The following is a 121896-nucleotide window of genomic DNA, read 5'->3' as shown; positions in this document are numbered from 1 at the left end:
CCAGGGTCCAAAATGCCCCAGCACCTCTTACTTTTCCTAATAGCATAACCCCACACTTGTGAGTTATGGAGGGGAGAAAATGAGTACAGGGTGTAGTCACAGGGCCTCTAGAAAGTCTTATGAGTTATGGAGGGGAGAAAATGAGTACAGGATGCAGTCACAGGGCCTCTAGAATGTCTTGTGAGTTATATGGGATAGAAAATGAATACAGGGTGCAGTCACAGGGCCTCTAGAAAGTCTTGTGAGTTATGGGGGGGAGAAAATGAGTACAGGGTGCAGTCACAGGGCCTCTAGAAAGTCGTTGGCTGTTCTCCTCTGGCTGCTGTCAGTTTGTTTTCTGAGTCATTGCTGAAGTTGCCCAAACCTGAAGTGGAGGAACTCTGAAGAGCCCTGGCAGAGGAGCTCCAGGAAAAAGGGGATAAGAGCCATGAAGCACCTCTTGGGCCAGGAGATCAGAATGGGGAAGTACCCAGAGCCACTGTGTGAATGTCCCCACTGAGCCCTCCTTCCAGAACCATGTTTCCACCTCCTTCAGGGTCAGTTCCTGATTCAATGCTAACAGGCCTCTGCCAACCCTTCTTACTTCCTTCTCCCTGCATATATGCCTAGCAAATAGGCAAGGAAGGAGAAATAAGATAATAGATGGAAAACATAAAAGAGTAAAAAACTGCCCATAATTTTCTTGGTCTAAACCAGTGGTAGTCAACCTGGTCCCTACCGCCCACTAGTGGGCGTTCCAGCTTTCATGGTGGGCAGTAGTGGAGCAACCAAAGTATAAATAAAAAGATAGATTTAACTATAGTAAGTTGTTTTATAAAGATTTATTCTGCCAAACTTAGCGAAAATCTGACATAATGTACTTGGTAAGTAATTATTATTATATGCTTTAACTTGCTGTAACTCTGCTTTATAAATTTCATAAAGTAAAGTTACTTCCCTACTTTATAAATCACCATTACTGTGGAACCGGTAGGCGGTTAGAAAATTTTACTACTAACAGAGATACAAAAGTGGGCGGTAGGTATAAAAAGGTTGAGTACCCCAGCTCTATCTAAACCATCAGACACCAAGTGTTTTCTGCATAGAGCCAGAGAGTAAATATTCCAGACTTTGGTATCTCACTAGTCAACTCTGCCTTTAAAGAGGAAAAGCAGATATAGACAATACATAAACCAGCAGGCGTGGCTGGATTCTAATAAAACTGAATTTACAGAAATAGGGCAGGCTGGATTTGGGCAAAAGGTGATAGTTTGTCAACCTTTAGTATAAAAAAACACAGCTATTTTATTTCTGTATATTCCTCCTATATTTTTGTTTGTTAAATACTAGCACTCTAGAGCTTTTTCCTCTCATTATTCTTGTTTTTCTGATGAGAAGACTGAGGTACTGTGAGACTAAAGGATTTCCCCAGGATCACAGAGGCTCCCCATGGTGAAGCTTGAACTGAACCCAAGAAATCTGTCTTCAAAATTCTTATTTTTTTTCTAGCTGCAAATTTTACAATTGTTGTATCATATAAATTGAATAAAACAAGATAGAATTCTTCTTGACATTATAAATATTTCAGTCTCAAAGTCTTGATAATAATTTATCATCAAGGTAATAAGAGTCACTGAATTATTTTGTATATCTATCATTTTCTTTATTGAATTATTTCCTAAGATTAATTCCCAGAAGAAGCATTACTAGGCATCTCTATGATCCTTATAGTGGTGTGCTGAGAAGGAGAGAGTTGACATGTGGCATTTGCCAATGTCTAAGGTGTAAATACTCTCACAATGGCCAATTTTAAGCTACCAACATGACATCCCTAAGCAGATTTGGGAAGAAATGCCAGCCACATTTAGATCTTGCAAGAAGGTGCAAGTTGGACCCAGCACCCCACTGGCCTGACACATACTGTCTTTTTATTTCCCAGGGCCAAATTATAAATGGTATATCAGGGTCTGAGAGTGACTGTTTTGAAATGACCTTGATAACACCTTTTAAACTGAACAGTGTGCTTTGGTATTTCAAGGTTGCCTTAATTTATATCTCTGATTATTAATTGAAGCAGATTTTCCTGGATTCTTTTATGTGTGTTTCTCCTGCAAATTTCTTACTCACCTTTTTTTTTTTCATTTATTAGGATTATGATGCTTCTCTTTATACTGTGAATAACTCCGTATGCTAGAATTATTAATTCCTTGAAGTTGATTGACACAATTTCCTTTACATTTGCTTTTATTATTCTGTCATTCAGAAATTATAACATCAAGCCTGCTCATCTTTACCCTGGTGAGTCTTTTATTGGTAGTGGATACAAGAGAATTCATCCTGGTTTTATTTACTCTACAAATATCTGTTACATGCCAATATATGGCAGGCAGGATTCAAGGTTATAGGAATGCAGCCATGACCAAAACAACATATATGCCTTCACAGAGCTCTCATTCCAATGGGAAAAGCAAATGGAAATTAAGCAAGTGAATATATAATGGCAGGTCCGGTGGTGCTAAGAGCTTTGATGACAGGGATGCCTTAGAAGGGCCTCTGGGAAGTTACATTGGAACAAAGACTTCCATGGGTCAAAGAATAAGCCATGCTAATTTTCCTGCAATTTTATTTTTTAAAAGAATTTAAATGGAAGCTTTTTGGTATATAAGATGCTCTGATTGTTTTTTCCAATGTGGATGTTTCCTTTCTTTTTAATTTCAGAAGCTTTAATATGAGATTAAGTTTATTTCTTAGTTCACCAATATGTTCTAATGTGTATTTTTCTGACAGTCTACTTTATTTTAGTTGCTAGTTTTTAGACTATCCATTTGAAAAAATTTGCCAATTCATGATGATGATTCTTCTTTAGCATTTCTAAACCATCCTTTCCAGTCTCAAAATGAAATTTCACCTTCCCAAAGAGGCAAACTATGTCTTAACTATCATTCTATAATATTTTCCATAGAGCAGAGCCAAAATAGACTTTTACTACATTTTTGTTAAATGATGCATAAGCAAATTTCAAACTCATTTAGATGTTTTTAACTCTTTTCAGGTCTCTGAGTACCTCACTCATAAATAGGTTAAAAGTGGCAGAGAGCTACTCACCTCACCCATTTTGCTCCTGTCATTGTTTTAGAACAAATTTCACATTAATACTTCAGCCCTTTACTATAAATCTACTGCAAACACAGCGGCTTTGTTAAACACATAAGAAAAAGAACAGGGTCCCTCAAAAAAGCAGAGCCACTTTATAAATAAAAATCTCTGAATTTGAATTATTTTAGTTCCTTTATTTTACTTGGATAGGATTGAAAATCTCGAGGGCCAGTCTTTAATGCCGTCAAGCCATATGCTTTTCCAGTTCTGTGTTTATGCCATCTGTGAATCCATATTCCACCCAAAACCAGGAAGACCAATGCAAGAGGAGCCAGTGCAATCCCCCAGGAGAAGGTGGCAGCTGTGGGAAGAACAGAGTTATGTCAGGGGTCAGATGTTCTCTCAGCATCCAGCAGAATACAATGTAGTGCAGGTTTAGAAGGAGGAAAGTCATTGCAGTTTGTTTTTCTTAATATATGTGCATTAATTTTCAGAATGTGTGTCCCTGACACCAAGATCAGGGATATTTGAGAATGATATTTGTAGCATTAGGAAAACAAGCAAAATCAAACATTTCATCAGAGAGAAACAAGGCAGAGTGGCGGCAGGTTTCTAGGAGCTAACTTTATTTCACCCAATGAGTAGTGTGCAGAAAGATGCCCTCTGGTCGGGTCTCAACTAGCCAGCTCACTGTGACAGGTGCAGGGTGAAATTGGTCCCTTCTCGATAAGCATGGGTGTAATGAGGATTCAATAAAGTTACAAAGGAAAAGAAAGCAAACTTTGAAAAAAATTTTAGGTGCCAAGATTATTGCTCAGATCCGGCTATTCTACTCCTCTGTGCTATGAAAATATAGGAAGAAACTGTGAATAAAAGTTAACAAATAAACACAAGAACATGAGTGTTACTAGACACATTGATGATGGGGCCTGAATTTCACACATTAATGCTACTATTTATTATAGTCTGTCTAAGCATCCAGGAACAACATCTCAGACTCTTTTTCTCTGGGTGATTCTTACATCCTAAAATCTAACAAGGCTCTAAATGAGCGATGCTTCAACTTTCTGAGCAGGCGTTTGAATGCACATCTCCGTCCTCTGCTGTCAGTCATGGCCAGTCCAGCAAGAGGACAAGGCTTGTGTTACAGAAATAAAGGTTCCCAGCAAAAAGACCAGAAAACCACAGGTTCCTTTGGGTCACTAACTTGAACTCCAACAGATTCTGCTTTCTGTGGACTCTTCCATTTCCAAGTCTGAACTACCACCAACCCTCTCATGGAAATTATCTGAAGTATCAGCTTTTGCATACATATCTGAGGATGATGGTGCTCGAAACAATATAAAGGAGCCTGTCAGTGATCTTTTTGGCCTTAACCCTGGAGAATTTGACTGGAAAGCTCTGGGGTGAGCCCGAGGATCTTTATTTTCAACAAATGACCCAAGTAAATGTTGCTGGCAGCACACAGATTTCTTTTTGGAGGAAAGCTGTGTCATGTCCTTCTCTGCCCTGAGATTTAACCAGATCCTCAGCTTTCTGATTAGAAGTATGTTTGTAGCTGCCTCCCAGCAAACATGGAGACTAGGGAGCAGACAGTACAGCAGGCATGATGGGACTACAGCTGGATATAACTTTGGGTTGTCCGTTGTTACCCTCTGAGGCTGCAAACAGACAGTACGTGTGTCCCCCTTTCCTCCTCAGTGCTTAATTAAGAAGTCAAGTGTTCAGAATGATAATGTGGGTTTTTCTTTTCTTCTTTTTAAAATATCCTTATGTGAGCACTGGGTTGATTTGTCTTTCACTTTATCTCCTGTTAACTGATGATTATAACCCTAAAGCTACTTTGTGCCCTGAATATCTCCAAGTCTCCAGCTCTTGGAGGATAAAGTTTCTCCACTTCAGGGTAAAGGATGTCCCACCTATCTCAAGGGGTCTTAAGGGACAGCTGGTCCTGCTGAGCCAGGAAGAACCACAAAAGGACACAGGGTTTCTTAAGAGTTTATCACAGAACTATTTTATCTACTTTCCAAAAATCAGCTTGCTATTTAAATTTTTATTTTACTTTAATATCCCATAGCCAGCCTGCACCTTACCAAAAAGATTAATCATAAAACATTAGAGATTTGTCCTCAGTGCTCTAACAATAGGAACATACAAGACTTGCTAAGTCATTACCTGGAGAAGCAGCAGCCTTGTTCAGCACCCATAAAACAGTGAACATGCCTTTCCCTTCAAAGTCCCCAGAATACATACCTTCTTTGACTGTGGTATGTAGCATCTGAAAACTCAGTGTATTACGAACAACACATTTAAAATCTGTGGTCAAATCCTCTCTTATGACTGGACCAAAAATCAATGGCACTTCAATGTAGTTCTCATTATTTTCTGAGTATTCCCTGAGTGAGAAAACATTCATTTAAACATGGCAGATCAAATGTGAGCCTCTTTTTATCACATGGACATCCAAACATTCTCAATGGAAGGATCCATTGTGCTTTTACTGATTTCAAGATTAAGAAGATAGGGGCACTTGCCATAATATTTGTTACTTATTTGGAAGAATTTCTAAGCCTGTTTCTGAAGATAGAAGTGACACTGAATATGCTGGTCATTATAACAGTACACTTGTTACAAGGGGAACTTATAGGCCTGACCTGTGGTGGCGCAGTGAATAAAGCATCAACCTGGACTGCTGAGGTCACCAGTTCAAAACTCTGGGCTTGCCTGGTCAAGACACATATGGGAGTTGATGCTTTTTGTTCCTCCCCCACTTCTCTCTCTCTCTCCCTCTCACTCTCTCTCTCTCTCTCTCCTCTAAAATGAATAAATAAATAAATAATTTTTAAAAGTCACCATTTAAAAAAAGGGGGGGGGGCTTACAGGAGCCAGCTTACTTTCAACAATGGAAAATTTCATTTTTAAAAGGCCCTTCATGAACAAAGAGCTCATCATGGGGATAGAGATGTCTCATTTGGGGAAACTTGACTGTATCAACAGCAAATCATTTGCATATTGAAGGGTAGAGAGTTTCCAGGAATCCAGTTTTCTCCAGTGTCCCCTCTTCTCATGTCCCCCACCAATTCTCACTCTGGAAAGTCAAGTTCAGAGCACAGAGCTGCAGATGGTCAGGGAGGAGGACTCAGCATAACTGTTGTTTGTAATGCTAAGGGAATCTGAAGGTGCTTTGCTATCTACCAGTATGAATAAAAATGGATCCATGAGGACTTTTTTTTAATTTATTGGAGAAAAACAGGCTCATTTAGTAAATGAATAGTATGAGTAAGCTGACAATGGGGCCTGTTAGTTTCACAGTAAGTATGTAAGCACACAATTGTACTAACCACACATAATTTTTATCCATTCAGTTGCATCAGAAAGACCCTTTTTTGATAGGTCTTTCAAAAGAGTCAAAAATTTGGCAAGCCAAAGTTCAGGCTAATTCAGAGGATTGAAACCATAATTTTAAAAATCCATACTTTATAGTTTGAAACACTGAATGGTCTCCCTTCCTGCCACGGAAATGCTTTCTATATAAAAGGCCTGGTTGTTCTACATTCAAAATGAGGGAACATTTTCCAGAGATGAATGTTTATGAAAACAGATCTTACTTTTAATATTAACCATCCTTGGCAATGTGGCAGCCCAGAATTCCCTAAGAAACAGAAAGGTCTCTTGGATACTCAGAATCTGTTTATCCCTTTGAGTAGTGAGGTTTTTTCATGCTCGCTGACCCCCGGGGGTGAGGGTTTTTTTTCAAAAAATGAAATTAGTTACAGTTACAGTTTTATTAACTTAAAATCATGTTTGCTTGATATCCAATTTATGGAAACAAGAAGAAAATACATTTGCCTTTTTTAATGTAGTCTTACACATTTTTAAAATAAAAATTTTTGTACAATCGTACTCTAGATGGTCAAGAGGCACGAAGATGTACATGAACGTACTACTCAAAGGGCTAAGGGTTTTTGAAAATGTCTGATACTCAGATTGCAGAGTGGGAAATGGAACCATATTAACTACAAAGTAGTTTTTAATTGCAAAAATCAAGAAATAAATATTTGATTAAACAGCTAGAAAAATACAACCTCAAATGCCAAGTAGTTGACTACAACTCTTTTATAGAAAGTTTGCTTCTCAACAACAAATGGTAACTCAATGTTTAAAATTCTAAAAATTCAACAATTTAGAATAGAAAAAGTTATTTTGAATATGGTATGTGTGTCATATTGAGAGGTTGGAAATGACATTGTCTCTTTAAAAAAAAAAAAAAGAGTAAAACCTATAGAAGTCTCACAATAGTCTGCCCAAAAGACACCTGTAAGCAGACAAATGTCTTCACACACTTACAGGCGCTGGCCCTCGGTCACACGGCCAAACTGGTAGGCATTGTCTATGTTGGTATCGTTGGCTGTCCACCACAGCAGGGTGGTTGAGTGTGTTCCGGCTCCCAGGAACACCTTACATGGAATCGTCAGTCTTGACCCTGTGTATAGCAGGACACAGCACATCAAACGTCAGAACCCAGCTAGATACAGGGGTTATCCCAGCTCCTCATCCACCAGCAGATGTGAGCAGTGGACCCTCCTCTGTCTCTTCACACACCCTTCACCGCCAGTTCTTTTCTTGGATGGAACAGTTCCCTCAGAAGATGCCGTTCCCATTGAGCATCAGTAATTACCGAGTGTCTCCAGTTCCTTTGACCCCGTCTTCATGGCAGATGAACACCTAGAGGCAAGGGCTTCCCCAAGGCTGCTTGGCTCCTAGGAGGCATTCTGAGCTCAAGGGCTGTATTCTTTCACCATTGATTCTGCTTGTCCCTCAACCCAGAATAACACGTAGATTCTTTCTTGTGTTCATTGCTGGTCTCAGCTTTTCTATTCCCCCAGGGAACTCTTCATTCCCGGACCATGCTAATTTAGAATGAGCCCTTTTACAGACAATACATTGTATATGAATGGTATCTTTTGCAGTTGTGCAATGTGATATTCTGGGTGCCCCTGCCTCAGTTACTGTAAGTTATGCTTTTTAAGTCACCAAAGGGGAAAAGGGAAGAAAAATGAACATGTCCTTCCCATTTGCTTTTTCTTCATGGCTGCTATGCCTCCCTATGCTGTCTTTTTTATTATTATTTATTGTGTTTACATAGATTCAAGTGTCCCACCGAGTACATCCCCTGTGCTATGTCTTTTAACTACTCCCATGACCCGAAATTTTCTCAGCCAAAAGCAGGCCCATTAAATTCTTCCTTGTGTGACTCTGCCATGCACATCAGCATCCTCAAAGCAAGGTGCAAGAAATTCAGGTCCATTGGGCTGGGAAACCCTGGAGAGTTCTCTATGACTGCCAATTAAAATTTTAAATATAAGACCAACACCAAACAGAAGAAATTGAGAAAGAGAGAATAAGACTTTGCAGCCAGGGTTTAATAAATGAGCATAAGCTTACAAAATTGTTACATAAAAACAAATGCACAAAAAGGCACAGTCTTCACAGACACACGGGTCTGAGTCTGAGCCAAGCCTGGCTTGAGTGTAGTTTTGACCTTCCTTGAGCCACAGTGACCTCCTGGCCAGCTTTCCTCTCTGGAAAATGGGAAAAATAAGACCTTTCTACAGGGTCGATGTTGGGAATGATGGTATCCTGTTAAACACACTATTGTTCAATAAAGAAGTGTGTGTTCATCCGGACAGCCTGTGCCAGAACGGGCTGAAAAAAGGAAAATCCTGTCAGTTATTTCCGTCACCTCATCAGCTGACCAGAAATGGTCCATGAGGGGCAGGACGTGGCTGGGTCAGCCTCATTTTATAAATGGAGTCTTAGGGAAGTGCTGAGCACCAGCCAAGTTTTGGTAAAATGAATTATTTTCAATATGCTGCAGGTCAGAGCCAGTGATCTGTAAGGAAATCATGCTATTCATCCTTTTCCACAGTTAATAACTGCTACCAAGATGTTCAGATTCTTTGCATTTAGATCTTTGGAGGTCGGGTTTTCACGAACAAAGTATGCCTGCTTCAAACAATGCCATTTCTAACATCTGACACAGGGGAATGCTCCCTCTTGTTTGTTGAACCCCAGCCTGTCATCCTGGGGTTCTAGGGTCTCCACCCAGGCATGCTGCACACAAAAGGACAGATGCGGTGAGCAGACACAGGGCTCACAGGGCCCCAGACTTTGAGATTGCAGGCACCTCTGTGAATTACATATCCATGCAGGCCTTACCCAGAGACGCCAATATGGTCTGATGGGGGGATATAATCACAGGAATAGTCTCCTCTTCTCTTCCTGAGATAGATATACAAAAAAGACATTCAATCAGGAAAGTCTTCATTTCAAGCAAAGGTTAAAGTTTCATTGATTATCTGATTCACTAAGATATCCTTGATAGCATAGCCAACTAGCATGGGACTTGACCTGGCAAGGAAACAGGCTCTCCATGAAATTGAGCATCCTTGGCAAATACCTTTCCCAGAACAGAGATTACTGAAAGAAGCCACAAACACACATTCCACTCACAGTTGTTCTTCATCTTATAATAAACAATTAACCATTTCCCTCCCTGGCTTCCTGAATGAATACTTACTAGGTTTAGCCCCATGATCAATTTGCCCTAAATACCTCTCTCCATTCCATCCTCACCTCCCCAAGTGCCTGCCACAGATCACTGAAGAATTACCTCAAAAAAGAAAGAGAAAGAGAGAGGCACAAGGGCTTGGGGATCACCTGTGTGTAATGCTAATTTCATGCTGAGTGATATAGTGACTAAGGTTGGCCACTGTGCCTAATTAATTGAGGAAATCATTCTTTTGGGAGGCAAAGGTGGATCTCCTAAGAATCACAACTCAGATCCCCAAGAGGCAGGTAGGTCTCCCAGCAGCTTGAAGAAACTGGGCACCTGAATTGGAGCAAAAAGGATAGTTTGGGGCTCAGCAAAGGATGACCCATCTCCATATCCACTGGCTCCACCCTCACTTCTTCCACTAAGTGCATTTTGAAATCCTAACATGAGTAAGCATCAGGCAGCATCCCAGTAGAGCTCAAAGTACAGGCACTTCTCAGCTGTGACCAGGAGCCTTTCCCTTCCCTCACAGTCAGATGGCTGCAACTCAGAGGGTGGGGCAACAGAGAGAGGAGACAGAAGTTTCAAGGACTTGATACACCAGTAGATTTCCAACTTGGTGGGGGTTGCGGGGTGCTTGTTAAACACAGATTGTCCCACTTCCCTGGCCTCTGTTTCTAATTCTAAAGCATGTGTGCAATGATGATTGAATGTCTAGCCAGTAGCCAGGTGATGACGCTGCTGCCCTCCCTTCCAGAACTTCTGAGATACAGGATGATCACAACACAGGATAATATAGAGGTGAACCGCCCCCTAGTGTTCCTATGCAGTATTGCATACACAGGACAGGGGCCCCTTTTAAAGTCACAGGAAGTCTCAGTATTCCCCTGTGGAGGGAATACTGGGTTGAGATGGATGAATCCCTCACAAGACAGTAAAAGAGATATGACCTAGAGATTTAATTTTGTGGGACACACGATTTGCCCTGTAGTAAAACAATCTTTGGATGCTATGAGAAAAAAAGTCTTTTCCCCACATAGACCCATGAATTAACCTTTATATATCCACAAAGCTCTCTGGAATGCCCTTAAAAGACTTCAGTTGCATAGTATTCAGTATGTAAAATAAATAAAAGCAGTCTATTATTCATGTCAGAGCCCAGGACTTAAACACTTTTTAACCCTTGCACCAAGTTTGATGTTCAGCACATAGGACTAAATGTTGAACAAATATTAAATATAATCCATACTGTTTGCAACATTATTTTCATGCAGAACTCATTTAAACCGGTAATAATACTTACTATTTGAAATTTTGCTTTCAAGAGCAACTAGATGTGCCTTGGGGAACATAGTAAGGGGCAATTTCCACCGGCTGTGCCATTGCCTAGCAGTCTAACTGAAAAACTCAATAGAAGCCTAGTATCCAAGAATTATACAGAGTTACAGCACCCCTGTTCTGAAGCTTGGCCCTGGAGATGTGAGCTTTCCAAAGGACCAAGTGAACCCCCTAGTGGTATGTTTTAGCCTCAGACTTGGAACCTAGGGATTCACCTTTCCTCAATGCTCTGCTTTCTACCTCTCAAGGTGTCACATGTGTGTCTTATTTGCCTGATGTTTTAAGAGAGTTGACATATTTTTTTCCTTTCATACCAAAGACAGTCAAGGCATTCTGTGTGAGCCCTGATTTCTTTGCATGCTTTGTGTGAAACCAGGGTGGAGATGGCAAGCACTTACTGTTGATGCGCAGTTTGATACTCCTAGTGATGTTGTATCGCGTGCCCCCCTGGGCAAATGTCATGACACAGCTGTAGTAGCCTTCATCCTCCACAGACACATTGTGTACAAGTAAGCGAGTTGTTCCCTTCACACTCAGAAACTTCTCATTTTCTTGATCCAAAAGGACTGAATCCTTAGGGAAAATATTTGTCAGTCACACTACATACTAATTTTTATCTCAAAAGATATGAATAAGATTAGTATTACCAATCAATGTAGAATTTGCAAACCAAGAATTGCCATTATTTACTTTGCAAATGTACTTTGGAAATACTTTTAATTGGATATACCCAACCAAATTGCTAAATTTGTTTAACCAAAATGGTCAAAGTACATTTGCTTAAACACAATCAGGGGGTGAGGGGAGAAACTTTCTCTTCTTTGACAAAGTAGACTTTTTTTTTCCAAAGTGAGAAGCAGGGAGAGGCAAACAGACTCTTGCATGTGCCAGACCGGGATCCACCTGGCATGCCCAGCAGGGGGCGATGCTCAGCCGAGTTGAGGCGTTGCTCCACTGCAACCGGAGCCATCCTAGCGCCTGAAACGAAGGCCATGGAGCCATCCTCAGTGCGGGGGCCAACTTTGCTCCAATGGAGCCTTGGCTGCAGGAGGGGTAAAGAGAGATAGAGAGAAAGGAGAGGGGAAGGGTGGAGAAGCAGATGGGTGCTTCTCCTGTGTGCCCTAACTGGGAATCAAACCCCAGACTTCCATACACCAGGCCAATGCTGTACTGCTGAGCCAACTGGCCAGAGCCAACAAAGTAGACCATTTAAAATGCAAATATACTTATGGCCTAACAGCTGCCTATAGATCTCAGGGAAAGTACTATTATATAGTCATAGTGACTTGCAAATCAATGTTTAGAAGAGATAATTTAATTATTCTAAAATTACTTTAATTACTTTAAAAATTATTTCAATTTTAAGAGTCAGTAGAGATGGAGAAAAAAAATTGTAAGAAGAAACTAAATGTGAGAAATGAGGCCACACTTTTCATATGGACAAAAGATAGTGTGGGTTCTTCAAAATACAATCCTCAAGGCCAAGGCCTCCAATAACAAAGGAGAAGCTGAATGGGCTTTTAAAAAACATCTTAACAAAAACAAATAGTTCTCAGAAAGAAGCTCTTTCAAAACCATAATGCTTGAAATCTTGTAATAGTCAAATGTAACCTTGAGTAATTTCAGATTCTTACTCTAAAAGGGAATACAGACATAACTGAAAGTTTGTTTGCCATATGACTTATAAAATATTACTTTTCAATATATTTAATTAAAATGGGGGGGGGGTTCCTAATATGAGTGGTCAAATATGAAAAAAAAGGCAAATAAGGCCCAGCACCATAGTTCTTCAAGGCCTGTGAGCCACCAGGGCTGCCCTGCAGGGCAGTGTTGTGTAGAACCGCCTAGGTTAGAGTTGTGACTTCACCATCTATCTGCTGTGTGACCTTGAGCAAGTTTCTTACATTTGTATATCTGTTTCCTCAAATAAGGATATTAACAGCCACTACTTCATTGAGTTTAGAATAGGACTGAGCACAATACATGCTCAGTAATGATCAGCACTCTTAGGAAAGAAACAAATATTAATAAGCACCACCATGATGTCCTGTCCACCCATATTTATTGAGCTCAATCTATACATCAAGCCTTGTACTAGGTGCTTCTGCACAGTACTCCATTTAACGTTTCAAACAATCCCAAGCAGCAGGGATGACTTGTTGCCATTTCACAGAGGAAGTAGACTCAAGAGATGAAATAACTTGGCCAAGGCTACACAACAGCTAAATGGGGAAAAAAAAACAAAACAAAAAAAAAAAAAACAGGGTTTTAAACCCAAACTGGAGAACTCCAGAGCTTGTGGTCTTTTGACTTCAAATATAATTTCTTACTTGTCCTATTTATATTCTTCTTAAACCAAGAAAGAATTCATTCAAAAAAAAAAAGAATTCTTTCATTTATTGGACTGGCCATTTCATAGGGCTGGCTATTTTCTTCTACATTCAGAAAATCATGTAAAAGTTTCCAACATTCATTGATATCCTATTTACATCTTGAAGTTGTAATACCAGTCAACTGGTTAACCTATTCTGTTTTTCTTTTTTAATTGATTGGTTGATTTTAGAGAGACAGAGAGAGGAAGGGAAAGAGAGAGAGAAGAATTCATTTGTTGTTTCACTTAGTTGTGTATTCAGCGGTGGTCTCCTGTATGTGCCCTGACCGAGGATCAAACCTGCAACCTTGGTGTTTCGGGATGACATTCTGACTGAACTAATATGCTAGGGTCTACTTTTTTTCTGAAAAGGTCCATATTAATAATTATGACAAAATTATAGCTAATGTTGATTGAGATTATACTAGAAAATTAAGTTTGTATAGATTTAGTAAAGATTGAAGAATAACACATGTATTTCTATTTTTTCTTTTTTTATTAAATTTATTGGGGGTGACATTGGTTCATAAGGTCCTATAGGTTGCAAGTATATATCCCTATAATACATCATCTTATTTGACTGGTGATGGGCACATATGTGACACATGTAGTTCTTAAATGAAAAGAAGTTCCTCACTTCTTTTTATTTTACACTGTGGAAATACTTTTAATGCTTTTGATGATTAGCAAAGAAATACAAGATTTTAAAAATTATGTAATACTGACTTATAAAAAATATAAAGTGAATTCTTCTTTATCCTCAAAACATCTTTTATTGTGTATATTTTTAAATATATTAAGCCATATTTTTACATAATTAAGAAATATGACATATACCACTTAAGACCTTTTAACTATAACAATATTGTATTTTTCTCCTGTTAAGGCATATAAAATTATCTTAACTTTGTAAATAGTTATGTGATATTCCCCTGTTCCCATGAGAGTAAATTAGTTTAATCCTTAATGATGAACATTTTCTTGTTTCTATTATATTATTATAAACAAGCTTCAGTAAACATGTCAGTTCATAGAGTTGTCTATTTCCATATACGTTTTTTTAAATGGGCTTAATTCTGGATTATGATTAATTTCTAGCAATAATTTAAAAAATAACGTAGGCCTTGGCCAGTTGGCTCAGTGGTAGAGCATCAGCCCGGTGTGTGGATGTCTTGGGTTCGATTTCCAGCCAAGGCACACATGAGAGGTGCCCATCTGCTTCTCCACCCTCCCCCTCTCCTTTCTCTCAATGTCTCTCTTCTTCTCCCGCAGCCATGGCTCCATCGAAACAAGTTGGCCTGGGGTGCTGAGGATGGCACAATGGCTTCCACACCTCAGGCACTAAAATGGCTCCAGTTGCAATGGAGCAACAGCCCCAGCTAGGCAGAGCATCACACCCTAGTGGGCTTGCCTGGTAGATCCCAGTTTGGTGCATGCGGGAGTCTGTCTCTCTGCCTCCCTGCTTCTCACTTAAGAAAAATATAAAAATAAAATAAAATAAAATAACTATACTAAAAAAAAACAAAAAACTATACTTCCAAATACGAATCTATGGTCTATATCAGCTAATTTTTTCTGTGTGGAAACAAGTAGTAAGCATTTTAGGCCCAGAGTCCACATGGCTCTTGTCCAAACTACCAGCTCTGCTCCTACAATGTGAAAGCATGAAGGGAAATGAGTGAGGCTGAGTCCTAATATCACTTTATTTATGAACACTGAAATTTGAGTTTTATATAATTTCATATAACATAAAATAGTATTCTTCTTTTAATTTTTTAAACCATTTTTAAAAATGAAAATTAGCCTTAGCTTGGAAGAAACAGGTAGTAGTAGCTCAATGTGGCCCTGGGCTGTGATTTGCCTACACCTGGTCTATCTACATGATCTGATGATAGTGTTTGTTCAATCAGGCAAGAAAAGAAATTGAATTTCTATTTAACTCCTTTAATCCAAAGTTAATACGTGTATTAAGTTGTTAAGTAAATCAACAGTTGTTCTCTAAATATTAATAGACAAATAGAGTGAAAAGCTATCTTCCTCAGCTGTTATTTACTCTGGATTAACTTCATATTCTCAAATCACTATTCTGAAGATCCTTCCCAATCCACATAAAGATTAATAAAATATATTAATCATGGCTATTTTTTAATTAACTGGCTTAAAAAAACAGAAATCTAAAAGTGAATTTATTCTCTTCAGAGTATTTTATATTTTTTCTATAACTGATAAAACACATTTTAATAAAATGCCAATTTTTAAAGATTTACCTTGTACCATTGAATCTTGAAGTCAGTTTTGTTAAGGATGAAATCACTCAGGTCAGGACACACTAATGACCCAGAGGTTGAAAGGGTGAGAATTTGCGGGTATGAGATGACAGGCAGGGAAGCTTCTGTCTTCTCAAAAACTTTGAGCTCGATGGACATTTCATCACAGTAAGAGGCATTTCTGATTTAAAAGTGGGAAAAAAGAGATAATAAATGGTAAGGCAAAATAAAAGTAAAGCTAAATAAAATTTACAACAATATTCCCAGTGCCATTACATTCTGCATTCTGTGTTTTCTTGATTAGTATGACAAGACTTCTGTCCCTGATCCTTTTGAATTCTTGAGAGACAAAGAAAGAACCACATTATAAATGTCATATGAAAATGGTAATATACTTTGTGTTTTTCCCCAAGGATCCTCCACAAGCTTGATTTCAGCACCAGCAAGGACCACAAGGAAATCCCCAAGTCCTCTTCAGAGGAGCCTAACCCTTCCAGGTTCTGGGCTCTTTAAGCAAATGCATTTACTTCTTTATCCCAGGAATCACATTCACATGAAGAAATTATTCCTAAGAGAAATGGTCTCCATGTAAAGAAAATTCCCCTTACTTCTATGGAGAATTATTTACTAACGAAAATCTAATTTCAGAAAACTTATTATAAAATCTATAAAAGATTTTTACAATACTGCATGGGGAGAATTAACTTGATAAGATTGTTTGGATTTTATTTTTTTTTTATTATTATTTTTTTTTGGTTAGGCTAACTATAATCTTAATGTCACAGTCTTATCAAGACACAAGAACTAGAGAAGCAATATAGGCAAATGATTTCTAGACATGGAAGGAAGGACAAATGATATTAATTAAAACTAATTTTTGAACGACAAACTACTCAATGGGAGAACATATTTAACAATACATCTGATAAGGGGTTAATAACCAAAATTTATAAAGAATCGTAAAACTCAATACCAGGAAGACAAACAATCTAATCAAAAAATGGGAAAAACAAATGAATAGACACTTCTCCAAAGAGGACATACAGATGGCCAATAGGCATATGAAAAAAATGTTCAACATCACTAATCATTAGAGAAATTCAAATTAAAACCACAATGAGATATCACTTCACACCAATCAGAATTGCGCTCATCAACAAAACCACACAGAATAAGTGCTGGAGAGGATGTGGAGAAAAGGGAACCCTCCCGCACTGCTGGTGGGAATGCAGGCTGGTGCAGCCACTGTGGAAAACAGTATGGAGATTCCTCAAAAAATTAAAAATCAAACTGCCTTTTGACCCAGCTATAGCACTTTTAGGAATATACCCCAAGAACACCATAGCACTATTTCAAAAGGAGAAATGCACCCCCATGTTTATGGCAGCATTGTTCACAATAACAAAGATCTGGAAACAGCACAAGTATCCGTCAGTGGACGAGTGGATTAAAAAGCTTTGGTACATGTATACTATGGAATACTACTCAGCCATAAGATATGATGACATCAGATCATTTACAACAACATGGATGGACCTTGATAACATTATACTGAGCGATATAAGTAAATCAGAAAAAACTAAGAACTATATGATTCCATACATAAGTGGGACATAAAAATGAGACTCAGAGACATGGACAAGAATGTGGGGGTTATGGGGTATGAGGAGAAGGAGAGAGAGGGGGTTGGGGAGGGGAGGGGCACAAAGAAAACCAGTTAGAAGGTGACAGAAGACAATTGGACTTTGGGTGATGGGAATGTAGCATAATCGAATGTCAAAATAACCTAGAGATGTTTTCTCTGAACATATGTACCCTGATTTATCAATGTCACCCCATTAAAATTAATTTAAAAAACAAAAAACCCCCACTAATTTTTAGCCTGATCTGTGGTGGCGCAGTGGATAAAGTATCAACCTGGAATGCTAAGGTCACTGGTTCAAAACCTTGGGCTTGCCTAGTCAAGGCACATAGGAGAAGCAACTACTATGAGTTGGTGCTTCTTACTCCTCACCCCACCCCCCAATTTTTCTCTATTCTCTCTCTAAAATCAATAAATAAAATCTTTTTTTAAATAAACTTAAATTTTTAAAGAGAAAAACTTAAAAATAGAATTATCTCACTGAGTTTCTAGCTACCGAAGGGAAAATGAGACATTATCAGAGAAAGTGAGAAAGTGTGGGTGGCGGGGTGGGGAGAGGATGTATTGCACAGCAAAATGGGAAACAATCTGTATCAAAAAAAGAGACAGAATGTAAAAAAATATATGAAAGAAATATGTGATAAAAGCTCACTACCTGAAAGTAAAAAGAATTCCAATATATAAGCCAAGACCTATATTCATATCTGGTTAAGAAACAGGAAAAAGGATTGACAAACATTTTACGCACAAAGAAATACAAAAAGTTAACCATCACATTGAAAAATGCAAGTTGGCCTAATATCCAAAATATACAAAGAACTCATAAAACTCAACAACAAACAAACAAACAATCCAATAAAAAAAAGGGAAGAGGACATGAACAGACACTTCTCCCAGGAAGAAATACAAATGGCCAACAGATATATTAAAAGATGCTCATCTTCATTAGTTATTAGAGAAATGCAAATCAAAACTGCAATGAGATACCACCTCACACCTGTTAGATTAGCTATTATTAACAAGACAGGTAATAGCAAATGTTGGAGAGGCTGTGGAGAAAAAGGTACCCTCATACACTGTTGGTGGGAATGTAAAGTAGTACAACCATTATGGAAGAAAGTATGGTGGTTCCTCAAAAAACTGAAAATAGAACTACCTTATGACCCAGCAATCCCTCTACTGGGTATATACCCCCAAAACTCAGAAACATTGATACGTAAAGACACATGCAGCCCCATGTTCATTGCAGCATTGTTCACAGTGGCCAAGACATGGAAACAACCAAAAAGCCCATCAATAGATGACTGGATAAAGAAGATGTGGCACATATACACTATGGAATACTACTCAGCCATAAGAAATGATGACATTGGAACATTTACAGCAAAATGGTGGGATCTGGATAACATGATACGAAGCGAAATAAGTAAATCAGAAAAAACCAGGAACTGCATTATTCCATACATAGGTGAGACATAAAAGTGAAACTAAGAGACATTGATAAGAGTGTGGTGGTTACAGGGGGAGGAGGGAGAGGGAGAGGGAAAGGGGGAGGGGGAGGGCACAAAGAAAACTAGATAGAAGGTGACAGAGGACAATCTGACTTTGGGTGATGGGTATGCAACATAATTGAATGACAAGATAACCTGGACTTGTTATCTTTGAATATATGTATCCTGATTTATTGATGTCATCCCATTAAAAAAATAAAATTATTTTTAAAAAAAAGAAAAAAGAAAAATGCAAGTTGAGAAAATGCAAACAAGGGCAAATCTAAAGAGTGCCAATCTGAAGGTAGTCTCTCCAGCAGCTCCTGCCTGCCCTCAGTGCTATGCATCCTTTATTCTCCAGCACTGTGAGTTAAAAAATACTATTATATTATTTTTAAATAAGGGAAATTACATATACAGAAATTAAGTAATTTCCTAAGGTTGTGTAGCTACTAAGAGGTCAAATCCATGTTGGAAACCCAGTAAGGCCCTGAGAAAGCCTTAAATTAGGACAATATCTCAGGAAACCTAGCTTACTGGTCTTATTATATTGAGATTTACAAACCTGTGCACTTTATTGATCTGGTCATTTCCCCTGAGCAAGATATTCCACAAAAACAACCCATTAGAAAGAGAGGCAGTGAAGTAATTTGATCACCACTCACATTCCCCATGTAGTGCAGTATTCCCACAGCAAAAGAGTGGTAGTCATTAGCATTATTCACTAGATAGATCCCGTTCTCCCTACCTGAGCACACAGGGGGCTTACATATCCTGACATCATTGTGGGAGGGTACAGTTTTATGACTCTGATTAATGAGTTGTACATGTGTCACTTCTACAACAAAGTTTTATTAGGCAGGAGAGAGGAACATGTTTTCTTTTGGTAGAGTGATCAACACTGGGTATTACAACAGCTCCTTCAGTTTGGGACCCTGAGTGTCTGCAAACTGCCCTAAGCTTGTTGCATGCGTGATAAATAGGCTTTTGTTGTTGGAAGCCATTGAGATTTGAAGGCTATTTGATTGAGCAGCATAATCTTCCCCACCCTGATTGACAGAAAGGCCATATGGGTTCTAAATCACAAGATTATAAAAATCATAGGGAGGTCCTGGCCGGTTGGCTCAGTGGTAGAGCATTGACCCAGCATGTGAAAGTCTTGGGTTTGATTCCTGGTCAGGGCACACAGGAGAAGTGAGCATCTGCTTATTTCCCCTCCCTCTTATCTCTCTCTCTCTCTCTCTCTCTCTCTCTCTCCACCCCCCCTCCTTGAGCTTGGTTCAGTTAATTTGAGCACATTGGCCCCGGGCCCTGAGCATGATTCCATGGAGCCTCTACCTCAGGCATTAGCTCGGTTGTGACCATAGCCCCAGGTGGGCAGAGCATCAACCCCAGATGGGGGTGGCTGGGTGGATCCTGATTGAGGTGCATGTAGAAGTCTGTCTCTCTATCTTCCCTCCTCTCACCAGAAAAAAGAAATCATAGGAAAGGCAATTTCAGGCCTTCTCACTGTAAATACTAAAGGTTATTCTGGCAACTGCTTGTGATTCTCAGTCTTTTGGAGCCCCAATCTTAGACTGCAGAGAGGTTTAGAGATCAGCTGCGTAAACTATGCATGTTCAGAAACCTTGACCCATTGTCCTCAATTCCAGATCTTCATTTTTTATAGAAGAACAGAAAATAAAATAAGGATATTAGGTACAATTTTTCAGTAAAGCATGAAAACAACCTTTAAGACAGACATGACTCAGACTATGTCTCCCTGATTTTTGCATATTATCTCTTCAGTAGTCAATAAATATTGCCTTTGGGGAAAGAAGGGCATTTCAATGCATCTACTGACCACCTGCTATAATGCTTCTTTTATGAGATGCTTCTCAGGCTGTGATTTTACAGAACCCTCCACTTTTTAAAGAAGATAAAACTGAGGTTCATAATTGTCAAGTAATCAGACCTAAGTCCTACTAAATAGAAAATGAGAGAGTTCAGATTGACATCCATGTCATTCTGACTCCAAGTTTTATTCTTTCTCTAACATACTTTTAAGTTTTCCTAGAAGTGCTCCTTAGGAAAAAATAGGATATTTTGCACTAGAAAGGAAAAAAAAATAACTATGCATTTATAGCTACTGTAAAACCACACATCCACCTGCTTCCAAGGCAGGAGTTGTTACCAGAATGCAATGCACATACACACACACAACCCATCTAAGAATCTAGGACATGGGCAGATATTGTTTAAAATTCTCCATTCACAAATCATTTTTAAAGCTAAGAATGTCACTTTCTTTAGTTCCCTCTCCAAATGTCAGTACTCATGGGTATGACTTCTCCTTAAATAAAATTTATGAAATCTGAAGATATTTTAAAGCTGCCTGGTGAGAAAAGGAGGTATAGCCTTGAGGGGGAACATAGGCAACAGCTAAAGAGAGAAGGCCGGGAGGCCCATTTTCCAATCTGGCCAATAGTTGGCCTTAAGCCTTTCAGAAGATATAAGCCAGAAACGTTTTAAGATCTCCAACATTAGACCTACGACTTTCTCCTTCACAAAACAGCAAGATAGACCAAGGATATTCAATAAAGACAGACAATCTTTCCAACAAAGGCATTAGGAAAACTGGATTGTCACATACAAAAGAATGAAATTGGACTATTACCTAATGCCATGTGCAAAATTAAACACAAAATGTGTCAAAGACCTAAACAGAGGAAATTACCAAAGACATCATAGATATAAAAAGGATCATACAACAATGCTACAAAATATTATATACCATTCAACTATCTGTAAGGAATGAATAGATAAGTTCCTAGAACATACAATCTTCCTAAAATGAGTCACAAAAAAGTAGAAAACCTAAGTAGACCCATAAGAAGGAAGGAAATAGAAACAACTATGAAAACTTCCCCAAAAATAAAAGTCTAGGACCAGATGGCTACACTAGTGAATTCTACCAAACATTCAAAGAAGATTTGGTACCTATCCTCCTCAAAGTCTTCCAAAAAATAGAAGAAAAAGCAATACTCCCTAACACATTTTATGAGGCCAACATCACCCTGATACCAACATCTGACAAGGACAACATAAAAAAGAAAATTACAGACCAATATTTCTAATGAATACAGATGCAAAAATCCTCAGGAAAATACTAGCAAATATAATAATACATTTAAAAAATAATATACCACAATAAAGTGGGCTTTATTCCAGAAGCAGAAGGATGGTTCAACATATGTAACTTGATCAACGTAATATACTATATCAACAAAACAAAGGACAAAAATCATATGACTCTCTCAACATCCATTTATGTTTAAAACACTCAGCAAAATGGGTATAGATGGAAAGTACCACAACATAATAAAGGCCATTTATGACAAACCATCAGCAAATATCATACTAAGTGGTTAAAAACTGAAGGTTTTTCTTTTAAAATCAGGAACAAGACAAGGTTTCCCACTCTCTCCACTCCTATTCAACATTGTATTGAAAGTCTTAGCCAAACTGATCAGGTAAGAGAAAGAAATAAAAGGCATCCATATTGGTAAAGAAGAAGTAAAGGTATCACTTCTTGCAGATGACATGATCATGTATATAGAAAACCCCAAAGGCTCCACTGAAAAACTGTTAAAAACCATAAACCAATACAGTGAAGTTGCAGGATACAGAATCAACATACAAAAGTCTACAGATTTCCTATATGCCAACAATGAAACTTCAAAAAATGAACTAAAAAGAAAAAAATTCCTTTTATATTTTTAAAAAATAAAATAAAATACCTAAGAATAACAATAAAGGATGTGAAGGGCCTATATACTGAAAAGTACAAAGCACCATTGAAAGAAATTGAAAAAGACACAAAGAAATGGAAAGTTACTTCATGCTCCTGGATTGGAAAAATCAACATAGTTAAAATGGCCATATTACCCAAAGCAATATACAAATTTAATTCAATTACCATTAAAATTCCAATGTTATTTTTTAAAGAAAAAGAACAAAATATCACCAAACTTGTATGAAACCATAAAATACCACAAATAGCCCAATTAATCCTGAGGAAAAATGAAACTGGAAGTATCATACTACCTGGCTTCAAATTATACTACAGAGCCACGATAATCAAAACAGCATGGTATTGGCAGAAAAACAGATATACAGATCAATAGAACCAAATCAAGAGCCCAGAAATAAAACCACATATATATGAACAAATAATCTTTGACAAAGGAACCAAAAACACACATTGAAAAAAGAAAGCCTCTTTAATAAATAGCACTAGAAAAATTGGAAAACCACATGGAAAAGAATGAAACTTGACTACACCTTGTCCCCAGTCACAAAAATTAATTCAAAATGGATCAAAGACCTCAATATAAGATCTGAAACAATAAATTACATAGAACAAATCATAGGATCGCTGGCATGAGCATGGGATCATAGACATAACCCCACGGTTACTGGCTTGAGCAAGAGGTTGCTCACTCTACTGTGTCCCCCCAGTCAAGGCACATATGAGAAAGCAATCAGTGAACAATTAAGGTGTCACACGAAGAATTGATGATTCTCATCTCTCTCCCTTTCTGTCTGTCTGTTCCTTTCTCTGTATCTCTGTCTCTTTCAAAAAAGAAAAAAAAAAAACATAGGTATTAAACTTATGTACCTTGGTCATAGAGAATATTTTTGTAAATTTGACCCCAAAAGCAAGGTAAGTTAAGGCAAACCTAAATGAATGGGACTACATCAAGCTAAAAAGCTTCTGCACAGCAAAAGAAACTGACAATTAAACAAAAAGGCAGCCAACCAAATGGGAGGTGATATTTACAAAATACAGCTCCAATAAGGGGTTGATATCCAAAATATATCAGAAACTCACAAAGCTGAGCAACAAACAAGCAAACAACCCAACTAAAAAACTGGGAGAGGACATGAACAGACACTTCTCCCAAGAAGACATACAAATGGCCAACAGATATATGAAAAGATGCTCGCTTTCACTAGCTATTAGAGAAATGAAAATCAAAACTACAATGAGATACTACCTCACACCTGTTAGGTTGGCTATTATCAACAAGACAGGTAATAACAAGTGTTGGAGAGGCTGTGGAGAAAAAAAAACAACCTTATTTACTGCTGGTGGGAATGCAAATTAGTACAATCATTATAAAAGAAGGTGGTTCCTCAAAGAATTAAGAATAGAACTACTATATGACCCAACAATCCCTCTACTGAATATCTACCCAAGAAATCTGAAAACAATTGGTACATAAAGACACATGCACCTCCTTGTTCATCACAGTATTATTCATGGTGGCCAAGGCATGGAAACAACCAAAGTGTCCCTCAATAGAGAATTGGATAAAAGAGACATGGTACATATATATAATGGAATACTACTCATCCATAAGAAATGATGACATATTGCCATTTACAACAACATGGATGGACCTCAAGAACATTATACTGAGTGAAATAAGTAAATCAGAAAAAACTGCTTGACAAGGCGGTGGTGCAGTGGATAGAGCATTGGACTGGAATGCAGAGGACCCAGGTTCGAAACCCCGAGGTCGCCAGCTTGAGCGTGGGCTTTTCTGGTTTAAGCAAGGCTCACCAGCTTGGACCCAAGGTCGCTGACTCGAGTGAGGAGTCACACAGTCTGCTGTAGCCCCCCGGTCAAGGCACATATGAGAAAGCAATCACTGAACAACCAAGGTGCCACAATGAAGAATTGATGCTTCTCATCTCTCTCCCTTCCTGTCTGTTTGTCCCTATCTGTCCCTCTCTCTGTCTCTGTCACAAAAAAAAGAAAGGAAAAGAAAAAGCTAAGAACTATATGATTTCACACATAGATGGAATATAAAACTGAGACGAGTAACGTCACAGAAATGGCGCCGTGAGCAGCGCATCCGACAGATCTCCCCAAAATCTCAACAAATTTGTCAACTAGAAGCAGAAAAATTTATCCTCGGAGCATCCACACTGAAAGCAGAGGGACTGTTGCCCAGGAGGGAATACGCCTGGGGTGAGTCAACCCACACGTGCAGCTGCCCCCGCCGCGTCCCGGGGAGTGCCGGCAACCACCGGCGTGCTCTGAAAAGCCCCTCGCGTGCGCGCCCCGAGCCGCATCCCAGCGCCCCGAGCCGCGTCCCAGGGAGTGCCGGCAACCACCGGCGTGCTCTGTGCTCTGAGAAGCCGCAGGCGCGCCCCATCCACGTCCCAGGGAGTGCCGGCAACCACCGGCGTGCTCTGAGAAGCCGCGCGCGCGCCCCGACCCACGTCCCAGGGAGTGCCGGCAACCACCAGAGTGCTCTGAGAAGCCGCGCGCCCGCGCCCCGAGCCGCGTCCCGGGGAGTGCCAGCAACCAACGGCGTGCTCTGAGAAGCCGCGCGCCCGCGCGCCCCGGGGAGTGCCAGCAACCACCAGAGTGCTCTGAGAAGCCGCGCGCCCGTGCCCCGAGCCGCGTCCCGGGGAGTGCCAGCAACCAACGGCGTGCTCTGAGAAGCCGCGCGGCCGCGCGCCCCGGGGAGTGCCAGCAACCACCGGCGTGCTCTGAGAAGCCGCGTGCTCGCGCCCCGAGCCGCATCCTGGGGAGTGCCGGCCACCACCGGTGTGCTCTGGGAAGCCGCGCGATCGCGCACCCCGGGCCGCGTCCCGGGGAGTGCCGGCAACCACCGGCTTGCTCTGAGAAGCCGCGCGCCCGCTCCCCGAGCCGCGTCCCGGGGAGTAGCGGCCACCACCGGCGTGCTCTGAGAAGCTGCGTGCGCGAGCCCCGCGTCCCCGGGAGTGCTGGCCACCACTGGCGTGTTCTGAGAAGCCGTGCGCGCGCGCGCCCCGTGACGCAGTCCAGGAGGGGCGCCAAACCTGTCTTTCCTAGTCAGGAGATTCTCTCCGTGGACAGGGCACCTCACCCAGCCATTCGAGCTAACAATCAAGCGTTGGGGGAGGGGCGCGCAGGCAGCCTGAAATACTCTCTGGAGCACAGCTGCGGATCCAATCACTGAAATTAGCTAAACCCACAAAATCTACGCACCCACGGGGCTCTAATTGATAAGATCTCTCCCAGTTCAGCAATCCAAGACAAGAGGCATAATATTTTTCAGTGCCTTTCGCTAAAGGGGCGGGGGCAACTTCTGATTGACAGAGCCTCCATATTCAGGGATATACCTAACAAGAGGGACTTGGCAGATATTAAGATCTATATAGCAAGCAGCGAATAGTGCATCTTCTTTCCAGCCAAAACAGGCTACCAAGTGTGGAAAGCCTGGGTTGAGTGGTCCAACTGAATGATAGGCGCTGAACAGTCACCTTGACAACAATTGACTCCCAGCCCCGCCTGATTACGCTGGAGGCTCTGACTGCCAGAGCCTTACCCAGAGCCTTGCGCTGAGTGAGGATAGAGTGGGGATTTCCCAGCTCTTTGAGCCTCTTACTCCCCAGACAGAAGCAGTGGCAGCCTCATAGCTGGATCACCAGGCTGCTAATTCAGGAAGGGGAGACTAGGGGAGAGACTCCAGGAAAGCAAACTCTCTCTCATTGTTGGACTCTACAAACGCCAACAAGCCTTGACTACCAGTGAGACTAAAGCCAATTATATGACATTGCCATAGAATCCCATCAACTGCAAATCCCTACCTAAGCGTGACACAGGGGCAGAACCTGGGGTACAGAGTCACCGACCAGGAAGAGGGAGAGAAAAGAAAAAGGAAGAAGTTAACCTCTCAAAATCAAGAAAAATCCACAGACTTTATAACTTGTTCCACTAATTCTTTGTTGTTGTTGTTTCTCTCTTCTTTCTTATTGTCTTTATTTGTATTTCCTCCACCTCGGTCCTTTTATTCTCTGCCCATCTTATGCTACCCTTTTCTTGAACTACACTACCCATAAGTGTTACATTTTATTTCTTTTCTTCATCCTTACTCTCCCTTAGGGTTACACTCCAAAACCCTTAACTCTCACTCTCTCCCCTTTTGTTTTCTTTTTGTTTTTTTTCCCTTTCCTTTTTTTCTTCCTTTGTTTCTCTCTTTTTCTTATTTTTTCCTTTCTATTCGTTCCTTCTTTTCTCCTTTTACTTTTGCTCTCATTTAATCCTCAATTACGAACAAATTATTTAATTTGGGACTAAAGTTTTTTTTTGTTTTTGTTGTTTGCTCTTTTTTTTTTTTTCTTTTCTTTTCTTTTCTGCTTTTGTTCTTGGTTTTCCTTTATTTGTTTGTTTTTGTGGCATTTTGGGTACTTTTTACATTGCTTTTTAACTCACTAGCATTCCTACCAACCCAAAGTCTCCATTGTATTTAGTCTTCACTCCACTTAATACAACAGATTTTTACTTATTATTTTTATTTTTTTCTTCTTTAAATATTATTTTTTCTCTCCTTTTTTCTGTTTCCCTCTTATCCCTCTCATTATATCTTTTAGTCGACCATCACTTACAAGCAAATCATTTGATGCTTGTCTAAGATATCCTCCTTTTTTTTTTTTTTTTTTTTTTTTTCTTTCATTTAGTAGGTCCCTACTCCCTTTTTTGCACCTTGAACTCTTCACCCCAAATCAGGCCCTCCGTTATAGGCAATTTTTGTTCCATTTAGCATAATATAATTCACAGGTCATCACGATATTTACCTAAAGAGGTGAGAGGAGGGAAGGAGAAGAAAGAAAAAAGGGGGAAATAATAAATCATTACTTTTTTTGTGTGTGGAGTGTTTTTTTTTGTTTGTTTGTTTTTTTTTGTTTTTGTTTTTTTTGTTTTTTGTTTTTTGTTTTTTCTTTTTCTTTTTTTTTTTTTCTTTTTTTTCCCTTTTTATTCTTTATTAATTTTAATTAAGAATATCAACAAGACCACCTTCAGATGCCAATAAGAAAAAGGAAATCGAATATTATGGATACAAAAGATAGAGAGGTAACACAAATAGATGTGGAAAAATCTATGGAGAAAAGATTTAGCATACTGGAAGCCTTGGAGCCAAATGACAGAGAATTTAAAATAGAAATCTTAAAAATACTCAGAGATATACAAGAAAACACAGAAAGGCAATTTAGGGAAATCAGGAAACAACTCAACGATCACAAAGAATATATTACCAAGGAAATTGAAACTATAAAAACAAATCAAACAGAAATGAAAAACTCAATTCACGAACTGAAAAACGAGATAACAAGCTTAGCTAATAGAACAGCCCAGATAGAAGATAGGATTAGTGAAATAGAAGACAAGCAACTTGAGGCACAACAGAGAGAAGAAGAAAGAGACTCAAAAATAATAAAAAACGAGAAAACCCTACAGGAATTGTCTGACTCCATCAGAAAGAATAACATAAGAATAATAGGTATATCAGAGGGAGAAGAGAGAGAAAATGGAATGGAGAATATACTTAAACAAATAATAGATGAGAACTTCCCAAGCCTGTGGAAAGAACTAAAGCCTCAAATTCAAGAAGCAAACAGAACACCGAGTTTTCTTAACCCCAACAAACCCACTCCAAGGCACATCATAATGAAGATGACACAAACCAATGACAAAGAAAAAATTCTCAAGGCAGCCAGGTAAAAGAAGAATACAACATATAAAGGAAGACCTATTAGATTATCATCAGACTTCTCAGCAGAAACTCTACAAGCTAGAAGAGAGTGGACCCCAATATTCAAAGCCCTGAAAGAGAGGAACTTTCAGCCAAGAATACTATACCCATCAAAGCTATCCTTCAAGTACGAAGGAGATATAAAAACATTCACAAATACAGAAAAGATGAGAGAATTTATCAGCAGAAAGCCCCCACTCCAGGAAATACTAAAGGGGGTTTTCCAACCAGATTCAAAGAACAAAAGAAAACAGAACCCCAAGTAACAGCTCCACCAAGAAAACAATAAAACCAAACTTAAACTGTGACAACAAAAGAAAAAAAAGGGGAGAAAGGATGAAGATTAACAGTAGCAAAGGACGATGAAGTGCAGAAATACTCATAAGAAAGGGTACTACAATGAATATGGTAGGTACCCTTTTCATTACTTAATGGTAACCACCCTTGAAAAAACCACCACAAAAACACTTGACTTAAAAAAGGTAGCAACAGAGGAAAGAAGTATGGAATACAAACAAACAAAAACAAATGATAGAAAAACAAAAGAGAAGAATCAAACAAGATACAAAACTAACAGAAAGCAATTTATAAAATGGCAATAGGGAAACCACAAGTGTCAATAATTACACTAAATGTAAACGGATTAAACTTACCAATAAAAAGACACAGAGTAGCAGAATGGATTAAAAAAGAAAATCCAACTGTATGCTGCCTACAAGAAACTCATCTAAGCAACAAGGATAAAAACAAATTCAAAGTGAAAGGCTGGAAAACAATACTCCAAGCAAACAACACCCAAAAAAAAGCAGGTATAGCAATACTCATATCTGATAATGCTGACTACAAGACAGAAAAAGTACTCAGAGACAAAAATGGTCATTTCATAATGATTAAGGGGACACTGAATCAAGAAGACATAACAATCCTTAATATATATGCACCAAACCAAGGAGCACCAAAATATATAAGACAGCTACTAATTGACCTTAAAACAAAAACTGACAAAAATACAATCATACTTGGAGACCTCAATACACCGCTGACGGCTCTAGATCGGTCATCCAAACAGAGAATCAATAAAGATATAGTGGCCTTAAATGAAATATTACAACACCTGGATATGATAGACATCTACAGGACACTTCATCCCAAAGCGACAGAGTATACATTTTTCTCTAGTGTACATGGAACATTCTCAAGAATTGACCATATGTTGGGCCACAAAGACAATATCAGCAAATTTAGAAAAATTGAAATTGTACCAAGCATATTCTCTGATCATAAAGCCTTGAAACTAGAATTCAACTGTAAAAAAGAGGGGGAAAAACCCACAAAATTATGGAAACTAAACAACATACTTCTAAAAAATGAATGGGTCAAAGAATAAATAAGCGCAGAGATCAAAAGATATATACAGACAAATGAAAATGAAAATACGACATATCAGAATCTCTGGGATGCAGCAAAAGCAGTAATAAGAGGAAAGTTCATATCACTTCAGGCCTATATGAACAAACAAGAGAGAGCCGAAGTAAACCACTTAACTTCACACCTTAAGGAGCTAGAAAAAGAATAACAAAGACAACCCAAAACCAGCCGAAAAAAGGAGATAATAAAAATCAGAGCAGAAATAAATGAAATAGAGAACAGAAAAACTATAGAAAAAATCAATAAAACAAGGAGCTGGTTCTTTGAAAAGATCAACAAAATTGACAAACCCTTGGCAAGACTCACTAAGGAAAAAAGACACAGGACTCAAATAAATAAAATCCAAAATAAAAGAGGAGAAATCACCACAGACATCATAGATATACAAAGAATTATTGTAGAATACTATGAAAAACTATATGCCACCAAATACAACAATCTAGAAGAAATGGATAAATTCCTAGAACAATACAACCTTCCTAAACTGAGTCATGAAGAAGCAGAAAACCTAAACAGACCAATCAGCAGGGAGGAAATAGAAAAAACTATTAAAAACCTCCCCAAAAATAAAAGTCCAGGCCCAGACGGTTATACTAGTGAATTCTATCAAACATTCAAAGAAGACTTGGTTCCTATTCTACTCAAAGTCTTCCAAAAAATTAAAGAAGAAGCAATACTTCCAAACACATTTTATGAGGCCAACATAACCCTCATACCAAAACCAGGCAAGGATGGCACAAAGAAAGAAAACTACAGACCAATATCTCTAATGAATACAGATGCTAAAATACTAAACAAAATACTGGCAAATCGAATACAACAACATATTAAAAAAATAATACATCATGATCAAGTGGGATTCATCCCAGAATCTCAAGGATGGTTCAACATACGTAAAACGGTTAACGTAATACACCATATCAACAAAACAAAGAACAAAAACCACATGATCTTATCAATAGACGCAGAAAAGGCTTTCGATAAAATACAACACAATTTTATGTTTAAGACTCTCAACAAAATGGGTATAGAAGGAAAATATCTCAACATGATAAAGGCCATATATGATAAACCATCAGCCAACATCATATTAAATGGCGTAAAACTGAGGACTTTCCACCTTAAATCAGGAACAAGACAGGGTTGTCCACTCTCTCCACTCTTATTTAACATGGTGCTAGAAGTTCTGGCCAGAGCAATCAGACAAGACAAAGAAATAAAAGGCATCCACATCGGAAAAGAAGAAGTAAAGGTATCACTTTTTGCTGATGATATGATCCTATACATCGAAAACCCAAAGGACTCCACAAAAAGATTACTCGAAACAATAAACCAATACAGTAAGGTCGCAGGATACAAAATCAACATACAAAAGTCCATAGCCTTTCTATATGCCAACAATGAAATATTAGAAAACGAACTCAAAAAAATAATCCCCTTCACGATTGCAACAAAAAAAAATAAAATAGCTAGGAATAAACATAACAAAGAATGTAAAGGACCTATATAATGAAAACTACAAGGCATTGCTAAGAGAAATAGAAAAAGACACAATGAGATGGAAAAATATTCCTTGTTCTTGGATAGGAAGAATAAATATAATTAAAATGGCCATATTACCCAAAGCAATATATAAATTTAATGCAATTCCCATCAAAATTCCTATGACATTTTTTAAAGAAATGGAACAAAAAATCATAAGATTTATATGGAACTATAAAAAACCCCGAATAGCTAAAGCAATCCTAAGGAAAAAGAATGAAGCTGGGGGCATTACAATACCTGACTTTAAACTATATTATAGAGCCACAATAATCAAAACTGTATGGTATTGGCAGAAAAATAGACACTCAGACCAATGGAACAGAATAGAAAGCCCAGAAATAAAACCACATATATATGGTCAAATAATCTTTGATAAGGGGGCCAACAACACAAAATGGAGAAAAGAAAGCCTCTTCAACAAATGGTGTTGGGAAAACTGGAAAGCCACATGCAAAAGAATGAAACTCGACTACAGCCTGTCCCCGTGTACTAAAATTAATTCAAAATGGATCAAAGACCTAAATATAACATCTGAAACAATAAAGTACATAGAAGAAGACATAGGTACTCAACTCATGGACCTGGGTTTTAAAGAACATTTTATGAACTTGACTCCAATGGCAAGAGAAGTGAAGGCAAAGATAAATGAATGGGACTACATCAGAATAAAAAGTTTTTGCTCAGCAAGAGAAACTGATATCAAAATAAACAGACAGCCAACTAAATGGGAACTGATATTTTCAAACAATAGCTCAGATAAGGGCCTAATATCCAAAATTTACAAAGAACTCATAAAACGCAACAACAAACAAACAAACAATCCAATAAAAAAATGGGAAGAAGACATGAACAGACACTTCTCCCAGGAAGAAATACAAATGGCCAACAGATATATAAAAAGATGCTCAGCTTCATTAGTTATTAGAGAAATGCAAATCAAAACTGCAATGAGATACCACCTCACCCCTGTTAGATTAGCTATTATCAACAAGACAGGTAATAGCAAATGTTGGAGAGGCTGTGGAGAAAAAGGAACCCTCATACACTGTTGGTGGGACTGTAAAGTAGTACAACCATTATGGAGGAAAGTATGGTGGTTCCTCAAAAAACTGCAAATAGAACTACCTTATGACCCAGCAATCCCTCTATTGGGTATATACCCCAAAACCTCAGAATCATTGATACGTAAAGACACATGTAGCCCCATGTTCATTGCAGCACTGTTCACAGTGGCCAAGACATGGAAACAACCAAAAAGCCCTTCAATAGAAGACTGGATAAAGAAGATGTGGCACATATACACTATGGAATACTACTCAGCCATAAGAAATGATGACATCAGATCATTTACAGCAAAATGGTGGGATCTTGATAACATTATACGGAGTGAAATAAGTAAATCAGAAAAAAACAAGAACTACATGATTCCATACATTGGTGGAACATAAAAACGAGACTAAGAGACATGGACAAGAGAGTGGTGGTTACCAGGGGTGGGGGGAGGGAGGACGCAGGAGGGAGGGAGGGAGAGTTAGGGGGAGGGGGAGGGGCACAGAGAAAACTAGACAGAGGATGACGGAGGACAATCTGACTCTGGGTGAGGGGTATGCAACATAATTTAATGACAAAATAACCTAGACATGTTTTCTTTGAATATATGTACCCTAAATTATTAATGTCATCCCATTAACATCAATAAAAATTTATTTAAAAAAATAAAATAAAATAAAATAAAAAATAAAACTGAGACTCAAGGACATAGATAAAAGTGAAGTGGTTACCAGGGGGAGAGGATTGGGGAGGCATGGGTTGTGGGGAGGAAGTAAAGAGGGACAAATATATGGGTGACAGAAAATGATTTGACTTCTGGTGATGGGTACACAACATAATCAACCATTAAATGCTATAGAAATATTTACCTGAACCCTATGTACTCTTATTGATCAATGTCATTCCATTAAATTCAATTTTATAAATAAAATTATTTTTAAAAAATAATGGTAGGGTAAGATGAGAGTGTGACCGGTCTGCTGTTTTAGATAAGGTGGCTAAAGAGGTGACATTTGGGCAAAGACTTAAATGATGGGAGACAGAGCCATGAAGACATCTGGGGAAAGGTTTGTGCATAAGAGGCATTTCAAGAACAGTGAAGAAGACATAAGGTGGATTCTCACCTGTACACTAGAGTTTGAAGTCCAGGTCATTACTGAAGAACCGTGCAAGAGTCCTTCTTCAAAGAGCCCATACCCCTCTCTCGTTTCAGCGGGCTTACCTGATAGTGCAGATATAGGTGCCAGAGTCTCCCTGCACAGCTGGCAAAATCCAGAGAGCACCATCCTGAACCCACGGTCGTGTCTCTTCTTTCCCTGGGACTTCCCTAGCAGAATTGTTTTTACGCCATGTCAGACTGACATGAGGGTTGGCAGAGGTCCCCAACCAATACCACGTCTGAGGACACCTCAGGACCACAGGTTCCCCTTCCACCTTGAAGATCGTTTTAAAATGCTTGCCACGAAATTGGCAATTTTCTGCAACCACTGAAGAACAGAGAGACTACAGTCAGGCTTTGTGTCCTAACCCTCCCTTTGAAGGCACACCCAAAGAAGTTGTGTTTCCCTAACAAAGTGGCCTGGACCCTGGGGACCCCATTAGCCCTTCTTATTACAGTGGTTGCAAAACTCCCAAATAGCAACATGGGGGCTGCTCTCAATTTCTACATACATTTCTTGAGAAATATTAAATCTGGTTCACATGGTGACAAAAAATAATAATGGCTAAAATGTTTGTTTTTATTTTGCATTTGTTGACACCTTATTATTAAAGTAAATCTTAGCTGAGTTCAGATATAAAACAGAGCTTAGTCCTGTCAGATGTGTAGTTAAAATCCATAGGCACCTTTTTTCATGGACAAAAGCACCTTGTCTGTGGTTCAGTCCCTTGACCAGGATGATGAGTGCTCAGAGGAGCATGTGAGGAGAGGGGCAGAGGAAGCAGCTGTCATTTACCAAGGCATAAGTATTCATATTTTGCTTTTTTTTACTTTTGATTTTGTATTTGCATTTTTTTCCTTCTTTTTAAATTATATTTATTGAAGTAACAGTGGTTAACAACATTATATAAATTTTAAATTTCAGATGTTCAACATTAGAATTTTATATCTGTATACTCAATTGCATGCTTACCACCTGAAGTCTACTTCCTTTTCATTCCCATATATTTATTTGACCCTCTATACCTACTTTGCACTCCCCCACACCCCGTCCCCCTCTGGGGAAGTCACACTTTGTTTTTTTGATAACAGCAAAACTTCCCTAGTTAAACAGCTGGGCTTTCCCCAGAGAAGCTGCAGGCAAGTCCTCTCCAGATGAAAGAGTCACTTCTTACCTGTCTGTTCCTCAGGCTGAATGGGGAAGGCAGAAATGCCCACTGTTAACAAGTACAAGAGGTACATTGGTTGTGCTAACTTCCAGAGGACACAGGAAGTGAAGATCACAGGTCCAGAACTCTGCAGCCTAGGGGAGGAGACAAAGGAGTCATCAGGAGCCACAGACACTCAAAGTGAGAAGCCCTTGAAGAGGTTCCCAGGGGAAGGTTCTGTAAACCTCACCTAAAAATAGAAACCTTTTTGCCTAGATTTTTTTTTAAAGAAAATTCCTAATTTGGGGATTTGCTCTTCGATAGCTATATTCACTGAACATGCCTAAAATCGAACCCCCAGAGCTTTCACAAACAGCCTTGGATTGGGATTTTCACACTCTGAGTGTCTCTCTCTCTTTTTCTCTCTTGAAATGTGCCTTAGCACTCTCTCCCTTGGGCAGAGATACTCTTTTTCAGGTAAGTCATCTCCTCTTTCGGGCCTTTGTTCAAACATCACTCTTGGTAAAGTCTTCCCTAACCTTCTTGTGTAAAACAGCACCACTGTCTACCCTGACACTTCATATTTTCCTTTCCTGCTTTATTTCTGTCTGTGGCATTCATGACCAACCATGTCTTCTCTCTCTAGAAGGTAAGTTCTCTGTGTACAAGGAGCTTACTTTATTTTATTCACAGTTATACCCTTACCTCTTATTTATGGAATGACTGAATAAGTGAATCAGTGAATTAATATCTACAAATTAGAAGGTCCTCAATTTACTTGACAGAGAACATTTCCTATAGTCCTTATAGGATTAATCCTCACGAATTAATTCTTATTTTACATACAATTCTGACAAATGCTAAGGGAATCTTTACATTGCTAACTCTGGCGTAGAGCATCCCAGGGGAAAAGAAAAATGAGGTCCAAAACTGAACAATGTATACAAGTTTATGAAGCATTCTTCCTCCCCACAAATGTCCCCCAAAATATCAGATGCTTTTGTATTTCCCTGTAGTCCTTCCCACACTCTACTGCAATTGCATGTTGTATCGGATAACTATTGTCACAACAATACTGCTAACCAACGACTGCAAAACTGAATAGCTTGAAACAGCAATCATTTATTCTTGCTCACACGTCTGTGGGTCAGCTGGAGGCTGGCTGACCTAGTTTAGTTTGGGTTAGTTTTGTCTCCAAGCTTCCAATGACATCAGTCAGCTCCATGTCTCTCATCATCCTTTGGCCAGTGTCTTCCTGGGAGGTGATCTCATGTGATGGGAAACGCAAGCAAGGTGAGCAAAAGCACTCACAGCCTTGCTCAAAACTAGCTCACTCTCGTCTATCCATATTCCACCAGTCAAAGCAAGTCACATGGCCAAACTTGCCATTAATGGGGTAGGGAAATGCCCCCACCTCTAGTTGGAGGAGCTGCAAAGTTACATCAGGAGGAGAAAGAAATGGGAGCAGTTGACCACATTGACTACACCTGTTCTTGTCTGGATCCCCACGGGTGGGGACAGCCTTGGGGACAGAGTCCCAGTCTTATTCACAGCCCTTATGACCTACCCAAAGTGCAGTCCCAGAAGGTGCCAGAAAATATTTAGTATTGAGAGTCTACTAGAAAGTTGGGAATGATGAGTAAATCCGAAGGGGAAAATTCTTACCATCACCCCTCCCCCATTTCCTTGAAGCAGTTTAACTTATTCTCTGTTTCTGGAACAAGTATCATTCTGAGTGGCTCACAGTATACTAAATGGCTCCTAACTGTCCAGGGCAGGTTTGTCAAACTGAGGAAATGATCCTTGCACTCTAGGAACCCTCCCTCACCAGTCAGAGCCACTGGAAGGCACAGTCTCAGAGTTGCATTCTGAACTCCCACTCTAGCAATGAGGAGTCAGGGAGGGGCAGTGAGATTTTCTCCTTAGCTGGATGTCTGCCCCAGGGCTGTCTCCCAAATGTCTTCCTACTTCTGCATGGTCCTATCCTCCAAATGTTTCTGAAACACAAATATTCTCATAACTTTATTTCTAATTACACTTGGGTAGCAAAAACATTACGTCAACACTGACCACGTTGCTTTGTCCCTTTTGGACACCCATCAGCTTATCATCTTCCCAAGTGTACTGGTCTCAGCCAGACACACTAGTTTTCTGATAAAGAGAAGTAAGCATTACATATAACAGGCATAACCAGTACTACCTATCCTAATATGAATGAAGTCAAACATATTGATACAGGGACTAGTGTAATAATGACAGTCATGCTAAACACTAAGCATTTGCTCCTTTATTTTATCCTCATGATCTGAATATTTTAAAAAGGTTAAGTATCTTGGCTAATATCTTACAGCTAGTAAATAGGGGGGGGGAGTTTAAACCCAGGGCTAGTGATGCCACAGCCCTTACTCTTCAAAAATTTGGTTTCTGTGACAGATGCTGCTAGTTTTCTTTTCCAATATCTGTCCTCCCTGCTTCCCCAATAATAGAACCACCAGACTCTTAATGACCATGTTTCCCCATGCATAAGACATACTCTTTTTTAAAAATTTGGAGTCTAAAAACTAGGTGTGTCTTATACAGTGGTTGTAGATTTTTACTTGCATTTCCCTTTTCATGCTTATTTTTGCGCTCATTGTTGAAGACAGTGATTCATCATCAGACACAGATGAGGACAAGCTAATGGATGGGAGTTTTGGACAGTGATGAGGAGTTGTATGAATTTTATGATGAATAAAACGTGAGTTCTATAACTTTATTAATACATTATTTTTCAAATTCTGGGCCCCAAAATTAAGGTGTGTCTTATACCTGGAATCGTCTTATACATGGGGAAATATGGTAAGTAAATCCTCATCCTACAGGAAGACTACATTTTCCATACTCCCTGCAGCTAGGAGTGGCAACATGACACAATTTGGGTCAATGAAATGTAAGTGGAAATGTATGACCCTCTGGGGAAGTCTACTTAAAAGTGTCCACGGTCTTCCTTTCTGCCAGCTCAGCATGGAGACAAGGGCTGTGTATAGCTGCCATCTCAGGCCACAAGAGAGGATTGTGGCTTTGTGGGGCTGTCCCCCACCCCAGACTGCCTTCTTCTGTAGGTTCCAGTTTTCCATTATGCACAGCCAAACCTAGCCCCAATGCGCTAACTTTGCAAAGTTAATGAAGAGGACCTATGGTAAGAAGCCCAGTCAAGTACTGTCAGATGTTGTGTTCTAATTGGTCCTCTTTTTGATGCTCAACAGTTTTTCTTGATGGACTCTAAAAAGTCAATTCAACACAAAGGCAGGAAGAGCTGTGCAGCCTCCCCTTGGATAAAAGCACCCCCTCCCTCAAGACTCAGGTTCAGGCTTAGTCTTGGATTATCAGAGGCTTTGTAGCTATGTTTTAAATTCTTTTTCCACCAGAAAGTCAGGCTGGATACATTCAGGAGCAGTTGCTAGCAGAAGCCTCACAGACCACAGAGCTGGAAGAATCTTAGAGAAATTTAGTCTCATCTCTTTCTTTTTCAAGCGATGGGTGTGAACAGGATGTTCACCTTCTTCTCAAATCACATATCTCGTCAGGGGTTAGTAAAGCCATTTCTGCAAGGATCCTATTTCAATAAAGCCAAACTCTCAAATGTTGTCTTCCCCAAGTAACAGCCACTCCCTCCAACCCCTACCTAGCCTCCGTACTACCAGCCAAGAGATTTTTGTCTTGGTTTCTCTCTGTGAACTTTGGCAAAAATAGCTGCTTTATGGTGACCTTCCCAGGAAGTGACTTCAGACAGTTAAACCACAAACACATTGTAGTGATTGTTTTTAATAATCAAAATGCCTGAGAAAGGCTGGAACCCAAATTGCTACAGTGTGGGAAACAGTAAGTCTTTGGCAGATCCAGAAGAGAAAGAATGTTTTTCAGAGGTTTGCAGCAAAACAGTATTCTCATGACCTACTTTCTTTAAATGTGTCTTTAAATTGCAGACAATTCTACATTTCTGCTTGAATCTGAGTTGACTTTCATACTGGAAGAAAGAAATTTTAAGGGCAGCACATTCCAAGTATTTGAGTTACAATTCTACTCTTTTTTTTTTAATCAAACAACCATGTTTCACCACATTCAGTGTAAGAAAATAGAGGCATAGGATGAAAAGAGCAAGTCCAGGCATAAAAAATGACTAAAAATACGTGAAGAATTGAAGGGCAGAGAGAGAATGCAATAAGGTGGAAAGAGCTGACAGAACAACACTAAGCCAGACAGGTGGAGATTCACCCGGAAAATTAAACTTTTCTTTATTTCTATCTTCACCTTGTTTCTAAAAGTTTTTGAACACTGGAGTCTAAAAACTCTGAGTCATATGATACAGTCACCCAAAAACAAGGTGGCAAGTCTTGAATAGTCCTGAAGTCAAACAGTTATTGAGCCTTAGGCATATTGCTTAGTCATCTCCAGCTTGTAACATCAATTCCTAAAAAAACCCAAACATGTTGTTTCAGGCATGTGGTATGAGGACATATATTTACATTAAAATTAAATGCAGAAAATTTTTGTAAATGCTGAAGTAGAGCAAAATAAAAAGTATTTTGAACTAAGTCTCTGGGAAGCACAGAATGATAGTTTGGGGGTAGGGAAGATCCCCTAGGCCTAGAGAAATATATAACCAGGTTTGAGGCAGCGTTTGTTGAAAATTCTCCTGGCTCAAAGAACCTTTAATGGTTTGTCCATAAACTATTTTGTTCTTTAGAAAAAATAAAAGCTAGTACCCCCACCACTCTCTGGCCTCACAAAATTAAGGCAGTTTAGACCTGTGCAGTGGAACTGTTTCTGTTTGCATGGCCATGTCATAATGACAGTATCTCGATGTGCTGTTGGGTCCTGATCTGATAGAAAACTGTTTACTGGAAGCCACCCCACAGGAAGACTTGCCTTCAGCAGAGTGAAACACTGAGCCTCATTAAGCTTAATCTCAAAGAGAAAAATCTAAATAGGTTAACACTTGGCTCCACGAAGGCCTACACATTCTTTTCATATTTTATTTTCTGCCAAGAAGAATCATCTCCATAAAACTATCCTTGTCAAATCTTTTGAACTTGACCAACTCCTTCCCTAAAAACTATTGACTAAGAGTTCTAGGAAAATAACTAATCTACCCACTCATTGAAATCCTCTGTTCACCTACTGCTGGGGTCAGGAACCTTTTTGGCTGAGAGAGCCATGAACGCCACATATTTTAAAATGTAACTCCGTGAGAGCCGTACAATATGTTTAACACTAAATACAAGTAAATGTGTGCATTTTATGTAAGACCAACACTTTTAAAGTAAATAAGTCTCTGAATTCTTTTTAATAACGTTGTTATGCTGTTGCTAACCAATGATGAATAAAGTACTTCTTACCATTAATGTGACTTCTGGTGCTGCATGGTTTTGCTGATGGCTTTGTAGTCTGGTTGATACATGGTGAGGTTAAGCTTCATGCAGGCATTAAGACTTCCATCCGTTAAATGATATTGTAGATTGGTCTTAACGTTCTTTAGATGTGAGAAAGACTGCTCACATGCATACATAGAGCCAAACATTGTCAGTACAGCAATACTCAAATGCTGCAGTGTGTGATATGTGACAGGAAGCGCATTCCAAGTTTTGACAATCAGCTGGTCCACAGGTTGAAGTTTTTTCATTTCTCCCCACTTGTGTTTGCTCGCCAACTCTGCTTGCTGTCATGCAAGTCTTTCCAAATCTTCATTCAGTGACTTGAACTTATTCACCCACATGTCTGAGGCCTTCAAGTCAGCAGCTTATAGATCAAAATCTCTGACAGAGACACAAGGGATGTAACTCAGGCCGGCACACTCATGTGGATGAGTGATGAACTTAAAAAGACGAGTGCACTCACAAAATTCTCCAAAACGCACTTTGAATGACTGCAGGAGATTAGATGTGAAGCCCACTAGCTGCTGGAGATCAAGATGTTGAGCAGAGTCACTTGCTGTGCATGCATCTTTAAACTCTCCCAGTTTTTCAAAGTGTAGTAAACAACCTGTTTCAATGTTGGCTATAAAGAGTTCCAGCTTGTTTTCAAATGCAAACACTACTTGTTGAAGGGATAAGACTGTATTTCCAATGCCTTGCATTTTCACATTGAGCTGGTTCAGATGTTCAGTCATGTCCACGAGATAGTAGAACTTCAGGAGCCACTCAGTATTAACTAACTCAGGATGCTCGACATTTTTCATTTCAAGAAAAGTCTGGATTTCACTCAGACAAGCCTCAAAACGGCTGAGCACCTTCCCTCTTGACAACCAATGCACATTGCTGTGCAGAAGCAGACCAGGATAATTATTCCCAACTTCATCCAGCAGTGTTTTAAAATGGCGATCATTTAAAGCTTGGGCAACAATAAAGTTGACCACCCAAATGACCAGCAACATCACCTCACCAAGCTGCTCGCTACACATCTGAGCACAAAGCGCCTCCTGATGTAGGATGCAGTGAAAACTTAGGATGGGTCTCTTTTCATGTTCATGAAGATGCAAAACAAATCCTGTTTTTCCCCACCATGCACAGAGCACCATCAGTACACACCAAAATAAGTTTATCCATTGGTAGATTTTTTTCTTTAGTGAACTCAGTGAAAGACTTGAATAAATCCTCTCCTTTTGTTGTCTCTTTCATAGGCAAAACAGCAAGACTTTCCTCACATAGTGTGTCACTGACAGCATACCTTGCAATCACGCTGAACTGGGATAAATGGCTTACGTCTGTTGACTCATCCAAAGCGAGAGAAAAGAATGGTGCTGCATTTATGTCCTTCATTTGTGTTGCCTCAATTTGATTTGCTATCATGATGGTATGATTGTGAACAGTTCTTGCTGACAGAGGCATGTCTTTTATTCGTTTGATTATCTTGTCTTTATCCGAAAAGTCATTAAAAAGTTCATTGGCAACATCAAGCATGAATGTTTTGGCATACTCCCCATCTGTGAATAGCTTTCCATTTCTCACAATTGCTAAAGCACCAGCAAAGCTAGCCGAATTTTAATCACCTTATTGGGTCCAAACATGGAGTTACTGCTGACTAGCTTGCACTCTGCACAGTAGCTCTTGACATGCTTTCTTCCTGCTGTCCCCCGCTGAATATTTCGATGCAAATGTAGTATAGCATGTGTCAAAATGCCACTTTATATTTGACCGTTTCATCAATGCAATTTTATCATTGCATATTAGACACACTGCAGAACCTGCTCTCTCCACAAAGGCGAATTCCTCTGTCCATTCCTGCTGAAAAGTACTATACTCCTCATCTTCTTTTCTTTTAGCCATCTTCTTCATCAAAAGGGTTTCTATAATTAGCTAGCTGACTACTTGATTAAAAGGAGGGAAGTCTACTTCCTGACCTCACAACGACCCGTATACATTATGCATTATACAATAAAAATTTGGTGTTGTCCCAAAGGACAGCTGTGATTGGGCTCCAGCCACCCACAACAATGAATATGAGCAGTAGGAAATAAATGGATTGTAATACATGAGAATGTTTTATATTTTTAACATTATTATTTTTTTCATTAAACATTTGTCTGCGAGCCAGATGCAGCCATCTGGCTTGTGAGCCATAGGTTCCCGACCCCTGACCTACTGTGTTCTCACTAGACCTAGCCATTGAGCCCCCACTGGGCTGGATCATCAACCAAAGACATTTCCTTAATTTCCTCTTTTTTTTTTTTTTAATTTTTATTTATTCATTTTAGAGAGGAGAGAGAGAGAGACAGAGAGGAGAGAGAGACAGGGGGGAGGAGCTGGAAGCATCAACTCCCATATGTGCCTTGACCAGGCAAGCCCAGGGTTTCGAACCGGTGACCTCAGCATTTCCAGGTCAACGCTTTATCCACTGCGCCACCACAGGTCAGGCTAATTTCCTCTTCTATCAGGTTCTCCCCAAGCTAACTCTTGACAAGACCACCTTATTAGCCCAGAGCAGTTGTCATCCTTCTCAAAATGACTAATATGAAATTTCTAACTATACAGTATGATGCCCTCAGCCCTCACAATACAAATCCACCAAGCTTCAAATTCTCCCAGCCTGACATTTGTGCAAAAGTAGGTTACACTGCTTGGAACAACTACAGAGGGCAGAACTCATGGTATGGTAGAGCACATCGTATCCATTATAAACATGAAAATAGACTCAGATACATTAAGTAACTTCGTCAAAGCCACAGAGTTAATGGAATGACAAAGTCAGATGTAAGCCTGAGTCTATACAAATCTCAGTCTTAATACTCATTCTCTGCTTTGTAGAACCATCAGAACCTGGAGCTGGAGGAGACTCCAAAAGCCATTAAACTTAGCAACTCGCTCAAACAGTCTTCTTAAACCAGCATCGTCCATAACTAGACAAAGTACCCCTCTTAAGATGGACACTTCCAAGTCTTAAGAACCACTCATGAGATGACGTCAGAGTAATGGCGGGGTAGGAAGCGATACCGATAAATCTCCCCCAAAACTCAACAAGATCTTCAACCAGAAACAGAAAAACCTATACTTGGAGCTTCCAGATGCTTCGCAATACACCCAAAGGTATGATTGAGTGAAAAATTGGCTAAATATATAACCAAACCCCGAAGGAAATAGGGAGTAAGAAATGCTCCACCTTCCTCACTAACCTAAACAGGGCGGCTTTCTCTGGTAACTGTGAATATAGAAACTGAGGCGGGCAAAGGGGGTGAATACATCCAGGCCGCGACACAAACGGCCGAACCAGGCTGTGGCACGGAGATCCAAGCCAAGGAAAATCTGATCCTGTGGCAACCCGGGCAATTCAAGCTAACACTCGCGCCAAACCCAAACAAAGAAAGACAAGCGGCGCGGACATTTTACCCGGTCTCCTGGTTGATGCGCAGTTAGTGGGCGAGAGATTTCTTCCTAAGCCCCGGAAGTGAGTGCCCGTGTTGCCCCACGGAGAGGCAGGGTCAGAGGCCTTTCTGTGGGCCGAGGGCAGAGTCTCTGGGCAGCCCCAGCGCCCTGGGAAAGCCACGCACGGGAGGGAGCGAGAACTAATTCCAACGGTGGAGATTTTCCGTGCCGGAGGGTGTTTCACTCAGAGGGAATCGCGGCCGGCCTCATATCCTGGTTTGCGCGCGCAGATAAGGAGTGAGCGATTCCTCCGAGTGCCTCGGCAGTGCGCACCCGTGTTATCGCACAGAGGGGCAGAGTCAGGGGCCTTTGTGTGGGCCAAAGCGGAATCTCGGGCCGCCCCAGCGCCTTGCAAAAGCCGCGCACAGGGACGGAGCGAGACTCAATTCCAACGCTGCAACTTTTCCCTGCGGTTGGGGGTTTCACTCAGAGCGTGAGACTGCTGGCCGGATATCCTGGTCTGCGCGCGCAGCCAGTGAGTGAGAGTTTCCTCCAAGCGCCCCGGAAGTGGGCGCCCACCTGTGTTACCGGACAGAGTGGCAGAGCCAGAGGTCTTTGAATGGCCGGAAAGCCCGCCTGATTATGCTGGCAGCTCTGACTGACTGAGCCTTACCCAGAGCCCTGTGCTGAGTGGAAATAGAGTGGGGAGTTGCCAGCTCTTTGAGCCTCTTACTATCCAGGCAGAGGCAGCGGCAACCCCATAGCTGGATTATCAGGCTACTAATTGAGGAAGGAAAGACTAGGAGAAAGGCTCCAGGAACACGGACTCTCTCACTGTCGGAGCCTATAAATGCTAATAGCCTCGACTGCCAACGAGACTAAAGCACAATACATGACATTGCCATAGAGACTTATCAACTGCAAACCTCCACCTGAGCGTGGCAAAGGGGCAAAACCCGGGGTACAGAGTCACCGACCAGGAAGAGGGAGAGAAAAGAAAAAGCAAGAAGATAACCTCTCAAAATCAAGAATAATCTGCAGACTTTATAACCTATCCCATTTTATTATATTTGTTCGTTTGTTTCTCTTATCTTCATTCTTGATACTTTTTTTTTCCTCCTCCAATTTGGCCGATTAACTCTCTACCGGTCTTACTCTCTCCTCTCCTTGAACTACACTACCCATAAGTGTTACATCTCCCATTATCTTTTCTCTTCTCTTCCTTTCTCTCTATGAGGGTTGCACTCCAAAACCCTTAACTCTCTCTCTCTCTCTCTCCTTTCTTTTTTCTTCTTTTAGTGGTTCCCTCTTTTTTTTTCTCTCTCTCTCTTTCTTTTCTCCCTCTATATTAGTTTCTTCCTTTCTCCTTTACATCTCCTCTCATTCAAACCTCAATAACAAACAAATTATCTTATCTGGGACTCAAACTTATGTTTGTGGCATTTTGGGGGGTTTTTACTTCACCTTTTTAACTCACTAGCAGTGCTCCCATACCTGGCTCTCCATATTATCTAGTTCTTGTTCCACTAAATACAATAGTAATTTTTTAATTTGTCCCCCCATTTTTCCATTTTCCTCTTAATCCTCTCATCATAACTCTTAGACAACCAACACCTAAAAGCAAATCATTTTATTCTTGACCCAAATTTTTTCCTTATTTGCTTTTTGTGGGTCCATACGCTCTTTTTTTTCTTTTTTCTTTCTTTCTTTTTTTTTTTTTTTTTTGCCCCTTTATTACTTTTCCCCAATTCAGGCCCTCCATCACAGGCATTGTTTGTTATAATTCACAGTCCACCACAAGATTTTCTCAAGAAAGAGGAGAGAGGAGAGGAGAGGAAAAAAGGAGGGGGGGAATAATTTCCTTTTTTTTTTTTTTTTTTTTTTTTTTAATTTTTATTTTATTTTATTTTTCTTTATTTCATTATTAATTTTTTTTTAAAAAACAACTCTTTGATTTTTTTTTATTATTTTTTTAAACTTTTTATTCTTTATTAAATCTCATTAATACTATCAACAAAACCACCCTCAGATGCCATTAAGGAAGAGAAAATCGAATATCATGGATACAAAAGAAAGAGAGGTAACACAGCTAGATGAGGAAAAATCTATGGAGAAAAAATTTAATATATTGGAAACCTTGGAGCTAAATGACAGAGAATTCAAGATAGAAATCCTAAAAATCCTCCGAGATATACAAGAAAACACAGAAAGGCAATTTAGGGAGCTCAGAAAACAACTCAATGAACACAAAGAATATATGTCCAAGGAAATTGAAACTATAAAAACAAATCAAACAGAGATGAAAAACTCAATTCACGAGCTGAAAAACGAAGTAACAAGCTTAGCTAATAGAACAGGTCAGATAGAAGAGAGGATTAGTGAAATAGAAGACAAGCAACTTGAGGCACAACAGAGAGAAGAAGAAAGAGACTCAAAAATTAAAAAAAATGAGATAGCCCTACAAGAATTATCTGACTCCATCAAAAAGAATAACATAAGAATAATAGGTATATCAGAGGGAGAAGAGAGAGAAAATGGAATGGAGAACATACTCAAACAAATAATAGATGAGAACTTCCCAAGCCTGTGGAAAGAATTAAAGCCTCAAGTTCAAGAAGCAAACAGAACTCCAAGTTTTCTTAACCCCAACAAACCTACTCCAAGGCATATCATAATGAAATTGACACAAACCAACAGCAAAGAAAAAATTCTCAAGGCAGCCAGGGAAAAGAAGAATACAACATATAAAGGAAGGCCCATTAGATTATCATCAGATTTCTCAGCAGAAACTCTACAAGCTAGAAGAGAGTGGACCCCAATATTTAAAGTCCTGAAAGAGAGGAACTTTCAGCCACGAATACTATACCCATCAAAGCTATCCTTCAAATATGAAGGAGAAATAAAAACATTCACAGATACAGAAAAGATGAGGGAATTTATCATCAGAAAACCCCCACTCCAGGAATTACTAAAGGGGGTTCTCCAATCAGATACAAAGAACAAAAAAAAACAGAGCCACAAGTAAAAGCTCCAAGAAGAACACAATAAAACCAAATTTAAACTGTGACAACAACAAAAAGAAAGAGGGGGAGAAGATGGAGATTAACAGTAGCAAAGGACGATGGAGTGCAAAAGTACTCACAAAATAGTTCGCTACAATGAACAGGGTAGGGACCCTTTTCATTATTCAAAGGTAACCACCATTGAAAAAACCACCACAGAAGCACATGAGATAAAAAAGATAGCAACAGTGGAAAGATGTATGGAATACAACCAAATAAAAACAAAAGATAGAAAAACAAAAGAGAAGGATCAAACAAGACACAAAACTAACAGAAAGCAATCTATAAAATGGCAATAGGGAACTCACAAGTATCAATAATTACACTAAATGTAAACGGATTAAACTCACCAATAAAAAGGCACAGAGTAGCAGAATGGATTAAAAAAGAAAATCCAACTGTATGCTGCCTACAGGAAACTCATCTAAGTAACAAGGATAAAAACAAATTCAAAGTGAAAGGCTGGAAAACAATACTCCAAGCAAATAACATCCAAAAAAAAGCAGGTGTAGCAATACTCATATCGGATAATGCTGACTACAAGACAGGAAAAGTACTCAGAGACAAAAATGGACATTTCATAATGGCTAAGGGGACACTGAATCAAGAAGACATAACAATTCTTAATATATATGCACCAAACCAAGGAGCACCAAAATATATAAGACAGCTACTTATTGATCTTAAAATAAAAACTGACAAAAATACAATCATACTTGGAGACCTCAATACACCACTGACGGCTCTAGATCGGTCATCCAAACAGAGAATCAACAAAGACATAGTGGCCTTAAACAAAACACTAGAGCACCTGGATATGATAGACATCTACAGGACATTTCATCCCAAAGTGACTGAGTATACATTTTTCTCCAGTGTACATGGATCATTCTCAAGAATTGACCATATGTTGGGCCACAAAAACAACATCAGCAAATTCAGAAAAATTGAAGTTGTACCAAGCATATTTTCTGATCATAAAGCCTTGAAACTAGAATTCAACTGCAAAAAAGAGGAAAAAAATCTCACAAAAATGTGGAAACTAAACAACATACTTTTAAAAAATGAATGGGTCAAAGAAGAAATAAGTGCAGAGATCAAAAGATATATACAGACTAATGAAAACGACAATACGACATATCAGAATCTATGGGATGCAGCAAAAGCAGTGATAAGAGGGAAGTTCATATCACTTCAGGCATATATGAACAAACAAGAGAGAGCCCAAGTGAACCACTTAACTTCCCACCTTAAGGAACTAGAAAAAGAAGAACAAAGACAACCCAAAACCAGCCGAAGAAAGGAGATAATAAAAATCAGAGCAGAAATAAATGAATTAGAGAACAGAAAAACTATAGAAAAAATTAATAGAACAAGGAGCTGGTTCTTTGAAAAGATCAACAAAATTGACAAACCCTTGGCAAGACTTACCAAGGAAAAAAGAGAAAGAACTCATATAAACAAAATCCAAAATGAAAGAGGAGAAATCACCACGGACACCGTAGATATACAAAGAATTATTGTAGAATACTATGAAAAACTTTATGCTACTAAATTCAACAACCTAGAAGAAATGGATAAATTCCTAGAAAAATACAACCTTCCTAGACTGAGTCAAGAAGAAGCAGAAAGCCTAAACAGACCTATCAGTAGAGAAGAAATAGAAAAAACCATTAAAAACCTCCCCAAAAATAAAAGTCCAGGCCCTGACGGCTATACCAGCGAATTTTATCAAACATTCAAAGAAGACTTGGTTCCTATTCTACTCAAAGTCTTCCAAAAAATTGAAGAAGAAGCAATACTTCCAAACACATTTTACGAAGCCAACATAACCCTCATACCAAAACCAGGCAAGGATGGCACAAAAAAAGAAAACTACAGACCAATATCTCTAATGAATACAGATGCTAAAATACTAAACAAAATACTAGCAAATCGAATACAACAACATATTAAAAAAATAATACATCATGATCAAGTGGGATTCATCCCAGAATCTCAAGGATGGTTCAACATACGTAAAACGGTTAATGTAATACACCATATCAACAAAACAAAGAACAAAAACCACATGATCTTATCAATAGACGCAGAAAAGGCTTTCGATAAAATACAACACAATTTTATGTTTAAGACTCTCAACAAAATGGGTATAGAAGGAAAATATCTCAACATGATAAAGGCCATATATGATAAACCATCAGCTAACATCATATTAAATGGCACTAAACTGAAGGCTTTCCCCCTTAAATCAGGAACAAGACAGGGTTGTCCACTCTCTCCACTCTTATTTAATGTGGTACTAGAGGTTCTAGCCAGAGCAATCAGACAAGACAAAGAAATAAAAGGCATCCATATCGGAAAAGAAGAAGTAAAGGTATCACTTTTTGCAGATGATATGATCCTATACATCGAAAACCCCAAAGAATCCACAAAAAGACTACTAGAAACAATAAGCCAATACAGTAAGGTCGCAGGATACAAAATTAACATACAGAAGTCAATAGCCTTTCTATATGCCAACAATGAAACAACTGAGAAGGAACTCAAAAGAATAATCCCCTTCACCGTTGCAACAAAAAAAATAAAATACTTAGGAATAAACATAACAAAGAATGTAAAGGACTTATATAATGAAAACTATAAACCATTGTTAAGGGAAATCGAAAAAGATATAATGAGATGGAAGAATATACCTTGTTCTTGGCTAGGAAGAATAAATATAATCAAGATGGCTATATTACCCAAAGCAATATACAAATTTAATGCAATTCCCATCAAACTTCCAATGACATTTTTTAAAGAAATAGAGCAAAAAATCATCAGATTTAAATGGAACTATAAAAAAACCCCGAATAGCCAAAGCAATCCTAAAGAAAAAGAATGAAGCTGGGGGCATTTCAATACCTGACTTCAAACTCTATTATAGGGCCACGACAATCAAAACAGCATGGTATTGCCAGAAAAATAGACACTCAGACCAATGGAACAGAATAGAAAGTCCAGAAATAAAACCACATATATATAGTCAAATAATTTTTGATAAAGGGGCCAACAACACACAATGGAGAAAAGAAAGCCTCTTCAATAAATGGTGCTGGGAAAACTGGAAAGCCACATGCAAAAGAATGAAACTGGACTACAGTCTCTCCCCCTGTACAAAAATTAACTCAAAATGGATCAAAGATCTAAACATAAGACCTGAAACAATTAAGTACATAGAAGAAGACATAGGTACTCAACTCAGGGACCTGGGTTTTAAAGAGCATTTTATGAATTTGACTCCAATGGCAAGAGAAGTGAAGGCAAAAATTAATGAATGGGACTACATCAGACTAAGAAGTTTTTGCTCAGCAAGAGAAACTGATAACAAAATAAACAGAAAGCCAACTAAATGGGAAATGATTTTTTCAAATGACAGCTCAGATAAGGGCCTAATATCCAAAATATACAAAGAACTCATAAAACTCAACAACAAACAAACAAACAATCCAATAAAAAAATGGGAAGAGGATATGAATAGACACTTCTCCCAGGAAGAAATACAAATGGCCAACAGATATATGAGAAGATGCTCATCTTCTTTAGCTATTAGAGAAATGCAAATCAAAACGGCAATGAGATACCACCTCACACCTGTTCGATTAGCTGTTATTAGCAAGTCAGGTAACAGCAAATGTTGGAGAGGCTGTGGAGAAAAAGGAACCCTCATACACTGTTGGTGGGAATGTAAAGTAGTACAACCATTATGGAAGAAAGTATGGTGGTTCCTCAAAAAACTGAAAATAGAACTACCTTATGACCCAGCAATCCCTCTACTGGGTATATATCCCAAAAACTCAGAAACATTGATACGTAAAGACACATGCAGCCCCATGTTTATTGCAGCATTGTTCACAGTGGCCAGGACATGGAAACAACCAAAAAGCCCATCAATAGATGACTGGATAAAGAAGATGTGGCACATATACACTATGGAATACTACTCAGCCATAAGAAATGATGACATCGGAACATTTACAGCAAAATGGTGGGATCTTGATAACATGATACGAAGCGAAATAAGTAAATCAGAAAAAAACAGGAACTGTATTATTCCATACGTAGGTGGGACATAATAGTGAAACTAAGAGACATTTATAAGAGTGTGGTGGTTACGGGGGGGAGGGGGGAATGGGAGAGGGATAGGGGGTGGGGAGGGGCACAAAGAAAACAAGATAGAAGGTGACAGAGGACAATCTGACTTTGGGTGGTGGGTATGCAACATAATTGAACGACAAGATAACCTGGACTTGTTATCTTTGAATATATGTATCCTGATTTATTGATGTCACCCCATTAAAAAAATAAAATTATATATTAAAAAAAAAAAAAAAAAAAAAAAAGAACCACTCATGATCAGAAACTTCTCTGTCATTTTGAAGTACAAATTTGCCTCCCCCTAAGCTGTACTCATTGGACATATTCCACCCTAAGGGCAGGTCAGAAGAAGTCTACATCTTCCAGTAGTACTGAGACTTAGAGCGTCTATACAGGGTTGCACTAGGGAAAGCTAAATGGACTTTACAATCTGACAGAGGAAGGTAGGAAGAGTCCTGCCTGTCCTCCATGACAGCTGATGGTTTGGTGCCAGCAGGCAGATCATGTTGCCTCTGTGAGGCTCAGTATGTTAATCTATGAATGGCAGTGGCCTGACACCCATCACAGGATGGTTAGATGGCATGTGATTTATAAATAGGTCAACAGAGTTGGCAAAGAGAAAGCACTCAACATGTGATTGCCTCTCATCAGCATTTTACAGAGCAAGCCCAAATCTCAGGGAGTTAACTTACTCAAGACCACACAGTTTGCAGACCTCAAGTGAGAAGTCAGAGTTTCTACTGCATTCTGACTAACTCTTGTTGAGAGTCCATCACAAAGCCAAAGAACTTTCTGGTATCATAGTCAATAACTTACCTAACATTAGCTATTATATTAGAAAGGAGTTCAACCTTACCTAATGGAATCAATGAGCCTATGTGCATATCCATATTATAGAAGGATGTTTAACATGGAAACACAATCATAAACACACACAGAGACACACATATGCACACATCCAATGCCTACTACATAATTCTAATACTTTCATTCAGACTGACATCATTGTGGTGTGTGTCAAAATGCCGCTTTATATTTGATTGTTTCATCGATGCAATTTTATCATTGCATATTAGACGCACTGCAGAACCTGCTCTCTCCACAAAGGTGAATTCCTCTGTCCATTCCTGCTGAAAAGTACTATACTCCTCATCTTCTTTTCTTTTAGCTATCTTCTTCATCAAAATGATTTCTACAATTAGCTAGCTGACTACTTGATTAAAAGGAGGGAAGTCTACTTCCTGACCTCACAACGACCCATATACATTATGCATTTTCCAATAATCTGTGTGTCTTTAAGCACACAGAACAGAAGGTTGAAGCTGGATTCCCATCTTCACTTTATTAACTAGCTAACACACTGGGCAAGTCACAAAGACATTTACCCAATCTCGGTCACAGTTTCTTCATCTCTAAAATGAAAAGATTGGGCTGCTGAGAGCTATTACACCACCAAGGTGTAAAACCCTAGAGTTCTGAGTTAGTCTGGATTTGACCTTAGCCTTCAGTCCTGGGCATGGCTTCCATTTCTAAAGCACCAAGTCAGAAACCTTAATCAGATAACCACCAAATTGTGTCCACTCACTTGTTTAAGACCCCAAGACAGCAACTGGCAGAGCCAGGACTCCAAGTTTTAAGTTCTCCTGAGAACTGGAGTTCCAGCTTATTGGGATCCTCTCTGGGTAGTGTTAATTAGTAACTGGACACTCTGTGCTGGCATGGGACAGGAGAGGTTGTGAGCAGATGCACACCTCTTAAACCAAGTGATGCTGTCAATCTCTTGTAACCTGAATATGGCAAAACTTGCCCATTTAAACTATACACCAGACAAAAGAAACAAGGACAAGACAATCTTAACAGCTGAAAAATAGCAACAGAATTCTGGCACAAAAGCATGTGCATTTTACTCACAGGAGAAGTTTCAAGCCCTCTTTCAGGAGTCTCTTTTTCTTTATTTGTGTAAGCGTGGCTGTAGTTTCTTAGAATGGTTTATTGCATTTTCTAAAAATGTCACAGCAATATTTCCCTTCCTATATGGCATGCCATGATGTGACTGCAGCACTTCATCATCAAAAGGTGGAGTCCAGCTCACCTCCTTTGAATGTGGGCTAGCCTGTGACTCGAGTCTAACAACAGAGTGATGCTGGGTGAACTCAGAAGCTCAGTCAGAAAAAGCTATCCACTTACTTTCCTTGGGCCCCTTGCTCTGAGGGAAACCAGCCACCATGTAAACTGTCTAACTACCCTGAGACCACATAAAAGCACCTATAAAGCCATCTTAGACAGACTGGCTGAGCACTCAATGGAACACCATGGAGCAGAAAAATCACATGGTTGAGCCTCTCTCAAAGTCATGACCTACAGAATATATATGTGAGTTAGAATAAAACATTTATTTTAAGCCATTAACTTTAGGGGAAGTTGTTCTGTAGCTGTGGGTCATCAGCATTCTTGATTAAAAGCAAGTTGGAGGTAGCAGATGAGAAAAAGAAGGAGGGCTGGTGGAAGAAGCACACAGAAAGAAGTAGCAGCTGATTGACCAATAACAGGGGAGACAGAGAAACTAATGAGATAAATGCAAGAGGCAAAGAATACAGCAGTGAGGAGCCTTAGGAGCAGACACAACAGTGCCTTCCACCTCACTGTGCCCTACAAGGCCATGTGGGTGTCAGAGCCCAGAATAGCGGTTGTTCATAATGAGTCCCCTGAACCATGAAGGACAGCTGAACTTTGGTTCAGAACCCTCTTTCTCTAGGATGGACAGTGGATAACTTAAGCAATAAGATAACATTGTAATTATTTTCTAATGTATTTTTCTTTTACTATCTTCGATGCTTCTGCCACTGTAGCCTCAAGAAAGAAGAATAGTAAAGGCCTCCTCAGAAAAGAGGGAAGGAAGTGGATATGACATAGAGAAAGTTCCTTCCTGGTAGGAAGGGGAAATGGAAGAAAAGGGTTTGGGGGTTCCAGGGTGAAAGGAGGAAAACACAGGAGGAGGTGGGATGATTCTGAGTTCAAAACCTGAGAGCCAATAGAAAAAAGGTAGAAAAGGAGGAGCTGAGAGCAGAAGTATTTTTGCTCTGCTCTCAATGGGCCTCTCAGGGAATTGCACTGTGGGGAAATAAGGTGCCACTGCCAAGATGGGACTGTTAAGGATGGATGGAGATAATGGTGTGGCATGTGTAGGAAGAGGGATCTAAGATTAGTTTTCTGTTAGCCTCAGTTCTTCACCAGTGAGGAAAAGATCCAGATATTCTTCCATGCTTCCCATGGAGAAGGGGAGGCAAGCTGAGATCAGGACTGACATGGGGCTGCATGATTCAGAGTAAGGTGATCTAGAGCTGAAACTGCAGGATGCTCAAGCCCTAAGGAGCAGTGTGGCTAATTGTGAAAACATGTGCTTCCCAGATGGTGAATAACCACTTACTTAAGCCCTGAGCACTCCACCCTCTGCTAACCTCGACTTTTCTGATGGTCCAACAACAATACTGCAGCAACTGTTCTGACTGGTTGGTGTTTGTGACCTGCTGGTTGGTAAGTATTCTGAGTATAACTTGCATAGGTAGCCAGTCTAAGCCAGGGGAGAAATGATGGCATGGCCAAGATGCAGAGCACCCATCTCCGTGGAGCCAGGGAGAGGCACAGTGGGACCATGTTGGTCATAGCATCTGCTCTGACTCAGCTGATAGGGCAGACTGTGAGTATTTCCTGCTGAAATAAATTCAGCAGGACACCCATGACAGCCAGGTCCAGGGACTTCTCCGTGAAAGCCAGTGAAGACCCACAGGCCAGCAAGTAAGGACTAGCCACCATCCCATCATGCCTTAGGAACACAGCTTCCCCATGCTCTGACACCACCTTCCTACTAGAATTAGATGGTGAGGTGAGATAGTCTGAAACACTTAAGCGTCTACCCACAGGAGACTGAATCATTCCAAGAGAAGTAGATTTGAGCCCAAGGTAAGGATAACATGTACTGAAAAGTTTATTTCCTTTTTCCTGATAAAAAGGAGCTTTAGGAGACACATGAGACTCTTATTAGAAGAGTTAGTAAATGTACATTTTGGGGGGCATTGACCTAAAGTGAGTATAAATTTTCACCATGTGACATACATTTTATAAATATTTCCTTCCAAAATTGTTATATCATTAAAACAGACAGCATTTTTCTTTTTATACTAGAAGATCATCTTACACTCTTTGGAAAACATGCCCATCTGGAATGGCTTGACCTCTGAGGGGCCCAGAAGGCAGCAGCTGTCCTCAGCGTCATGTGAAGCATGGTCATGACATCAAGCACACACACACACACACCAAAGATAGAAAGTCCAACTGATTTTATCTACACTGTGTGGATAAGTCCCTTGTTGCAAGAAAGCCCAGTCTTGAGCCAAAGACAACCCAGATTTACTGGCCTTCCTCAGACCCAAAACTCCCTCAAAGAAAAGTTATCTGAGACTTCTCTATTTGGGGGTAAACACAGGCATTCATTTCTCTGTAACCTTAAAGCTGGGCATGGCCACATGATTAGTGATAGCCATGAAAAGTAAGCAGGAAGAACACAGGTCACTTCCAGGCTTACCCATTTATTTTCTGGTGCCCTACTCCCCCCTCTTCTCCTGCCACCATGAATCCTGAGCCCTCGTTTGTCAATAGCGGTCACATAGGATGGTCAGGCCATCCTGATAGGAAGCTGAGGTCTACTTCTGTCCATGGATCCACTCTCTTATCCCTGAATGTCTGTTTATCCTTCCATTAAATAGGTGAAACACATTCCCTCCACAGCATTAGTATCAAAATAATGTGAGTCTAACATAGTCTGTACAAGATCTTTTTTGTAAATGGTCTCAAACAGCTAAGGTGAGCCATCCTCGTCAGATGTAGCTGACCAGTGACAACATGCAGCAGGAGACGAACATACCTGTGTATTAAGGTACTGAGATGTTTTAGGTTATCACTGCAGTGTACCTAAGACTGCCATGCACAACAGTCAGAGAGAAGAACTGGGACATCATACTTGTTTGCTATTGCTATGTAGCAAATGGCCACAAACTCAGCGACTTAAAACAACGCCCCTCCATCAGCATTAATTGCTGTGGGTCAGGTGGCTGGCCTCAGCTTGGATGAAGTTTCTGCTCAGGGATTCACAGGCTGACATCAATGCTCATGGACCTGTTCCACGTGCATGCAGCTATTGGTAGAATTTAGCTTTGTCATTCTACAACTGAGGTCTCTATTTTCTTGCTGGCTGTCAGTGGAGGCCACTCTCAGCCACTAGAGGCTACCCACCATTTCTTTCCTGGAGGCACTCTCCACAACATGGTAGAAGACACCAGGTGCTGCTTCACATCCCTCTGACTGCTAGGCCTTCCTTTAAAGAGCCGACAGGTTGTATCAGACATACACAAATGGTATTCCTTTTTATTAACTTCAAGTCAACTTACAGGGGGTCTAAATTAGATCTGCAAAATTCCTTCACCTTTGTCCTATCCTATTTGGTCATGGGAATGACATACCATTATATTCATATATCCCATGCTTATTCAAGTGGAGGGGCTTAAACAAAGTCATGGATTAGTGGAGGTCCTGTTAGAATTCTGCCTATCATGGCCCTGGCTGGTTGGCTCAGTGATAGAGCATCAACCCGGCATGTGGAAGTCCCAGGTTCAATTCCTGGTCAGGGAAGACAAAAGAGGCAATCATTTGCTTCTCCCCCCTCCCCCTCCCTTCTCTCTCTCTCTCTCTCTCTCTCTCTCTCTTCCCCTCCCACAGCCATGGCTCAATTGATTCAGGTACATCAGTCCTGGGTTCTGAGTATGGCTCTGTTGAGTCTCTGCTTCAGATGTTAAAAATAGCTCTGTTGCAAGCGGCCCCAGAAGGGCAGAGCATCGGCCCCAGACAGGGGTTGCCAGGTGGACCCTGGTTAGAGTGCATGTGGGAGTCTGTCTATCTCCCTTCCTCTCACTTCAAAAATTAAAAATTAAAAATTAAATGAATTCTGCCTATCACAGACATTTAAGAAATATTTCTAGGAAATTTAGGATTCATACAGAACCTTGCATTAACATCTTCCTTGCTCCCAAATAAGATAACCTCGCCCTGAATATTCTGAAGCCTTGCTACTCAAAGTGTGGTTCATGGCCAGTAGCATGGACATCCCTCATGAGAACTCTTAGGATCCACTTCAGATCTAGGGAGTCAGAATCATCTGTATGTTAATAAGACACCCAGGAGATCTGAAAGCACTGCTCATTAGGATTGGCTTATTCTTACATAAAGTAGGCACATGGAGTGAGAGCCAGTGTTAAACCCTGTGCCCTGCTCTCATAGCAGTGTCTGAAATTTTGCTGTTAGAACCTCATGATCTGATGATGATGGTAGTGACCAGGATGATGGCAATTATGATATTGAAGATAGGGATGATAGCTAACACCTATTGAACATCCACAGTAAGCAGGCAAAGTTTGAAAATGTATTACTTCTTCTCATTTCCCCAGTGTTTTTTAAACTACATACTGTTATTTTTTGTTTTAGAGAGTAAGACATTGAAATTTACACAAATTAAATAACTCCTCTAAGGAAATGCAAATAGAAGTGGTGGGGCAGGGACTTGATCCTCATTTCTTCAAATTCAGGTTCTAGGATCAAATTGTCACAAGTTGTCAAAGCTAACAAACTGGGACTCACAGGCCAACCCAGCTTGGAAATACGCATCACTCAGCCAAAGAGATGGTGTGATTTTTTTATTGAATGTCTTTTCCGAGGGACATGCGCACTCCAGTTGGCCACAGGCCTCCTCGCTCACAGCCTCACAGGCTGACACGCTGTGTGGACCCTGTGTGCACTCAGGTTTGCAATCCCCAATCAAGGCCAGGTATTCTTAAATTTCTTCATGACATGTCTTGAAAAATTTGAATTGTATGAATATTTCCCAGAGATTTTAAAAATGAAAAAGAATCCTGCTCTCTAATCCATCCTTTTCTTCTGATGAATGACACTAGTATCTGAAAACATAAAGTTATGTTCCTAAGTCAAGGAGCAAGGTAATATCCAGGTTTTAAACCTGACTCTATGCTCTAAAATCAAGTGCTGCAATCTTGCCTCCTGATTTAGGAAATTGTGCTTAAAATGAAACAGAGTTTCTTAACTAAGCCAGAAATGCTTAGAAGGAGTGTAACACAGACTCTCAGACTTCCCTCCTGATTGTGCTACTGGTGAGTCAAATGCCCACGTAGTCAATGAGAATCATCGCATAAACGACAGGTTCAGAACACAGGTTTTGAAAGGACAGTAAGCCTGACCTGTAGTGGCGCAGTGGATAAAGCGTCGACCTGGAAACGCTGAAGTCGCCAGTTCAAAACCCTGGGCTTGCTTGGTCAAGGCACATATGGGAGTTGATGCTTCCTGCTCCTCCCGCTCCTCCCCCCTTCTCCCTCTCTCTCTCTCTCTCTCCTTCTCTCTTTCTTTTTTTAAAAATTTTAAAAAACATGAAAGGACAGTAAGGCTCTGATTAGTTTATAAAGGATGGGGCAGGGAGGAGGGTAAGATGTGGAACAGGAAGGTGGACTGAGTATTGATAATACATTGGAATTGGCTGGGAAGCTTTCAAAGCAACTGATGCCTGGGCTCCAACCCCCAAGTTCTTGATGTAATTGGTCTCAGATATAGGGAGTTTCAAAAGCTCCCCAGGTGATTCCAATACTCAGCCAGGGCTGAGAACCACTGCAGCAGGGACTCTGAGATGCTAAAGAACCAACAACTGGTTTTTTTTGTGGCCCCACTGGGTTTGCCCATGAGCTAGCTACAGAAATTTCCATACTCACTTCATCTTCTTGCTGCTCTCTTCCTTTAAACAATACTCTTTATAGGCAGAGAATAAAATTAGTATTAGACTGAGGTCAAGTTTCAGACACTAATAGACTCACTTGTTCCTGCTGTGCCTACTTCTCCATCTACTAAATAGAAGAATCCTATTTAACACCCCCTCAGTCCTAGCATACATGTCCAACCCAGTAGAATGTCTTAGTGAATTCTTTTTTGAAATGGCCTCCAAGACTCTTGTTCTGAAATAACTTGTAGGTTTACCACTGGACATGAAAATTCATCTTATCTCTAAGAAAGTGGTTCTCAAAGTGGGGTTCCCAGACCAGCATCATAGCATGAACTTAGAACTTATTAGGAATGCATAAGTACAACCCTTATGGAAGAAAGTATGGTGGTTCCTCAAAAAATTAAAAATAGAACTACCATATGACCCAGCAATCCCTCTACTGGGTATCTACCCCAAAAACTCAGAAACATTTATACGCAAAGACACATGTACCCCCATTTTCATCACAGTATTATTCACAGTGGCCAAAACATGAAAATAACCAAAGTGTCCTTCAATAGAGGCCTGGATAAAAAACAATGTGGTACATATATACAATGGAATACTACTCAGCCATAAGAAATGATGACATAGTGATATTTATGACAACATGGATGGATCTTGAGAATGTTATACTGAGTGAAATAAGTAAATCAGAAAAAGCTAAGAATTGTATGATTTCACACATAGGAATATAAAACTGAAGGATATAAAACTGAAGCTCACTGCCTGACCTGTGGTGGCACAGTGGATAAAGCGTCAACCTGGAAATGCTGAGGTTGCTGGTTCAAAACCCTGGGTTTGCCTGGTCAAGGCACATATGGGAGTTGATGCTTCCTGCTCCTCCCCCCTTCTCTCTCTCTCTTTCTCTCTTCCCTCTCTATAATGAATAAATAAAATCTTTAAAAAAAACAAAACAAAAAACTGAAGCTCATGGACATAGATAAAAGTGAAGTGGTTACCAAGGGGAAAAGGGTGTAGGGGAGGGGATATGGGGAAGGGTATAAAAAGGGACAAATATAAAGTGATAAAAAATGATTTGACTTTGGGTGATGGATATAAAATATAATCAACAATTCAAATTTTGTAGAAATGTTTACCTGAAACCTATGTACTCTTATTGATCAATGTCACTGTGTTCAAGTTAATTTTCTAACTAAAATTTAAAAATTTTTAAAGAAAGAAAGAAAGAACTGCAAGTCCTTGCCCTGCCCCACCACAACCACCACCACTGAGTCAGAAACTCTGACAGGGTCCAGAACTGTGTTTTAGTAAGTCTTTCAGGTGTTGCTGCTGCTTGTTTTTTGAGAACCACTGGCGAAGGCCCTGTTATGATCAAGTGTCCCCAAAGGTCCCATCAAGAAAGCAGGTCATCTTGGCCATAGAGAACATTTTATGAATTTGACTCCAAAGGCAAGGGAAGTGAAGGCAAAGATAAATGAATGGGACTACATCAGACTAAAAAGCTTCTGCACAGCAAGAGAAACTGACAACAAAACAAACAGATGGCCAACTAAGTAAGAGATATTTTCAAACAACAGCACAGATAAGTGCCTAATATCTAAGAACTCACAAAAGAACTCACAAAACTCAGCAACAAACAAGCAAACAATCCAATAAAAAAAATGGAAAGAGGACATGAACAGACACTTCTCAGAGGAAGAAATACAAATGGCCAACAGATATATGAAAAGATGCTCATCTTCATTAGCTATTAGAGAAATGCAAATCAAAACTACAATGAGATACCACCTCACACCTGTTAGACCAGCTATTATCAACAAGACAGGTATTAAGTGTTGGAGAGGCTGTGGAGAAAAAGGAACCCTCATCCACTGTTAGTGGGAATGTAAAGTAGTACAACCATTATGGAAGAAAGTATGGTGGTTCCTAACTACCATATGACCCAGCAATCTCTCTACTGGGTATATACCCACAAAACTCAATATCATTGGTACATAAAGACACATGCAACCCCATATTCATTGCAGCATTGTTTACAGTGGCCAAGACATGGAAAAAACCAAAAAGCCCTTCAATAGAAGATGAGGTTACATATATACTATGGAATACTACTCAGCCATAAGAAATGATGACATAGGATCATTTACGACAACGTGGATGGACCTTAATAAGTGAAATAAGTAAATCAGAAAAAACTAAGAACTGTATGATTCCATACATAGGTGGGACACAAAATTGAGACTCATGGACATAGATAAGAGTGCAGTGGTTACCAGGGGGAGGGGAAGGAAGGAGAGTGAGGGGGTGGTGGGAGGGGAGGGGCATAAAGAAAACCAAATGAAGGGTGACGAAGGATGATTTGACTTTGGGTGATGGGTATACAACATAATCAAATGTCAAAATGATCTGGAGATATTTTCTCTAAATCTATGTGTTCTAGTTGACCAATGTCACTCTGTTAAAATTAATTGTCTGAATAAAACTATAAAAAAAAAGAGAGCCAGCTATTTTCACTTAAAAATGGCCACTGTTATTTCACAACTAATTGTAGTGGAAGCTCAATAAATGTTTGACCTTTCACAAAAGAAAAGAGAGAGCAGGTCATAATCAGGTGTCCCGAACAGAGAACAGGTGATGACAACATAAAAAGACACCCCAAATGTAAACTCCTCGCACTACTTCAGTTGCTTTGCCCCAAAAGGCAACTCTATATACATAGGGCAGGAGTGTGGAAAGATATGTGAGTCTTCTGGATTGGTCAGTTTTTTGTTATCAAACAGCTAGACTTTGGAGGTTGGGGTGGGAGTAGGTTGTTGAGGGGAAGGTCTGCTGTCAGCACAAGAAAGAAGCCCCCAGGCCAACTGGGAACAAACAGTCAGAGACCTCCTTCTTGCCTTTTAAGATAATCAAAGAATCTAAAAAGTGAAAAATACAATTAAAATAAACAAGACCATGATGAAGTTTGAGGGAAAAGGTTCTCTTTTATAATACACTGTGCTGGTAGAGAGGAACCCACTGCTCTCTTGAGAAAGCAGAGCTCAGAGAGAGGCCAGGGAGAGGATAAGCTTGGTGGTGATGGGATGGACTGCAGAGAGGGAGGCCAGCAGCATGGCACCATAGACATGAGCTGCTGGGACGGGCTGGGACATTCAAGCCACTCAACTGCCTCTGCTTACAGATGAGAAAGCTCAGCAGTGGTGTGCAGAGCTGGAGCCAGGAGCTAGAGGGTTCCCAAGAGAGCTGGGGTTCTGAGATGACTAAAGGCCTCTAGACAGGGAGTGGGGTTTAAGAGGAAGAAGGTCTAACAGTGAGAGCAAATATGCAGGCATATTTGTGACTCAAATTCATGTATTCTCCTATACCTCTTCATCAAAAGCAGATAGAAACAGAGGGGAAACTGAGGCACTGAAAGGCTAAAAATAAATTGTGGACATTATTATAATTGAAAGTAATATATATATATATATATTTTAAAGAACTGTGCCCAGTTTTATTAGTATTTCATGAGAATGAAGCAAGGTAAGCTTAACACTTCCTGGTCATTGACTACTGGCCAGTGCTGACCACCAGATGGATGATGTCTACTCAAATGGCACTCTTTCTTCACCAGAGCAGAGAACTTTTTAAAGGCGATTACATTATGAGCATATACATGACATTATACAACTTAGTAAGAGGCAAATCTGGGGCTTGAAACCAGACCCTTCAGCCTCAGGGGTCCCATTTCCCCACCACACTACTAGCCAGTCCTCCATGACAGCCATTAGTACTGGTTCTCAGGAAGCTCTGGTAGCACAGGTGTAAGAGAAGGTATACATACCTTAAAAGAGAAAACTTGCTACCCTAGAAAATCCCAGCATAAGTCTCACAGGCACGGCCTCACAGCCTGTCCAAAGCAACTCGTTTCCTCTTACTGGGTCCCCACAGCACAGCACTCTCACCTGTGTCCTTAAGAGAAGGTTCTCAGAAACCCTCTGATCCAGCCCCTTTGTGACAGTGAAACTGCAGGCCTAAAATGCCAAGGTCACCTTCACATAAGTGTAGAGGTCACAAAGATGATGATGGTCACCCAGAGGAGGCACCTGAGGTCCAGAGACATCAGGAGAGATGCCTGAAGTCCCAGAAACAAAACCCCGGGGTCCAGACTCACAGAACTCTTTCTCTCCTTCTCCCTCCCCCTCTCTCTTTCTCAGAAACTTTCTTACCTGCAGGTCTGCATTTTTCACCTTGTTGTTTCTTGCCTGGGGAAAGCAGCCAGACCTGACTTTCACCTCCCAAGAAGCACAGCTTTCAGGGTAGGGATATATATCTTCATCCTCCAGGAATTTCCTAATCAGGCTATATCACTCTCTCTGACTGGGTGGCAGTGGACACACCTTTCGCCTCCTCACAGGAGTGCCCCAGGCTATCAGGCTGGTTGTAGGATCACTCAGATGGGGAAGTGGCCAAGGACATGATGCATACATTTATTTCCCTATTTTTTTTTAACTCGTAAAGACTTACGTTCTTCCTGCTGAGAGGTGGTTTTAAAGTGATGTGTTCTTTACCCAACATGAGGCCCTATGAGAGAGAAAAGGAGAACTTTTTGTCTTTAGCCAGTGGGATGGTCGATGTTTTCTCTTGAAACCCTTCTGGGACGGAAGGAAGATTAAGGTCATAAGTCCCTGGCTTCCAGTCTTACATGATTTTAATTGTGAAGTGAAGGGAGGTGATGAATTTCTAAATTTTTATTACAGTATGTGGAATTTGCTTAACTAAATAGTTTGAAAATGAAAATTCAGTCCTAAGTCATGTCTGTACAAAACGTATATCTCCTTCCTTAACAGGCCCAAAAGTGACATTAAGGCTCCTGTCCCCCCATCATAAGCCACCCCCACAGAGACACAGAGCACCACAGGAGCTTGCCCCATAAACATACAGGGCCAACTTCAGCCCTGCCACCTCACTTCACTGACTTAAAGCCCCACTGTTCAGCCTAGATAGGGCTTTAACCCTTTGAGTAGGACGAATGTTCATGTATGTCCTTGTGCCTCCTGACTATCCAGAGTACAATGGATTTACTTTTTAAAAGTGTAAGACAACATTAAGAAAAGGCAAATGTATGTTTTTCTCTTCCATAAATTGATTATCAAACAAACATGATTTTAAGTTAATAAAACTGTAACTGAAGCTAATTTCAATTTTTTGAGAAACTCACTCCTTAGGGTCAGCAAGCATGAAAATAACTCACTACTCAGAGGGTTAAAGACCTCCTGGTCCAGTGATCCACCTTGATATGAACAAGAAGCTAAGTGGGGAAGGGTAAGGATTTGGCCACTTCTAAGGAGGCATAGGGCTGGGACTCAAACCCTCTGGGTCTTGCCAATAGGTTGGGCTGTGTCACAGTTTGGGCAGAGGTATAATACAGATCCCTCTGATGATGGAAGAGAACACTTTTCAACATGTCCTTAAAAACCCACATCACTAACTTTAATGATACTTTCTGTCTGGTTTATTCAGATATTGAACTTCTTCTAGATGAAAAGCCTGATGCAGAAACTCTTTAAGAGAAAATTTAGGAATTTCATATCCAGAACAAAGAACTGAAAGTCAGAAGGACCCCTAAGCCTTAGTTTATCCTTTTGTTAACAAGAAAGGAAATTCTCAGAGGTCTCAACTCATATTGGGGTAAATAAAATCTGAGAAAAACACAATGTTAAAGCTAGATGGAAACTTAGAGGTGGTCAAAGCTATCATCCAGTTTCCAAAAGAGCAAACTGAGGTACAGGTCAAATAAGTTTGTAAATATGATGTATATGTTTGCTCACTTATAGTTTGCATTGGGGGCTGGGCAATGCCAGATATAGTGGTCTGTGAGGTTGCAGGTTGCCTTCCTGCTTGAGAGGGACCATTGTCTTGCTAATGTTTACTGGAAGGAAGATTCTGCCCCACCACCAAGAGGTGCAGGAGGATTTCTTTTTTCTCTTCTCCCTGATCCCTTACCCTCCATGGGAAAAGCAGGTTTTTCCTTGGCTTTTCTTGTAGCTTGCCTGTCTTGGTGAGAAACCAATAAACAGAATGGCCCACCATCCTCTGACTCTGCTGTTTCTTTACTGTCTGCCCGAATTCAATGAGAACCTGCATGTGAATGGCCACAATGGTGGCAGTGGCCCTGGGCCTTACACTCATCAAGGGACCATAGGTGAGGAAGCTGTACTAATTTAATGGTGTGTATAATGTCATGATGGAGGGTGCTTGTTCTTTTTCCAAGGACTGGGAGAATATTTGTATTTGTCCTATAATTTTGTCATGGTAAGATTAAAGAGTAAACTATAAATTTGATATCAAGCTAAGTAAATTTCAAAGGTATGAACTCATCCCAACAGGGAAACCTCACCAAATACCATCATCATCCCAGGATAAAGGGCACAAAAATAAATTGAGCCCTCTCTCCATTCTCTCTGTGATCAAAGACATCCCACCATTGGTCCCAGCTGACCTGCGTTGGTTGGGATCCTACACACTGAAGAGCACAAGGCAGCCCACAGCTTTATATAGCCAAAGAGAGGAAGTAAAATCATGCAATCTGCCTGTCAGCGTACTAAAGTGTAACAGCTGATCTTGTGATTCATAAAGAGGAATTTACTTATCCTCATGTCTTGCTATGAAAAACTCCATCACAAAGCCACAAGAATCACTGGAATCATTCTTTCAAGAACTCCTGTCTCAGACATAAAGGTCCACCAAAAGTCCCCAATCTGCAGTCATACTCAGGGACCAATGACTACCTTTTCTACACCCCTCTATTCGCATCCATGGCCCACAATGTCCTGGTCTCACTATCTTCAGTACGTGTGGCTCAATTTCTCCACCAACCAATGAGAAATAGACAAGGCACAGAATGTTCCAAAGTATCTCAAAATCCTCTGAGGTCTGAGATGAAAGTCACCCATGATGTTTATTGCAAGAGATGAAGCAATAAGCCTTCACTTTTTAAACACAAAAGGCCTTTCCAAAGTCTGTTCTGGTACAGAAATCAGAAGTATCCTCTGAAAACCCCTGTGGCAAGATCCTAACCCCTTTCCTTCCTGTGACAGAGAGGCCAGAGCATTGGGCAAAGTGAGAAGGGCAGGAGGGCAGCAGGGGAGCATGTGTAGGCACTATGTTATATATTACAATGAGGACTGTTTTTCCCTGGTCTTATGAGACTGCCTCTGTCATATTATCCCCATAAACTCACTCATTTAAATCAGATCAGAGTCCTTAAATTTGATTCAAGGAAATATGGTGTTGGGGGGACTCTTCCATGACATGACAATGCCTGAGCCACAAGCTGTCCCCAGGCCAAGACAGAGGTTGCTTACCGCAAATCTCCTTTCAAAGACTGTCTGATCATAACTGATGGTCATTCTGACATAAATCAGTACCCTTCTGCTATGTGCCAACTCCTGGTTGTTCTGACCTGGTCAAACATGCAAAGTAATTTTCCATACCTAGCAGCATTTACCTACTAGGACCCATGACTTTCCCCTTTCTGCCATGGATAATTCTTGGGCATCTTTCAAGCAATGTGGGGATCCATTTTGTCTTGCAGCCACCCAAGATGCACCTAATCTATATTGAGTTTCCCTTAATGAACTCCATTAAAATGATCAGACAGGAGTGGCCAGCCTCATTCCTCAGTCTTTCCCTGCCTTCCCTTTAGGAGGTAGATTTTCTCAGGACCTTTCCTTGGGTCTGCTTGTGGTAGCATATAATCCATATGGTCATAGAGTCAACTTGGCAATTAGACCCCATAAAACTGAACATTTTAAGGCCTGCTATGGTTAGCTTGGCAATAACAGGGAAAAGCCTGACTAGACAGTGGCACAGTGGATAAAGCGTTGGACTGGTATGTGGAGGACCTGGGTTCAAGACCCCAAATGTCGTCAGCTTGAGTGTGGGCTCATCTGGTTTGAGCAAGGCTCACCAGCTTGAGCCCAAGGTCGCTGGCTCAAGCAAGGAGTCACTCGGTCTGCTATAGCCTTCTCCCCCAGTCAAGGCACATATGAAAAATCAATCAATGGACAACTAAGGAACCGCAACAAAGAATTGATGTTTCTCATCTCTCTCCCTTCCCGTCTGTCTGTCCCTATCTATCCCTCTCTCTGACTCTCTCTGTCTCTGCCATAAATAAATAAATAAATAACAGGGAAAAAGTCTATGTCCTAGAGGCAGGAGAAAAGTTTGCCCTTTCTGTAAATAATTTACAATTGTACAAAGCTAAAATGAAAATATTGATGGCAATAGATTTTTCTATAAAAAGAGAAGGCTGTATCAGTTCCTTAGTACTGCTGTAACAACTTACTGCAAATGGTGGTCTGATCAAGTTAAGGTGTTAGCAATGCTGATTCCTTCTGGAGGCTCCAAGGAAAAATCATTCTCTTACCTTTTCTAGTTTCTAGACGTTGTCCTTGTGTCTCCAACGCACCACTTTTTCTCCCCCTGCTTCCATCACCTGCCGCAGACTAGCGCAGCTCCTAATAACAGTGCGGAATTAAGGAAACATACTCATCAAGAACAAATGGGACCGGGAGGACTCTTCAAATGCTGATGGCAATATTTGAGTGCCCCATAGCCCCAGTTTGCTTTATTATATAGCCATATGCAAATCAAGGAAGTCCTTGATACAAAGTTACACATTCAGGCTAAAACAGGAACTCTCCCAAGGCATAAACAGGAATCCCCCTACCATGCATAAGTGAAATCAACCAACATCTGAACAAACAAAGAGTAAGAGGAAGGACATGTAAATTGCTTCCAGCAACTTAAGGAAGCAAGTGAATTGGGTGAAAATACTCTGCATCATAGCCAATATGGAGGTGGAGGGGGGAGAACTTAGCCTTTTACTAAGCCTTGAATCTATAATGGCTTTTTGCCATTTATGGTCCACAACATATCCCCATTTTCTTTTTTATTTTTAATTTGTGTGCTGAGATTTGCACTCATCTGATTTCCTAGTTTCCCTGATTCTAATTTGGTGGCAGACTGAAAAAATACAGAACAAACACAAAATTAGTATAGCCAATACTAACAGAAACCCAAACAAGTATTCTAATACATTACAGTGATTAAAGCCCTTAAGCAAATTCTTAGCCAATATAACAAGAATCTATAAAAGAGTAATGTCCTTAACATATTCACCAAGTCCAAGTTGGCACCAACACCATTCCAAATCCCTGCAAATGCAACCCAACCCCAGTCAGTCCATTAGGAGCTGTCACAAGGAGCAGGAGTCCAGGAAAAGTCTGCATGGTACTGGAATTGTTGTCACATTTCTATACTTTGCAGCTAGTGTCCAAGTCCTAATGACTGCTGCTTCTAACTGGTAATGACTCAGGTAGATTGGAAAAGCCATCTGCAGCCTATGAGGAGCTTCTGTTCTCCTCAGCCTGGAGAGATGAGATCAGGGTGCTTTTCCCTGGAGCTCTGCAACCATGGCATGGTGAAGAGAACCTTGGGATACACTAAACTGGGTGGCAAAGGCAAATTCATAATAGAAGTTGGCAAAAAGGAGAAAGAGAGCTCTAAATTAGAAGTAGGTGCCAGCCTGAAATATGAATGGAGCATTGAGGCAGGAGGAATAAAGGAAACACTATATATTAAACAGAGCAGCAGAAAATAGGACTATTAACACCCACAACAGAGATCTTCGAGGGAAAAATAAAAAACCCAAATATTCAGGCAAGATATAGTTAAGTGGCCCTTGTGTAAATGAGACCAGTTTACCTGCTACTTGGAAGAAATACCCTAGGCTCATCCATAGTGACATAGATGGGGCTGGTGGCCCTGGGCCATTTAGCCTTCAGTGGCAAATCCCAGCAGGCTGGGCAAGGTTAGGTCACAGGTGGCTGGAGCAGGGCTGGAAGAGACTGAACCCTCCCTTAGAGGAGCAAGGGGGAAGCCTACCTTCCAGTGTCCCTTTTTCCTCACAGCAAAGGCATGTAAGCCTGGCAGACTTTGGCTCAATGACCTTCCTTTCCACTACTGAAGCAGGGCCCAGATGGAGTCCTATGAGGCCCTGTTGGGGCATTGGAGCCTTTGAGGGTGTATGCCAAGAGCTAGTATTTCACCTGATCTCTTTTGGGCTTTTACTGCCTCTTGGTCATTATAGAACTTAAATTAAAAGCCATGCTCAGAAGATCTTGTGAAGGGTCTGAGGATCCCCATTCACCTATATAAACCTTTTCTGTATATCTGGAGCTATTTGGAAAAAGACAAAACCATGTTATTAGCTGAATCAAATAAAAGAGGGTAGAAGTTTGCAGGAGAAAAAAATTTGGCATCTCCTGTTCATCAGCATTCAAAAGAATATTTTAAAGTTAAGGTAGATTTGCAGGAGTTCCAGGATATGACTCCCCCTTTTATATTTTTAAAATTGACCTTAAATATTTGCTGGGTACACTTTAATAATACCTTGACTTTAAGGATTGTAAGAAATACCAGTAATTTGAAAGGTTTGACAAAATACAGTAAATGCTTTTGCTACATATGCAGGAGCATTGTCAGCTTTAATCACATCAGGAAGTCCAATAATGGAAAATGCATACAGACAATGAGCTATAACATGCTTAGCAGCCTCTCCTGTTCTGGCAGAGGCTACTTAAAATCCAGAATAAGTATCCACTGTAATGTGGACAAAGGATTGTTTGCCAAATGAAGATATATGAGTAACATCCATTTGCCAAAGTCGTCCCAGTAGGAGTCCTCGAAGGTTAACTCCAAATGAAGGGACAGATTGTAGTATAGGACACCTTGGACAGGATTTAACAATCTGCCCTGCTGCTTCCCAAGAAAGTTGAAACTGTTTACATAGGGCTGCAGCGTTCTGGTGATGAATAGTGTGAGACTGGATTGCTTGATGTGTCATGGTTGCTCCAATAATTTTTGGGGGGTGGTTTGATCAACAATGGCATTTCCTTGTGCTAAAGCTCCAGAGAGCATGGTGTGAGCTCGAATATGTCCTATCAAACATGGAGCTCTATGTTGACGTACAAGTCTTTGAAGAAGGAGAAACTGCTGAAATAGTTCATCAGCAGTTGTCCCTAAGACAGCAGTCTCTATAGTGGAAACAACCGTAAGTAAATATCTGCTGTCTGTATACAGATTAAAGGAGGAAAGATGGCCCAGGCACTGAGGATGGCTCTGTGGCCTCTGCCTCAGGAACTAGAATGGCTCTGGATGCCCCAGAGGGGCAGAGCATCGCCCCCTGGTGGGTATGCCAGATGGATCCCGGTCGGGCGCATGCTGGAGTCTATCTGACTGCCTCCCTGTTTCCAGCTTCAAAAAAATGGAAAAAAAAAACACAACAAACAAAGAGATAATAACTAGCCCAAACTTCCATAGGTAGTAAGCAGAGTATTAGAAATTTGACTGAAGCATGATCCACTTCAACAACCTGTTGTAAATTTCCTCCTAAAGACCATTTCATTACCTTTCAAAAAGTACACAATTTCTTAACAAAATAAGCCTGGCCAGGCCATTCTTACACCCCTAAGCAGTTTTTTGGCCAAACTTTTCTCTCTTGAGAAGAATACATTTCATTTTTTTTAATGGGGTGACATTGATAAATCAGGGTACATATGTTCAGAGAAAACATCTCGAGGTTATTTTGACATTTGATTATGCTGTATTCCCATCACCCAAAGTCCAATTGTCTTCCATCACCTTCTAACTGGTTTTCTTTGTGCCCCTCCACTCCCCCAACCCTCTCAATCTCCTCCCACCCACCCCGTAACCCCCACACTCTTGTCCATGTATCTGAGTCTCATTTTTACGTCCCACCTATGTATGGAATCATACAGTTCCTAGTTTTTTTCTGATTTACTTATTTCGCTCAGTATAATGTTATCAAGGTCCATCCATGTTGTTGTAAATGATCCGATGTCATCATTTCTTATGGCTGAGTAGTATTCCATAGTATATATGTACCAAAGCTTTTTAATCCACTCATCCAGTGATGGACACTTGGGCTGTTTCCAGATCTTCGCTATTGTGAACAATGCTGCCAAAATCATGGGGGTGCATTTCTTCTTTTCAAACACTGCTATGGTGTTCTTGCGGTATATTCCTAAAAGTGGTATAGCTGGGTCAAAAGGCAGTTTGATTTTTAATTTTTTGAGGAATCTCCATACTGTTTTCCACAGAGGCTGCACCAGTCTGCATTCCAACCAGCAGTGCAGGAGGGTTCCCTTTTCTCCACATCCTCGCCAGCACTTATTCTCTGTTGTTTTGTTGATGAGCGCCATTCTGACTGGTGTGAGGTGATATCTCATTGTGGTTTTAATTTGCATTTCTCTAATGATTAGTGATGTTGAGCATTTTTGCATTAGCCTATTGGCCATCTGTAAGTCCTCTTCAGAGAAGTGTCTATTCATTTCTTTTGCCCATTTTTTGATTAGATTGTTTGTCTTCCTGGTGTTGAGATTTACAAGTTCTTTATAAATTTTGGTTATTAAACCCTTATCAGACGTATTGTCAAATATAATCTCCCATTGTGTAGTTTGTCTTTTTATACTCTTCTTATTGTCTTTAGCTGTGCAGAAGCTTTTTAGTTTGATATAGTCTCATTTGTTTATCCTGTCTTTTATTTTACTTGCCCGTGGAGAAAAATCAGCAAATATATTGCCGCAAGAGATGTCAGAGAGCTTACTGCCCATGTTTTCTTCTAAGATACTTATGGTTTCACGGCTTACATTTAAGTCTTTTATCCATTTTGAGTTTATTTTCATGAATGGTGTAAGTTGGTGGTCTAGTTTCATGTTTTTGCAGGTAGCTGTCTAATTTTCTGAACACCATTTATTAAAGAGGCTGTCTTTACTCCACTGTATGCTCTTACCTCCTTTGTCAAATATCAGTTGTCCATAGAACTGTGGGTTAATTTCTGGGTTCTCCATTCTGTTCCATTGATCTATATGCCTGTTCTTATGCCAGTATCAGGCTGTTTTGAGTACAATTGCCTTGTAGTATAACTTGATATCTGGAACAGCGATACCTCCCACTTTATTCTTCCTTTTCAAAATTGCTGAAGCTATTTGTATTCTCTTTTGGTTCCATATAAATTTTTAAAATATGTGTTCTATATCTTTGAAGTAAGTCATTAGTATTTTAATTGGTATTGCACTGAATTTATAAATTACTTTAAGTAATATAGACATTTTAATGATGTTTATTCTTCCTAACCATGAGCACAGTATATGCTTCCACTTTTTTGTATCTTCCCTGATTTCTTTTATCAATGTTTTAAAATTTTTCAAGTACAAGTCTTTAATCTCCCTGGTTAAATTTATTCCTAGGTACTTAATTTTTTTGGTTGCAATGGAAAAGGGGATTGTTTCCTTAATTTCTATTTCTGACAGTTCATTGCTAGTGTAAAAAAATGCCTCTGATTTCTGAGTATTAATTTTATATCCTGCCACCTTGCTGAATTCATTTATCAGATCTAGTAGTTTTTTGACTGAGACTTTAGGGTTTTCTATATACAATATCATATCATCTGCAAATAATGATAGTTTTACTTCTTCTTTTCCAATTTGGATGACTTTTATTTCTTCTTCTTTTTTTTTTTTTTTTTTTTTTTTTTTTGTCTGATTGCTGTGGCTAGGACTTTCAAACTATGTTGAATAAGAGTGGTGAAAGGGGGCACCCCTGCATTGTTCCTGATCTTAAGGAGATTGCTTTTAATTTTTGCCCATTGAGTATGATGTTGGCTGTGGGTTTGTCATATATGGTCTTTATCAAGATGAGGTATGTTCCCTGTATTCCCACTTTGCTGAGAGTTTTGATCATGAATGGGTGCTGGATTTTATCAAAGGCTTTTTCTGCATCTATTGAAATTATCATGTGGTTTTTCTCCTTCCTTTTGTTTATGTGATGAATCACATTGACTGATTTGTGGATATTGTACCAGCCTTGCCTCCAAAAAATAAATTGCACTTGATCATGCTGTATGATTTTCTTCATATATTGCTCGATCCGGTTTGCTAATATTTTGTTGAGGATTTAACATCTATATTCATCAGGGATATTGGCCTATAATTTTCTTTCTTTGTGTTGTCTTTGCCTGGTTTTGGAATCAGAATTATACTCGCCTCATGAAAGAAGCTTGGAAGTCTTCCTTCCTCTTGAACTTTTTGAAATAGCTTGAGAAGGATACGGGTTAATTCTTCTTTGAATATTTGGTAGAATTCACTTGTGAAGCCATCAGGCCCAGGACTTTTCTTTTGGGGGAGTTTTTTGATAACCGTTTAAATCTCATTTGTTGTAATCGGTCTGTTTAGGTTTTCTGATTCTTCCAGATTAATTTTTGGAAGATGGAAGATTATATGTTTCAAGAAATTTGTCCAGAGAAAAAAGATGGCAGCAGAGTAGGCAGATGCACAGACGCCCTGCTCTCACCACCAAACTGGAATACAAATCAATTTAGGAAAAATCAGCATGAAAAACCAACTCTGAACTGCAAGAACGGCTCTCAAAAACCAAGGAGCAAAGAGGAAATCACAGAAGTCCTGGTAGGGAGCCCCTGAACCACCTCTGCTTGCCGGAACGGAGTGGGGGTGGGGCTGAGAGCCCAGAGAGGATCTCGGAGGGAGGGGAGCAGAAAGTACTGCTCACAGCCACTTGCCTGACGACCAGGGAGCGAGGTTCACTGAAAGGACCAGCTTATCTCCCAGGTGGAGAGGACAGGGAGAGGGACAGACTGTGAGGGGATAAGGAATGCAGGAGAGGAGCTAAAAGGGCTGACTCATCTGTGCTGGAGGCGGCCATAGCTGGGGGAGGGACTGAACCTTTCACAAAACAGAGCTGAAGTGCTTCCGAATCAGAGACATCCAGACATCTCTCCAGCTCCAATCAGCACAATAAGACACAGCTGAAAACAAGAAGTGGGGAGGAGGGGCAGTAACTCAGGTCTCCATGGAGATCTGAGATACGCCTCCCCCTACTGAAGCTGAGAAAAAACCCTGCCCCCAGTGAGTCCAGCTGGCTAAAGAGGCCTTCAGAGTCTCAGGTTACACCCACCGCATTCCTGGATACAGTTTCAAGGAAGACCCCTGCTGAGATCAGCAAACAAGACTATCACCTGTTAAGAAAACAAACAAATCAAGACTTCAAAGCTGCCCAAATCCGAAAGTGGATTACAGATAACACCTGATACCAACCCAAGAAGACCTAGAAATAACAAAACTGAAAACTGAAGGCAGACAACACCAAGCCGAGACTCAACCAACTCTACAAATAAAACAACAACAAAAAAGAGGATGAGAAGACAAAGGAGTGCAATCCAAATGAAACCACAAGAGACACCTTCGAGAGATGAACTGAGTGATATGGAAATAATCAAACTTCCAGATGCAGAGTTCAAAATAATGATTGTAAGGATGCTTAGGGATCTTAGAACAACAATGGAGGGGCAGTTTGAAAACCTAAATAAAGAAATAGCAAGTATAAAAAAGAATCAGTTGGAGACGACAAATACAATATCAGAAATAAAGACCACAATGGAAGGAATTAAAAACAGGATAGATAGAGCCGAGGATCGAATCAGCGAGTTAGAGGACAACTGGAATAAAGGCATGAAAGCAGAGAAGAAAAGAGAAAAGAGACTCAAAAAGTCAGAGGAAACTCTTAGAGAGCTCTGTGACACCATGAAGAAAAATAACATCCGCATCATAGGGGTTCCTGAAGAAGAAGAAAAAGAACAAGAGATAGAGACTTTGTTCAATCATATCATAGCTGAAAACTTCCCTAAATTAATGCAAGAGAAACTCTCACAAATCCAAGAAGCACAGAGGACTCCATTAAAGAGAAACCCAAAGAAACCTACACCAAGACACATCATAATTAAAATACCAAAGCTAAGCGATAAAGAGAAAATGTTAAAAGCTGCAAGAGAAAAAAAAGTTATCACCTACAAAGGAGCCCCCATAAGGATGACATCTGACTTCTCAACAGAAACACTTGAGGCCAGAAGGGAATGGCAAGAAATATTCAAAGTAATGCAGAACAAGAACCTACAACCAAGACTACTTTATCCAGCAAGGCTATTGTTTAAAATCGAAGGAGAAATAAAAAGCTTCCCAGACAAAAAACAACTCAAGGAATTCATTATAACCAAACCAATGCTGCAGGAAATATTAAGGGGCCTGGTGTAAACAGATCAAAGTGGGAAAAAAATACAGCAAAAAAAAAAAAAAAAGGAATACACCTTTAAAGAAGAAAATGGCAATAAACAACTACATATCAATAATAACCTTAAATGTAAATGGATTAAATGATCCAATCAAAAGACATAGGGTAGCTGTGTGGATAAGAAAACAGGACCCATACATATGTTGTCTACAAGAGACACACCTTAGAACAAAAGACACACATAGATTGAAGGTAAAAGGATGGAAAAAAACGTTTCATGCAAATGGAAATGAAAAAAAAAGCTGGGGTAGCAATACTTATATCAGACAAAGTGGACTTTAAAACAAAGGATATAGTAAGAGATAAAGAAGGCCACTAAATAATGATAAAGGGAGTAATCCAACAGGGAGATATAACTATTATAAATATCTATGCACCTAATATAGGAGCACCTAAATATATAAAGCAGACTTTGATGGATTTAAAGGGCGAGATCAACAGCAACACTATAATAATAGGAGATTTCAATACCCCACTAACATCACTAGATAGATCCTCAAGAAAAAAAATTAACAAAGAAACAGCAGACTTATTGAAAACACTAGATCAACTCGATTTAATAGATATCTTCAGAACCTTTCACCCTAAAGCAGCAGAATATACATTCTTTTCAAGTGCTCATGGTACATTCTCTAGGATAGACCACATGTTAGGGCACAAAAGTGCTCTCAACAAATTTAAGAAGACTGAAATAGTATCAAGCACTTTCTCCAATCACAACGGCATGAAACTAGAAATGAATCACAACAGAAAAGCTCAAAAATTCTCAAACACATGGAAACTAAATAGCAGATTGTTAAATAATGAATGGATTAAGAATGAGATCAAAGAAGAAATAAAAAAATTCCTAAAAACGAATGACAAGGAGCATACAACAACTCAAAATTTATGGGACACAGCGAAAGCAGTGCTGAGAGGGAAGTTCATAGCACTACAGGCACACTTTCAGAAGCTAGAAAAAGCTCAAATAAACAACTTAACCCTGCATCTAAAAGAATTAGAAAAAGAACAGCAAGTAAAGCCCAAATGTAGTAGAAGAAAGAAAATAATAAAGATCAGAGCAGAAATAAATGACATAGAGGCTAAAGAAACAATACAGAAGATCAATGAAACTAGGAGCTGGTTCTTTGAAAAGGTAAACAAGATTGATGAATCTTTAACTAGACTCACCAAGAAAAAGAGAGAGAGGACTCAAATAAATAAAATTAGAAATGAGAGAGGAGAAATAACAACTGACATAACAGAAATACAAAATATTATAAGAAAATACTATGAAGAACTGTATGCCAAAAACTAGACAACCTAGATGAAATGGACAAATTCCTTGAAACATACAATCTTCCAAAAATCAATCTGGAAGAATCAGAAAACGTAAACAGACCGATTACAACAAAGGAGATCAAAACAGTTATCAAAAAACTCCCAACAAAGAAAAGTCCAGGGCCTGATGGCTTCACAACAGAATTCTACCAAATATTCAAAGAAGAACTAACTCCTATCCTTCTCAAACTATTTCAAAAAATTCAAGAGGAAGGAAGACTTCCAAGCTTCTTTTATGAGGCGAGCATAATTCTGATTCCAAAACCAGGCAAAGACAACACAAAGAAAGAAAATTATAGGCCAATATCTCTGATGAATAGAAATGCTAAAATCTTCAACAAAATATTAGCAAACCGGATCCAACAATATATTGAAAAAATCATACACCATGATCAAGTGGGATTTATTCTGTGGAGTCAAGGATGGTACAATATTTGTAAATCAATCAATGTGATTCATCACATAAACAAAAAGAAGGAGAAAAACCATATGATAATTTCAATAGATGCAGAAAAAGCATTTGATAAAATCCAGCATCCATTCATGATCAAAACTCTCAGCAAAGTGGGAATACAGGGAACATACTTCAACCTGATAAAAGCCATCTATGAGAAACCCACAGCCAACATCATTCTCAATGGGCAAAAATTAAAAGCAATCCCCTTAAGATCAAGAACAAGGCAGGGGTGCCCCCTTTCACCACTCTTATTTAACATGGTCCTGGAAGTCCTAGCCACAGCTATCAGACAAGAAAAAGAAATAAAAGGAATTCAAGTGGGAAAAGAAGAAGTAAAACTATCATTATTTGCAGATGATATGATATTGTATATAGAAAACCCTAAAGTCTCAGTCAAAAAGCTACTGGACCTGATAAATAAATTCAGCAAAGTGGCAGGATATAAAATCAATACTCAGAAATCAGAAGCATTTTTATACACCAACAATGAACAGTCAGAAAGAGAAATTAAGGAAACAATCACCTTCACAATTACAACCAAAAAAATAAAGTACCTAGGAATAAACTTAACCAAGGAAACTAAAGACTTGTACTCGGAAAATTACAAAGCATTGATAAAAGAAATCAAGGAAGATACAAACAAGTGGAAGCATATACCGTGCTCATGGTTAGGAAGAATAAACATCATTAAAATGTCTATATTACCCAAAGCAATCTATAAATTCAATGCAATACCAATTAAAATACCAATGACATACTTCAAAGATATAGAACACATATTCCAAAAATTTATATGGAACCAAAAGAGAACACGAATAGCCTCAGCAATCTTAAAAAAGAAGAATAAAGTGGGAGGTATCACACTTCCTGATATCAAGTTATACTACAAGGCCATTGTACTCAAAACAGCCTGGTACTGGCATAAGAACAGGCATATAGATCAATGGAACAGAACAGAGAACCCAGAAATAAACCCACAGTTCTATGGACAACTGATATTTGACAAAGGAGGCAAGGAAATACAATGGAGTAAAGACAGCCTCTTTAACAAATGGTGTTGGGAAAATTGGACAGCTACCTGCAAAAAAATGAAACTAGATCACCAGCTTACACCACTCACAAAAATAAACTCAAAATGGATAAAAGACTTAAATGTAGGCCGTGAAACCATAAGCATCTTAGAAGAAAACATAGGCAGTAAGCTCTCTGACATCTCTCGGAGCAATATATTTGCTGATTTATCTCCACAGACAAGTGAAATAAAAGACAGGATAAACAAATGGGACTATATCAAACTAAAAAGCTTTTGCACAGCTAAAGACAACAAGAACGGAATAAAAAGACAAACTGCACAATGGGAGAACATATTTGACAATACATCTGATAAGGGATTAGTAACCAAAATTTATAAAGAACTCGTAAATCTCAACACCAGGAAGACAAATAATCCAATCCAAAAATGGGCAAAAGAGATGAATAGACACTTCTCCAAAGAGGACATACAGATGGCCAACAGGCATATGAAAAAATGCTCAACATCACTAATCATTAGAGAAATGCAAATTAAAACCACAATGAGATATCACCTCACACCAGTCAGAATGGCACTCATCAAGAAAACAACACAGAATAAGTGCTGGCGAGGATGTGGAGAAAAGGGAACCCTCCTGCACTGCTGGTGGGAATGCAGCTGGTGCAGCCTCTGTGGAAAACAGTATGGAGATTCCTCAAAAAACTGAAAATCGAACTGCCTTTTGACCCAGCTATACCACTTTTAGGAATATACCCCAAGGACACCATAGAACGGCTTGAAAAGGAGAAATGCACCCCCATGTTTGTGGCAGCATTGTTCACAATAGCGAAGATCTGGAAACAACCCAAGTGTCCGTCAGAGGACGAGTGGATTAAAAAGCTTTGGTACATATATACTATGGAGTACTACTCAGCCATAAAAAATGATGACATCAGATCCTTTACAATAACATGGATGGACCTTGATAACATTATACGGAGTGAAATAAGTAAATCAGAAAATAAACTAAGAACTACATGAATCCATACATAGAAGGAACATAAAAATGAGACTCAGAGACATGAACAAGAATGTGATGGCAACAGGGGTGGGGGTTGGGGGTGGGGGGAGGGGGATGGGGTGAAGAAGGAGAGAGTGGTTGGGGGAGGGGAGGGGCACAAAGAAAACCAGATAGAAGGTGACAAAAGACAATTTAACTTTGGGGGAGGGGTATACAGCACAATCAAATGTCAAAATAATCTAGAGATGTTTTCTCTCAACATATGTACCCTGCTTTATCAATGTCACTGCATTAAATTTAATAAATAAATTTTAAAAATTTGTCCATTTCATCTAGGTTGTCTAGGTTTTTAGCGCACATTTCTTCATAGTATTTTTTTACAATATTTTGTATTTCTGTTGAGTCAGTTGTTATTTCTTCACTCTCTATTTTAATTTTATTTATTTGAGTCCTCTCTCTTTTTTTCTTGGTGAGTCTGGTTAAAGGTTCATTGATCTTGTTTACCTTTTCAAAGAACCGCTCCTGGTTTCATTGATCCTCTCTATTGTTTCTTTAGCCTCTATGTCATTTATTTCTGCTCTGATCTTTATTATTTCCTTCCTTCTACTAGCTCTGGGCTTTACTTGCTGTTCTTTTTCAAGTTCCTTTAGATTCAGGGTCAAGTTGTTTATTTGAGCTTTTTCTAGCTTCTTGAGGTATGCCTGTAGTGATATAAACTTCTCTCTCAGGACTGCTTTAGCTGTGTTCCATAAATTTTGAGTTGATGTATACTCATTATCATTTCTTTTTATGAATTTTTTAATTTCTTTTTTGATTTCATTGTTAACCCATTCATTATTTAATAACATGATATTTAGTTTCCAAGTGTTTCAGTATTTTTCGGTTTTTCTGTTGTAGTTGATTTCTATTTTCATGCCATTGTGATCAGAGAAAGTACTTGATATGATTTCAATCTTCTTAAATTTGTTGAGAGCACTTTTGTGCCCTAACATGTGGTCTATCCTAGAGAATGTACCATGAGCACTTGAAAAAAATGTATATTCTGCTGCTTTAGGATGAAAGGTTCTGAAGATATCTATTAAATCTTGTTGATCTAGTATGTCCCTTAAGTCAACTGTTTCTTTGTTAATTTTTTTTCTTGAGGATCTATCTAGTGATGTTAGTGGGGTATTGAAATCCCCTACCATTATAGTATTGCTGTTGATCTCACCCTTTATATCCATCAAAGTCTGCTTTATATATTAAGGTGCTCCTATATTAGGTACGTAGATATTTATAACAGTTATATATTCCTGTTGGATTGCTCCCTTTATAATTATGTAGTGACCTTCTTTATCTCTTACTATAGTCTTTGTTTTAAAGTCCATTTTGTCTGATATAAGTATAGCTACCCCAGCTTTTTTTTTCATTTCCATTTTTGTAAAATATTTTTTTCCATCCTTTTATCTTAAGTGTATGTGCATCTTTTGTTTTAAGGTGTGTCTCTTGTAGACAGCATATGTATGGGTCCTCTTTTCTTATCCAAGCAGCTACCCTATGTCTTTTATTGGATCATTTAATCCATTTACATTTAAGGTTATTATTGATATGTAATTGTTTATTGGCATTTTATTCTTTTTTAAAAAATTTTACTAGGGTGACATCAATAAATCAGGGTACATATGTTCAAAAAAAACATGTCCAGGTTATCTTGTCAATCAATTATGTTGCATACCCATCACCCAAAGTCAGATTGTCTTCCATCACCTTCTATCTAGTTTTCTTCATGCCCCTTCCCTTTCCGTTTCACTCTCCCTCCCCTCCTCCCGTATCCACCACACTCTTGTCAATGTCTCTTAGTCTTATTTTTATGTCCCACATACGTATGAAATAATGCAGTTCTTGGTTTATTCTGATTTACTTATTTCACTTCGTATAATGTTATCAAGATCCCCTCATTTTGTTGTAAATGATCTGATGTCAACATTTCTTATGGCTGAGTAGTATTCCATAGTGTATATGTGCCACATCTTCTTTATCCAGTCTTCTATTGAAGGGCTTTTTGGTTGTTTCCATGTCTTGGCCGCTGTAAAAAGTGCTGCAATGAACATGGGGCTGCATGTATCTTTACGTATCAATGTTTCTGAGTTTTGTGGTATATACCCAGTAGAGGGATTGCTGGGTTATAAGGTAGTTCTATTTTCAGTTTTTTTAGAAACCACCATACTTTCTTCCATAATGGTTGTACTACTTTACATTCCCACCAGCAGTGAATGAGGGTTCCTTTTACTCCACAGCCTCTCCAACATTTGCTATTACCTGTCTTTTTTTTATTATTTATTTATTTATTTTAGAGGAGAGAGAGAGAGAGAGAGAGAAATAGAGAGAGAAGGGGGGAATGTTATGTGCCTTGACGGGGCAAGCCCAAGGGTTTTTTTAGAGAAGAGAGAGAGAGAGAGAGAGAAAGAGAGGAGAGACAGAGAGAGAGAAGGGGGGGAACAGAGAGAGAGAAGGGGGGAGAAAATTTTTTTTATTTATTCATTTTTAGAGAAGATAGAGAGAGAGAGAGAGAGAGAGAGAGAGAGAGGAGAGGAGCTGGAAACATCAACTTCCCATATGTGCCTTGACCAGGCAAGCCCAGGCTTTCGAACCTGCGACCTCAGCATTTCCAGATCGACACTTTATCCACTGCGCCACCACAGGTCTACCTGTCTTGTTAATAATAGCTAATCTAACAGGGGTGAGGTGGTATCTCATTGTAGTTTTGATTTGCATTTCTCTAATAACTAATGAAGATGAGCATCTTTTCATATATCTGTTGGCCATTTGTATTTCTTCCTGGGAGAAGTGTCTGTTCATGTCCTCTTCCCATTTTTTTATTGGATTGTTTGTTTGTTTGTTGTTCAGTTTTATGAGTTCTTTTTATATTTTGGTCAATAGGTCCTTATCCGAGCTGTTGTTTGAAAATATCATTTCCCATTTAGTTGGCTGTCTGTTTATTTTGTTGTCAGTTTCTCTTGCTGAGCAAAAACTTCTTAGTCTGATGTAGTCCCATTCATTTATTTTTGCCTTCACTTCCCTTCCTTTGGAGTCGAATTCATAAAATGCTCTTTAAAACCAAGGTCCATGAGTTTAGAACCTATGTCTTTTATGTACTTTATTGTTTCAGGTCTTATATTTATGTCTTTGATCCATTTTGAATTAATTTTAGTACACGGGGACAGGCTGTAGTCGAGTTTCATTCTTTTGCATGTGGCTTTCCAGTTTTCCCAGCACCATTTGTTGAAGAGGCTTTCTTTTCTCCATTGTGTGTTGTTGGCCCCTTTATCAAAAATTATTTGACGATATATATGTGGTTTTATTTCTGGACTTTCTATTCTGTTCCATTGGTCTGAGTGTCTATTTTTCTGGCAATACCATGCTGTTTTGATTGTCGTGTCTCTATAATATAGTTTGAAGTCAGGTATTGTAATGCCCTGAACTTCATTCTTTTTCTTTAGGATTACTTTGACTATTCGGGTTTTTTTACAGTTCCATATAAATTTGATGATTTTTTGTTCCATTTCTTTAAAAAATGTCATTGGGGCCTGACCAGGCAGTGGCGCAGTGGATAGAGCATCGGACTGAGATGCAGAGGACCCAGGTTTGAGACCCCGAGGTCGCTAGCTTCAGCGCGGGCTCATCTGGTTTGAGCAAAATCCCACCAGCTTGAACCCAAAGTCACTGGCTCAAGCAAGGGGTTACTCAGTCTGCTGAAGGCCCGCGGTCAAGGCACATGTGAGAGAGCAATCAATGAACAACTAAGGTGTTGCAATGCGCAGTGAAAAACTGGTGATTGATGCTTCTCATCTCTCTCTGTTCCTGTCTGTCTGTCCCTGTCTATCCCTTTCTCTGACTCTCTCACTGTCTCTGTCAAAAAAAAAAAAAATGTCATTGGAATTTTGATGGGAATTGCATTAAATTTGTATATTGCTTTGGATAATATGGCCATCTTTATTATATTTATTCTTCCTATCCAAGAACAAGAAATATTCTTTCATCTCATTGTATCTTTTTCAATTTCCCTTAACAATGCTTTGTGGTTTTCAATATATAGGTCCTTTACATTCTTTGTTATGTTTATTCATAGATATTTTATTTTTTTTGTTGCAATCATAAAGGGGATTGCTTTTTTGAGTTCGTTCTCAAATGTTTCATTGTTGGCATATAGAAAGGCTATGGACTTTTGTATGTTAATTTTGTATTCTGTGACCTTACTGTATTGGCTTATTGTTTCTAGTAGATTTTTTGTAGATTCTTTGGGGTTTTCAATGTATAGGATCATATCATCTGCAAAAGTAATACCTTTACTTCGTTTTTTCTGATATGGATGCCTTTTATTTCTTTGTCTTGTCTGATTGCTCTGGTTAGAACCTCTAGTGCAGCGGTTCTCAACCTGTGGGGCCCGACCCCGGCGGGGGTCGAAAGACCAAAACACAGGGGTCGCCTAAAGCCATTGGAAAATACATATTTATTATACAACACATTTTTAAATAAAATATGTATTTCCGATGGCTTTAGGCGGCCCCTTTGTTTTGGTCGTTCGACCCCCACCGGGGTTGTGACCCACAGGTTGAGAACCGCTGCTCTAACACCACATTAAATAAGAATGGAGACAGTGGACAACCCTGTCTTTTTCCTGATTTAAGGGAGAAAGCCTTCAGTTATGTGGCATTTAATATAATGTTAGCTGATGGTTTATCATATATAGCCTTTATCATGTTGAGATATTTTCCTTCTATACCCATTTTGTTGAGAGTCTTAAACACAAAATTGTGTTGTATTTTATTGAATGTTTTTGTACATCTATTGATAATATCATGTGGTTTTTGTTCTTTGTTTTGTTGATACGGTGTATTACGTTAACCGTTTTACATATGTTGAGCCATCCTTGAGATTCTGGGATGAATCCCACTTGATCATCATGATATATTATTTTTTATAATTTTGTTGTATTCGATTTGCTAGTATTTTGTTTATTATTTTAGCATCTGTATTCATTAGAGATATTGGTCTGTAGTTTTTTTTTATTATGTGCTGTCCTTGCTGGTTTTGTTATGAGGGTTAAGTTGGCCTCATAAAATGTGTTTGGAAGTATTGCTTCTTCTTCAATTTTTTGGAAGACTTTGAGTAGAATAGTAACCAAGTCTTCTTTGAATGTTTGATAGAATTCACTAGTATAACCGTCTGGGCCTGAACTTTTATTTTGGGGGAGGTTTTTAATAGTTTTTTTTTTATTTCTTCCCTACTAATTGATCTGTTTAGGCTTCCTGCTTCTTCTTGACTCAGTCTAGGAAGGTTGTATTTTTTAGGAATTTATCCATTTCTTCTAGATTATTGAATTTAGTGGTATAAAGTTTTTCATAATATTCTACAATAATTCTTTGTATATCTATGATGTCCGTGGTGATTTCTCCTCTTTCATTTTGGATTTTGTTTATATGAGTCCTTTCTCTTTTTTCCTTGGTAAGTCTTGCCAAGGGTTTGTCAATTTTGTTGATCTTTTCAAAGAACCAGTTCCTTGTTCTATCAATTTTTTCTATAGTTTTTCTGTTCTCTATTTCATTTATTTCTGCTCTGATTTTTATTATCTCCTTTCTTCGGCAGGTTTTGGGTTGTCTTTGTTCTTCTTTTTTCAGTTCCTTAAGGTGTGAAGTTAAGTGGTTTACTTGGGCTCTCTCTTGTTTGTTCATATGGGCCTGAAGCGATATGAACTTCCCTCTCATCACTGCTTTTGCTGCACCCCATAGATTCTGATATGTCATATTATCATTTTCATTTGTCTGTATATATCTTTTGATCTCTGTGCTTATTTCTTTTTAAACCCATTCATTTTTTAAAAGTATGTTGTTTAGTTTCCACATTTTTGTGGGGGGGTTTTCCTCTTTTTTTGCAGTTGAATTCTAGTTTCAAGGCTTTATGATCAGAAAATATGCTTGGTACAACTTCGATTTTTCTGAATTTGCTGATGTTATTTTTGTGGCCCAACATATGGTCAATTCTTGAGAATGATCCATGTACACTGGAGAAAAATGTATACTCTGTCACTTTGGGATGAAATGTTCTGTAGGTGTCTATCATATCCAGGTGCTCTAGTGTTTTGTTTAAGGCCAATATATCTTTATAGATTCTTGTTTGGATGATTAATCTAGAGCCATCAGCGGTGTATTGAGGTCTCCAAGTATGACTGTATTTTTGTCAGTTTTTGTTTTAAGGTCAATAAGTAGCTGTCTTATATATTTTGGTGCTCCTTGGTTTGGTGCATATATATTAAGAATTGTTATGTCTTCTTGATTCCATGTCCCTTAACCATTATAAAATGGCCATTTTTGTCTCTGAGTACTTTTTCTGTCTTGTAGTCAGCATTATCAGATGAGTATTTCTATCCCTGGTTTTTTTTGGATGTTATTTGCTTGGAGTATTGTTTTCCAGTCTTTCACTTTGAATTTGTTTTTGTTCTTGTTGCTTAGATGAGTTTCTTGTAGGCAGCATACAGTTGGATTTCCTTTTTTAATCCATTCTTCTACTCTGTGCCTTTTTATTGGTGAGCTTAATCCATTTACATTTAGTTTTATTATTGACAGTTGTGGGTTTCCTGTTGCCATTTTTACATTGCTTTCTGTTTGTGTTGTGTCTTGTTTGATTCTTCTCTTTTGTTTTTCTACCCTTTGTTTTTATTTGGTTGTATTCCATACATCTTTCCTCTGTTGCTATCTTTTTTAAATCATGTGCTTCTGTGGTGGTTTTTTCAAGGGTGGTTACCATTAAGTAATGAAAAGGGTTCCTACCCTGTTCATTGTAGTGCACTATCTTGTGAGTGCTTCTGCACTCCATCATCCTTTGCTACTGTTAGTCTCTGTCCTCTCCCCCCTTTTTTTTTTTTTTGTTGTTGTCACAGTTTAAATTTGGTTTTATTTTGTTCTTGGTGGAGCTTTTACTTGTGGTTTTGTTTTATTTTGTTCTTTGTATCTGGTTAAAAAACCCCCTTTAGTAATTCCTGGAGTGGGGGTTTTCTGAGGATAAATTCCTTTATCTTTTCTATATCTGTAAATGTTTTTATTTCTCCTTTGTATTTGAAGGATAGCTTTGATGGATATAGTATTCTTGGCTGAAAGTTCCTCTCTTTCAGGACTGTAAATATTGGAGTCCACTCTGTTCTAGCTTGTAGAGTTTCTGTTGAGAAATCTGATGATAATCTAATGGGCCTTTCTTTATATGTTGTATTCTTCTTTTCCCTGGCTGCCTTGAGAATTTTTTCTTTGTCCTTGGTTTGTGCCAATATCATTATGATGTGCCTTGGAGTAGGTTTGTTAGGGTTAAGATAACTCAGTGTTCTGTTTGCTTCTTGAATTCCAGGCTTTAGTTCTTTCCACAGGCTTGAGAAGTTCTCGTCTATTATTTGTTTGAATATGTTCTCCATTTCATTTTCTCACTCTTCTCCCTCTGGTATACCTATTATTCTTATGTTATTCTTTTTGATGGAGTCAGACAATTCCTGTACAGCTTTCTCACTTTTTTAAATTCTTGAGTCTCTCTCTTTTTCTCTCTGTTGTACCTCAAGTTGCTTGCCTTCTATTTCACTGATCCTACCTTCTATCTGGCCTGTTCTATTAGCTTAGCTTGTTACCTCATTTTTCATCTCGTGAATTGAGTTTTTCATCTCTGTTTTATTTCTTTTTATAGTTTCAATTTCCTTGATAATATATTCTTTGTATTCATTGAGTTGTTTTCTAAGCTCCCTAAATTGCCTTTCTGTGTTTTCTTGTATATCTCTGAGTATTTTTAGGATTTCTATTTTAATTTCTCTGTCATTTAGCTCCAAGGTTTTCAATATATTAAATATTTTCTCCATAGATTTTTCCTTATTTATCTGTGCTACCTCTTTGCCTTTTGTATCCTTGATATTTGATTTTTTAATGGCATCTGAGGGTGGTTTTGTTGATAGTACTAATGAGAATTAATAAAGAATAAAAAGTTAAAAAAATAAAAATTAAAAATAAATTTAAAAAATTATTTCCCCCCTTTTTTTTCTCTCTTCTCTTCTCTCCCCTCTTTCTTGAGAAAATCTTGTGGTGAACTGTAATTATATGTGCTAAATAGAACAAAAACTACCTATAATGGAGGGTCTGAGTTGGGGAGAACTGATAAAGGGGCAAAAAAAGGGGTATGGACCCCCAAAATGCAAAAAGGAAAAAATTTGGGTCAAGAATAAAATGATTTGCTTTTAGGTGATGGTTGACTAAAAGATATAATAAGAAAAATAAGAGGAAAATAGGAAAAAGGAAAAAAAATTAAAAATTACTATTGTATTTAGTGGAGCAAAAACTAGATAAAATGGAGAGCCAGAGTGGGGAGCACTGCTAGTGAGTTAAAAAAGCAAAGTAAAAAAACCCCAAAGTTCCACAAAGAAAAATTTGAGACCTAAATAAAATAATTTGTTTGTGATTGAGGATTGAATGAGTGAAAAAGTAAAGGAGAAAAGAAGAAACTAATATAGAGGGAGAAAAAAAGAAAGAGGAGAACACAAAAAGAAGAAAAAAGAACAAAAGGACAGAGAAAGAGAGAGTTAAGGGTTTTGGAGTGCAACCCTCATAGAGAGAAAGGAAAAAGAAAGGAAAGATAATGGGAGATGTAACACTTATGGGTAGTGTAGTTCAAGGAGAGGAGACAGTAAGACTGGTAGAGAATTAAATGAACAAATTGGAAGAGGAAGAAAATAATCAAGACAAGAAGATAAAAGAAACAAATATAATAAAATGGAATAGGTTATAAAGTCTGTGGATTATTCTTGATTTTGAGAGATTATCTTCTTGCTCTTTCTTTTCTCACCCTCTTCCTGGTCGGTGACTCTGTACCCTGGGTTCTGCCCCTGTGGTACACTTAGGTAGAAGTTTGAAGTTGATAAGTCTCTATGGTGATGTCATATATTGAGCTTCAGTCTCGTTGGCAGTCGAGGCTCATTAGCATTTGCAGGCTCCAACAATGAGAGAGTCCGTTTTCCTGGAGCCTCTCTCCTAGTCTTTTCTTCCTGAATTAGTAGCCTGATGATCCAGCTATGGGATTGCTGCTGCCTCTGCCTTCACGTTTAGTGTGGAACTTCTGGAGGTTCCAAGGATAAATTTTTCTGTCTCTGGTTGAAGATTTTGTTGAATTTTGGGGGAGATTTATCTGTATCGCTCCTTACAGTGTCATATCTCTGATGTCACTCCTTCCATTTTATTCTTTAAAACTGTATTCCTCTTTTGCTATATTCTATTTCTCCTTTGATCTGTTTACAACAGGCCCCTTAGCATTTCTTGCAGCCTTGGTTTGGTTGTAGTGAATTTCTTGAGTTTTTTTTTTTTTTGTCTGAAAATCTTTTTATTTCTCCTTCAATTTTAAATGATAGCCTTGCTGGATAAAGAAGTCTTGGTTGTAGGCCCTTGTTTTGCATTACTTTGAATATTTCTTGCCATTCCTTCTGGCCTCAAGTGTTTCTGTTGAGAAGTCGGAAGTCATCCTTATGGGGGCTCCTTTGTAGGTGATAGTCTTTTTTTATCTAGTAGCTTTTAATATTTTCTCTTTATCACTTAGCTTTGGTATTTTATTTATGATGTGTCTTGGTGTAGATTTCTTTGAGTTTCTCTTTAATGGAGATCTCTGTGTTTCTTGAACTTGTAAGATGTTTTCCTGCCTTAATTGAGGGAAGTTTTCAGCTATGATATGTTTAAACAATGTCTCTATCCCTTGTTCTTTTTCTTCTTCTTCAGGAACCCCTATAATGTGGATGTTATTTCTCTTCATGTTGTCACAGAGCTCTCTTAGAGTTTCCTCAGACTTTTTGAGTCTCCTTTCTTTTTTCTGCTCTGCTTCCATGCCTTTATTTATCTTGTCCTCTAACTCACTGATTTGATTCTCAGCTTCATTCATCCTGCTTTTAATTCCTTCCATTGTGTTCTTCATTTCTAATATTGAATTTGTCTTTTCTGACTGATTCTTTTTTATTATTTCAATTTCCTTTTTTATATTTGCTATCTCTTTAGGTGTTTGTAATGACTATCTATTGTTGTTCTAATATCTTTGAGCATCCTAACAATCATTATTGTAAACTCTGCATCTGGTAATTTGGTTATATCTGACTCATTCAGGTCCTTTTCTGGGGATTTCTCTTGATTCATTTGTGTTGCATTTCTCTGCTTTCTTATTTTGTCTCTGTAAAAGCAGGTTTTGGCCACTGGAGTCCACTGAGTGTGGCCTCTGTGTTCCCTACATGTGACCTGTCTGTAGGCCCTCCACCCCCTCTGCTGTTGCTGCCTAGGGTGTTCAGGTATGGGTGTTGCCAGTGCCTGCCCACTGGGGCTGTTGCTGTGGTTTCTGCCTCTCCTTCATGGGAGTGGCTGTGATCACATGCTCAGGTGGCCTTGGCCTTCACCCTGCCCCTGTGGGTGGCGCTATGCTCGACCCTGAGGGCAGGGGTGAGCACCTTTGTTCAGTTGTGGGTCTCCACCTGCTTCCAGGCTTTGGCCCCGCCCTTGCAGGAGGAGCCCACTCATGGGATGGCTGCAAGCTTTGGCTCCACAGTTTGGGCAGGACTGCATGCCCATGCTCAGTAGTAGGATTGCACCTGTTCTGGGTTTTGGGCTCCACCCCTGAGGGAGGAGCCAGCTCCCAAGTCAGGCCAGAAGCCTCGGTTCTGTGGGCGGGGCAGGGCTGTGCTCCTGCACCCTTGCACAAGGGCAGGTCTCCACCCCTTTTGGGGCTTCCACCTTTCCCCCGCAGGCTGGATTGCAGGCGGCCCACAGCTGGGCTTGACCACTTTTGCATGTCCCCTCTTCCCCAGCCAGGCAAGACTGAGCTCACACCTGGGCCTCAGTGGTGGCCAGCCGGCTTCCGCCCTGGCCGACAGAACCGTGCTTCCATGTCCCGCTGCTGCCTGCCCTCCAGCGAGCCCTCAGCCATGTGGGTGGGGGCGCTGCAGCCCAGACCCTAAGACTCACTACTGTAGTCCCGGAAGCTCCCTCCTTCTAAGCAACTCTGCTCTGAGTGCAGCAGGAAAGTTGTTTGGCTGGTGTCTGGCTTCCCTTTGCTGGTATTGCTGTTTCCAGGGGAAATATTCACTTCAGATTTGGGGAGGGACTCATCCCAGAGGTTACGGTGGCTGTCTCTCAAAATGCTTCTACCTGTGCCTCCTAGATTACACTCTCTTTCTGCTACTCCAGTCCTCTCCTCTCTCCTTATCCCCCAAAGCCCCAGGTGAGTGGTTGTGAGAGAGGTTTTCTGAGTGGCCCCTTTAAGAGGAATCTTGGGTCTGAGAAATCAGTCTCTTTCTCACAAACAGTATTCTGTCTTGTTTCCAGCTAAATACTGTCCATACGCCTCTTCTAGGCTCTGGGGCTGCAGGCTGGGGCTTTGTTTCTGGGACTTAGGACCCTCCCCTCTCTGCTAAACTCACTTCCCACCACGCAAGTGTCTCCCAGCTGCTGTTCACTCTGGGGAGCTGGGCAGCCCTCTCTGCATTTCCACTTTTCCTACCAGTCTCAGTGTGTCTTCTTCAGTGTTCTTTGGTTGAAGAGGCCTCTTAGTTTATTCCAATGTTGGTTTTTCCAGATGATGGTTCTTAAAATTAGTTTGTAATCCACTTTGGTTCTTGGAGGTGGAATTTGGTATGTCCGCCTACTCCATCGCCATCTTGTCTCCCCTCCTGATTTCTTTTTAATTACAAATATAGGCATATTTCATGGACAATTAGATGGTTCAATGTGCCCAAGCTGTAGCTGCTCTTGTACCAATTGAGCAGCTGCCCTAAGTTTCTTCTGAGAAAGGGGCCATTGTCTACCCATACAAGATTATCTGATTTCCAAGTAATTGGGTCTGCACAATGCATTATTGGGGTAGCAGGAGCTACCAAGTCCCCTATGCTAAATTTTGATACCCTAATCCATGCCTTCTGGTATTGGGTGCCACTTCTATGGGGGTGAGAATTCCCCAATGTTCTTTCTCTAGGCCCTTAGTGGGCAAAAATTCCTGATTAAGCACTTGAGTATTGACTAAATTATTAGGACTGACAAGTAATGCTCCTGTATTTTTCAAAACATATCTACCCCACAAATTAACTGGCAATCCAGGGAGCACATAAGGCTTAAAAGAATCCAGAATGACCTTCTTTATCTTCCCATTATAAAACTAGAGTTTTTTTGTTGAGGGGATTTGTAATTCTGTGGCAGCTGCATAAGTGGGCCAGGAAGGAGGCCAATGTAGCTTAGCAATAACAGATATATCAGTTTCAGTATCTAAAAGTCCTTTAAATTTACACCCTTCTATTGTTAGTTCCATTTCAGGGCATTCCTGACCTATTTTTTCAATCCAATTGGCAAAATCAGAGGAACCAAATCACCCATTTCCTTCAGGCCCCTTTTGCAGGATGTGGCCTGAGAAGCAGAATTAGCACCCTTATACTATCCTTCTAACTGCTTGAATTAGCCATGAGACAAATTCTTGAAATGACTTATTAGGGCCCTGCTTAATTTTGCTCAATTCCTTACACATAAACAAGACAATTTATGACAAAAAACACAAGTATAACATATAACTTTGATTAATCCTAATACTTAAATTGCTATTTGGCTTCTAACTCTGAACACACCTCACAATGCACTAACCAAATCAGTAAGTCTTAAGGATCTACATTCTATTCTACTTAAATTTAAATGAGCACTCCTTATAAGTTCTAAAAACATTTTATTTTTTCTAAATAATAGAGCCACTAGATCGGTCATCCAAACAGAGAATCAATAAAGATATAGTGGCCTTAAATGAAATATTAGAACACCTGGATATGATAGACATCTACAGGACACTTCATCCCAAAGCGACAGAGTATACATTTTTCTCTAGTGTACATGGAACATTCTCAAGAATTGACCATATGTTGGGCCACAAAGACAATATCAGCAAATTTAGAAAAATTGAAATTGTACCAAGCATATTCTCTGATCATAAAGCCTTGAAACTAGAATTGAACTGTAAAAAAGAGGGGGGGAAACCCACAAAATTGTGGAAACTAAACAACATACTTCTAAAAAATGAATGGGTCAAAGGATCAATAAGCGCAGAGATCAAAAGATATATACAGACAAATGAAAATGAAAATATGACATATCAGAATCTCTGGGATGCAGCAAAAGCAGTAATAAGAGAAAAGTTCATATCACTTCAGGCCTATATGAACAAACAGAGAGAGCCAAAGTAAACCACTTAACTTCACACCTTAAGGAACTAGAAAAAGAAGAACAAAGACAACCCAAAACCAGCCGAAGAAAGGAGATAATAAAAATCAGAGCAGAAATTAATGAAATAGAGAACAGAAAAACTATAGAAAAAATCAATAAAAGAAGGAGCTGGTTCTTTGAAAAGATCAACAAAATCGACAAACCCTTGGAAAGACTCACCAAGGAAAAAAGACACAGGACTCAAATAAATAAAATCCAAAATGAAAGAGGAGAGATCACCACAGACATCATAGATATACAAAGAATTATTTTAGAATACTATGAAAAACTATATGCCACCAAATATAACAATCTAGAAGAAATGGATAAATTCCTAGAACAATACAACCTTCTTAAACTTAGTCATGAAGAAGCAGAAAGCCTAAACAGATCAATCAGCAGGGAGGAAATAGAAAAAACTATTAAAAACCTCCCCAAAAATAAAAGTCCCGGCCCAGACGGTTATACTAGTGAATTCTATCAAACATTCAAAGAAGACTTGGTTACTATTCTACTCAAAGTCTTCCAAAAAATTGAAGAAGAAGCAATACTTCCAAACACATTTTATGAGGCCAACATAACCCTCATACCAAAACCTGGCAAGGATGGCACAAAGAAAGAAAACTACAGACCAATATCTCTAATGAATACAGATGCTAAAATACTAAACAAAATACTGGCAAATCGAATACAACAACATATTAAAAAAATAATACATCATGATCAAGTGGGATTCATTCCAGAATCTCAAGGATAGTTCAACATACGTAAAACGGTTAACGTAATACACCGTATCAATAAAACAAAGAACAAAAACCACATGATCTTATCAATAGATGCAGAAAAGGCTTTCGATAAAATACAACACAATTTTATGTTTAAGACTCTCATCAAAATGGGTATAGAAGGAAAATATCTCAACATGATAAAGGCCATATATGATAAACCATCAGCCAACATCATATTAAATGGCGTAAAACTGAGGACTTTCCACCTTAAATCAGGAACAAGACAGGGTTGTCCACTCTCTCCACTCTTATTTAACGTGGTGCTAGAAGTTCTGGCCAGAGCAATCAGACAAGACAAAGAAATAAAAGGCATCCACATCGGAAAAGAAGAAGTAAAGGTATCACTTTTTGCTGATGATATGATCCTATACATCGAAAACCCAAAGGACTCCACAAAAAGATTACTAGAAACAATAAACCAATACAGTAAGGTCGCAGGATACAAAATTAACATACATAAGTCCATAGCCTTTCTATATGCCAACAATGAAATATTAGAAAACGAACTCAAAAAACTAATCCCCTTCACGATTGCAACAAAAAAAATAAAATACCTAGGAATAAACATAACAAAGAATGTAAAGGACCTATATAAAGAAAACTACAAGGCATTGCTAAGAGAAATAGAAAAAGACACAATGAGATGGAAAAATATTCCTTGTTCTTGAATAGGAAGAATAAATATAATCAAAATAGCCATATTACCCAAAGTAATATATAAATTTAATGCAATTCCCATCAAAATTCCTATGAGATTTTTTAAAGAAATGGAACAAAAAAATCATAAGATTTATATGGAACTATAAAAAACCCCGAATAGCCAAAGCAATCCTAAGGAAAAAGAATGAAGCTGGGGGCATTACAATACCTGACTTTAAACTATATTATAGGGCCACAATAATCAAAACTGCATGGTATTGGCAGAAAAATAGACACTCAGACCAATGGAACAGAATAGAAGGCCAGAAATAAAACCACATATATATGGTCAAATAATCTTTGATAAAGGGGCCAACAACACAAAATGGAGAAAAAAAAGCCTCTTCAACAAATGGTGTTGGGAAAACTGGAAAGCCACATGCAAAAGAATGAAACTCGACTACAGCCTGTCCCCGTGTACTAAAATTAATTCAAAATGGATCAAAGACCTACATATAAGATCTGAAACAATAAAGTACATAGACGAAGACATAGGTATTAAACTCATGGACCTGGGTTTTAAAGAACATTTTATGAACTTGACTCCAATGGCAAGAGAAGTGAAGGCAAAGATAAATGAATGGGACTACATCAGAATAAAAAGTTTTTGCTCAGCAAGAGAAACTGATATCAAAATAAACAGACAGCCAACTAAATGGGAACTGATATTTTCAAACAACAGCTCAGATAAGGGCCTAATATCCAAAATTTACAAAGAACTCATAAAACTCAACAACAAACAAACAAACAATCCAATAAAAAAATGGGAAGAGGACATGAACAGACACTTATCCCAGGAAGAAATACAAATGGCCAACAGATATATGAAAAGATGCTCAGCTTCATTAGTTATTAGAGAAATGCAAATCAAAACTACAATGAGATACCACCTCACCCCTGTTAGATTAGCTATTATCAACAAGACGGGTAATAGCAAATGTTGGAGAGGCTGTGGAGAAAAAGAAACCCTCATCCACTGTTAGTGGGAATGTAAAGTAATACAACCATTATGGAGGAAAGTATGGTGGTTCCTCAAAAAACTGAAAATAGAACTACCTTATGACCCAGCAAGCCCTCTACTGGGTATATACCACAAAACCTCAGAATCATTGATATGTAAAGACACATGTAGCCCCATGTTCATTGCAGCACTGTTCACAGTGGCCAAGACATGGAAACAACCAAAAAGCCCTTCAATAGAAGACTGGATAAAGAAGATGTGGCACATATACACTATGGAATACTACTCAGCCATAAGAAATGATGACATCAGATCATTTACAGCAAAATGGTGGGATCTTGATAACATTATACGGAGTGAAATAAGTAAATCAGAAAAAAACAAGAACTACATGATTCCATACATTGGTGGAACATAAAAACGAGACTAAGAGAGATGGACAAGAGTGTGGTGGTTACCAGGGATGGGGGAGGGAGGATGCAGGAGGGAGGGAGGGAGAGAGTTAGGGGGAGGGGGAGGGGCACAGAGAAAACTAGATAGAGGGTGACGGAGGACAATCTGACTCTGGGCAAGGGGTATGCAACATAATTTAATGACAAGATAACCTAGACATATTTTCTTTAAATATATGTACCCTGAATTATTAATGTCATCCCATTAACATTAATAAAAATTTATTTAAAAAATAATAATAAATAAATAAATAAATATTAGAACCAGCATTTCCAATTTTTGCATGCAAAAAAAAGAACTTAATTCAGGCCTTAAAAACAGACACATTTTAGACAACATTAAACAAAGACTAAACAGAAACAAGCATTAGACAAACCAGAGAGAAACCCGGGATATCATAGCACAACCAGATTAGAAAGATGCATGCCTGGTATTTATAACGTCATTTTTAGACAGAGGGACTAAAGGATGTGACTAAAAAAAATCTTCCCAAGAAAATTTGCTCTTGGCAGCTGCTGGGATATTTTCCATAGTCAGATCCAACACAGGTCCCCTGCTTCAATTTACAGGCAAAGAATAAGAAAGAAACAAAATGATAGTTCAAAAGATTGTAGTTAAAACATTAAAGAAAATCAGACCATGACAGGAAAAGCTGTAATTTTCCTAATACCTGAGTCTCCTATCCATTCTCAAGAAAGTCCAACATCCACAGCAAATAATCACCCCTGGAGAGAAAAGCACAAGCAATTGCCTTCCAGTCATTTGGGGGAAGAGCCTTTGCACTAATAATATCTAACAAACCAAGTGAAAAAGGGGCAGTAGGCCCATACTGAACACAAGCAAGTTTAAGCTCTTTCAGAGTTCTAAAAGGTATAGGTTCATGTTCTTGCACTAGTCTCCCTGTATCATCCTGTCTTTCTACAACAGAAAAACGGGTAAAGCCATTTATTGTTTCCCCTACATTTTGAGCCTGGTCTATAGATTGTTGGAGAGGGTATTTCCCAGATTTTGAGCTATAGACTCTGGAGTCAGCCCAATAAGGGAACAAAGGAGCAGGAGTTGAACATAGGAAGGAGCCGAGGACAGTGAAGGCCCGCGGCTAAGGCAGCCATAGCCATAGATTTTTTATACCCCGAGTCATCTTCGGACTCCAAGTTATCCTTGTATTCACATCCCTCTGTTTCCAGCTCACCCTGATACTCTTCAGACAATGACTTGTCTTCATACAGAAACATTTCTATGCCCTGGCCAGTTAGCTCAGTGGCAGAGCGTTGGCCTGGCGTGCGGGAGTCCTGGGTTTGATTCCCAGCCAGGGCACACAGGAGAAGTGCCCATCTGCTTCTCCACCCCTCCCCCTCTCCTTCCTCTCTGTCTCTCTCTTCCCCTCCCACAGCCAAGGCTCCATTGGAGCAAAAGTTTGCCTGGGCACTGAGGATGGCTCTGTGGCCTCTGCCTCAGGCGCTAGAATGGCTCTGATTGCAGCAGAGCGATGCCCCGGATGGGCAGAGCATCGCCCCCTGGTGGGCGTGCCAGGTGGATCCTGGTCGGGCATATGCAGGAGTCTGTCTGACTGCCTCCTCGTTTCCAACTTCAGAAAAGTGCAAAAAAAAAAAAAAAAAGAAAGAAACATTTCTACAAAAAGGTCCCTTATTTTTTACCCTATCTGTCCCATAATCTTTTACTCCCGACTACACTGTCCCTAAAAACTTTCTTTACTCACTGTGTGCACTTCACTTTGGAGAGTTCTATTACCTTCCTTCAGGTTTAGTTTCCTCGTACTCATACTCAGGTCCCTGTTCGGGCACCACTTGCTGCAGACCAGTGCAGCTTCTAATAACAGTGCGGAATTAAGGAAACATACCCATCAAGAAAAAATAGGACCAGGAGGACTCTTCAAATGCTGATGACAGTATCCAAGTGCCCCACAGCCTCAGTTTGCTTTATTATATAGCCATATGCAAATCAAGGTAGTCCTTGCTACAAAGTTACACATTCAGGCTAAAACAGGAACTCTCCCAAGGCATAAACAGGAATCCCCCTACCATGCATAAGTGAAATCAATCAACATCAGAACAAACAAAGAGTAAGAGGAAGGGCATGTAAATTGCTTCCAGCAACTTAAGGAAGCAAGTAAAGTGAGTGAAAATACTCTGCATCATAGCCAATATGGAGGTGGAGGGGGGAGAACTTAGCCTTTTGCTAAGCCTCGAATCTACAATGGCTTTTTGCCATTTATGTCCACAATAATCACCACATGTTCTCCTTCTTCCTCTGACCCTTTTATACAACCTTCATCACTATCCCTGAAAATCCTTCATTTAACCACATCTGTAATCATAGGCACCAGGGATTAAGACATGTGTAGGGGACTAATGTTTAGCCTCTATAATCTCCACCGTTCCTTCCCATTCCCATGGTTGTGCTTTATGATTGTGAACAGAAGCACATAAAATGGCTCTACATCTCTGTGGCTTGGAACACAATCTCCTTCACATCTAAGAACTAAGGTTCTTTAGAAAGTACAGAGAGGATATATGTGCACAGAGCTTCTGAGCTCCACAGACAAGATTTTATTTTGCTACTCAATTCAGAGAAAATTCAATATCTCTTGTGAAAAGACTTTACCTCTCTGGCTTTTCCCTGTGCTTCCCTTTCCTCACCTTGGCTCCTCAGTGAGGAACACTGAGAAGGGATGAGCATCCCAGGGCAACCGTGACACTAACAGCCACTGTCCACTCTCTCCCTCTATTCTCCCATGAGATCCAAAGCAAGGATGGGAGGGGACCTGGAAGCTTTCCCATTTCATGCTTACCCTCCCTTCCCCCAGGTACCTAGGCCGAACCTAGGAATGAATGCCCAGAGCTCGCTGCTCTCCTACTCCTCCATCCACAACTGCACCCTCCCTCCATGTGGGTCTCAGGAGGCTGCAGGTAGGCCCACCCACTTTGCTCTGAGGACATCATCTTCCTTGCATGGGGTGGGGGCCCTGCTTTCTTCAGCCTGCCCTTTTACTTTCTGGGCTGGGGACATGCCAGCACTGGGAATATGGCCTACAGAGGAGAAAACCCTTGAAGCCAATTTCACAGGACACTACGGGCTCTGTGGGATGGTTGAATAAAATTCCTTTTCCTTAGAATCAGAAAAGGAGATTTCCTCCTGATAGAACTTTGATCTCTATCCTGGTATCATTCATTCTGTTATTCTGCTGCGAGCTTCCAGCTCAAGTGTCCACCAGCAAGGGTAGGCAGAAGGAATTTGCTTACCAGCAGTCCTAGTTGCTTTCTGGTCTGTTCCAAACTGAAAAAGAACCCAAATTCTGGTAATCTCACACTCACAATCAAGTCTGCCTTAGGTGCAATGTCTTTATTATGCTTCCAGAACTGAGAGATGCCGCCACCTGGGGCAGCTGACCTTGTATCCCTACCACCCATGCCAAAGCAGCACTCCAGAGGAAAGCTGAGTGAGCTATATCTGCAGGGCTTGTCATTACAAGAGCTGATGCTGGCTTAACTCCCACCAGGTTTGGCAGGAAAAGATGGTAGAAAGACACAAAACAACTTTTGGATCCTAACCAGTACCTACAAACAGAGCCAACCCTCAGCCATCCACTCACCTTCCAGCAGTCACCCTAGATCATCCTCCTCATGACCTTTTTCTCCTCCCAGCCCCCCACTGCCCACCAACCCATCAGCTGTTCTCATCAGAAACCCATTGGCTTCTCACAGCTTCTTTTAGAAATAAAATACACAAATAGGTGAATTACTGAATTGAGTTTAGACTCTAAATAAAGATAGTTTAAAAAAAAGTGGTCTCTAACTGGTCTCTAACCTATGGTTTGTGTGAGTGTGTATGTGTTGGGTTTGGGGTTATTTTCTTAATAAAGTGCTACACTTTATTCTAGCTCCCCAGGACCATGCCAACCTCCCAGTGCTACTGCTTAACCAGGAATTACTGTTCCAGTAGCACAACTCAGCAGGCAAGGGAGGAGAACCCTCGCCACTGCAGAAAGTTTGAAAAAATTCAAAGGACATGCTTAGGATATGAAAGATTGATGCCAAAACTGAGTGACAGGCATAAGGTTCTGTTTAAAATGTTTGCATTTCTAAATAAGTGCTGTGGACTCATCCAAACCTCAGTAGCTCTGCATAATTTCCCGGGACATATAACTTCAATGTCATTGTCCACAGCCTTTTGTGACTGTGCATTTTAGGTTAAACAAATTTTCAGGCCTCACCCACATCTTCACCACCTCCCACCCTAATGTATTCCTAATGTCCATCATATCTTCTAGATTCCAGGCAGTTCTTTCCTTAATCATGAGACCTTCCTCTGCTCTCTAACAGTTTCTCAATATCATGCAGAACTTTCTCTTCAAGTGATGTCTAAGCTCCACGCTTCAGAGGAACGGTGATGGGATGGTGCCTGAGTTACCCTGAAAGAACCCAGAGGCACCCAGTGCCTTCCCATTCGTATGTCATATCCTCCTGACAGGCACCTGCACTTCATGCAGAGCCCTGATTTCAATTTGCTGTCTTCAAAACACCTGTGACCTGAGAGCAAGCAGTTGTGGCAAGCTCCATGCTTGGGATCAACAGGCTTCAGCAGCTGGAATGAAGGCCTTGGCAGTCATCAAGCACAGAGGGAAATCCACATTCCTCAATGTCTGGTTAGAGGCTGACACACCAGTCTTCATGGGAACTAACATCCATGTGGTTCCCACATCATCCCACAAAAGCTATGGCCTTCGCCCCTCAGGCACAGATGGCAGCAAGGTCACACTGCTGCAGGCAGCCCCATCCACAAGCAGCAACCTGGCCTGGCAGAGGCTGGCTGAGCTTAGAGGACAGAGGCAGTGACACACCACTGCAGAGTTTATGGACTGGACCATGATTTTAAGAGAGAGACTTTAAAATGGACATGAGTAAGCACAGTTGCTCAGCTCAGAGCCAGTGACTCTCCCTTGCTCTGCAAACCAGCATGTCTGTATTCTGAAACTTTGACATCTGGAGACTTGCTGACCTCTCCAGGGGCTCACCAACTCCTATAGAGACCAAATGCTCACCCACAAGCACGCCTCTCACATGCAAAGCAAGCCAGAGCTCACAGTCCAACCACCTTCAAATATGTCCACTTCAATGTGCTTAGTTTCCCATTTGGGGGTCCTTTTTCCTCAGATAGAACACCTTTGAGGCATTCCAATCTCCTTTCCATTGAGAAAAGTAGATAAAACAACTGTTTTCTAACCCAGAGCTCAGCAAGGCGCAGATCCGTGTGGAAGGCGAAGCGAGCATCTCGGCAAAGGAAAGGTGAGCAGCAGGACAGTGGTAGGAAGAGAAAGAAAGCGCTGTGGCTCAGGGAGGACCCGCGGCCACAACCAGCAGCTCCCAAAGCTTTGCCCAGGCCGACAGCAGAAGCACGTCCAGGGAGCTTGTTAAAAATCCAGGCTCTGAGCCCCTCCTCAGAAACTGGATCACAACCTAGGTGAGAGGCCACACTGCAGGTGGTTAACAAGCAGGCCCCCCAGATGATTCGGATATTGACTAGATTTTGAGAAGAGCCATCGCAGTGGTTCTCCGCTCTGGCTGGACACAAGAAGCTCTAATGAACACCAATGTTCAGGCCCGCTCTCACAGCTTGAGACCTGGAGAGGGGTGGGCGAGGGCCAGTCAGTTCTCATGAGGCTCCCAATGGTTGTCATATACTGCCCATCGGAGTCAAGAGCTGCTGCCTGAGGTCTGGCCCCACCCATTCTCCAGGGCTGTGTCTTTGTCTTCTGCAGGCAGAAAAGCCAATGAGTGAAAAAATTCCAAGGTGGACTCACGCAGCACACATATAAGAAAAAAGACAGAGGTATAGCTAAGGTTGTGGGCTGGATCAGAGGGGGCTTCACAGAACAGGAGTCCCCAAGGTCTAATCCCCAAATTGACTCAGGTCAAGCAGGGGGGTCAGGCTCCAGAAAAGACCCCAGTATGGAGAGCACCCCCATTTGTGCAACCATTCATTCATTTCACTCACACCTTTTTTGAGTCCCTGCTCCAGGCTTAGCATTGCTTTAGGCCCTAAGAACTCATATTCTAACAGAGGAAAATGATGGTACTAAAGATGTGAGCAGATGAATGTTGATTCACAGCAGCAAAATTCTGGTTAACCAATAACCAATAATACTAAGTGTCTCAGCCCAAGACAGCTTCGTCCACCAGGCAGAACCATTCAAATGTCAATTCCCATTGGATCTGCTCTTGACAAACAACATTTCCTGTCCTCCTGTAGAATCTGCAGCGCGTTATGCCTACCCTATGGGATGTCTAAGCCTGTACCTGACTCTACTGATCCAATAAAAGTAGGGGATCAATAACGCTGACACTTTTGAAACAGGACTAAGGTGAAACTTATTCTGATTCCACCTATATGAAAAAGGGTTGCTAAGTAAAAAAAAAAAAGCAAACAATTCACAGCAAGTACACATGTTGTAATTATGAAAAATAATCACATACTGTAAAGTGATGATGCATCGATAACAAATCATTATTATTTGCTTCGTTAGCCTGGATCTGTTTTCAGATTGTACTTGACAGACTTCCAACTGCTTTTCCAATGTTTGCAATTCCTTCATTAATTCAAATGGATCTACTTCTCAAAACAATGGCTGAAAATCAAACCGGGCCACCAAGTGATCTCTCACTTGAATCACAGGTTTGTGCCTTTTTTCTCGTTTATCCACCCTATCAATGTCACAGGAGATGAATGACCTGACAGTCATCCTGGCCACTCTGTCAGGAACCAAAGTCATCAAGAAGACAATGTTAGGAACACACACAGACTGATATATCTTCCTGACTTGCCCTCCTGGGCCTATACCCAGAAGAGTCAGTCCTGAGAAGGGGTGCCGAAGAATTCTCTTTCTACACTTTAGTCTAGTCCTGGTTGTGGTGCTGAGGAATCTGCTAGGTTCTCTAAGATTCAGTCAACCAGCTATTAGTCCTCTAGAAATCTTAGAACCCAGCGAGCTCCCTAGCCCCAAGCTGTGGCTCCTCTGAAGACAGAAGGAACCAGCCAGGCAGACACTAACAAGCCCTGATGAGCTGGTCAGCGTTTTGGCCATCTTTGGCCAAATACTAGTGAAACTAAGTGAAACTGTAACTAGAGCTTATTTAAACCACATGTATTGTTCTTGTACTTGGAGATGCATAGATCCACAGGCTATCAGAGTAACAAGAAGCTCCAGCCACCCCAGGGCACTTTGTCCCTCTGTAGTTGAGGAAGCTGCACATGGTGGGATTGTACCCAGGTTAAAGACTGAGGACTGAAGCCAACCCCCCCCCCCCCATGAATATTCAAACCCTGCTGGCTTGACAACAATTATTTGAAGAAGCAGATAGAGAAAATCCTTTCCAAACTAAGCTCTGTGCTCTCTGGGTACAGTTGGCCTCCAGCAGTTGCATAGGACCAAGCCATGCGATCTCTCAATGGAGTCCTAGCCCTGAGCCATCTCTTGGTCTAGGCAGAATCAGGTTTCTTTTTATTTTCCCCTTCTTTATAGAGACAGAGAGAGTCAGAGAGAGGGATGAACAGGGACAGACAGACAGGAACAGAGAGACAAGAAGCATCAATCATTAGTTTTTTTGTTGCAACACCTTAGTTGTTCATTGATTGCTCTCTCATATGTGCCTTGACCGCGGGCCTCAGCAGATTGAGTAACCCCTTGCTTGAGCCAGAAACCTTGGGCTCAAGCTGGTGAGCTTTGCTAAAACCAGATGAGCCCGCACTCAAGCTGGCGATCTTGGGGTCTTGAACCTGGGTCCTCCACATCCCAGTCCGACGCTTCATCCACTGCACCACTGCCTGGTCAGGCAAGACTCAGGTTTCTAATCCAGCTTTAAATACTCAGCATGTATTTTTGCAACTGTGAGAAGAGGGCCATGATAATAGCTGCTCTCACTCACAGAGCATTTACTAAGTGCCTGACTTTATTCCACACACTTTATTCACATATTGACTTATTTAAACATCCCAACATCCCTGTGAGGTAGGTATTATAAAGTAATAGCAGCCCTGTTTTACAGATAGAGAAATTGAGATATGCAGACATTAAAGAACTTGTCAAAGGCAGCAGTGTTAAGGGTTGAATTGTGTCTCCCTCCCTCAATCAAAACAGAGCCAAGTTGGAGTCTTAATCCCCAGTGACTCATAATGTGACCTTAGTTGGAAATAGGTCTTTCCAAAGAAAATCAAGTTAAAGTGAGGTCATTAGAGTGGGCCCTGACCCAGTATAAAATGGAGAAACTTGGATCAGCACAGATACGAAGGGAAGACCATGTGAGGCCACACAGGAGAAGACAGCCCTGTGAGTAGAGTGATGCATGTACAAGACAAGGGACTCCAAGGATTGCTAGAACACCAAGGTACAGAAAAGGCAAAGAGGATCCTACCCTAGAGCCATCAGAGGGAATACGGGCTGGCCAGCACCTCTGTCTGGTTCATCAGCCTACAAAACTGAGACAATCCTAACCCACCCAGTGTGTGGTAACACATACAAGAGTGTGCATCGGAGCTGAGATTCTGACTTGGGCCTTCTGGTCCCAGGGCCTGTGCTCCTTACCACCACTCCAAAGTGTGGCTGTGAGGAGGACAGGGCCAGCTCAGTGCTGGGACACAGTGCGGCTCACATGTGTTGGCAATGGAGGTGGCTAGCTAAGAACTCTGCAAAGATGGAAGAGGCACCATTTATGGGTTCCTATTAAAATATTTGCAGATTAAAATATACAAACACACAATGCAATATAGAGGGGATATATAGAATTGTATACTTGAAACCCATGTAATTTTATTAACCAATGTTACCCAACAAATTTAAAAAATAATAATTTTAGAAATATACAAAGAAAGATGGCAGCTATCAACAAGATCAAAATATGTCCTAATGCCCCAGCGTGTAACAACAAAACAGTTCAATCTGGAATGTCACGTATGTACCCTGCAGAGATGGGATGGGTTTTATTTACTTTTTCCTAACAGTATTTCACTCTGGGGGCACTGAGCCTATCACATTCCATCAGGTCATTAATTAATTTGTTGTTCTTGCCAAGTGGAAAGAGGCCAGAGAAAAAATGCCTTTGCCAGTAAGGCAGGACACAAGCCTTCTTCAAACCTGCCTCCTCAAGACTGGTCACACTCCAGGGGTGGTTCTGGGTCCCAGTCCAGGCAGTGCAACCCTAACAAAGGATTCTGGGTGCTGCACAGACCCCTCCCTCAGAGTAGGCTCTGCACTACTGATCATCCACAGGCACCCCAAGCAGAGGCGCTGCTGAGTGTGTGTGTATTGCGGGGGCGACACAAGCCACATCAGTCACTCTTCTGTGAAGCCTAACAAACATTTATTAAGTACCTGCTAAGTTCAAGGAGTAAAGTGCAAAGGTGAATGAATATTTTCTACTAGTTAGTGGCCTGGGACACAATTCTTAGCCTCTCTGTGCTTTGGTTTGCTCCTGTGTACAGTGGAAACAATAATAGAGTTGTTTTACCATTTAACCAGCATTTAGGGAAGTTCTGTGCACAAAGGGAAGCACTGAGGGAGTGTGGCCACTGCTACACTGCCACCAGCCCATAGCACACAGGGCATGAAGTGCACGGAGGTGAGGCACCAGGAGAGGCCACTCCAGTGAGAGAGCCGCCGAGGAGGGGCTCTCTGTGTAACCAAAGGCCAAGGGGTGGCCTGCCCTGCTCCCAGCCTAGGTTGCCAGGTTCTTGGCTCCCACCCATGGGCATAGCCTACTCCAGTGCTGGGACCAGCCTACTTCAGTCAGAGGGGATTTAGGGAACCCCAGGCTATTGGCTCAGTGTCTAGTCAGCCTTGCCAGGCCTCTGACTCTGTTTTCAGCCTACTCCATTCCCAGGTCAGGCCAGGACCTGAAGGAGCTGCTTTTTGGCTGTGCACAAACAACTAGGGCCAGGCTTTGCAGGAAGGAGTGGGTGGGGGAGGTCAGGGGCCAGGAAACTGGTGCAGGTGCCTGGAAGGTAGTGACATCCATAGAGGCAAGATGGGTAAGGTGCAGAGTAGGTGGATGAGGAACAGTGGGAAAGTCCAAGCCGATGAAATGGGCCCCACTTCTCCTTCCAGAGACACCCTTGGGCACCTGCTAGAGCAGCTTTAGTGCTGGCCTTAGCCCTGTGAGAAGGACCCCTGAGGAAGCTGGCAGTCCCCACAGTTCCCTGGTTCTGAGGACTGAATTCTCGACTTTCTCCTCATGACCAGCTCTGCCATACAATCCAGTTCCATAGAAGGAGATAAAGGGAACTAATGTTAATGAAGTCCGTTCTGTGCTCTAGGCACTGGATTTTATACACAACACATATCTTTTCATTTAAATTCCCAAGCCATGGCCCTGGCCGGTTGGCTCAGCGGTAGAGCGTCAGCCTGGCGTGCAGGGGACCCGGGTTCGATTCCCGGCCAGGGCACATAGGAGAAGCGCCCATTTGCTTCTCCGCCCCCATGCCCCTCCTTCCTCTCTGTCTCTCTCTTCCCCTCCCGCAGCCAAGGCTCCATTGGAGCAAAGATAGCCCGGGCACTGGGGATGGCTTCTTGGCCTCTGCCCCAGGCGCTAGAGTGGCTCTGGTCGCGGCAGAGCGACGCCCCGGAGGGGCAGAGCATCGCCCCCAGAGGGGCAGAGCATCGCCCCCTGGTGGGCAGAGCGTCGCCCCTGGTGGGCGTGCCGGGTGGATCCCGGTCGGGCGCATGCGGGAGTCTGTCTGACTGTCTCTCCCCATTTCCAGCTTCAGAAAAATACCAAAAAAAATAATAAATAAATAAATAAATAAATAAATAAATAAAGTCCCAAGCCACCGTGCACTGAGTGGAGTCAGCTTCACTTTACTGAGGTAATAAGAAAACTGAGGGGCAGTAAGCCTAAGTCATGTAGCCAATAAGGAAGAGAGCTAGGGTTCTACCCTGGAGGGCCTCTGAACCCCAAACCCTGTTCCTGCTTCCAGATCCTGGGAATGGCATGCACTCTTCTCCTGCCAGACATGCCCCGTGGCCCCTTGCCTTACTCCCTGGTATGGATGGAATGGAGGCAATGTGCCAGGCCTCTACCTGCTGACTGTTTCTAGAACCTCTCCCACTTATTAGGGTACTTCAGGCTCATCTCTGTGTGATGCCTCTCCAATCTGGTCAGTCTGGATTCCTCAGAAACTGGTCCTCACAGTGATGAACTGTGAATGGCTGGGCACTCAGTCAGATAGAGCTGAGAAGTCTGAGTAGCCAGGCACCGGCAATTTCTGGGCTCAGAGTGGCAGCTGGGATAGAGGAACTCAGTCCATCAGAGGGCGCTGACACACCCCAGCAGGTCCATCTGCATCTCTGCTCTGGATGTGGTTAGAGACTTGAGTAGCCACCTGCTGGGCTGACAACGCTTATCATCTTCCAGAGAAAGCTGCAGCTACCCCAAACCCCCTGAATGCATCAGTTAGCAAGCCAGCATGGGAACCAGGGGTACACCAGAACCTGGGGTCCATGGTGGTCTCTTTAATGGATAAATCAGGACATGGCCTTGCAGCTAAGGACACAGGCCTAACCATAGAGCTATCACTCTCCACCATCATCCTGCTGTCCTCAGCCATCCTGTCCATTAACCACAGGCCCAGACCTTCTCTCAAGGACCTCATTCTACAGGCACTCACCCCTGCCTAGCCAGCACCAGGCCTATGTTCCCCCAGGCAAGGTTGCCCCCCTCACTCCCTTGCCCAGAGAGGCCCGTTCTGCCCTTTCTAGGTTAACCATGCTCATCAGGGGCCCACTCTCAAGCAAGTCACAGTTGGCTTTTGTCCCTGCAATACCAAAATCGCAAACATTGGAGCAAGGGAGCCAGAACTTAAACACTGAGTCTGCCAGCCTCCTCGACATAAGCAAAGAGAGACAGTACTGTGTTTATCAGGGCTCCTGCTGCCCTAAGAGTGGATGAGCATGGAGACACTTCCTGCCAAGTACCCCCCAAGGGAGGAGGACTGACTGGTGCTGAAGCTCCAGGCCACACAGCCCTAGCACAGGTCAGCACTTGTGTGCAGGGCAGGAGGACAGGGCTTGGGAACTGAACATGAAACAAGAGCATGGAATTTCCAGAGAGCCTTACACATGATCCTCTCCACATGAACCTTCCTCCCTGGATGGGCAGCGAGCTGCTGACTGCGTTTATGACAGGTGTGTGAGGACTATATTTGACCAGTCCTGAGGAGCCAGTCCCACCCCAAACCTCCAAGCAGGCCTTCTTTGTCCCTTCATGGTGAACACATGGATCTCTTTAATAGGTTGAGAGTAGAAAAGGAGGAGATGGGCAGTGGGGTGGCATCCATAGCACAACTAGCTCCCTAGTCTATTTGTCATCCACCCTAACAAGGATATTTCAGACTCTCCTTGGTGCCCTACGGATGCTGCTCTCTAAGGTCCCAGCCATCTAATCTACTGTGGTTCACAGCCCAGGCCACTCCTCATCATTACCTAGGAAGCCTTAAAAATCTTGATGCCCAGACCCCACACACAGATGGTCTGACTTCCTAGGTCTGATATGTGGCCAGGGCACCAGGATTTTTTTAGATGCTCAGAGAATTCCAATGCTTAGCTGAGTTGAAGACAGATTTGTACTCTGAGCAGGACTTGCTTTCATAATGCATGTGCTCTGTTTGCCAATAGAGGATGGCGTGACACAACAACTTTTCTTCTCGTAAAGGTACAGGAAGGACTCGTGGTCTTTCACAGTTGCTCAGTGACAGTATGGAGGAATTGTCCTCAGTTGCTAACAGACCACCAGACCAGATAGATAACATTAGCTGGGGAAGAAGTCTGAAGATGGTGAGGGCTGGCAACTCCACACCACAACCTTGCCACCAGATTACAAAGAGAACAAGTCTAAGATCAACTTTTGCCTCATACACATGCAGACATATTTAACTCAACTTGTTTATTATTAAGCAAGGACAAAAAAATGTTCACATCTTATTCAGTAGGCTCAAGAAAGTTCTAGTTCTTCATTCTTGTATATACTAAGACTACCACCTGTCATGAAATATTTATTCAAATCAAAAGTCAAACCAGCATTAGGCCACTTGAATCTACTCATGGCCTGACCTGGATACAGGATGACCCTAAGTGGGGTTCTTATGTCCTATTTATCCTAGAATAGAAAATGCTTTCTAAAATATTTGAGCTACATTCTTGAATACCTTTAGTCTCAACAATGAAAGTCCATTTCTAATTGTATTATGCACATTAATAGGTCACTGTTTTTAGCAAAAAAAAAAAAACAACCAAACACTCTGAACTTCAGCTGACTGTTCATTTGAGATAGAGACCACAGGGAGCTTCCCCTAGGGTGTGGGCTGACCTTCGGCCAGAGCACTCTTGACTAGAATGTCTGCAGCACCCAGGGCAAATCTTTTTTATTATTATTTTAATGGGGTGACATTGATAAATTAGGGTACATATGTTCAGAGAACATCTCCAGGTTATTTTGACATTTAATTATGTTCCATACACATCACCCAAAGTCAAATTGTCTTCCATCACCTTCTATATGGTTTTCTCTGTGCCCCTCCCCTCCTCCCACAACCTCCCACTCTTCCCCCCCACCCCGGAAACCACCACACTCTTGTCCATGTCTCTGAGTCTCATTTTTATGTCCCACCTATGTATGGAATCATATAGTTCTTAGTTTTTTCTGATTTACTTACTTCACTCAGTATAATGTTATCAAGTTCCATCCATGTTGTTGTAAATGATCCGATGTCATCATTTCTTATGGCTGAGTAGTATTCCATAGTGTATATGTGCCACATCTTCTTTATCCAATCTTCTATTGAAAGGCTTTTTGGTTGTTTCCATGTCTTGGCCACTGTGAACAATGATACAATGAACATGGGGCTGCATGTGTCTTTACATACCAGTGTGTTTGAGTTTTGGGGGTATATACCCAGTAGAGGGATTGCTGGGTCATATGATAGCACTATTTTTAATTTCTTGAGGAACTACCATACTTTCTTCTATAATGGTTGTACTACTTTACATTCCCAGCAACAGTGGCTGAGGGTTCCTTTTTCTCCACAGCCTCTCCAACACTTGTTATAACCTGTCTTGTTGATAATAGCTAATCTTACAGGTGTGAGGTGGTACTCATTGTAGTTTTGATTTGCATTTCTCTAATAGCTAATGAAGATGAGCATTTTTTCATATATCTGTTGACCATTTGTATTTTCTCCTGGAGAAGTGTCTGTTCATGTCCACCTCCTATTTATTTATTGGATTGTTTGTTTGTTTGTTGAGTTTTATGAGTTCTTTTTATATTTTGGATATTAGGCCCTTATCTGAGCTGTTGTTTGAAAATATCATCTCCCATTTAGTTGGTTGTCTGTTTGTTTTGTTGTCAGTTTCTCTTGCTTTGCAAAAGCTTCTTAGTCTGATGTAGTCCCATTCATTTATCTTTGCCTTCACTTCCCATGCCTTTTGAGTCAAATTCATAAAATGCTCTTTAAAACCCAGGTCCATGAGTTTAGTACCTATGTTTTCTTCTATGTAATTTATTGTTTCAGGTCTTATATTTACGTCTTTGATCCATTTTGAATTAATTTTAGTACAAGGGGACAAACTGTAGTCGACTTTCATTCTTTTGCAGGTGGATTTTCAGTTTTCCCAGCACCATTTGTTGAAGAGGCTTTCTTTTTTTCATTGTGTGTTGTTGGCCTCTTTATCGAAAATTATTTGACCATATATATGTGGTTTTATTTCTGGGCTTTCTATTCTGTTCCATTAGTCTGAGTGTCTCTTTTTCTGCCAATAGCCTTGTTTTGATTGTCGTGGCTCTATAATATAATTTGAAGTCAGGTATTGTAATGTCCCCAGCTTCATTCTTTTTTCTTAGGATTGCTTTGGCTATTTGAGGTTATTTATAGTTCCATATAAATCTAATGATTTTTTGTTTCATTTCTTTAAAACAGGGGTCAGGAAACTTTTTGGCTGAGAGAGCCATGAACGCCACATATTTTAAAATGTAATTCCATGAGAGCCATACAACAACCCGTGTATGTTATGCATTATCCAATAAAAAATTGGTGTTGGCCCTGGCCGGTTGGCTGAGTGGTAGAGCGTCGGCCTGGCATGCAGGAGTCTGGGGTTCAATTCCCAGCTAGGGCACACAGGAGAAGTGCCCATCTGCTTCTCCACCCCTCCCCCTTTCCTTCCTCTGTCTCTCTCTTCCCCTCCCGCAGCCAAGGCTCCACTGGAGCAAAGTTTGCCCGGGCACCGAGGATGGCTCTGTGGCCTCTGCCTCAGGTGCTAGAATGGCTCTGATTGCAGCAGAGCAATGCCCCAAGATGGGCAGAGCATTGCCCTCTGGTGGGCATGCCAGGTGGATCCCGGTTGGGCGCATGTGGGAATCTTTCTGACTGCCTCCCCGTTTCCAACTTCGAAAAAATACAAAAAAAAAAAAAAAAATTGGTGTTGTCCCGGAGTTCAGCTGTGATTGGCTCCAGCCACCCTCAACCATGAATGTAAACGGTAGGAAATGAATGGATTGTAATACATGAGAACATTTTATATTTTTCACATTATTATTTTTTTTATTAAAGATTTGTCTGCGAAGCCAGATGCAGCCATCAAAAGAGCCACATCTGGCTCATGAGCCATAGGTTCCCGACCCCTGCTTTAAAAAATGACATTGGAATTTTGATGGAAATTGCATTAAATTTGTATATTGCTTTGGGTAATACAGTCATTTTGACTATATTTATTCTTCCTATCCAGGAACAAGAAATACTTTTCCACTTCATTGTATCTTTTTTGATTTCCCTTAACAATGCTTTGTAGTTTTCATTATATATGTCCTGTACATTCTTTCTTATGTTTATTCCTAGGTATTTTATTTTTTTTTGTTGCAACCATGAAAAGGATTATTTTTTTAGTTTTCTGATGTTTCATTGTTGGCATATAGGAAGGCAATGGACTTTTGTATATTAATTTTGTATCCTGTGACCTAACTGTATTGGTGTATTGTTTCTAGTAGCCTTTTTGTAGAGCCTTTGGGGTTTTCAATGTATAGGATCATATCATCTGCAAAAAGTGAAACCTTTACTTCTTCTTTTCCAATATGAATGGCTTTTATTTCTTTCTCTTGTCTGATTGCTCTAGCTAGACCTTCCAGCACTATGTTAAATAGGAGTGGAGAGAATGAATAACCTTGTCTCATTCCTGATTTTAGGGGCAAAGTCCTCAGTTTTATGCCATTTAGTATGATGTTAGCTGATGGTTTATCATAAATGGCCTTTATTATGTTGAGATATTTTCCTTCTATACCCATTTTTTTGAGTGTTTTAAACATAAAATTCTGTTGCATTTTATCAAATGCCTTTTCTGCATCTATTGATAGGATCATATGATTTTTGTCCTTTGTTTTGTTGATATGGTGTATTACATTAATCATTTTACGTATGTTAAACCATCCTTGTGATTCTAGGATGAATCCCACTTGATCATGATGTATTATTTTTTTAATGTGTTGTTGTATTCGATTTGCTAATATTTTGTTTAGTATTTTAGCATCTGTATTCATTAGAGATATTGGTCTATATATAGTTTTCTTTTTGTGTGTTGTTCTTGCCAGGTCTCCATATGAGGGTTATGTTGGCCTCATAAAATGTGTTTGAAAGTATTGCTTCTTCTTCAATTTTTTGGAAGACTTTGAGTAGAATAGTAACCAAGTCTTCTTTGAATGCTTGATAGAATTCACTAGTATAGCTGTCTGACCCTAGACTTTTATTTTGGGGGAGGTTTTTGATAGTTTCTATTTCCCCCCTGCTTATGGGTCTGTTTAGGCTTTCTGCTTCATCATGATTCAGTCTGGAAAGATTGTATTGTTCTAGGAATTTATCCATTTCTTCTAGATTGTTAAATTTGGTAGCATATAGTTTTTCATAGTATTCTACAATAACTCTTTGTATATCTATGATATCTGTGGTGATTTCTCCCCTTTCATTTTGGATTTTGTTTATTTGAGTCCTTTCTCTTTTTTCCAATGAGTCTTGCCAAAGGTTTTTCAATTTTGTTGATCTTTTCAAATAACCAGCTCTTTGTTTTATTGATTTTTTCTATGGTTTTTTCATTCTCTATTTTGTTTATTTCTGCTCTGATTTTTATTATTTCCTTTCTTCTGCTGGCTTTGAGTTGCCTTTGTTCTTCTTTTTCTAGTTCCTTAAGATGTGAAGTTAAGTGGTTTACTTGGGCTCTCTCTTGTTTGTTCATATAGGCCTGTAGTAATATGAACTTCCCTCTTATTACTGCTTTTGCTGCATTGCAGAGATTCTGATATGTCATATTGTTATTTTCATTTGTCTGTATGTAACTTTTGATCTCTGCTCTTATTTCTTCTTTTACCCACTCATTTTTTAAAAGTATGTTCTTTAATTTCCACATTTTTGTGGGTTTGTATACCTCTTTTTTGCAGTTGAATTCTAGTTTCAAGGCTTTATGATCAGAGAATATGCATAATATAATCTCAATTTTTCTGAATTTGTTGATGTTATTTTTGTGGCCCAACATATGGTCAATTCTTGAGAATATTCCATGTACACTAGAGAAAAATGTATACTCTGGCACTTTGGGATGAAATGTCCTGTAGATGACTATCATATCCAATTGTTCTAGTGTTTTGTTTAAGACCAATATTTCTTTATTAATTTTCTGTTTGAATGAACAATCTAGAACCATCAGCAGTGTATTGAAGTCTCCAAGTATGGTTTTTGCTTTTAGATCAGTCAAAAGCTGTCTTATATATTTTGGTGCTCCTTGTTTTGGTACATATATATTAAAAAGTGTTATGTCTTCTTGATTCAATGTCCCCTTTATCATTATGAAATGACTGTTTTTGTCTCTGATTACATTTGCTGTCTTGTAGTCACCATTGTTAGATATAAGTATTGCCACTTGGTTTATTTCTGGATGTTATTAGCTTAGAGTATTGTTTTCCAGCCTTTCACTTTAAATTTGTTTTTATCCTTGTAGCTTAGATATGTTTCTTGTAGGCAGCATACAGTTGGATTTTTTTTCTAATCCATTCTGCTACTCTGTGTCTTTTTATTGGTGAGTTCAATCCATTTACATTTAGTGTAATTATTGACACTTGAGAATTTCCTATTGCCATTTTATATATTACTTTCTGATAGTTTTGTATATTGTTTGATTCTTCTCTTTTGTTTTTCTATCATTTGTTTTTGTTTGGCTGTAATCCATATTTCTTTCCTCTGTTACTTCTTTTTTCAAGCCCTGTGCTTCTGTGGTGGTTTTTTAGGGGTAGTTACCATTAAGGAATGGAAAGGGTACCTATCATGTTCACTATAGTACATTATCTCATAAGTGCTTCTGCACTCCATCCTCCTTTGCAACTGTTAACCTTTGTCCTCTCCCCTTTTTTGTTTTTGTTGTCACAGATTAAGTTTGATTTTATTGTGTTCTTGATGGAGCTTTTACTTTGGTTTTGTTTTGTTTCATTTTTTGTATCTGGTCAGAAAATCCCCTTTAATATTTCCTCAAGTGGGGGTTTTCTGGTGATAAATTCTCTCATCTTTTCTGTTTTTGTGAATGTTTTTATTCCTCTTTCGTATTTGAAGGATATCTTTGATGGGTATAGTATTCTTGGCTGGGAGTTCCTCTCAGAAATTTAAATATTGGTGTCCACTCTCTTCTAGCTTATAGAGTTTCTGCTGAGAAGTCTAATAAGAATCTAATGGGCCTTCCTTTACATGTTGTATTTTTCTTTTCCCTGGCTGCCTTGAGAATTTTTTCTTTGTCGTTGGTTTGTGCCAATTTCATTATGATGTTCCTTGGAGTATGTTTGTTAAGGTTAAGATAACTTGGTGTTCTGTTTGTTTCTTGAATTTGATGCTTTAGTTCTTTCCACAGGCTTGGGAAATTCTCATCTATTATTTGTTTGAATATGTTCTCCATTCCATTTTCTCTCTCTTCTCCTTCTGATATACCCATTATTCTTATGTTGCTCTTTTTGATGGAGTCCAACAATTCCTGTAGGGCTTTCTCATTTTTTAAATTTGTGAGTCTCTCTTTTCTTCTCTTTGTAGTGCCTCTAGTTGCCTGTCTTCTATGTCACTAATTCTTTCCACTATCTGGCCTGTTCTATTAGCTAAGCTTATTACCTCGTTTTTCAGTTCATGAGTTAAGTTTTTCATCTCTGTTTGATTTGTTTTCATAGTTTCAATTTCCTTAGTGATGTATTTTTTCTGTTCATTGAATTGTTTTTTTAGCTCTCTAAATTGCCTTTCTGTGCTTTTTTGTATATCCGAGTATTTTTAGGATTTTAATTTTAAATTCTCTGTCACTTAACTCCAAGGTTCTCAAGCTATTGAAATTTTTTCTATAGATTTTTCCTCATCTATCTAAGCTACAGGTCTGTCTTTTGTATCCATGATATTTGATTTTTTTTCCTTAATGGCATTTGAGAGTGGTGTTGTTAATAACACTATAAGAGTTGATACAGAAAAAAGTAAATAAATAAAAATTTAAAAAGTTTTTTTGAGAAAATACAGTGAAAAACTGAAAATTATATTGTGCTAAATGAAACAAAAACTACATAGAATGAAGGGTCTGAGTTGCAGAGAAGTGACAAAGAGGAAGAAAAAAGGTAAAAACCCACAAAATGCTACAAGAAAAAGATTTGGATAAAAAATAAAATAAATTGTTTGTAAATGATGGCTGAATGAGAGATATAGTGAAAAAGAAAAGAAGAAAAAAGAAAAAGAAAAAAGTACAGTGAAAAATGCAAATTCTATTGTGTTAAGTGGAACAAATACTATTGAATACGTAGAATGGAGAGCCAGAATTGGGGGAAATGCTAATGAGATAAAAAGCAAAGTAAAAAGCACACAAAATGCCACAAAAAAAAATTTGAATCCAAAATAAAATAATTTGTTTTTGAGTGAGGATTGAATGGGAGGAAAAGTGAAAGAGAAAAGAAGAAACCAAAAGAGAGGGAGAAAAAAAGAGAAGAAAAAAATAGGACAGCATTAAGGTTTTTGGAATGTAACCTTCATAGAGAGAAAAAGAAAGAATGGAAAAATGTAAAACCTATGGGTAATGAAGTTCAAAATGAAAAGAAAAGAATGAGGATGAAAGGAAAGAGGATAAAAGGACCAAGGTGAAAGAAAAATACAAAAATGAAAAAAATTATAAAGACTGTGGATTTTTCCTGGTTTTGAGAAATTATCTTTTTCCTTTTTCTTCTTTCTCTTTTTTGCTGGTGGCACTGTACCCCAGGTTCTGCCCCTGTGGCACTCTTAGGTAAAGATTTGCAGTTGATGTGTTGCTATGGCAATAACATAAACTAGACCTCAGTCTTGTTGGTAGGCAGGGCTTGTTAGCATTTGCAGACTCCAACAATGGGAGAGTCTGTTTTCCCAGAGCCTCTTCTTAAATCTCTCCTTTCTGAACCAGAAGCCTAGAGACCCAGCTGTGAAGTTGCCACTACCACTGCCTGGAGAGCAAGAGGCTCTAAGAGCTGCCAAATCCCCTCTCTATCCCCACTCAATGCAGGATTCCAGGTAAGGCCTTGCCAGGCTGAGCCACTAGTGTAATCAGGCAGGGCTGGGAGCCGATTGCTCCTCAGGTGTTTTTCTATGAGCCTCCAGGATGTCTAGAATGCCTCAGAGCTTTGCAGGACTACTCTCCCCATGCTTTTTGCACTTCGTAACCTGAATCGGCTGGCAGGAAGATGCCCCAGTCACTGCCTGCAGAACAAGAGGTCTTAAAAGCTGCCAAGGCCCTCTTCCATGTCCCTTTAAAGCACAGCACTGGATATGAAAGCTCTGCCAACCAGATCCACCAGCTTAAGCAGGCAAGTGACTTCTGGTCAGGCTCCTTTCTAAAGTTCCCTGGATATGTCTAATAAATTTGCCTTAGCGATCTGCAGGTCTGCTCTTCACAGGCTTCTTCCTTGTTGGGAAGCCTATAGCCCAGTCTGCCCAATTTCTGCAGTGTTGTTCTCTGATGTCTATTCTGAAGGAATGTGTTTTTTAACCTGTATTGGCTGGCAGGAAGTTGCCCCATCCACTGCCTGAAGAGTGAGAGGCCCTAAGAACTATCAAGTCCCTCCTCTGGGTTCTCTCAAATTTCAGACCTGGGAAAGAAGACCTTGTAAGTCAGAGCCACTGCCAGCGTAAGCCAGCCGAGCAGTAAGCAGACTGCGGGTTAGGCTCCTTTTAGTGATCCATGGGTCTGCTCTCCAGAGGCTGTCTGCAAGCTGAATATGTGCCCTTCCCCCCAGCACTTCCATATTTTTCTTCCCCAGGAATGTGCTTTGTTAGCCTGTATGGCTGATGGAGGTGCCCTACCTGGAGAGGTCTGGGCATGGGGAAACCAGCTTTCATGCACTCCCCGCATGCTGTTGATCAGAGAGCAGGGATTATACAGAGACTCTGGCTACAGCTCACGCAGAAGGCCACTGCTGACAGTCTCCGACCCAGCCCCTCCATCCAAGAACGCAGGCGCCCATGCCCAAGGCGATAGCTAGGAGGAACCACTCGTACACTACCCACACTCACTGATCCAGAGACTAGGGGTAAACAAAGCCCACTCTGCAGGCAAGCCATTCGCCCACCTCTGCTGGGGTTTGCTGCTGGTGTTAGCTCTACATGGACTGAGACACAGGCAAACTCTCTCCTCTGCTTGAATGTCTCCACCCTATCCCTCCCTTCCTCTCAGTTCCAAGTGAAAAAATGTTTCCTCAGGTCAGTGAGGGAAGCAGAATACTCCATTCTCCATCCTATTTTTTTCAGAATGGTTTATATATTCAGCCACCTTTCCACCCAATCATACCTTTGTTTGGGGTATGTGTATTTCAGATGCTCCTGGGATTGTTTTTCTGTCTCTAGTTGTTGAATTTGTTGAAACTTCAGGGAGAGATATCGGGAGCCCCCCTCACAGCACCATTTCTCTGACATCTGCAAATCTTAACCTTCCAAATCACACATGAAGCCACACATAGACTTCTACATAACATCAGTTACCTGGGGTACTGAGGGCTTAGCCACACCCCTCCAGCTCCTGCTACAGGTACAAACCAGAAGCAAACACCAGATGGAAAGCAAGGAACACCCTACCCAAAATCTTCAAAAGTGCCGATGTCATAAAATACAAAGAAAGGTTGCAACCTGTTCCAGATTACAGGTAGGATGATGGCCAAATGAAACAAATCATCATGGATTCTCCTTTGCTCTAAAGGCATTATTGAAACAAATGGGAAAATCTGTAGAAGGTATGCACATTAGATAATAATATCATATGAATGATATAATTTTGATAATCATGTTCTGGTTACATAAGAGAATTCCTTGTTTCTAGGAAATACACTGGAACATATTGTATTTAGGAATAAAGGAACATGTCTACAACTTATTCTTAAATGATTCAAGAAAAAATAACACACAAAAAATTGGAGGAATCTGGGTAAATGTTGTGAAAATTCTTTTTACTATTCTTGTAAGTTTAAATGTAAAATTATTTTTTAAAAATTTTCTTTAAAGATTTTATTTTTCTTCACTTTAGAGGGGAGAGAGGGAAAGAAAGAGAGAGAGAAGAGGGGAAGCAGGAAACATCAACTCCCATGTGCCTTGACCAGGCAAGCCTAGGGTTTTGAACCAGCTACCTCAGAATTCCAGGTCCATGCTTTATCCACTCTGCCACCACTGGTCAGGCTATATGTAAAATTATGTCAAAGAAATGTTTAAAGTTAAAAAAGCCAGTCACTTAATACCATCCATGTCTGGCTAGTTTCCTTATCGCTGATTGGCCTGAATCCCCTCACCCCAGAGCCTGGCCATCTGCACACACCTGGAGCCCCACCACCACCACTGAAGGCAACCACACATACCTGTTTGCCAGATTCCAGGGACTTCTTGACTCAGCAGCTGGCTTTCAGGTTGGAAGCTAGATTTCAGTAGCTGAAACTCTCAGGCAGAGAGAGTATCAGCAGTCAGAACCCCAGCTCTTGTGATACTTCTTCCTGTCTCCCTGCCATCAGCACCTACTGGGAAGGAGCCACCAAAATTGACCCCAAACCTTGTTTTTCCTCCCTGCTCTTTTTCCATCTCCAGCAGCTGATGGATTTGGGAGGAGAGCTGAGTCAAGAGTCCTCTGATCTGTCCTGCCCACTTTGTGTTAGGCATCTTCATCGGTCAGAGACATGTTTTTGTAGAAATAAATAAAGACCACTCAAATGAGAACCTGCAAAAGCTATTTATTCAGAGATGGCTATAGCAAGCGAGTCAGCCACCATCAGTTGGTTTTGGCAGAAACTCAGAGGCAGGAGAAGAGTGCAAAAGATTTATGATAGAAAAAAAATAGAGACTCAGGTATGCCTTGTTTGAAAATTGTTGGCCTAGGGAAGACGAAAGTGAGTTAACTGGGTGGGGGACATTCTATGTGGTTGGTTAGGGGGTGTATTTGGCTTTCACTAGCTGGTCCTAAGTTGGAAGCAAGAGCAAAAATTAAAGTCACTGGTCTGACCAGGTGGTGATACAGTGACTAGAGCATCGACTTGGGATACTAAGGACCCAGGTTCAAAACTTGGAGGTCACCAGCTTGAGCATGGGCTCATCTGTCTTGAGTACAAGCTCACCAGCTTGAGTGCAGGGTCACCAGCTTGCATGTGGGATTATAGACATGACCCTCATGGTCGCTAGCTTGAGCCCAAGGTCACTGGCTTGAGTCCAAGGTCACTCATGGCTTGAGCAAGTGGTGACTGGTTCAGCTGGAGCCCTCCACCAAAGCACATATGAGAAACACTCAATGAACAACTAAAATGTCACAATGATGAGTTGATGATTTTCATTTCTCTCCATTCCTGTCTGTCTCTCTCGCTTAAAAAAAAATTAAAGACACTGTCAGTTATTAATCAAATCCTGTCCTGAGGGTGCTGATTATTATAGTCAGGGGTATTGTTTGGTTTTCTGGACTGGTTGCTAGAGGAGAACTCTGACTTCTTATAAGGCTGACATAAAGACAGCAGGCTAGTTACTACAGATTGTGGGTCAGAGTTTTGTTTTCATGTATTTTTCTGGCTATTGTCTATATGTAGAGCCAGTCTCCCAATTTCTAAGACCAAACACCTTCTGCTAGTATCCAATTATCTCAAGTCCCAAACTTCAACCCATATCTCAAAGGTTTTTAAGGAGCTGGAACAGGAGCTCTTCAGCAGGTGCCCATAGATGAATTCTGGTGTGCTTTTGAGCCCTTCATAATCAGGCCAAAGTCACTGGTGCACGATTTTTCAGGGTACCTACCGCCATCCACCCACACACATATTTTACACAGAATACTTTTGAGAAAGGAGTAAAATCATGACTCTTATGCAAATATAAAAATAAAAATGCATTAAAAAGATGGGAGGGATGCAAGCAGATGTTAAAACCAGATCAAAGAAGAAGTTAAAAGACCATAGATTTATGTGGTGAAAGCAATGTTGGGATAAATTGCAAATAGAGACAAAACTGGTTTTTCCAAGGAGGTCAATGAAAACTCTTCCAGCCAGGACAGAATTTACATGTCTATCAGTTTCTTACAACTTACAAAGAGTTACAGAAAAGCTCCGAGATAACACACAGAGCTACACTCTGATAACCCAACAATAAAGGGGATACCACGGAGGAGGCATAATTTTCCACTAAAACACACAAGTTGCACTAAGTTCCAGCCTTGCTCTCCTATGCCTCCATCTGAGTCAGTTCAGGCTAATCCCCTGCAATGGACTCAGATTCTCTGGAGAAGGAAGTAGTCAAAGACTAAATATACAAACAAACGATGGCCAGACCACGTATAGAAAGAGAGAAACAAAGCAACATGCCTATAACAAGCATTTGAACACTCCAGGCCCTCCCAAATCTACCTGTGCCCTACACAAAATCCCACATCTTGTCATTTTTAAACACCAAATTAGATCCGGTCATAGTCACCCATCCGCTTTATCACAGACAGACATGCATACCTCTCCTCCTAATATATTCATAGCACAGGACCATCATCCAAACCCCATCTGATGCCTGCTCTAGGCCTCTGCAGCAACTTTAGCTGCTACTGACCCCCATTTTTTTTAAAATAATTTTGTTTTTTTTAATGGGGCGACATCAATAAATCAGGATACATATATTCAAAGATAACAAGTCCAGGTTATCTTGTCGTTCAATTATGTTGCATAACCATCACCCAAAGTCAGATTGTCCTCTGTCACCTTCTATCTAGTTTTTTTGTGCCCCTCCCCCTCCCCCTTTCCCTTTCCCTCTCACCCCTCCCCCCATAACCACCACATTCTTATCAATGTCTCTTAGTTTCACTTTTATGTCCCACCTACGTATGGAATAATGCAGTTCCTGGTTTTTTCTGATTTACTTATTTCACTTCGTATAATGTTATCAAGATCCCACCATTTTGCTGTAAATGATCCGATGTCATCATTTCTTATGGCTGAGTAGTATTCCATAGTGTATATGTGCCACATCTTCTTTATCCAGTCATCTATTGATGGGCTTTTTGGTTGTTTCCATATCCTGGCCACTGTGAACTACAATGAACATAGGGCTGCATGTGTCTTTACGTATCAATGTTTCTGAGTTTTGGGGGTATATACCCAATAGAGGGATTGCTGGGTCATAAGGTAGTTCTATTTTCAGTTTTTTGAGGAACCACCATACTTTCTTCCATAATGGTTGTACTACTTTACATTCCCACCAACAGTGTATGAGGGTACCTTTTTCTCCACAGCCTCTCCAACATTTGCTATTACCTGTCTTGTTGATAATAGCTAATCTAACAGGTGTGAGGTGGTATCTCATTGTAGTTTTAATTTGCATTTCTCTAATAACTAATGAAGATGAGCATATTTTCATATATCTGTTGGCCATTTGTATTTCTTCCTGGGAGAAGTGTCTGTTCATGTCCTCTTCCCACTTTTTTATTGGATTGTTTGTTTGTTTGTTGTTGAGTTTTATGGGTTCTTTGTATATTTTCTGACCCCCATTTTTTAATGTGCCTTTCAGTTAATAGCCAGCAATGGGGACTTTACTCTGAGAAGTCTTTCTTCCTGGTTATCCACATTTTCATCTTAGACCTCAGGAGACCTCGTTCCCAACAACGGCCTTGAAATGAGTCTTCCTCTGAAGCTTTCCTTACAAACCTGGGGCAGGGATAGGGGTACAAGTGAGTAGGGATGGAGAATGGGTAAAACATGAATAGCAGGGAGTCCTGAAATCCTTACCACCCCTCAGGAGTCATCAGGAGATTAAAGCAATTACATTTTCATGTGCATAAGTTACCATTTACCAATGGCATTGGGATTCTGAGGTTGATCTATAAAATAAAATTTCATCGAAAGTATTGGTGAATTCATTGCAGCTTTTTATATTTGTGTATTTTACCAATTAATAAATACTCTGGACACTATTACTGTTATCATTTTGGACATGGAAGCTTCTATGACTGACTCATTACTACTACCAGCTTCTGGGCCCCCAACCCAAGACCTGTAGATCACAAGTCCAACCAAGCTTGCCCCTAACCCTTGCAAGTGCCCCTCTGGGCTCTGGTTCTTTTTACCTTTATTGGGACAAGAGTGAGCAGTCTTCTTTTCCAGATCAACCCTGTCCCTTTCCCAGCCCTCAAGACTTGAGAAAGTTGCAGCTTTCTCAAGGAAAACACAGTTCTACCTCTTTCGACCAACTCACCAGGCTGATGTGGGCTTCTGATCACATGGACTTTGCAATTTTTCTTTGAAAATGGTTTACAAAATAAACCTCAAAACACATAAATAAATACATTTAAAAAAAATTAAGCCATACACATACAAAAAATATTTGCCTACAAAATGCCACATTCTTCTTACTATAATTCTTCCAGAGTGGGGTGGGGTGGGGAAGTGAAGGTAACAACTCTTACTACTGAATTTGCATGTTATAAAGGGTAAGTTATTAGTTCAGGGGAAAAAGAACTGGGGGGAAAGATTGACTTGGGTTTGATCCCAGCCTTACTATCAATAATTGTGTGACTTTGAGCACATGATTTACCCGCTATGAAGTTCTATCTCCTCCTCAACAGATTAAAAGGTAATAGGACCTACAGTGGTCCCTCATCTATCAGGGAGTTAAGTTCTAGAACCCCCAACAGTAGT

At 40.1% G+C, this 121896-nt stretch overlaps 1 protein-coding gene across 3 annotated transcripts; it reads right to left on the bottom strand.

Moving 5' to 3' along the window:
- Positions 1-3254: 3254 nt before the first annotated feature.
- On the bottom strand, positions 3255-66968 carry IL1R2 (interleukin 1 receptor type 2). Of its 3 annotated transcripts, none has more exons than XM_066377484.1 (9): positions 66922-66968; positions 34669-34796; positions 33557-33821; positions 15608-15788; positions 11368-11542; positions 9295-9357; positions 7423-7558; positions 5329-5471; positions 3255-3436 (listed from the first exon to the last, which is right to left on the bottom strand). In XM_066377484.1, exons 2-9 carry the CDS (start codon positions 34733-34735, stop codon positions 3255-3257), a joined length of 1212 nt encoding a protein of 403 aa, XP_066233581.1. In that variant the 5' UTR covers positions 34736-34796; positions 66922-66968. The 3 variants fall into 3 exon arrangements, with proteins under 3 accessions (XP_066233581.1, XP_066233580.1, XP_066233582.1); XM_066377483.1 differs by lacking the exon at positions 66922-66968 and adding an exon at positions 62720-62930; XM_066377485.1 differs by lacking the exon at positions 66922-66968 and adding an exon at positions 52266-52292.
- Positions 66969-121896: the final 54928 nt, after the last annotated feature.

Source organism: Saccopteryx leptura, chromosome 3 (genome assembly GCF_036850995.1).
Source record: "Saccopteryx leptura isolate mSacLep1 chromosome 3, mSacLep1_pri_phased_curated, whole genome shotgun sequence".
In the NCBI taxonomy this organism is placed as follows: Eukaryota; Metazoa; Chordata; class Mammalia; order Chiroptera; family Emballonuridae; genus Saccopteryx; species Saccopteryx leptura.
This window is presented reverse-complemented; position numbering and strand designations above follow the sequence as displayed.

Bases quoted from the DNA above. Each gene is read 5' to 3' on its own strand.
- IL1R2 (XM_066377483.1), bottom strand. The intron at 9,358-11,367 runs GTAAGTGCTTGC...TATCTATCTCAG, and splicing joins TATCAAACTGCGCATCAACA to GAAGAGAAGAGGAGACTATT. The intron at 7,559-9,294 runs GTAAGGCCTGCA...TGCTATACACAG, and splicing joins GACCATATTGGCGTCTCTGG to GGTCAAGACTGACGATTCCA.